Below are 125,890 nucleotides of genomic sequence, written 5' to 3'. Positions count from 1 at the left end.
TTTTTTTTTTTTTTTTTTTTTTTTTTTCTGTGGTTATTTTCATGTGGGACTTTTTCTAATTCCGATATTCTTTCTCCTCTCCCTCCCGCTGCAGGCACAGACACCCACTTAGTCATTCGTCCTCTCATGGAGAAGGTGGAGGTAAAGAATTATGATGCTGCTCTCCGAAAAATCACTTTTCCCCATGTAAGTATCATCCTCTAATGCCCACCACGCCCTCATCTCCCGGTCTGCCTGTCCCATAAGACAGCACAGCTCACTCTTCTTTGGCAGATCTGTTGGCCTTCTGTAGTTACCTTCTTCTTCTTTCTTCCTTCTCTTTCTAAGGCAAGCTTCTGGCAAAGATGTTTACAGGGGCCAAGAGATTTACAGCAGCATTCCTAGTTCAGTTTCTGGGGAAATCATTCCCTTTTCCTAGTAGGTGCGGTTTATGGGGATTTTGTTTGTTTTTAATTTTTTTAAATAAGTTTATTTTATTTATTTTTGGCTGCATTGGGTCTTCGTTGCTGCGCACGGGCTTTCTCTAGTTGTGGCGAGCAGGGGCTACTCTTTGTTGCGGTGCGCGGGCTTCTCATTGTGGTGGCTTCTCTTGTCGCAGAGCATGGGCTCCAGGTGCACGGGCTTCAGTAGTTGTGGCACGCGGGCTCAGTAGTTGTGGCTCATGGGCTCTAGAGCGCAGGCCCAGTAGTTGTGGCACATGGGCTTAGTTGCTCCGCAGCATGTGGGATCCTCCTGGACCAGGGCTCGAACCCGTGTCCCCTGCATTGGCAGGCGGATTCTCAACCACTGTACCACCAGGGAAGCCCAAGGCTGGACTTTTTATTATTCTGGGTGGGAGCAGGAGAATCCAGGCTTCCAGTGTTCCTTTCTAGGTAAATCGGTCATCTTTCCAGGCTAGAAACTCTTCTTCCCACTACGTACTTCTACATTCCATTCAACCAGTAAACCTTACTGAGTCTACCTCCTCGTTCTCTCTTGAATCTAGCCATTTCTCTTTGTCTACACTGCCATTAACCTAGTTTGGGTCAGTGACTTTTCTCCTCTGGATTTCTTTACAGTAGTTTGTTAACAATCTCCTTTTATTTAGATTTGTGTCATTCCGGCCTGTTCTCCATTGATCCGTTCAAAAAGCAACTTTGTTCATCCCTCCATGCTTAAATGCCTTTGTTGGTCGTTGTTGTCCTCAGCGTAAAGACCTAATTCCTTAGCATGGCTTATGAAACCTGTCTTGATCCGGAGAAGACAGCCTCTTCCCTCACCTCTGTTCTCACGCACTTACATTACCCCCACCCCCATCTCCACTCAGTCTGGCGGTTCTGAAAGACTCCTTTTTATTCCCTCTCATTCTCTCTTCCCTTTGAGCTATTTCCCGTGCCATCCCTCTGCTTGGAACGTCCTGCCCTACCTTCTTTGCCTGAGTACTCTTTACCAGTGAGCCTCATCTGGCCTCCTGTCTTTACTGTCATGAGGCCTTTCTACTTTTTTTCATTACATACTGTGCTTAGCCATGTTAAAATTCTTTGCACACTTAATGTAATTGCCTGTTTAATTTTATGTCAACCCTTTAAACTGTAAGCTTGAGAGCAGTAGCTAGGTTTTTATTTACCACTATGTTTTTAGATCCTAGGACAGTGCCTGGCGAATGGTAGTACTTAGGAAATATTTATCAAGTAAATGGATTTTAATGGTAAAAAATGTTCTGAGGTGTTGCTGCTGTATCCAGTACTGAGGCAATAGATGACTCCGGCTTGTTTATGTCTTTTTGATTCTTGGATACAGCGACGTCTCGTTTCCTGTGCAAAAAAGAAGCAGCTTCTCCTCTTCCAGTTTGCTCATCACTTGGAACTTTGGCGACTGGGATCCACAGTTGCAACAGGTAATATGGGAGAAAGTTTTTTTCCAATAAGAAAACTGGAGATAGAAGCCAGAAATGGCAGTTGAAATTCTGCTTGTGGAAAAATGGAAGTAGGTTTGTCTGTGTCCTTTTGAACTTATGGTTTCCCACCCACTAGATAGAGCAGAGGAGTTCCTCAGAGTGTTAAAATTGTTAGCAGGACACTGAATCATCAGTGAAAAGTTTTCGGTTCAGTATGGTGCACTGCAGGATATAGTGGTGCTGAGGGTAGTGGAATCAAAGTTCTCCCTGGCTAGACTGGGATCAAAACAGGCTGTTGAAAAATGACAAGTTTTAATGTGGGGTCGTGACGGGCCTGCATGAAAAAGAAGGTTGTGCAGATCTTACCAGGGTGACAGCCTCATGGCCTTAAGTATGACATACCTGTTTGGGTCCTGTTGTTTTACAGTAGGTTAGAGGCTTTTGCTTTAGGCTCCAAAATGAACAAATGAAGTTGAAGTCGAGGCCACACAAACTTCACTTCCATCCGCCTGCATGCCAGGCTGTGGGGAGCAGCTTCAGAGAAATAGGGGTGTGCCCTAGGCCGTATGCAGGGTACCCAAGTAGAAGCTAAGCAAGTGCTTGCTGCTTTCCTCTTCGTATACATACCCCCAGAAAACTGTAAGCTTACTACGTCAGACATTTTTTTGATTTCCCAGTGGTAGAGATTTCTTTCTACCCAGGAATGGCTTTTTAGTAGAAAAAATGTATGAATAACCTTTCTTTGGGAAGAAAAATGTCAGGGATATTTCTTGTTCCAGGAAAGAATGGGGATACCCTTCCACTCTCTAAAAATGCAGATCACTTACTTCACCTCAAGACAAAGGTAAAGAAATTTAACTGTGTGTTCAGACTCTGAAATCCAGAACATTTTTCTCATTCTGAATTTTGAGGGTTTCTTAGTTGACATCATAAACTGTTTCAAATCTAAAATTATTTGAATGAAGTACTATGTCAAAAGAGCTGGGTTTCCTATGCTTGTAAGTCAGGCATTCCGAATTTATTGGATGAATGAATACAAGAAATTCGTTTTTCTTCTTTTGGTATTATTATGAAAATAACATGCATAGTTTTTAAAAATTCAAATAATGCAAAAGAGGATGCAATGAAAAATGAACCTCTTTCTTACCCCCACCCCCCCAGAGGTGATCACTGCCAGTGGTTTCTTATATATTCTTCCAGAAAAAATTTTCACCCATGTGTGCATGTGTATACATCCTTTCTTTCTCCAATAATGGGACTATACTATACAAACAGCTTTGTCTTCCTTTTTAAAAATCTTTATTTTAATTGCACAAATAATTTGTGAATACAGTCTCACTATGAAGAATTCAAGCAATATTGATAATTTATACCCTTGCCCAGCTCTTTAATACTAGTCCCCTCTCCTGCAATAATTACTGTTAATTGATTAGCTGTATACCTTTCTAGATCTTTTTCTGTGTGTGAGAATATGTATGTGTGTATACATACATACTTACATACACTCAGATGTTTTTTGAGTTTTTTGAATTACATAAATGTTACACTAAACTTTTGTGGTGTTAGGCAAATTTTTTCACTTAATATTTCTTACAGGTCTTTAAAGCAGGTTGTCATTGACCAAAACAGAAAATCAGTCCCCAAGTCACTGAGCCTCCAAAGCTTCACTGCGTTAAATGTCTCCCTGCTCAGGTTTCTAAAGTTAGGGTTTATTATGAAGCTACCCATGAAATATGCGAAGGGCTGAGATACAGTATTCAGAGACCTCTGTTCTGGGTTTTGGAAATCAAAGCCACACCACTTAGATGTTCTACCTTTGAAATAATCATAGTGACACATAGCATACGAGTGTCAGGATTATGTGTCGGTATTTGTGGATACATTCAGAGTGGCAGTAGCTAGAGGATTCATGCTATAGTGAACCTTGTATGAAGTTTTACTTGACTATTTATCCTGCTTCCTAATGTTACCAGGGTCCTGAGAACATTATCTGCAGCTGTATCTCCCCATGTGGAAGTTGGATAGCCTATTCTACAGCTTCTCGGTTTTTTCTCTATCGTTTGAATTATGAACATGACAACATAAACCTCCAAAGGGTAAGTGATAACCCCAAGTCTGGTTGAATAAGAAGAAACCTTATAAGTGGGTGATTTTTGTGTGAAGTGGAAACGTCCTGGATATGAATCCTTGTTCCATAAAAAGCTATTTTGAGAAACCTGTTATAAAACAGTCTCTTATTGCCATTTAAAATTATGTTTTTGGAGGATAGGGAAATGCCAGAAAGTGGCAGTAAAGGTTGGGCTTTTGAGGAGATGACAAGGGGGCTGGATAGGTTACAGTAGGCATGTCTGTGTTCCAGGCCCTTGGTTGCTTGGCTTCTTTGGAGACAGGAAGCATTCATATGATTTAAGCCTAACTGTGATTATTTTTGATGGGCTCTGGGTCTAACTTCTCTCTGTCTCTCTGATTTTTTGTTACTGGTTCCCCCAAGGTTTCCAAAATGCCAGCGTTCCTTCGCTCTGCCCTTCAGATTTTGTTTTCTGAGGATTCAACGAAGCTCTTTGTGGCATCAAATCAAGGGTCTGTGCATGTCATTCGGCTGCTGGAGGGAAGCTTCAAGCACCTGCATACTTTTCAGCCTCAGTCAGGTGAAAAGTTGGTAATTGGCCATGGAAGAGAGTTATCAGTCTCGATGTTCCTTTTTTTTCCATTTAAACCTCAATTGTTGGGGGTGCACTAATGATCTTCTCTGCCCTGCAAAAATTACACATTCACTCACATGTTTGCGATTTAAAGTAGAAGGAGATACCTGGCAAGTGAAAATGCTCGATGAAATCTGAAGTCTTGCTCACACCTACTCTTTTCTCACTGGGTTTTTGATTCCTTATTTGGGGCCAGAGAAGTTTCATCACCCTTCTTGGAGTTTTGTTAGCAGAGCAAGAAGAAAGTTAAAATCATCTGTAATCCTGACACCCAGAAATAACTACCATTATTATTTTATATATTTACAGTAGGTGCTGGTTATGTAGGTATTTTATGGACATGTTAATCTTTTTGGTTGTTTGTTTTTATAATGATGAGCTTATACATACAGTTTCATTACCTGTCCTAATGCTTATGACCACTTTTCCATATGTTTTGAGAACATGAGTATGCATGAATGAGTGACTGTGTATAGATAACAACTGGTGAGTTAACTACTAAGGACTTAGTACCCGATACTTCCCACGGGCCTTTTTCCTTCTCCCTTTTTCTGGCTTGTAGTGACTTCACTGTTAGACTTCATCAGCCTGGAAAATCAACTTTTTAAAATCAACTTAAACTCTCACTGTTCATAAGCTGCCCCAGAAGCAAACAGGAAAAGAAACATACAAATTAGGAGTCACATGAAGTAAACTGAGAGTATTTATTGAGTACCTGTATATGGTTTTATTATAAAACTTAGATTCTTTACCTTGCATTTAGCACTCCTTTAAAATTGGCTCTGCATTATGTATATAACTTTATTTCTTCCTCCTATCTCATCTCACTTCCCCTTCTAGTCAGGCTGGTTTCTTTGTAGCCCTCAAACCTGTGTATTCCTGTCCTTGTCACTTAGGTCACACTGTTCTCCATCCTTTTCTACCCACCTCGCTCATCCTTTAGCATCTGGTTTATGTCTAGTTATAAAGCTTTTTCATTGTTTGGGGTTGTTACATGCAGCACTTACTTTGGCATATAGCATCACTGTCTGATTTTTATCCCACATGGGTCTTCATGATGCCAGATTGGTTTAAAATTCTTTAATGACAAAGATGGCTCATATGTGCCCATGCTCCCTTAGTGCTAAATATACAGCTAGTAAATAAAGGTATGCCTCGGGACTTCCCTGGTGGTGCAGTGGTTAAGAATCCGCCTGCCAATGCAGAGGACACAGGTTCGATCCCTGGTCCAGGAAGATCCCACGTGTCGCGGAGCAACTAAGCCAGTGTGCTACAACTACTGAGCTTGCACTCTAGAGCCTGCAAGCCATAACTACTGAAGCCCGCTCACCTAGAGCCCGTGCTCCGCAACAAGAGAAGCCACCGCAGTGAGAAGCCCACGTACCGCAAGGAAGAGTAGCCCCTGCTCGCCACAACTAGAGAAAGCCCGTGCACAGCAACGAAGACCCAACACAGACCAAAAAAAAAAAAGATAAGCCTCAAGCCTATTTGCTGTTTGTAACTTTGTTTAAAAAACACCTGATAGGAAAGGAGTTTGAAACAATTAAGGTATAGATTTTGGTGGTAGCTCTTACCCTGATTCTCTGTTCTCATGGTAGTTCTGAGCAAGTGCTGCTTTCTGGTTTATCTCTCTGGCTCCTCTTTCCATGAAGGATGGCTAATTTAAAATAGTAGACAGAGTAGCATCTAGAACTTATCTGCAAAACTATCTAGAAATTGTCCTATGAGTAATTTAAAACCAGGGCTCTTACTGGCTTTCGCCATCATTTTTAGGGCAGGGCTGGCTGACTGTGGACACTGAATTCAGAGCCTTAACTATGGTTTTGTCCTTACAGGGACAGTGGAGTCCATGTGTCTTTTGGCAGTCAGTCCAGATGGAAATTGGCTAGCTGCATCAGGTACCAGTGCTGGAGTCCATGTGTACAACGTGAAACAACTAAAGGTGCGCATGAGGTTTAGTAGCAGAAAACAGGAGGAAGTTAGCTCTGCAGTTATAAGACTTAAGGCTAAGGCACATTGATGTGACCCGGAAAATTGCTGGACTTCTTTTTAACCAAAAATTTTTCCTGTTTCACTTGTTTGGAACCCAAAAGCTATAATCTAACATTAAAATCAGTCAGTGGGAACAGTGAAACCACTCATGCACAGAAATTTGAAATTAAGGATTTATGAGTAATGAATTTACATCCAGATTATTTCTGTATTTTGAGGAGGAAAATTCTGATTTACCCAGATGAATAGACGCAGATAGTAACAATTTCCTTTAATAGTTTGCCTTGTAATCTCAAGGTATTTTTAAATTAAACAGAACTAGTAATAGCAGGAAAACATTTTTCACTAATTAGTGATGATATTGCCATTCACAGATTGAATCGCTAATGTTCCCTTACAAGTTGTCACCGTCAACTAAAAGTCAGATAAGAACTACAAAAAACTTACAATAAGCATTAAAAGTTTAGAGAACGATATCAAACTGCAGCATTTAATGGGTTTGCCTGTTACTGCATGACTTAATCTTTACTGCACTGTGGCAAAAGCATGTACTGCTCTTTGAGCCTTGCCTGGCATTTGAAGGTGTTCCTGTGTACTAGTGCACATGCCTTGTGACTGAACATAAATTTCCATGCCTAGGCATTTATTTCTTTTAAATCCAGTGTAGAGCTGTAGATTCCCTGTTCAATGACATGTTTATGAGCAATTCATACAAATGTAGAGACAGCAGGGAAAGCTTTTTTCTGAGGTTCTCTGTGAATGCTGTTAGTTTTGTTGACAGTTAAACTTGCATTTTTTAAAAAATGCAGTTAAAGTTTATTGTTTGGGGAAATGCCTGACATTTACGGAACTTCCATAGAATAGAACTTTTTGAATTCCAAAGAGCATTATTTTAAAACTACCGACCTAGACCATCCAGTCTTTCCTGAGGGAAGGAATCCTATTTTAGTTTTCTGTTTCTGTTATTTATTCCCAGCTTCACTGCACAGTGCCTGCTTACAATTTCCCTGTGACTGCTCTGGCCATCGCCCCCAATACCAACAACCTTGTCATTGCTCATTCTGACCAGCAGGTAAGAGATCCCAGTGCTTTCTAATCCCCTCCAAATGGATAGTAACTTGGAAGCTGAGATAACGACAATTTTGGAGGAGCTTTTCTTTGACAGTACTGGACAATATAAAGGTAGTTTTCTCTTATGTGCAGTAAAGCTTCCATGTATGGCCTGATCATAGGCCAGTAACATCCATTGGCTTGATGGGTCACAATGGAACGGTGAAACACTGAGATTCTAGAATAAAAAGGTATGAGAAGGAGGAAGAATTTTCAAGGGCTCGTTTTACTGATTGTTTTTAGGCTAGGATGAAATGGACTCAGGTGTTAGAGTGGATATGGGAGAACAATGAAATAATCAGAAAGGGAATGTAAACCAACTATCCCCTTTAAAATCGCATCAAAAAAATAAAGTACTTAGGAATATGACTCACCAAGGCTTATATGCTGAGAACTATAAGACATTAATAAAGGAAATTGCAGATGATTCAAAGAAATGGAAAGCTATCCCCTGCTCTTGGATTGGGAGAATTAATATTGTTAAAATGGCCATACTACCCAAAGCAATCTATAGATTTAATGCGATCCCTATCAAATTACCTGTGACATTTTTCACAGAACTAGAACGAATAATCCTAAAATTTATATGGAATCATAAAAGACCCAGAATTGGGGCTTCCCTGGTGGTGCAGTGGTTGAGAATCCGCCTGCCAGTGCAGGGGACATGGGTTTGATCCCTGGTCTGGGAAGATCCCACATGGCGCAGAGCAACTAAGCCCATGCACCATAACTACTGAGCCCGCGTGCCACAACTACTGAAGCCCACTCGTCTAGAGCCCATGCTCCACAATGAGAAGCCCCCGCAATGAGAAGCCCACGCACTGCAACAAAGAGTAGCCCCCACTTGCCACAACTAGAGAAAGCCCATGCGCAACAGCGAAGACCCAACACAGCCAACAATAAATAAATAAATTTATTTTTAAAAAATAAATAAAAATTAAAAAAAATAAAAGACCCAGAATTGCCAAAGCAAGCCTGAGGAAAAAGAACAAAGCAGGAGGCATAACCCTCCCAGACTTCAGACAATACTACAAAGCTACAGTAATCAAAACAGCATGGTATTGGCACAAAAACAGACATGTGGATCAATGGAACAGACTAGAGAGCCCAGAAATAAACCTATACACCTATGATTGGTTAATCTTCAACAAAGGAGGCAAGAATATACAATGGGCAAAATTAGTTCTTTGTCTGCCACTTTTCCATACCAAGTTGTAAGGAGAATATAATTGTAAGAAAATCTTTAAAATATCTGAGCTATAGAACATATTATGTATGAACTGGTCAATACTTATATATCCTCATCTGTAAAATGGGCTTGATAATACCTTCCTCACCGAGCTATTGGAAAGATTAAATATGATCCAAGAAGCACATTTAAATAGACCACTAGGCAGATGATGCTTGCTACTTTGATTAGCAGTTTTTACACTCACACATGCACACACATACACGTTATATCCAGAAAATGAAATCTCTCATTTAAGTTCTTCTGTCATTAAAACTAGCGGGAAATTTTTTGGTACCTGTTTAATTAACAGAGATTGAGTTAATAATACACAGTGCGGCTAGGGAAACAGCACTTCATATATTGCATAAATTAGTATACTGCTTTAGAGGACATTTTGAAGATATCTAAAAAAAACTTAAATCCACATAATCTTTGATTCAGAAGTTCCAATTCTAGAAGTTCTTCCCATAGGTATATGCTTTTAGTTGTGCAAAAAGACATTGATTCAGAGATAATCATTATAACTTTATGTGTAGTAGCCAAAGATTGCAAATACCTAAATGCTCATTAAGCAGACTAGGTAAATAAATCCTGGTACATCCAAGAAGTGAGTAGATTATTACATGTTCTTCAAAAGGGGCATGAGTGATGTGTGTATACATTGATATGGGTCAGTCTCCATGGTATAATGCTAATGAAAAATGCAACATACGGAATAGTGTGTACTGTATGCATAAAATATCTCTGAAAAGATACAAACAAGAAACAGGCTGCTTTTGTCTTGGGGAAAAGAGATATTACGATTGCAGGTGGTTTTCCACTATAAACCTTTCTGTGCTGTTTGAATTGTTTATTGTTGTGTAACTTACCTTAAAATTTTTTTATTTAAAAAAAAAGTAGTGAAAATGCATATTGCTGAATATGATACAGCCAAGGTTTGTATAGATATTTTCTGGTTCAGGCTGACCCTTCTTTGGTCTTTCTGGGTACCTGCCTGCACTTGCTCTGTGTCATATCCTTCCTCAGGTATTTGAGTACAGCATTCCAGACAAACAGTATACACAATGGAGCCGGACCATCCAGAAGCAGGGGTTTCATCATCTTTGGCTCCAAAGGGATACTCCCATCACACATATCAGTTTTCATCCCAAGAGACCAATGCACATCCTTCTCCATGATGCGTACATGTTCTGCATCATCGACAAGTCGTTGGTGAGTTCTTCACCACTACCACCTGTGCTGTCCCTGGTTCTATTAGGAATCTTTCCATTCTAAAAGCAAAAGAGGACAATAAATTAGAGGAAGGAGAATCAGAATAAAGGTTGCTAGTACATTCTTTGGAGGAGAGGAGCTTTTGTTTTGCAGATTTCCTCATTTTCCTACCCAGTCTCATGAGGCTCCCAGGGAAGGAGCAGCCCCTTGTGTATTGGTTTTTGCTGATTTGACTATTTCTCTGCTTTGTCTCTCAGCACATAAACTTAAATAGGAAAGAGATTAGGTCCGTATTCGGAAAGTGACCATAATCAGGGAATACCATTGGTTTGGCTAAATCACTTCCACCTTTGCACCCTGGGATGACTGACATGATTTCATTAAAGGAGATACAGGCTGGGGTTTTGACCACTTGTGCCCCTTGGCTGAATATACTGAAACACTATCTGCAGGCTTGAGGGGTTGGTCTTAGTGTTTTGAAAAATGACCAGTTAGGAAAATTCCATTCTTCATGGCTGTGATTTAGGTGGGATGTGAGCATTCTTTTCCGTTATAGAATCTAGCCTCTGCCAGCTGCAGTTTTGATTCACCCCAAATTTCGTGTTTTTTTCTGGACAGGCACTTCCTTTCCTAGGAGCAGTGTGAGCTATGGCCATGCCTATAATGCACTTTGGGCTTAGATTACAGCCAGTACAGTGTTTTGGTGTATCTGTGAAGGTGGGCGTAGGAGGAACACGGGGAAAGCAGCAGATGGCTCTAAAGGAGGTGTGCATGGTGATGTGTCACTGGAACTCATCTCGTGGGCCCTGTGTCCTCTGGGTGTGGGAAGCAGAGCTGGCTGACAAGTGCCTTCTGTGAGATGAGTGATAAAGGAAGGGCCCCTCCCATTCATTTGCCTCTTTATAACTCAGCCTAGATCAGCCCATATTTTTCCCCAGGCATTGGTGATAAGTCCATCACTTCCTCATGTGGGGCAGAGCTATTTCCCAAGGAAGTCAGAGATAAAATTAAAATATCACTTGCTTGGCTAGAGGCCATCTCTCGAGGTGTCAGTGACATCTGTGGGGGTGGTTTGTGTTGCAGTTTTGCCTGCGGAGAATTTCAGCCACTTGGCCGGTCTATGACCTGGTTGGGGGAGAGTCTAGAAAGCAGAGCCTTCATGGGCTGAGCTCCTACACATGCCAGTTTGTTTGTGTCTCACAAAGTGTTACTGACGAGACTGGCCAGAAGCCCCGGCTGGGCCCTTCAATCTTGCTGGCGTAGAGTACCAAGCTCTCTTTGCCACATACCCCCACAGTAGAGTACAGTAGAGCTGCAGGAGTGGCTCCAGCTTTCTTCCTGAAGTAAGAAGAGTCAGGGAGGTAGTAAGTGTATAACATGACAGAAGATTGTGTTCCCCCCAAAAATCACTATTGTTCTTTGGTCTGTAGAGACCCAATAAAAAAAATAATGATGTAAACAACACATTTTTGTCTTTTTAGCCTCTTCCAAATGACAAAACCTTACTCTACAATCCACTGCCTCCCACAAATGAATCAGATATCATCAGGAGGCGCACAGCTCATGCCTTTAAAATTTCTAAGAAATATAAGGTAATACATTTTGCGTTACGTTCTGGGTGGTTGGTTCCTTGTGATATTATCAAAATGTAATAAGTCCCACAATGGACAAGAGTGCCTTCATTTTACATGCAGAGAACCTGGTTTTGGGAAACCAGTGACCTTTCTGAGACTGTCTGTCCCTTAGGTTTGTAGTTCATTGTTCTCGCCTCAGTAGATTAGAGGCAGGCACATCATCCTTCACCAAAATGAAATGCATGGGTAGTGAGAAACGATGGTGCAGCTCAGTTGGGGTCTTTGTGTTAAAACTGGCTTTTAAATTTGACTTCCAGTGGAGAATGTTCCACAAGATACATTTCGAGCAAATGGAAGTCATTGAATTTATTAGATGTTCCTTTCTGGGCTCGGCTTTTCACTCTACTAGAACAGATATCCATTGAGCTTATGGTACTACAGCTGTTTGTGCCAACTCACAAGTTCCATATTCATGCTTCTCAGATCAGAGTTCCTTGGGCGCCCTGGAACGTTTTCTTGGGGGTCTGCAGAATTTTTTTAAGTGTGGGGGGGTGTTGTAAATTATTCAAGTATGATTAACTTCTTGATGTATTTGTAACTCGCCATTTGTCAAGAATTTAGGTTCCAGAGCCCTCTGTTAACATTGATTCCTAAGAAATTTGAGAATCGCAGATTTTCCATACAGAGAAACATGAAAAATCTTGCTGAAATCTTAAATGATGGAATTCAGTTATAAAAGCTCCCAACTTTTCCAGTCTTTTAAGTCCTATGGCAGGAAGGATTGTCAGAGATTTACACCCCTCCAGCTTGAACGAGGCTAACATTTTAGCCCTAGTTAGTCGATTCAGGACTAGCCCCAGAACCTAACTCCTGGTGGAATCATTACCATCTCTCTACAGCCTCTACTCTTCATGGATCTTTTGGATGAAAGAACACTAGTGGCAGTAGAACGGCCTCTGGATGACATCATCGCTCAGCTGCCACCACCCATCAAAAAGAAGAAATTTGGGACCTAAAACAGGGCACTGTCTGTGTCCTTTCTTGAACTGTCTAACCTGTTTTCACAAATCATGATAATAAAACAAAGTTATTCTTTAGGACTAGTCATTATGAATGTTATTTTCTAAAATGCTGGACAGGAATTTCCCTTCATTGACTGAAACCGAACAGAAACTCCAAGGTATTGTAGTTGAAATAGTGTTCCAATTAGCTACAAAGTCATCCAACTTGTTTAGGTCCTGTTTGTTCTTTAGACCACACTCTCAGGGGAAAAAAGCAATAGTTACCTCCTATCCCCTAACACATGCTTGAGGCTTCAGAGAGCTGATGACCTTCATTGTCTGCCAGCCTCCAGCCTGCAGCTAGTGCAAAGGAATGGGGACTTGCCTCAAGTTGCCTTTGAGGACAGGGAAACTATGCTTGCTTATTCAAGATAGCCTAACTACTGACAGCGATAATCAGCCTTATGTTTCAAGAAAGAATATTAACTGTAGTGCTCCATCTGAAAAGTAGATGCCCTTGGCCTTTGGTAGAGCTATTAATTTTATTTGAAAGGAAAAATCAGGTTTTGGGATATCAGCCCCACTAACCATCTTTTTATGTTCTATGCCAGTTCTAAAGGTTAAGGAAATATTGGGCATTTTCTCATGGAGTGGGAGTGGAGGTGGGGACCAGATAGCCTGCTATATGTTTCACCATTTCTGTTCTCTTCTGCTTGCTTTGACATTGTTATTCCTGTGGGTGTTATCAACTGACTAGTTTTAATGTGATCTTTTAAATTAGAAAGTGAAGAACTAAGTTAACCTGAACTAAGCAGATAGATTTCTTTCCCATCTCAGTGGATGTATTCTGTTGCATGCCTGTGGAAACCCAGTATGTGCAGTTTTTTGTTTGTTTCGAGTGTGAAGGGCTGTAGAATAGACAGAAATATGAGGGCTCTGATGACATCATGGGTAAATCGCTGATGAAAAGCATTTTTGCTGAGATGAACCCCACCCTCCAGTTTGGAAAGGGAAAAAAAATGTGGGAATTTAAAGTAAGTGTGTAGGAGGAGAATTAACAGAGGTGATAAGAGAGAGAAACAGAGCCCAATAATTTATAATATAAAGGACAGCCTATTTAAGGTTTGCTAAGAGAGACAGCAAGGTTTATAATGGTTGCCACTTCTCTACCCCACCTGTTTATGTTTTTTACAGTGATAAGAGTAATTTAAACAAAGTTTTTAGGTCATTTGTGTAAAATACCTTTCCTCTTGCTTGAATAAATTTTCTTAGTGAGACATATTCTCCCAGTCTGCATTAGACTGCACTATTACAAATAGTAATAGTCTATTACAAATAGTAATAGTCTATTACAAATAGACTAGACTGGAAGATCCTACCCTTTCTAAGAAATGTTTTAGGTCTTCTTTTGTGTGATTGAAACCAAAGTTCAAGTCACTGATCTACAGTGAATATGACCAGAGGGAGGCTAGGATGCTTTAAATATTAACTCACTTGCTTTTCCCTGACTGTAGAGCTATAAATTCAGAGACTCTTTATTAACTGGAATCTAGTTTAAGACTTGATTTACGTAACTTTAAACATATCCTGAAACCTTGTGGATTGTGTTGGGTGTAATTCTGACGGAGAGGGCTCACAGATCATCTGAGTGAAGAAGTAAAACTGTCTGAAAGTAGAAAGCATTCCTTTGCAACATTTCCAGCCAGTGATTTGGACTTCCATAAATGGTATGGGAAGTAAAAGCTTTGGGCCTTAAAATTCTTCCTAAGTAGAGAACTTTGAATACAAATGAAATAGAAACTGATTGGGGCAAGTTAGAGAAACTGCGGGAAGGGAAGGCAAAGTAGTATAAGTAAGAGGACAATTCGGTGCATGTGTTTTAGGGTGATTTTACTTTAGGGATTTGTGTAACCTAGGCGCGTTATGTTTCTTTTTCAGGCATTTTGCAGACTGCTGCTCATACTCGAGTTTTACAGAAAAATTTTGATCTGAGACCAACTTGAGAAAGGTCATTTTTGCTAACCTGACTCAAATGCTTTAAAAATTCACTTTTCTCATATAGTAGCTAGTAATTGGATCTTTGAATGGATAATGCAACCTTTACCAGGGAGATTACAGCAAATTAGACTGTGAGAAACTAAAATCTTGGAATATTGGAAGAAAGTTAGAGATCGTCTAGTTTGGAGGGTTTTAAAGCTTTTTTTTTTTTAAGCATTGATACTTTCTTCAAACGGAACTTTGTTCTGAACGGAAACATATGATGCAGATAAAAGAGGAGCTGTTCAGGTTGTTGGGGGTGGGAGTGGGGGAGGAAGGCACAAAGGTTTCTGAAAGAAAACTGTGTGGCCCTTGGCCTCATTTTTTTTTTTTACCCCCTGCCCCCACCCGGCCTCATTTTTATACTCATGGAAATGGAGACCAAGAGGAGAAGAAAGGGATATTTCCCATTGTCACACAATGGTTCATTAGAAAGCCCAGGTGGCATTCTTACAATTATTCCCCCACAGTCTCTTGGCTGTAGGGACCCAGTAAATATGATTAGCAGGCATGGTATGCAAAAGATTTTCCATTCCACAGGCTGCAGAGAAGATGTTTAAGTATTTCTTGCTCTGGATGAGCACCCGATTTAACTCTAAGGGTGAGTTCTGTGGGCAGTCTTATGTGTAAACCATATAGAGTGTTGTAATGAACAACCTAGTATGTTATCTGCTAGTGCTCACATGGGGGTATTTCTCTAAGGTTAATTCCTGGGAGTGGAATTGCTAACCCATACGGTGTTCATTTTCTTTCACTTTTAGTTGTCCTTTGGAGTTGGCTGTATGTCCATCAGCAGGGTTTGAAAGCACTCATTTCCTTATACTTTGCCATTGTAGTGATAGACTTTAGTTTTAGCCCATCTAATGGGTGAAAAATTATATTTTACTTTGCATTTCCCTGTTTACTAATGAGATTGCTCACTTTTTTATGTGTTTTGGCTATTTGGCTAATTGTGTAAATTACATATGCATGACCTCTTCTTTTTCTCCTAATGTGTTATCTTTTTCTTTCATATCTCAAGGCATTTTATGATGTAGATCAGTACTGTCCAATAAATTCTCTATGGTGGTGGAAATGTTCTGTATCTGTGCTGTACAATAGACACTTGTGGCTCTTGAGCACTTGAAATGTGGCTAGTGTGACAAAGGAACTGAATTTTAAATTTTATTTTTTTAAATTAATTTAGCTTTGGCTGTGTTGGGTCTTTGTTGCTGCACGTGGGCTTTCTCTAGTTGTGGCGAGTGGGGGCAGCTTTTTGTTGCGGTGCACGGGCTTCTCATTGCAGTGGCTTCTCTTGTTGTGGAGCACGGGCTCTAGGCGCACGGGCTGCAGTAGTTGTGGCTCGTGGGCTCTAGAGTGCAGGCTCAGTAGTTGTGGTGCACGGGTTTAGTTGCTTCGCGGCATGTGGGATCTTCCCGGACCAGGGCTCGAACCCATGTCCCCTACACTGGCAGGCAGATTCTTAACTACTTCGCCACTAGGGGAGCCCTAAATTTTATTTAATTTTAATCTGGGAATTCCCTGGTGGTCCAGTGGTTAGGACTCTGTGTTCAGACTGCCAAGGGCCCGGTTTCAATCCCTGGTTGGGGAACTGAAATCCCATAAGCTGTGTGGCACAGCCAAAAAAAAAAATGTTTTTTTAATTTTAATTTAAATAGTCATGTGTGGCTAGTGGATTTCTTAGTGGACAGCACAGATCTAGATTTTTTAAAAAATATTTATTTATTTATTTGATTGTGCCAGGTCTTATTTGCGGCTCCCTGGCTCCTTAGTTGCAGCTCACCAGCTCCTTAGTCGTGGCATGTGAACTCTTAGTTGTGGCATGCATGTGGGATCTAGTTCTGTGACCAGGGATCGAACTTGGGCCCCCTGCATTGGAAGCTTGTAATCTTATCCACTAAGCCACCGGGGAAGTACCCAAATCTAGATATTGAGGCTTAGCTTTGTGTCAGTCCTTTGTTTTTAGAACTTAATACTAACTTAACATACATTTATTGAGTGCCTGCTAAGATGATCTCAGCCCTCAAGAACTTCACAGCCTAGTCGGGGAGAGAAACAAGCTGATCAACATTAGAGATGAGCACAGAGAAGGGCACCTAACTGGTGGGTTGAAGGTAGGAGATAGTCCTTGAGAATTGGGTAGTAATTAGCAACGTGGAAAGGAGAAGAAAAGAGGCCTTCCTGCAGCATTTTCAGTGCAAAGGTCTGAAGCGAGAGCATAGCCTCTCCAAGGGTTCACCAGTAGTTCCATATGTCTGAAACATAGCACAGATCCAAAGTGGAGGAAAATGAGGCTGAAGGGCAGGCTGTAGTACTGGGTGCACCTGGGAGGGTGACTAAGAATCAAGGGAGGTTCCTAGGAAAAGTAAGTATAGAGTGGTTTCCACAGAGGAAAGCTAACTAGATTAGATAAATAGATTTAGATAAAGAGCCCTTAAGTCAATGTATAGTGAGAAATAAGGCCAGGTAGGAGTGGGCCTTGAAGACTGTGGTTAAAAATTATCACTCAGTAGAAGATATAGTTATGAACCACTCAGATTCAAAGGAATGGCCCAGTAAAAATGCCCATTTGTGTAAGTAAGGGACAGAAGAGACTGGAAGTTAGGGAGGCAAAAAACAGGCTGTTGTGTAGGTTCTTGACTTGGCGGTTTGTGTTAGTTTGCTAGGGCTGCCATAACAGTATCACAGACTGGGTAGCTTAAACAACAGAAGTTCATTTTCTCACAATTCTGGAGGCTAGAAGTCTGAGATCAAGGCATTAGCAGGGTCAGTTTCTTCTAAGGCCCCCTTCCTTGGCTTGTAGATGGCCCTTTTCTCCCTGAGTCTTCGACATGGTCTTCCCTATGTGTGTGTCTGTGTCCTAATCTCTGCGCCAACAGTTATATTGGATTAGGGCCCACCCTAATGACCTCATTTAAATTTAATTACCTCTTTAAAGACCCTATCTCAAAACACAGTCACATTCTGAGGTACTGTGGGTCTGGACTTCAACCTGTATATTTTGAGGGGACACAATTCAGCCCATAACAGAGTCTGTGGAAGGGCTTCAGGAGCTTTGTGAGCCCCCAAGTTTGAATGCTGAGTTTTACACAAATGTGAATTTGTCTGAAGTGGGTCCATAGCAGGCAGCTGATTCCCAAAGGGGTCCGTGATCCCTCCCCAGTTGGCTGTTTGCATTAACTTACTCAGGAGGAAGTTAAAGATGTGAGACGAAGGCCTGGAAATGCCACAGGCATCAATAAACACAATCTGGGTGTTCAATGGTATATGAAGACTGAGAGTTTACACTGACTAGAAGACTACAAGTGTTATTGTGAGGCACTGGAAATTCTGTTAGAACTGGTATGGGAGGAAAGTGGATTTTTATTTTTGGACCTTATTTGAATTTCATGGGAAATTACGTAATTTCCATGACTGTCAATAAAAAACACCAGTGATTTTCCATAACTAAGTGAATTCAATGAAACTAACCTTCTTCTTGTTATATCCTTGTTAATATTTTCCTAAAAAGAAAGTCACAGAGCAACAAAACTGTCACCAGCTGCTTCTCATTAGGAATGTGGTTAGCAGATGTGGGTTTTCATAGTTATAACGCATTCAGATAGTTAATCCATTTTTGTGGGTTTCAGATGGATAGTGATTTATCTTGGCAGGATGAATTTTAAAATGCGCTTGCATCAGCTAAAGGATATATGCACCTTTTCCCCTTTCACTTCATGTTAGTGCTGGAGAGAAAAATACGTTTTAGGATATTTCTCCTGGAAGGCAAAGTAGTACTGTCAAAAGGGACAATTGATCTCACTGTCCTCTAATGGGGGAAGAGAATGCATGGGTACTTTTTCAGAGTTGGATGTTGGATTGGTTATCTTACAAGTTTATTTCTCCCTTTGGCCTCTTCTTTAGTAGTAATTGAGCAGCTCTTTTGTTCCTCTGGCATCTGGCCACCTTTGTGGTATGACCTTCAGGCTTGCTAAGGGCTGCAATTTTGCCTGGGGCCCTCTTTCCTTATGAAATTACACAACACTCAAACCTTGGAAGCAGCCCCAGATCCACTAATTCTTTCCTTTGACGGACTTTTGGCAATATGTACTCCCTTTCAGCCAAAGTGTAGCTTTACACAAGATCTGTTTGTCACCGAAATTAATTTGGCCATTTGCCCTTTAAGCCTGCAGTCAAATAGTATTATGGCAGACTCCTTTATGATAAAGTATAGACTCTCAGCTGGAGAGTTTCAACCAAAGGTTTTACTGTTGCTGCTGCTAAAGGTCAACAGGTAATAATATAACAGCAGTGGTACTTTTTATGGAACTCTTACAGTGCATCAGGTACAGTGTTGCTAAGCACTTTGCAGACATCACCCCAGTCAACCCTTACAACCACACTTCGAGGTAGAAGGTGTCTGAAGTTTTCTGAAGAAGAGACTGAGGCCCATGACTTCAGGCCCTCGACCATTGTCATATAACTAGTAAGTGGCCAAACTACAATTTGAACCTTGTGCTTTTAATTACCATGCTATATTGTATGTCTACTATGAGTGAGAAGAAAAAAAAAGACCACTGGCTTTTGAGAGAGTATAGAATCAGAGCCTGAGTAATAGAATTGTAGGAAATCATGGAACTGAGAGAGCTAATCCAACCCCCTCATTTTGAAGTAGCAATGATGCCTGCCTTGTCCTGAGAAAACAACAGCTTGAGCAGAGGAGAATACCTACTGATAGGTGACAGGAATGGAAGGTGATTGGGAATTACCTCAGCCATTCCCTTTTTTAGAGGTAGATAAAGTAACACGCCTGTTCAAAGAATTATCTAAGCTTGTCTCGCCATCCCTAAGAAACCGTGGGAACAGATGTGTACCCTTTTTATTTCAGATTTCATTATCCACAGTAAGTAGATTTCCACTGACTACTTGAGATTTCCTAGATGGTAATTTTCACTCTGCAAGGAACCAGTAACCTTCAGAGGGATTATTTGAAATGACTACAGCGCAGGAGGCACTGAATTTCAATCAGTCACATGTTTAATGAGTTCCTTCTCTGCAAGACAGTATTTCTGGAAGAGTGGGGAACAAAAAGAAGTCAATGGGTGGTTCCTGCCCTCCTGTATTTTATAATCTACTTGGACGAACAAGCGAGGCGTAGAATAAAATTGTTCAAAGAAAAAAATCCCAGCAAATTGGGCAGCCAGGGACAACTGGGATGACATCTTGCTCGGTGGGAAAGTGTTTGAAAGGGGCAGGAAGTGTTTGGAAGGATGGACTCTGGCAGGTATGTGCAAGGCATCATTGGGAGACACTGACTGGATGAATCTGGCCAATCTGTAGTGATGAAAGAGAATGTGGAAAATTAGGTTCTGATGCAAGACCTTGTCAGAACAGCTCAATAGTTTGGAAAACTTTTATGGATATATTTGAAAATAATTTTTAAAGTAAATACCCCCAAGTAATCCCAATATCAATCTCTATTACCTTTCCTCTTCCCGGGATTAAATTACTACCTTATGTAAGTGTCCTCACTATTTATTTGGAAGATCGCTGACTTCCTTCAATTCTACTGACCAAAAGGTCTTGACACTTTTGGAAAGAATTTCCAGCACTTCCCTTTTGCTAATAAAGGTGTCCTCAAGTGCCCAACCTCTGGGCAATTACGTATGTAAAAGTTTCAAAATTGTGCTCATAGTCTAAGGAGTCAGCTGCCAGGTGCCCTCTAATAAGCAGAAATTTCACGTAACTCAGGCATCTGGGGGTTCGCGCCTCAGCTGGAGCAAAGCCAGAAATGTCTGTGACTGCAGGTGCACTTCAGCACATTGAGACCTGCCGGAACAGCGATCTGGCCTAACTGCAATTGATTTAGGAGAGGGCTGGAGGGTTGAGCTTCTGCTGACACTTGCAGCTTGGAAAATTCTGCTCCGCTAATTGCAAAGAGGATTCTGCTGTAATGATTTTTTTGGGTAAGATACCTTTCTCATTTTGAATTCTTTCTTCATTTGGGCTCTGGTGTTTTCCAGTCTCTATTTTTATTGTTTTAACTCCTGGTATAGGAGGCTCTTTGAAAGTTTCCGCCCACACATGCATGTGCATTCAGAGTGGTGCATGGACATGGCTTACAAGCTTCAACATGTACTTCATGAGCAAGCAGGTATATAGCCCCTTTTACAGGAACTGGTACTTGCTACCTCTGCTGGCACCCCCCCCCCCACAAACAAATGAAAATATGGGGATTTTGCTTTTCTTTCCAAAAAAAAAAAAAAAAAAAGGAAAGAGGGCTCATTGACTTCACATTTTTGAGATCTCTCTCAGCAGCGTGATTTCTGGACCCTCATCTTTGAGGTCTGGGGTATGTTTTTTTGTTTGTTTGTTTTTAAAAGCCCTGGACCAGGAGGATGGGAGACTTGAGTTGTCTCTGTTTCTCCACTGTGGGCTTCCAGCCAGAGTCTTTGGCTTTCTGGGCCTCAGTTTCCTCAGCTTTTCCAGCCCATGAAACTGGCAGAACCAGGTGGATTGTATCACCCATGTCTTTGTATAAAAGCTGCTGCAGGCCCTGCAGTGTGCAGTTTCTGGGGAGGCTCATATGCACTTGCTCCAACATAAGGCCAAGGCCTCCAGGGTGAGAAAGTCAGATCTACAAATTCAAGTCCAAACACTCCAATATTTGGTTATATGAGGCTTTTTACACTCATATTCTGCCATCTCCACTGACCCTGTACTGTGTTCACATTGGAATTCTGGCATCTTCCTAAGTAACTCATTTGACAAATATCTTTGAGGCCTACCTATTGTGGCTGCAGGGCTAAAGAAGATATGGTCTCCTCTGGCATTACTGGCAAGTAAACGGGATTACAAAGCAGAGTGACAAATGCTTGGATTCATGCCTCTGGACCTATTGCCTAGGTGGACTATTGAGCTTCCACTGTCACCTCTGTGAAGCTGTCCCCAGGCCCAACTAAATGTTTCTTCTACTCTGCTCTCAGGGTGTTTTCTACATGTCACTTAACCACATAATATCACATCAGGTTGGTTGGTTCTCCATTTTCCTCCCCCACTAGACCGCCAGCTCTGAGCTGTGGCACGTTTTATCCAGCTCCTCTCCAGGCCTCAAAGGGAGCACACTGCGGAGCATCCTGTAAATACGTAACCAACCAGTCAATGCAAGTGAACATGCAACTCGGTCTTGCAGGATTGCAAAGTGCCTCTCGAAGCTGATTTTGCTTTCCGTGCCCATGCAGCTCTGGTGAATTGCACGGTAGAGGTCAGGAGTTGGGGGTGGGGAGATCGGAGGCGTACGAGGAAGAAGGTGAGTCCAAGCCCCACTTCGCTAGAGCTGCCCACGTCCGGTAAACTGTAACCCACTGGACTGCGGTCAACTCCTTAACCTCCCGGAAGCGGCTCAGCCGGCCTCTCCCCGCCCCTCCGGAAGGTGGGCGTGGCCCCTAATGAATAATGAATCGCCGCGGTGGCGGCGGGCCCGCCCCCTCGGGCGGGAAGGGGGAAGCGCCGAGGCTGCCTGACTGGAATGAGGGTAGCTGCGGCGACTGCGGCGGCGGGAGCGGGGCCGGCCATGGCGGTGTGGACGCGGGCCACCAAAGCGGGGCTGGTGGAGCTGCTCCTGAGGGAGCGCTGGGTCCGAGTGGTGGCCGAGCTGAGCGGGGAGAGCCTGAGCCTGACGGGCGACGCCGCGGCGGCTGAGCCTGAACCCGCTCTCGGGCCCGCGGCGGCCGCCTTTTTTTTTCGGCCGCGAGAACCGGATGCCGATTCTCATCTCCAAGATCTTCCCGGGACTGGCGGCCGACCAGAGCCGGGCGCTGCGGCTGGGCGACGCCATTCTGTCGGTGAACGGCACCGACCTGCGCCAGGCCACCCACGACCAGGCCGTGCAGGCGCTGAAGCGCGCGGGCAAGGAGGTGCTGCTGGAGGGTGAGCGGGGCCGGCGGGCGGGCGGGCGGTGCTGGGCTGACCGGCGCTCACTTTGTTTCTGCCACCCTACCCGCTTTGCTGGGCCAGACCCTTCCCTCTCCCCCGCCCCCCGGGTCCTCACCTTCCTCTCTACTGGTAGCCCGGGTCTCCCCAAACCCCGTCTGCTGGAGCTTTGAGGATGGAAAAACTGATGCTCCCTACAGGAAAAGTTGGGCAGCCGCCGAAGTGTGGCTTGCAGTCCCCAAGGAAGACTCGGTTGAGATTTAGTAAGAAGCAGCCGTGCTGGAAGCCCCGCCTCTGCACGATAAGCTGACATTAAGAACTAGAGGGGGACGGAGCGAAGCTCTGGAGGTCTCCGTTTGCCTCCTGAGAAGTGCCGGGTTGGCGCTTTCTTCGCTCACCTCTGGCTCCCCAGGGCAGGCGGGTCTGTTAGAAAAAAAAAAAAAAATTCGTCCACACCGGCCAGTGGTATGCTTGGGCAAACCACCAAAACGCTGGTTAATTTATGGGAATTTAACCCATCATTGGCTCTCAACAATTACCAAAGGAGATCATAGCACGTCATTGAAGCCAGAAAGCTGAAACAGCAAGTTTGTGTGGTTAATGAGCCTTGTTTAACAGTGGACGCTCACGTGTTTGAACATTTACTGCCAACTAGAGTTTTGCCCCTTTTGCAGGAGACTGGTGCCAGCTTCCTACCATTCACAGGCCTCAAGGCTTTAAGCTTATTAGAAGCCTGAAATGTTAAACCTCAAGTTATGTTTAAATAGCTAGGATTATTCTTTAAGTATGCATGTGATCTGTTACTTGGGTCTTTTGTGATGAATTTATGGATTTACTAAATTTATGATTTACTAAATCTCAAAATTAAATCTCATCTACTTGAAGGACTCATACATGTTGGAGGTAATATTCAGAAATTTTTGAGCAATCGGCCTTCTTTCACTGATGATTTCAGTCATTCAAGAAGCATTTATTGCTGGCTATATAGAACAGAATATAAAAGATGATGTGTCTATTTGGTGTCTAGTTGGGGAAAGGATAGAAAAGTGCAAAACAACTTACAATTTATAGATTACGGAGTGCAAACTATATAAATGCCAAGGGAATGCAAAGTTAGGAAGTAGTTAGTGGAAATTGTATTGGTCAGCGAGGAATTTTTCAAGGAGTTGAATCTTGAGCCAGGTCTCTAAGGAAGTGATGGACATAGGCAGAGATGAGTCAGGAGTGTATTCCTAGCAGAGGAAGAAGAGAAGGGAAGGGGTGGGGAGTGGAGGTAGGAAGAGGCCAATCATCAAACTGAGAGGCCAGAAGTCCAGCTTGGCAAAGTGATTGTCACTTTTTTCTAAATCTGCTGGTAAATGTTTGGGAAAATGTTAGTTTGCAAGTAAATATTTTAATGTGCTCCAGTTGTGAAATTCCAGTGTCCCACCTTTATAATATCCTATTTATAAATCTCATTTATATCTCACTTAGGTGGGGCTAGACATTGCTCAGAAATTAGTGCTAATAAAAGGAGTAAAATTATAGATCATGGCTTGGGTGGTATGTGTGTAAAAAAATTGTTACCATAAATGTGTACTTTGAAATTGGGCTAGCTAAGAATTCGGTTGTAAATTCTTAGAGCCAGAATATTGAATGTAGTACTATTTATGTGATGCTCAGTGGTGGTGGGCAGACATTTCAACTCTTTACCCCATATTTTTAAAAAAAATCCAGTTTTTGTTTAGATATAATTTGAACCTGGTATTCATACCAATTAAGTGAAAATCATCTAGTAAATGCTTCCCAATATTCATTAGACTAAAATAGGCCACATGTGCTTTTAGAAGGAGGGTTTACAAATGGCAGCATAACATTTATTGAATGCCTATTTACCTAACACATAGGTTCTATTTTATTTTCCCATTTTGTAAAAGACAAGTAGTTTTTGTTCTTATGTGTGGGGGAAGTATGGAATTGAACTTTCAAGCCAAGGGATATAAAAATAAAATTGCTTAGAATATGTAAAATCACTGAAAACAGTGATTTAATTGAACCAAACATGTAAAATTGAGAGCTAGTGTCCCATCCAGGAAGCCCACTTTAAAAAAAAAAAAAAAAAAAATTATTTATTTATTTATTTTTGGCTGCATTGGGTCTTCATTGCTGCGTGTGGGCTTTCTCTTGTTGCAACAAGTGGGGGGCTACTCTTCATTGCTGTGCACGGGCTTCTCATTGCGGTGGCTTCTCTTGTTGGGGAGCACGGGATCTAGGCGCTCGGGCTTCAGTAGTTGTGGCTTGTGGGCTCTAAAGCGCAGGCTCAGTAGTTGTGGCACACGGGCTTAGTTGCACCGTGGCATGTGGGATCTTCCCGGACTGGGGCTCGAACATGTGTCCCCTGCATTGGCAGGCAGATTCTTAACTACTGCGCCACGTCTCAGGTAGGCTACTATTTTTTTTTTCTTTTTTTTTTTTGGCTGCGTTGGATCTTAGTTGCTGTGCACAGGCTTTCTCCAGTTGTGGCAAGCGGGGGCTACTCTTCACTGTGGAGCGCAAGCTCTAGGCGTGCGGACTTCAGTAGTTGTGGCTCCCAGGCTCTAGAGCGCAGCCTCAGTCGTTGTGGCTCACGGGCCCAGAACGCAAACTCAGTAGTTGTGGCGCATGGGCTTAGTTGCTCCGTGGCATGTGGGATCTTCCCCGATCAGGGCTTGAACCCGTGTCCCCTGCCTTGGCAGGCGGATTCTTAACCACTGCGCCACCAAGGAAGTCCAAAGCCTACTTTTAAAAGATGGATTTTTATGATTAGCCCTTAAAGTTTTGGAACTGTATGGTCCTTCCATTAGATGTCTCAAAACTTGAAAAACTACCTTAACATAGCACAGTGATGCTGTTTTGTGGTGTGGGCAGGGAATTTCAGGCATGCCCTTACCACCCCCAAGCAAAGGAAAACTAGTCTCTGGTTGCCTGTGGTTAGGGAACTGAGTGAGCTAAGGGTTTTTTTTTTTATCTCATGGATTTGTAGGGATTATTCATTCATACATGAAACATTTATTCAGCTCTGCCACGTGCCAGAGGCGCTTGAAGATAGTATCTGATTCCTGCCCTCAAGAAGTTTGGAGTTGAGATAAGAGAGAGTTAAGAAATAGTACAGCAAAGGATTAAAAGCATGTGAGAATAGAACTCTGGAGAGGGCGCAGCCCAAAGGAAGGAGAGATCTATGGAAGACTGTCGTGGGCATCAGAGGTTGAGGATGCCCAGGAAAAGGCTGATGGAAAAGTTGAAGTTTGAATTGAGCCTTCCCCTAAGGAGAAAGCTGCCACCAGTAAAGACACAAGTGAGAGACAGGAAGAAGTCATTTTGCCCAGTGAGGGCAGAGGACGAATGAGGACTTTATGGTCAGCTAGACCTGGGTATGTTTCTGGCTAGTGGTTTGTAACCCCTAGGCAAGTTACTCACCCTTGCTCCACCTTAGTTTCCTCATCTGTAAAACCAGCATAGTAATAATACCTCCTTACAGGGTTGTTATTCATTTGACAGTTTATGTGCTGGGAGCCTTTTTGGGGACTGGGAATACAGCAGTAAACAACAGTAATGAAAACAAAGTCTGAATGAGGAAGGTAGGACTAGGTCATGAAGGTATGCTGTGAGTTACCAGGCACTCTCAGAATAGCCAGGATAACAAGTTGTTAAAATCCAAGGCTCCATTTTACTTGAAAAGACATACATGGTAAGAATAAGTTGTTTTAGGTGAACACTTCAAGAATGAGTTTGCACTTGCATGCAAACACCTTTTTCTAATCTTGTTTTCCTGTCATCTCTTGTATACGTCAACTTCTTTATCCTTAAGTTTTGCATTTAGTTTTTCATCCCTCTGATTTTTCCTATTCCTTCACACTTGCTGTTCAGAACCTTAAAACTTGCTAATAACCGTGTGCTAGTAGTTTTGACTAATGTCTCTTAGCACTGATATTAAGATATGCTGAAATTCACAGATTCTCAGCGTGAAGGGGTGACTACTCTTCTATTATAGTGTATGTTGAATTTACTGTATCTTGTGTGCTGGAAATGGGGTCTATCCAGAAAGCTTCTAGAATTTATATTTGAATTAGACTACACATCAAAAAGTGTTCCAGAAGAGGTTAGGAAAGAGCATCGTGTCCAGCTTAAGTTGTTGTTGTTTTAATTTATTTATTTGGCGGTGCCAGTTCTTAAGTTGCTGCGTGTGACATCTTCACTGTGGCATTCAGGATCTTTTTTTTTTTTTTTTGCAGTACGCGGGCCTCTCACTGTTGTGGCCTCTCCCGTTGCGGAGCACAGGCTCCGGACGCGCAGGCTCAGCGGCCATGGCTCACGGGCTAGCCGCTCCGCAGCATGTGGGATCTTCCCGGACCAGGGCACGAACCCGTGTCCCCTGCATCGTCAGGCGGACTCTCAACCACTGCGCCACCAGGGAAGCCCCAGGATCTTTTTAGTTGCAGCATGCAGGCTCTTTTTTTTTCTAATGTGTATACATATTTTATTGGATCTCATTTTCTTTTTTTTTAATGTCATTATTGGAGTATAATTGCTTTACAATGTTTTGTTAGTTCCTCCTGTATAACAAAGTGAATCAGCTATATGTAACCATGTATCCCCATATCCCCTCCCTCTTGCATCTACCTCCCACCCTCCCTATCCTGCCTCTCTAGGTGGTCACAAAGTACCGAGGTGATCTCCCTCTGCTGTGCAGCTGCTTCCCACTAGCTATCTATTTTACATTTGGTAGTGTATATATGTCAATGCTACTCTCTCACTTCGTCCCAGCTCCCCCCTGCCCACCCCGATCTGTGTCCTCATTCATCCTTTCATGTGTTTGTTGGCAATCTGTATATCTTCTTTGGAGAAATGTCTGTTTAGGTCTTCCATCCACTTTTGGATTGGGTTGTTTGTTTCTTTGATATTGAGCTGCATGAGCTGCTTGTATATTTTGGAGATTAATCCTTTCTTAATTGCTTCGTTTGCAAATATTTTCTCCCATTCTGAGAGTTGTCTTTTCGTCTTGTTTATAGTTTCCTTTGCTGTGCAAAAGCTTTTAAGTTTCATTAGGTCCCATTTGTTTATTTTTGTTTTTATTTCCATTACTCTAGGAGGTGGGTCAAAAAGGATCTTGCTGTGATTTATGTTATAGAATGTTCTGCCTATGTTTTCCTCTAAGATATTTATAGTGTCTGGGCATGCGGGCTCTCAGTGTGGCATGTGGGATCTAGTTCCCTGACCAGGGATCGAACCCAGGCCCCCTGTGTTAGGAGTGGGGAGTCTTAACTACTGGACCACCAGGGAAGTCCCCAGCTTAAGGTTTGATATTTGAGAAAAGATCAATAAATTTTTGAAGCAATTCTCATTGGAATATTGTTGGAAAATCATCTTTTATTGTGTAAATATGATTCTAAAAGTATTGTTATCAAATCTATTGAAAAGAAAATGGTTAGGTGTATAGAGGAAGTTGTCTGACATGAAATTTAATTTCAGAGTTGAAAGTAATTTTTATATCTAGAATAGATTGAGATTTTGAGTGTCTTATATAATATGACTTGCTCTTTGTGTATGTTAGGGGACATGTAACGAATACTGCTGACATTATTAGGCTGCTCATTTGAAGAAGCTAGTTTGGGTTCCTACACTGCCACTTTCTTCACCGTATGTTGGAAAAGTTGAGAGTCTCCTAGAGAAAACATTTTACATTTTCTTTGAGACTTTGCCGTGTATATTCATCAGTCTATCTCTTAAATAACCACTAAATTGTTAGGACATTTTGTGTTTCTGTTTTTTCTTTTTAACTAGCCTCTTTGTATTTCACTTGAATGATTAGACATATTTATATGAGAAACCATGTCTTTGTAACCAGATTATTTCTTATAGAGTCCCCCTCTTGCTAAAATATGCCCTCTAAATTATTAGAAAAATATGAGAAATTTATTGGTTCTAATACAGAGTGGTTACGAAAATTCTAAGAGCATTTTTAGAAACCATAACCAGGCTTTAATTTAGATCTCAATTGATAACTCAGTAACTTCAACTGATGTATTCCCTGCTATGTAGTCCTTACGGGATAAAGATTACTTTACTTTGTGATCAAATGTTTATCTTTGTACCTAAGGGATGAGGTGCGGCCTGTGGCTATGGAACAGTGTTCTGCTGTGCTGAGCAGACTGAGTCATGCAAGGATCCAGTCACTGTCCTTGGCTAGGCTAGCATACTCTCCTACCCAGCTGAACAACAGATGATGCTCATTAATGTTCAGTGAGTTACCGAAGGTCTCAGAATTTCTATTGATTTTTAGGGGGAAAATGTTGTTTCCTTTGGGCAAGAGGAAAAATCTTACCTGGAATTAAAAAAATTGTGAAGTCTCATCTTCCAGATGAGGAATTAATGACCAAAGAGGTTAGGTGGCATGTTTAAGGTCACCTAAGTAATCAGTGGTGGAACTCAGACTGAAACCCATTTCACTGCTGTCTCCCTTGTACCGTGATATCTACAACCAGTCATTCAGAACTTCTAGCATCTCCTATGCATCATCATGTTGCAGTGTGTTGTGAGAGATCAGTGTGCAAAAGAAGTTGAAGGTGGTCCCTGGCATCAAAGAACTTAGACTGAAATTGGGGAGGGAAAACCACCACATAGAGAGTAATTGCTGAAATGTGTAGTACTCACTCTTCAAGAGTTCTCTGAAGAGGTGATCAGTTGGGGGATGGAAGAGTCAAGTGTGACTTCATTGGGGAAGGGATAATTTTGTCTGAGGCTTAAAGGACAAGTTGCTTCTCTGTAGATGGAAAGTAGTCCAAGTTGAGGAGGTAAATTGAGCAAAAGCCAGAATGAGCATGACCTACGATAGGAAGTAAGGAGAACAGGAATGGACTTGGGGGAAGAAAATTAAGCTGGGTAGATAAATTGGAGCCAGATTATGCAAGGCCTTGAAAGCAGGCCAGAGGAATTTGGACCTTTTTCATTCTATCAGTCAACCTTAAGTACCTACTGCAAATGAGGTGTTGTGGTAGATGCTGGGAATTCAAAATTGGGAGTAATGCCTGCCCTTTAGGCTAGTAGGGAAACAGTTATAGCAGGCTGTGATAGTGCTTTAAAAGAGATGAGAAGATGATGCCCCAGAAGCAGAGGTAGCAGTGCAAAGGAGACAGCATGTCAGAGGTAAGAAAGTGATGAGTAGCTGGTGTGTTGAGAGAGGTAAAGTGTGGGAAGATGCAGGAAGTGTGTAGCTGGAGAGCAGGCTGGAAAGGTGGGCAGAGGCCAGATCATCAAGGGCCTTGTGTGCAGTGCCAAGCAGTGGTCACTAGTGGGGTTTATATTTTCAACCTAAAAAAGGAAGAACTTGAGTTTTATTAATATTATATAAATAACCCTGGTTCTCTTCCTCAGTCTTATAAGACAGTGCCATTACACACTCGATACACAAGGTGATGTCTTGAGGGAAGAGTGAAAGAGCTTCACAAAGCACAGGAATTGAATGTGGTGACCTTATTAATTTGTCTGCTATTATCATATTGCAACTTATTGCAGTTTACTTGAGCCTGGTTGAGTGGATTTATAATATATTATCTGCTTTTAACTAAATTAATCTTCACAAAATGAGATTAAAGATTTGCACAGAGAAACCATTGATTGAAGATAATTCTAACACTATAAATAATAAAAATGTAGGGTTTACATTTCTCCTAGTAGGAGCTCTTTGTCACATTTCAAGGTAAGCCTGTCAAGAAGTCAGCCTAAAAAATGAAATTGTCAAGAAGACTATTTGAAATATGGATTAATACATTACCATGAATAATGAACTATATGAGACTGTATTGTACTTTGAATCATACAGTAGCTAAGATAGTATGACTTCATCAGGGATATATTTAGTGTATGTATTTCATCTTTATTGACCGGGACACGAACCCGTGTCCCCTGCATCGGCAGGTGGACTCTCAACTACTGTGCCACCAGGGAAGCCCCCATTCTTGATGTTTACATTTTGTATATATTCTATAATATGTATGCATTAATGAATATTCGTGGGATGGGCGTGTAGACTCACATGTTTACTGATGAGTGTGTACTACCAAAAGTTTTAGGGACTTCCCTGGTGGTGCAGTGGTTAAGAATCTGCCTGCCAATGCAGGGGACATGGACTCAATCCCTGGTCTGGGAAGATCCCACATGCTGTGGAGCAACTAAGCCCGTGCGCCACAACTACTGAAGCCCACACACCTAGAGCCTGTGCTCCACAACAAGAGAAGCCACTGCAATGAGAAGCCCGCGCACCTCAACAAAGAGTAGCCCCCGCTCACCGCAACTAGAGAAAGCCTGCACGCACAACAAAGACCCAACATAGCCAAAAATAGATTAATTAGTTTTAAAAAATACACTTAAAAAAAGTTTTAGGCCTGGCAAGCCACCCAGGTTTTAAAATGCTTTAAATGAGCAGTGCTTTAAACAAAGAAGCAATCTCTTAGGAAGAGTGGCAGATGGGGAGTGTAGGAGCTCAAGACATGAGGTAAGGGAAAGCAGTTAGGAGGCTGTTGTGACACCATTAGGATAGTGAGACTGGATAGGACAGTATGAAGCTGAAAGATATTAAGGAGATAGAAACAACAGGTCTAAATGATCAGTTTGGGGACTTAAGGGGAGAGGAAAAGAGAGGGAGGATAACTCCTAGATGTTTGGCTTGGGAAAGTGGATATCTATGAAACCAAAACAAATGGGGGAGGAACTAGTTTTTTGGGTGAAGAGAAGAAGTTTGGTTTGGACATGTTGAATTTGAGTCACCTGTGTGACAGCCTGGTGCAAAAGGCTGGTACAGGTCTGTAGTCAAGAGAAATGTCAGAAATGAGTTGAAGATTTATGAGATGTTAGGGTAGAAGTGGTTATTAATGCCATAAGTGTCAATGTAATCATTAACAGAGTGCAAATTAAAAAGAAAAGTAGGGGGCTTCCCTGGTGGCGCAGTGGTTGAGAGTCCGGCTGCCGATGCGGGGGACGTGGGTTAGTGCCCCGGTCCGGGAGGATCCGCGGAGCGGCTGGGCCCGTGGGCCATGGCTGCTGGGCCTGCGCGTCCGGAGCCTGTGCTCCGCAGCGGGAGAGGCCGCGACAGTGAGAGGCCCGCGTACAGCAAAAAAGAAAAAAAAAAAAAAAAAAAAAAAAGAGAAGTAGGAACAGCATGGAACCCTGCAGAACCCCTACATTTAAAATGATAGTGGAGGAAGAGAAATCTGGAAAGAAATGGTCCAGGGAGTGGAAGTCAGGGAGGCAAGAGTTTCACAAAGAAGGGGGTGATCAACATCTTCAGATGCTGGAGAAGTCAAGAAGGAAAAAGAAGTCCGTTGGGTTTGGTGATTAGAGAACAAGATTTTTAGAGTTCTGTTAAGAGCAGTTTCATTAGAGTGACAAGAGCAGAGAGCAGTGAGTAGACCTTACTTTTTTAAAGTTTCTCAGAAAAACAAAAGAAGAAGCAAAGGTGGTAACTAGAGTTGAATAAAGTATCCAAGAAGGATTTTACTTTCGTAGTTGTTTGTTTTTTATTTTGTTTTGTTTTAAGGGAAAGAATTCGGACATATTTATACAGCAAGGAGAAAAGGCTGGCCGAGAAAGGGAGAGATTGGAGAGATAGAAGGGATGGGGAACTGATGCAGTCCATTCTTGAGCCAGGAAGTGACATGATGGGAACAGAATTTTGGGTTGGCAGCAGTGGATGCGCTTGATGTAATGCAAAGAGGAAAGAGCAAATGTAGGAAAAACTACAGCTGTTGTAGTGAAAAGCAATCCAAAGCAGAGGTGATAACCATTGAAGGGGGTGATGGTGGTGGCCCTGAGAATAGAGAGGAAGATTCAATTCAAGAAACAGTTTAAAGCAGGTGATTCCTTGCCAGGGGACAGCAGATCCACTGGGGACCATTTCCTACCCAGACAGCCTCCTTCTGACTGCCTGGGGCACCCAAAGATTGCATACTTGTAGAGAATCTCTGGCCTCTGTTACTAGCATGGGCATTTGATGCCTCAGAGATGTTGGAGTGAAAAATTGAGAGCCACTGTTTCAAAGGAAGAAATGACAGAATGTGGGGGCAGGTTGGATATAGTGAATTAGCCCTGAGATTTCTCTCCAGGGACAGCAGAAGCACTTAGCTTTGTTATAAAGCACTTAGGCAGTGTCAGCTGGCTATGGGGATTGAGAAGAAAAATTTTAGTTTATAAACACTACATAGTCACACAGCATGAGAGCATATCCTTCCTTTAAAGGGTTTTTTCCCTAGGTTAGTGAAAGGAGTTGTTGGCTTCTTCTACAGAAATGATGGTATATTCAGGTGAGTTTTAATATTTTGTGTCTGGAGAAATATAGTTGATTTAGTTACTGCCATTCTAAGGAATATACACTTGAGTCCTTCATAAAATTTGTGCTTGATTTCAGTGTAAAAACAAAACTTGTGAAATAATTTTGTATGTAAACAAAGCGCTAGTGATTATGGTATCTGTAGATTGACCTTTTAGGAAGAGTAAAGAGTTATAAAACTCAAATTTGTTTTGGTTTCTATGATCCGGCTCCCAAGACATTGCTAGAATATTTTGACATATAACTAATTAAGAATATGTGAAGTGCAGCCTTTTTTTTTTTTTCCCCCCCAGCTGCACCCGGCTTGTGGGATCTTAGTTCCCCAGACTAGGGATTGAACCCGGCCTGTGAGTGACAGTGCAGAGTCCTAACCACTGGTCTGCCAGGGAATTCCCAAAGTGCAGCTTTTAAAAAAAATTACTTTGGCTTTTCTGCAGCATTCGTTCTTTCTACCACCTTTTACCCTCTTGTTTTTAATTTTGCAAGTTTTTAAAATAAATTTATTTATTTTATTTTTGGCTGCGTTGTGTCTCCGTTGCTGCGCGTGGGCTTTTCTCTGGTTGCGGTGAGCGGGGGCTACTCTTCCTTGCAGTGCGAGGGCTTCTCATTGCAGTGGCTTCTCTTGCTGTGGAGCACAGGCTCTAGGTGCGCGGGCGTCAGCAGTTGTGGCACATGGGCTCAGTAGTTGTGGCTCGCAGGCTCTAGAGTGCAGGCTTAGTAGTTGTGGCACACTGGCTTAGTTGCTCCGCAGTATGTAGGATCTTCCTGGGCCAGGGATTGAACCCGTGTCCCCTGCATTGGCAGGCGAATTCTTAACCACTGTGCCAGCAGGGAAGCCCCTGCAAGTTTTTTAGAATGCTTTATGAAAGGAAACTTGATGGGATAGAGAGATGAGAAAGTAAAATCCTTATCTTTCAGTTTAATTAATCTGTCATGTATATAAAATACTACACCTCACATTTGGAAAATGGGAAGCTTTGATTTTTCATTTAAAGAGACTCAGACAAATTAAAGATTTATTTATTTATTTATAGTAAAATCAGTTGATAACTAATAAATTTTTTTTAAAAGAAATGCATGTGCCTTATTCAAGGCTCTGTTGGTTTCAAAGCACAGAAACCGATTCAAGCTAGTTCAAATAAAAGGATGGAGGTATTGCAAAGATACCGACAGGTCTCAGGACTCCAGAAAAAGCTGAGCAGACGGGCCTCAGAAATGTCACGAACCCAGGCTGTGCTGAGACTCTGCTTTCCACTCTTGCTCACATCTCCTCATCTTAGAGTTTCTCTGTTTCTCTCTGAGAATGTTCTTTTGCAGTAGCTTTGCTCTAGTCCTTTTATGGTTTCATTTTTTATATTTAAGTCTTTAATCTACGTGGAGTTTATTTTAACATAGGTATGCAAGAGATTTAACTTTATATACTTTCCCAAATAGCTGATTATCTCAGCATTTGTCAAATAATCCTCTTGGATGCACTGTCAGATAGATTGGTGGGGCTGCCTGGAGTGCCATGTGGGGAAAGATTCCAAAGTGATATCTGGGTTCAGCAGGAAAGGCTATGCTTAATTAGTGATGTCTGCAATGAGTGTGCCGGGGTGAGGTACAATATGCTACGTATCTGCCACCATAGGAATGACCTGTCCTTTCCTCTCTGATTTTAATTGCACCATTTTGTACATATTTAATTTTTTATATTCTGCAGTCTGATTCTAGATTTTCTGTTTGAGTGTTTCGTAACCACACTGTATGTTGTAACAACATTTAATAATTGATAATTCAAGTGGACTACACCAGTCCAGAAGAATTTGAAAAATAACAATAAACAATTGCAGGCTGGTATAGTTACTTATTTGTCCAGATAAATTTTGGAATGATTTTATCATTCTTTAAAAAACTCCTTTGGGATTTTGATTTAAATTGTATTAAATCCATAAATTAATTTTGAAGAGAACTGAGGTCCTTGTAATATCTGTTTCCCAATCATTTTGCCAGAAATATTGGACCTCTGTCATACACGTTCAAGCATGTGGCAAGAGGTATGGGACGTTCCGATTGGCCAGGCCTAAGTCACGTATTCACCTTGGAGCCAGGGAATAGGGCAACTCCCCCGGCTCCACGTGGACTGAAAGTGGTGGTTTCTCAAAAGATAATCAAGGTGATGTTACCAAAAGAAGGTGGAATGGATGGTAGGCAGGCATAAACAACAGACATCCACTACAATGTTCCAAAAACATCAGAAGATGGTATTAGAGATTAAATAAGAAACTACCATATTAGTTGAGAGATTTAGAAACTTTACAGACAGCTGTAAAAGGAAAGCAAGAAGAATACATTTGCTTGGGTATAGGTGAGCTAGGTGGAGCTTTTCAAAGACTCTTTAAACTCTGAAGTGAATAATAAGTTATTCTCAGCATTTCTTTTAGTGGTATTTTGAACATCACTATTGTATACATTTCAGGCAACTTCTCAAGGTTGCATTATGATTATCATTTTATAACTAGACAAAAAAACTATATAGAGCTTATGACAGGCCCTGAAGTTAGAGATAGATTGGGATGGAGAAAAATCTTCGTCTATCAAAATAGACATACACAGTTTTCTTAGTAAGAATTATTTTGGTTGCAGAAACCCAAACCAAACTGAGCAGAATTGGAAAGTATTGCCTCATATAACTCCTAAGACCTGGGGGTGGATCTAGGTTTAGGTCCAGAGGGATCCAAAGGCTCAAATTATCTTGGCTGCAACATCTGCTGTGGAGAATCTAATTCTGTGTAGTCAGCTAAGATGGCCGGCAGTTCTAGGAATATATTGCCCTAACTTAATAACCCCTGTTAAAAAAGGAAAGTTTTTTTTCCTAGCACCTTCAGTCTCTGGGAAGGACTCTGATTAACTCTGCTTTGTCTACCCTTTGGACGTATCACTATTTCCAAGATGATGGAGACTATGGTCTAGGCCTGCATCATGTACCCATCCTTAGTGCATTGAGATTGGCAGTATCACCAAACTATGAAATGTGGAATGGAGTGGTTGCTAAGCAAACTTATGTCCACTCTTAATAATGCAGACATTGAAGCCATAGTGCTTGAAATATTTTTGTAGCTAAACTGTAAAGTTTTAAAAGTTAAAAACAATAGAAATAAATGATATTACTGAGAGCTTTACTCTGCTAAGCTCTTCACATGCATTGTCGCAATTTTAACAGCCCTTTGAGACAGGTATCATTATGCCCATCTTAAATATGAAGAAATTGGGGTCTGTAGAGATTAAATAATTTGCCCAAGGTCACAGCACTTGGGTGGCAGAGGCACAGTAGTTACTCAGATTTATCAGACTCCACAGCTCCTGTTATTTACCATTATAATAGATTGCTTCTCCAATGGATCAGTTTAGGTTAAGAAGCTAGCAAGTCTAAAGACCACTATGACTGGCTTAATGTGCAAGAAATTGTGCTCTGGATTTTGTGTTGTTGCATCTGTCTGAAGGTTATTGTTATTGTCTCCCAGTCTTTGTCTCTGATTTTCCATGCTAGGCACAAATAGATAGCTGTATGTGATTATTCAACTCATTGAATACCCATATTCTGCTAGGCACTCTGGGAGAAATGGAAAGAAAACACGAGCCCAACAACCATACTTTTAAGAAGCACCCCAAATGGCTTTATGAATGCTAATAAGCTGCACATAAATTAATCCAAATTGTTTCATACATGTCATACAAGTGAAAGACAAATGCTGAGAGAACTTGCGGTGCAGGAGTGACGAATGTTAGGAATGTGTTTCAGGTGAGAGAAGGGCAGGCCACGGAATGGGCGTGGGAGGTCTGGAGAATGGAGGTATATTATGTGAGGGGAATGGCATATCCAGAGGACGTAGATGGGAACAAGCAGCTGATCAAACTCTAGCAAACACATTGAATGAAATAGCTGATTTTCAAGACTTTGAAACACTGACTTTTTAATAATTTTAATGTATTAGTAAAAATGATAAAACCAACTTCTTAGATATTCTTATAACATTTTTATTCGTTATCTGCTCACTGCTTTGTAATGCAAAAATCAATTTTTCTTTTGTAATTATTCTAGCTAAACTAAGGATGAATATTCTGTATTAGTTTCTTCAAAGATTATTGATTACGTTCTAGAATAAAACTGCTTTATTTTGATTTATTTACTTATTTTTGGCCACACCATGCGGCTTGTGGGATCTTAGTTCCCCAAACAGGGATTGAGCGCAGGCCCCAGTGGGCAGTGAAAGCACAGTCTTAATCCTAACCACTGGACTGCCGAGGAATTCCATAACTGCATTTATTTTTACAGTGAACATAAAGTAAAAGTAATTGAAAAAATTAAGCTGACTCTGGGCAATATAAATTCTGCAGAAAAACAACAAAAAAAAGACTAAAGTGAATTTCTAAAAGTTACTGCTCACCACAGAGGTGTTTTATTTTTTTTGTGGTATGCGGGCCTCTCACTGTTGTGGCCTCTCCCGTTGCAGAGCACAGGCTCTGGACGCGCAGGCTCAGCGGCCATGGCTCACCATGGCATGTGGGATCTTTCTGGACCAGGGCACGAACCCGTGTCCCCTGCATCGGCAGGCGGACTCTCAACCACTGCGCCACCAGGGAAGCCCACCACAGAGGTTTTGATATTGATCTGCTTTGTCCATTTACAGTGCAGTAGAGCTAATTTTTATAGTCATTAATTTCATCTTAGGATACAGAATAATGGCAGTTCTCACAAGATGAGTATAAAGCATTTATACTGGATAATAAAGAAGTGAAATAGTTTTAAATGCTACCAAGCTGGATTGTAGCAGCCAGGTCTGGCAGGTATTCTCAGACAGCCGTATTTGTATGTATATTTTCACATATATATTTTGACAAGAAACATGTTTTCCTTGCATGTTTTTCTTCTGCTCTCTCTAAGGATTGTGGTTGGAGAAAGATCTAATTTGCTCTTATGCTACCACCTACCAGTTTCCAACCACTATTTTCATTTTATTTCTCGTATTCCTTCCTACTTCCTCTATGCTTGGGACTCAGAAGAAGTCTTTGGGATCTTTAAGTGTCTCCACCCCTTGGGATGTAGTCACAGAAACTGAGTCTTGTGCCAAAAATGCTCTGGTCCCAAACTGAAGCATGAGAGGACAAAATACTTTGGAAAGAAAAAAAAAGCAAAGTATTTCTGATGGCCATTAGAAAAATGGAAAAAATACTGTTAGCATTAAATAATGTTAGCACTATAAGCCTTACATTTCTTATCTATTAAAAATAAGATACGTTTTAGTTCTCATATTTTATAGTTCTAAATATGAGATAGAGAATGAAGAGTTATAGTTACTATAAACTGACTATATAAAAAAATACATGGGTTGTCAGAGAATTAGAATGTAATCAGATTAATTTTAATACTAAAGATATTCAAAATATAGCAAATCTCTCTTTGATCATTCAGATGGAACCTCAGCATTTGTAATACTTTATTCTGAGCTTTATTTATTTATTTATTGGCCACATCGTGCAGCAGGCAGGCTTTTTTAGTTCCCCAACCAAGGATTGAACCCATGCCCTCTGCAGTGGATGTGTGGATCCCTAACCACTGGATCGCCAGGGAATTCCCTGAACTTTATTGTTGTGAGAGAGATACACAGAAGTGCCAGATAAAAGATTTTATGTTGTAAATTTGCAGATAAATCAGCTTTTGCTCTTTTACCTTTCATTATAACTAGTAACTAATCTCCTTTAGACTAACTCAGGCAGCATTTACAAAGCTATCGTTTTCTCCAAGCAGAAGAGAATCACTTAAGGAAGAAGGAATATTGAGCGATCTAGATTGCAATTAATTTTGCCACTGATTACTGTGTAAGTTGAGGTTTGTTCATTGTCCTTTAGTTAACAAGGGCAAGACTTTTTTTTTCCCTTATCAATAATTATTATTTTTTTAACATCTTTATTGGAGTATAATTGCTTTACAATGGTGTGTGCTTTATAACAAAGTGAATCAGTTATACATCTACATATGTCCCCATATCTCTTCCCTCTTGCATCTCCTTCCCTCCCACCCTCCTTATCCCACCCGTCTAGGTGGTCACCAAGCGCCGAGCTGATCTCCCTGTGCTATGTGGCTGCTTCCCACTAGCTATCTATTTTACGTTTGGTAGTGTATATATGTCCATACCACTGTCTCACTTTGTCCCAGCTTACCCCTCCCCCTCCCCGTATCCTCAAGTCCATTCTCTAGTAGGTCTGCATCTTTATTCCCTTCTTGCCCCTAGGCTCTTCTGACCAATATTTTTTCTTTTTTTAGATTCCATATATACGTGTTAGCATACGGTATTTGTTTTTCTCTTTCTGACTTACTTCACTCTGTATGACAGTCTCTAGGTCCATCTGTCCTATTACAAATAACTCAGTTTCATTCCTTTTTATGGCTGAGTAATGTTCCATTGTATATATGTGCCACATCTTCTTTATCCATTCATCCGATGATGGGCACTTAGGTTGCTTCCATGTCCTGGCTATTGTAAATAGAGCTGCAGTGAACATTTTGGTACATGACTTTTTTTGAATTATGGTTTTCTCAGGGTGTATGCCCAGTAGATTGCTGGGTCATATGGTAGTTCTATTTTTAGTTTTTTAAGGAACCTCCATACTGTTCTCCATAGTGGCTGTATCAATTTACATTCCCACCAACAGTGCAAGAGGGTTCCCTTTTCTCCACACCCTCTACAGCATTTATTGTTTGTAGATTTTTTGATGATGGCCATTCTGACCGGTGTGAGATGATACCTCCTTGTAGTTTTGATTTGCATTTCTCTAATGATTAGTGATGTTGAGCATCCTTTCATGTGTTCGTTGGCAATCTGTATATCTTCTTTGGAGAAATGCCTGTTTAGGTCTTCTGCCCATTTTTGGATTGGGTTGTTTGTTTTTTTGATATTGAGCTGCATGAGGGGCAAGACTCTCTTAATGAATATTGCAAAGAAAAGCCAAAGCCTGGGACTTTGATGCCAAATAAAGCCTTCCTCTCTGCCCTTTTTAGTGTGCCCTTTTAGAGAAAGGGGAAAATTGTTTACACGTGTATTACATTTATTTGTGTTGGCTATTGTTGTCAAGCAAATTTATTCACAATCATTTGGGAATTTAGATGTTGGGAATATTTTGACAAGGTTGGGAATTTTTCTTATCCAAAAATTTTAATATATTCTCTATTAGCATCTTCACATTGGCATGCAGTTATCTTTATGTCAGCCGTTCTGCTCTTCTAGGCTGTGTTCTTGGTACCTAACAAAGTGCCAGTCACATCACTGGTATTATGTATATCTGTTAAATGAAAGAAGAGCATCAAACCTCAAATATAAAAAGGTCGTTTAAAATATAGGTGACCAAAAATAATAAATAAATAAAATATAGGTGACCTAAAAATGCAAGAAAAATAACAAAATTTTTGTACAGCAGATTCAGGATGTGATAAATGCTAGGGCACAAAGAAGATGAATGGAGTTGGGGAGAGAGGTTCATGGGGGCTTTTTGTTAGGAAATAAAACTGAACAAATAGGACAGAATTTTGAGATTAATAAAGTTGAGTTACATGAATGTTCATTGTATTGTACTCTATATTTTTAATGTATTTTAAATTTCTCAATTTTAAAAATTCAGATAAAATTTAAAAGTCCAATTTTTCTTTATGCTGGATCGCTTAACTATCACTTTGATTAATTCTGACTCTTTAACATTTAAAAACTTGAAGTATAATTAACATGCAATAATGTGTTCTTAGGTGTTCATTTCAATGAATTTTGACAGTTGTATACACCTGTGTAACCACTATATAAGCTATAGAACATTTCCATCACCTCAAGAATGTTCCCTCATGGCCATTTCCAGTCAATTCCTCTCCCCACCTCTACCCTAGGTAACCATTTTAAAATTTCTTTCACCATAAATTAGTTCTGTCTATTCTTGAAATTTATTGGAATGGAATCAAAAGTGTCTGTTCAAGTCTTTTTACCTACATTTTTACTGGGTTGTTTATCTCTTTGTTGTTGGTTTGTAGAACTCTATATATTCTGGACACAGGTCTGTTGTTAGATATGTGTGTTGTGACTATTTTTTTCATCCTGTAGTTTGTCTACTCAATTTCTTAACGGTGGATTTAGATGAGCTGAAATTTTTTCTTTCATGGTAGTATTGTGTTTCCTGTCCAGGAAATCTTTGCCTACTTCAAGGGCACAAAGCTCCATGTTTTCTTCCAGAGGCTTTATGGTTGTGTTTCAGGTTTAGACCTACAATCAATTCATCTTGAAATAATTTTTTGTATATTGACTACTTTTCCTTGCTCTATGTAGCCCTCACCTGACTGGTAAGTTTCTTCCACCTTAAAGATTCTCATTATTTCTCTTTGAGGGGTAATAGCAGGAGACTGTAACTTTTACCAAACCCTTTACTAAACACTACTGCTGCCTATTTATTTACGTATGTTCCCTCTTCAGTGGTGTGTCATTGGAATCTGAGACAAACTGAGTCATCTCTCTCTGGTTTTTTGTAATTGCCCCCCATTACACCTTCAGGGCCTCCAAGGGCCTGATTTTAAAGCAGAATATTCAGGAAAGCCATATTTTCCATTCAGGAAAACAGCATCCTGGCCTAAAAGTTGCCATTGACATAATGAAGTATTACATGTGAATGTATGATTAGTTAAAGGATTTTGATGCCTTACCATTTTTTTTTTGATGCCTTACCTTTTATTTAAGCTTCTTGTACAGTATTAGCATTGTAATGTTATTAATGTCACAGAACTGGAAGGACCACTCATTAACACTAATAAATGGGAGAAAATGCACTGGACCAAAAGTAGCAGTCTTTATAACTTGTAAGACTTTCTTAAATGCAGATCTGTACTTAAAGCAGCAGGCTAACTTATTTTTGTGATGTTGATGTACTGAATGTGGGCGGTGGAGGGGGGGGAGGCAGTGGCAAAATAGAAAGGATTAAGGAGGCAAGGACGTAAAATCCTTTAATACTGCTTAGTAAGGTATTCATTTTATCCATTTGAAGAAATCTGAAATTCTTTATGAAAGGAATGTATTTTTAATTTGGGGGTGGGGAACAGTTGCTGAATCATTGGGTATTAACCAGGTTAGGGTACAGATTACAGCTGGAAGGAATGTTAATCCTGTTAGATTGTGTTTATTGTCCACAAGAACACTACCAAAAAAGAAAAAATACCAACCTGAAATTATTCTCAGACTTTCAGGAAAAAGTTTGAACAGTTATTTTAGGTTTCTTACTTGGAGGGTAATAATCTTGAGTTTGTCTTAAAACATTTTCTTTGAGCAATCAACTCTTAATTATGCATGTGCGATTGATCAATTTTGCTATTTATTTTCCTAAAATATTTCATCTCAAGTCAGGTTTCTCTTGCCCTCTCTGGTTCTGGGTGGAGAGTGAATTGCGATAATCTGCAGCATTTACTGTGAGAAGGAAGATGAATTTTAACATTTGTTTGAGCACAATGTAATTGGAGATAAAGCTGCTGCTACAAAATAACAAAAACAATCCCATAGATTTAAATTATTTTTGAAATATCCACTATTGTGAACTCTTTCCTTATCCCTAACACGAGTGAGAATAATAGAATTAGAAGTTTTGACCCCCATAGAATTCTGCTTTTACATGTCTTTAACTTGCTGGCTGTTCATGCATGTCTTTTCATGATCCTGTCCCAGCAGTGTCTCCTCAGAAGTAGGAGTAAGCTGTACAGCTGTCATGAGCCAGTATAGGCACAGCCTGGGGGCTATCATCAAGGCAAGAGCTAGGGATCAGTGGCTTATTATGGTCCAGTAGAAAGTAAAAGGTCCAGAAATCTGTGGGTCAACAAAGTAACGTGATCAGAAAGCCAGCATTGCCTCTCTTCCAGGGCAAGAAAAAGTACTGTTGAGCAGAATACACCCGACTGAATCTATGTGGATAATTGCGTTGTATTGTAGAAATAGCATTGGCTTTGGAACCAAGCAGACCTAGCGTTCTGCATGATGTAGGGAAAATAATTTATACTCTTTAAGCCTCAGTTTCTTTTTCAGTCAAATGATTGTGAAGGTTACATAAAATATATAAAGGTAACCAGCACATAATAGGTGTTCAAACAATGTTAATCTTCCTTCCCTTCTATGCTTCATACCTGGGTCGTTTTAGGATCTCATTCTGCTTGTCTGGAGAAACTGGTGCTAGCTAGTTTAGGAGCAGATCAACAAAGCAATAGGAGCTGATAAGGCCCTGATTCATCTCCCTCGTACACACCCAGTGTTTAGGTCATCTGCTCCTATAATTTTGGCTATTACCTGAATATTTAATAATGTTTAGCTACATCTTTTTGTTCCCAGCCTTTCTGTGATCCCTTACCAGCATATCAAATTCAACCATGACCTAGGCAAATTTCTTTGCAGTTACTTATTTGTTTAAGTGTGTGTAGCCGCTGGCCCTGTCTCCTTCCTCTCTTCTCTCTGGCTTAGAGGCTTTCTTGTTCTTATCCTTCCCAGTTTTCACCTAAGGCTTATGAAGATGGCAGGAGTAAGTCCTCACGTCTCCCTGGTTAGTTGGAATTATTTTGAACAAACAAAAATTCCTACATTTAAAGAGCTTATAGTAGAAGATAGTGTGATGGTTACTATTCATATTAAATGTAGGTTGTGAATTTGATGCACTATTGGAATTTCTAAAAATGTTAACCTTTGGATTTTTGCATTTTGCATTTAAAAGAGTTTTCACCTAAGGCTTATGAAGATGGCAGGAGTAAGTCCTCACGTCTCCCTGGTTAGTTGGAATTATTTTGAACAAACAAAAATTCCTACATTTAAAGAGCTTATAGTAGAAGATAGTGTGATGGTTACTATTCATATTAAATGTAGGTTGTGAATTTGATGCACTATTGGAATTTCTAAAAATGTTAACCTTTGGATTTTTGCATTTTGCTTTTAACAGAGTTCCTCAAACCCTTCCCTCCTCCTCCCCCTCCTCCCGCCTCCTCCTCCTTCTTCTCCTTCTCCTTCTTCCTCTCCTTCCCCTCCCCCCTCCTCCTTCTCCTCCTCCTCCTCCTTCTCCTTCTTCTTTTGCAATAGGAATCTGTTATTTATTGAGAACCGTCTCTTAATGTTGTCTTACAAGCTAGAGAATGGTGAGGACTGTCCTCCTTTGCTCGGAGTATGAGGAAGCAGAAGTAGATAGCATTGCTGCTTGGTCCTTATGCTTCCATAAGGTCACTAGGAGCACCAGAAATCTCCCACCTGGCACCAGATTCATTGGGTTGTATTCATGCCATCAGGTCTTATTCCATATATGGAATTTTATTGCTCCTCAAAAGAAAAACATGTTGAGACAGTAGTTTCTGAGAAGTCAGACTTTGCCACAATGCCTTTTAGACGTAGCACCTCAGGCCTTTCCTAGCTTAGATTTAAAATTCTTTCAGAAACACAAATTCTTCACAGGGATAGATGATTTATTAATTTTGCTCTATGGAAAGGAAGGATCTCAAGTTAAATACATTGCCCACAACCTAAATGAACTGACTACAGATTTAAGCTTTGGGAAACCTAAAACATATTTAAGAACATCCGGTCTTAAACTGAAGCAAGATATTTTCAGTGCTCTACCAACATATGGAAATTTGCAACATTGGCCCCTTCAATAATCCATCTCAGTTAAATAGTCTGTGGCTTAAACAAGTATTTTTCTACTCTTCAGTTTACCACATCTTTCTTGGCATCAAATTAGCTTTCTACTTAGTTCAAATTGTTAGTTTGACTGTTGGGCTGAATTCACTTATGGAAGTGGAAATGGAAATTATTTGTGATGTTACTGCTGCGTTATTCACGTATGGTCATGGTATTTATGCAGTTTGTTTCCCTGCAGCTATATTTTTAATTGGCTGTTTACAGAGTCAGACCTTTTAGCAAAAGGAGAATCCTCACATGCATGACCTTATTTACTTTCTTAGAGTTCAAGGGAAGTAATATGAAATACTTCCTCTTCATTTGCCCTCAGTCCCATCCCAGGGAAGAGGCTGTTACCGGAATTCATATTTCACAGACCCCTAGTAAGGCAGGGAGAAAGACCTCCAGTTTTCTCTTTCCTCTTTCCTTCCTTCTCTTGCCCACTGATCCTTCTGAGTCGGGGGTGCTTCTGGCATCTTGTCTGTGAGATGCAACATCATGGCTTTTTCTTTTAATTGGATAATATTTTCCTTCCCATTTCCTCTTCTCAGTATTTAGCATTTCCAGCCTACTTCTTTCAGATTTTACATACATGGCTCCCTAGTGATCCACCCAAAAGAATTTTAAGGTTCTAGTAACTTTAGGTGAATTTAAGAGAGGAAAAGGTGGGATAATGACTTTTCCTCAAATAAAATTGAAGTTTTTAATAATGATTCTTAAAAATACTTAAATGCAACCATTTAAACTATGCTCATTAGGGAGTGTTGGGAGTGTGGGAAGCCACTCTTGGCTCCTACCTTTTAACTTTTTGCTTAGCAATCATTATTACTCATGTCTCCAGTAAGTAATACTATTTGGGCAAAATGTAGGTAATTAATCTCCAATTTCTCTACAGAAAAATGTCTTCTGTAAGCATTTGTTAATTAGAAAGGGGCTGCACTTTTATTATTTTATTTTATTTTATTTTTTTTTCAGTACGCGGGCCTGTCACTGTTGTGGCCTCTCCCGTTGTGGAGCACAGGCTGCGGACTCGCAGGCTCAGGGGCCATGACTCACGGGCCCAGCCGCTCTGCGGCATGTGGGATCTTCCTGGACTGGGGCACGAACCCATGTCCCCTGCATCGGTAGGTGGACCCTCAACCACTGCGCCACCAGGGAAGCCCTATTTAATTATTTTCAATAGATTTTTATCACAAAATAATCAAATACTTTAAAAACCTAATCAATAGGAAAATATATAAAATTAAAGATTCCACCTTTCCCTAGACATGATTCTGTTTAGGGAGGTTTCACAGAGCCCTCTCATCTACTATGTTATGTGCTTCTATAATAGTAAAATATTTACAGAGTACTTTTGTAATAAAAAAATAAAGGTTGGACTTACCTGGCAGTCCAGTGGTTAAGACTCACTCCGTATTTCCACTGCAGGGGACGTGGGTTCCATCCCTGGTCAGGGAACTAAGATCCCTCATGCTGTGTGGTGCAGCCAAAACAAATAAATAAATAATAAACTAAAATAAAGGTTAAGTTGTTTTAAAGCAATGAAAAGACGAAGAAGAAAAAAAAAGAAATCTTACATTCATTGGACCAGTGCTTAGGAGAATATTCTGGGATACTTTGGAGAGAAACAACTTCTGTTTTCTTAAGTATAAATGTCAACAATAGTTGTGTGTGTGTATGTGTATTTTTTTAAGGTTGTTTAATTAACCATTTCAAATGTAAAGATCCTAATGCTGTTAAATCATTCTTTAGCTACTCTTCAGTATAAACTTGAAATAAAGAAAGAAACAAGTTGCACTGAAAAAGGTTTCCTATGTGGCTTTTGTTATTTTTTTACATAGGTTCGTAGATTAGGCTAGGGCCAAATTTGAGATATCCTGTGCAGGTATCTTTGGAGTGCAAACAGACAACCCTTTGACCTGATTACATTTTACTACTTGACGGCAGGAGCTCTGTAGCACACAGCTTATACTAATGTCCTATTCACAACGCAAGTGATGTGTATAGTGCATGAGCGAGATCTATGTTGTATCCTTTCTTTAACTCAATTTTTAAAAAATATACGTTTATCCATTATCTTATGAAGTTTGTGATCTGTGTTTCAGTAGTGATCTCAAGCCCTGCTTTGAGGGGAAAAGTCTTACAGTTTTTAGAGTACTTCTTTTCTTTTGTATAATTACCTTGGTAGCTCTTTAAGGAGGAATAATCCATAACAGCCAGGGCTACCTTTCATGGTATCTGATAACCCTTAACTAAATACCAACAACCTTTCGAGAACAGATCACAGCTTTTCACATTGAACTCTGCACTCTGACCTTTCCTAACTACTTACTTTTCTCTGAATGTTTCGTGTCCTCGACTTTATGCTATAACCCCAGCCAGGCATGCTCACTTCCACCTTGTCTGCCTGGGGCACTTCTGCTATCTTTCAGTGATCAAGTCTCCTATTACTTTGTATAATACATTCTACATATAGTTCTGTAATAGTGCTTAACATACTGAGTTGTAATTATTTATTCATTGGTAAAATAATAGTAGTATTTACATGGTTGGTCTTTCTTTTTGCTATTTAATGGCAGAGTAGCACATGGCAAGAGTTTTCTCTTAGACCTCAGTTTCCCCATTTGTAAAATGGGAGTAATAATGTACCTATCTCATAGGGTTATTATGAGGTTAAATGAAATTATACACATAAAACAAAACACTTAACTCTGTTTTTGAACATTAAATGAGTAGTGAGGAAGGTGATTGAATATTTGTGTCCTCTAGAGCTTCTTGAAGACATGGGATGTACATTATTCATCATTCAGGGATGGTGGTGCTGAGAGGAGCCTGTTTCCTAAGACCCCTGGTCTGCTCTGTGAGCTTTATCTCATTAACCCTCATAGTAGTTCTCCACCATGTTTAGGTCAGACTCAGAAAGGCACAGTGGTCATTTTTCTGAATTCCCACCGCATGTAATCCATTACGTTATATGGTAATGCTCCTTGGGAGGAAGTCTTAACCACTTTGTACACTAATTCATTTAACAAACGCTTATTGAGCCCGTGCTTTTTGCCACGTGCTGTGTTAATTTCTGAAACTGGTGAAAATGATTGTTAGGTTCTGTATTAGGTCATAATAGTAATGTTTCAAATTTGTATGGCTTTTGTAATTTCTAAAATCCTTTTCCATACTTTATTTAATCTTCACAATAACCCCCTAAGGATAGGTTTTATGATTTTATATATAAAGAAACAAATGCAAAGAAATGGAATTAAGCCACGAGTATGGATGTAAGTTCTGAATGGATGGACACAGAAGCACAGTCTCTTCCAAAAAGTAATAACTTTCTTTAGAAAAATAGTATTCTTATCTTAGCTTTTTATTTAGTTTTAACTTGGCTGGGGCTACCGTGCCACTTTTCCAACCACCCTGTCCCCATGCCATTGCTGCCATGCCCACGGCAGGGAAGGAAACAATGGTTCTGACTGTTCAGTCTCCTCTGTGCTGCTGAGGGCTCAGAGAACACCATTTGCTTTCAGTGTGGGCAGGCTAGGGAGTTACATATTGATCCCTGATTATTAATTTTAAAGTCTTGTGTCTGATATAGAAAAAGTGAATTACCACAGGGTGAAAGGACTCTGACCTGCATTTTTAAAATATGCTAATGGCAAAGTAATAGTAATAAAATGTACCCTTCTGTGAGATTGTTAGCCAGCATCGTATTTTGCCCTTTTTCTTTTTTCCCATTCTTGAAATGTGAATTGAAGTGCTCACTTGCTCTCACACACATGAGATTATCATGTTAATCTTAGATAAGACCTGATTACTCCATTTTTTAACTATACAGACCCAGTGAGCAAGTTTGAGTGTTGACTCATTTGTACTGGTGGCTGAGTAATCTATACAAATAGTGTTTTATGATTTTCCACTATCTCAAAAACCTAACTGAAAGTTAAGGATGTATTCAGGAAAAGATGACATGGGTTTTTAGCCATGGCTTTGCCACAGACTATGATTTGCAAGAAGTTTTCTGATTTCTTTGAGCCTCATTTTTCATAATGTTTCAGTTTAGCATCTTTAAAAATGAACAGTTTGTACAAAATTATCACTAAGGTCTCCTCTATCTCTGAAATTTTGTAAGTTAGCTATTTTTAGGTTAGTATTTGTTCACAGGACACTCTGGATGGCTGTGTGTGTGTATAGGGGGCCAAATATAATACACTTGAAATTGATAGCTATTTCATTAATCTTCTCAAATATGATAATTTTTAAGGCTATATTGACTCTAGCTCTATGATTCAAATGTACTTACTACACTGGTGAACCTTTCTCCTTTCCTAGAATAGTCTCCAGGAGAGAGGTGGATTTAACATGCATGAAGATAAATATAATCTCACGATAAGCACTCTTACTGATTATAGGAAGCTAATATTGACACAAATTGGCTGTCAATTGCAAGGGCAAATTTTCACGTATCCAAAGCTGCTCTATAATATTACTTAATATTATTTGACAAGAATATTTGTCTTGGAATTTTGGGATTAAATGTAGATACCTCTAGAATGACACTGTTCTTTGGTTTTGTCATTATTCTGACCTCTCAAATTTACTCTGACGCGTTAAGAATGAAGTAAAAGTAAAAGTGAGCAGGGAAGATGGAAAGGTGTTTGTCAAAGAGTACAAACTTCTGGTTATAAGATGAATAAGTTCTGGGGATCTAATATTCAACCTGGTAACTATAGTTAACGATACTGTATTATATACTTGAAAGTTGCAAAGAGAATAGATCTTAACTGTTCTCACCACACACAAAATATTGCAATTATATGAAGTGATGGATGTGTTAACTAACCTTGTTGTGGTAATCGATTTTGAAACATTTGAATCATTTTGCAAAATATCTATCAATTTGGATTTATCTCTTGGTTTATCATGAATACACAGAGCTTATGTATTTTTTTGAGCAAGAATACTACAGAAGTGATATATCCTTCTCAGTATATATGGGAGGGTAGGGTGCATGACATCAATATGTCTTAATACTAGTGATGTAAACCTGATTACTGTTGAATTTCTCCACATAAAGTTACTATTTTCCCTTTTGTAATTAATAAATATCTTGCGGGAGATTTGTTGAGACTGCAGGTATCCTATAACTATTTAAACTTTCACCCTTTATTCTTTAAACTTTTCACTAATTTTAGCATTTGTCAGTGGGTCTGGCCTGCAACAGTTATTATTGTAGTGTTCTAATGATGATTTTCTCTTTTTCTCATTCCTTTGATACTTTTTTAAAATTACGTACAGTCAAACATATTATTATTTTTAAGTTTTTAATTTATTTTTGGCTGCGTTGGGTCTTCGTTGCTGCACACGGGCTTTCTCTAGTTGGGGCGAGCGGGGGCTACTCTTCATTGCAGTGCACGGGCTTCTCTTGTTGTGGAGCATGGGCTCTAGGCACACGGGCTTCAGTAATTGCAGCACGTGGGCTTAGTAGTTGTGGCACAAGGGCCCTAGAGTGTGCGGGCTTCAGTAGTTATGGCATGCGGGCTCAGTAGTTGTGGCTCGCAGGCTTAGTTGCTCTGCAGCATGTGGGATCTTCCCGGACCAGGGATCGAACCCATGTTCCCTGCATTGGCAGGTGGATTCTTAACCACTGTGCCACCAGGAAAGTCCCATGACACTTACTAATTGGAATGCTTCTTTTTGGTTTTTTGGCTGCACCGCATGGCTTGTGGGATTTTAGTTCTCAGACCAGGGATTGAACCTCGGTCCTCCGCGGTGAGAACGCAGAGTCCTAACCACTGGACCGCCAGGGAATCCCCTAATTGGAATTCTTCTATAAGAGCTGTTCCATCTCTCCCATTTATTTATTTATTCAATTATTTATATCAGTGTGGACTCGTGGATATTTATAATGCCATACCACTATTATTTTTTTGTTGTTCAAATTGTTCCAGCTTTTTAAAAATTACCTCTTAATTTTAAAAAGTAATAAAACAAATTATAAGTGAAAACAGTAATTTGTTTGTGGGTTGACCAGTGCATTTCATTACACTGTTGCTTAACATTCAGTACAGTAGCTGGTTTCTGTGCACTCTGACAATTCTCAGTCCACTACAGCTGAACTCCTTAGTCATGTGTTATATAAGAATGAGGAGGGAAAGAACATGAACACATCTTTGTCTTTTCTCCTCTTCCTGAACTCAGTTAATTCTGCCAATCTGGTCAGAAAATCCCTAGTAACAACAAAAGCTTGGCAGTTACTAATAGCAGTTCTTTTGTACAGTAAGAAAAATTACAAAGTGTTTAAAGAGAGGGAAACTTGGATGGTATTCTTGTTCCCCAGTGGTAACTGACTGGATGTTCAGGATGGAGTGCTTGTTGACCCCTTGAACACAGCTATTGTGCTGGGTTAATATTCTGTTTCCGTCTATAGTTTATCACTTGGAGTGCTGATCTAAAACAAACCATCCGGTGTATCCAGCTAGTCCGGGACATCCACTTTGCAACAGATAAGGAGTTCCTTGTGCTTAAACTGCTAGAATTTTTTTTTTTTTTTTTGGTCTAGTGGAAAAACATTATTAGTGTTTTTATTAAGTATTTTTCATTTATTTCATTTTGTCTGCTGTTGTTACATCCAATTACGTGTAACATTTTATTTATACTTTTATAGCATTTATCACATATTACCTTTTGTCGTTTCTCCTTTATTAATTGGTCTTTTTTGGGGGGGAGTGTACATATCTTCCTTTTCCATCTCAACTGAACAACTTGAGGACACAGTCTGTATATTAAACTTTTTAAATATCCTACTTGCTTTGCATATAGGAGAGAGTTCTTTGTTATTGAAGAGGGAGAAACATTACAGTTTTCTTTAAGAGTAAAAAATTGTTTCCTATCATTTATGTCAGGAATAGATAAAAGTATATACATTGGATTTGTGAGACAAGGATTTTCTTTACCTATAGAAGAACTGTTTTAATCCATTATTGACTCCTTATAATAAGATTAAATTTTTATGTCACTGTAAGAGCAAACTGCTCATCCATAAACCAAGTATTTAAGTAGATAATAGTTTATTAAATAGAATTTTGTTCTAATGACAGATATGTTCTAATAACAAATTTAGCTGAAGAGAACCTCAACAAAGATCATTCATATACGATTTATGTGATAACCTTCAGTCTATGGTGAGAGTGACCAGGTCCCACATATTATTCAAAAAGCAGATGATGGTGTTGAACACAGGCCCTTTATTCAAATATCTGCAAAAATCCTTAATCTAGACCTATTAGCAGCAGTTTTTAACTAGATTTTTTTACCCATGCCATAAATATTTCTCATGATCTCCCCAGGACAGGGAAATTAGGATTACAAAATATGTCTATATTTGTGACAGAATTTTTCATAATTCATCCAACCAATATTTACAGTTCATCTTCTATATGTTAGTGATTTCCGCTATAAACACTTTATACAGCCAAATTTTGGCCAGTGTGTAACATTCATATGTGCTAAAACTAAGTATACATATTGTTATAGTGATGTCACGTGGAGTGGGATAAAACTTGCTCTGAAAGGTTGGAAGCAAGTGTAATGTCAAGCCAGAGTCATAGAAAGATTGTGTGTGTGCTAGAAAAATATAAGAATTTTGCCTCATGAATGTGCAGGAGAATGTATTCAGGACCTTAAATAGCCCTGCACAGACTGCAACACAGTTCTGAGGAGTGACTAGAAAAAGTGAAGAACCATGGATAGATAAGCAGTATAGAAGTGATGTGTTGTAATTATCGTTGACTTTTGTGGTCTTGACTTTTAATCCCTTCAAAGACCCTTGGTCAAATGGAAAAGATGGGCAAAACAGAAACTGTGACATATGAGAAGTGCCTTAATAGTGATATGTGGAATGTTACAGAAATATAAATGAGGAAGGCTATGTGCTGTCAAAAATTGGTCTTTTTGTGAAAGGGGAGACAAAGAGCAATTGACTTGCTGTCTTTCTGGAGATAACCCTTTGCAGATATTCTTTGATGTTGCATAATGATCCCATTCTGTAGATTATGTATGTTTAATGCCTGCTATCTTCCAGGCTCTCTTAACCAGTTTACTTTTATTTTATCAGTTAATCTTATTTAATCCTCTCAGTTATTCAGGACAGTTGGTATTAGGGTTAGTATTAGAGTTTTGTGGATTAGAAATTGAGATTGAAAAGTTAAATTATTTGTCCAAATCATTAAGTTTATAATTAACAGAACTGAAATTCAAATTTGGTCTATTTAATTTCATATCTTAGCCTCTGTCTACTCTACTCTACTTTGTCCAGAGTATATTGTATTAATTGTACACTCAAATACGCACTGATATTCAGTACTTCCAACACTCAAACACAGGCCTAGGCACTTTTCATACATTATCTCATTTAATTCCCACAACAGCCATCTGAAGGTGGTATTCAATGTTTAACAAATATGGAAACTGAGGCTCAGACAAGTAAATTATGTGTTTCAAACCTCTCAAAAGTTAAATGGTAATATCAAGACCTGAACTGAGATTCATTTGACTTTAAAATTTGTTGCTCTGTATTAACACTTCAGTGATTTTACGAAAATTATCCAAAGGGCATCAACTGTAGGTTAGCAAATGCATTGTAGGGTGTGAGATACAGATATAAGACAGTTGCACACTGATACCCCACTGTTCTTTCAGCATTTATTGAATAGTGACTTTTCCCCCATTGTCGTTGTTTCTGCTATTGAATCTTTTTCTGAAATTATGTTCTAATCTATGTTTTTCTTTGTTATTTGATGGCATATATTTAAAATTAATATTATTATTTAATAGAACATATGCTTATTATTTAAAAGTTCAAACATTGTAGAAATAGTTAACTTCAAAAATAGAAGTCACTGTAATTGCAATGTAGATATAACCATTATTAGCGAATTGGCATTTTTTGTTTGTTTACTTTTGTATGACAGACTCTAGGTCCATCCACCTCACTACAAATAACTCAATTTTGTTTCTTTTTATGGTTGAGTAATATTCCGTTGTATATATGTGCCCCAGCTTCTTTATCAATTCATCTGTCGATGGACACTTAGGTTGCTTCCATGCCCTGGTGCGAATTGGCATATTTTTCTTAAGTACTTTATGAACATACAAATGTATATATAATTTTTTAAAACATAAAACTGAGAGCTTACTTTTTTCACTTAGCAACTCTGGTACCCTTAGTTTTACCTTTGGTTTTATAGAGTTTGAGTCATTTTACGATGTTTTTAAGAATCTGATAGGGTTTATTAAAAAAACAACCAAGCAAAACTAGCCTCTGCTTTCATATTTCAGCAGGAGACTAAGAAGCAATATAAATTATTCCTAACCAGCCTTATGCAAATTGCCTTTCTCATTGCCTCTACTCTAGTGAAAATGAAATTAAAGTCTTTATCTTTCTATTTTTTTTAATCCTATAGATGGTCAAGACTTTTCTATTGTTGTCAGCAGTTCTCTGCTTTGTATGTTTTGAAGTAAGCAAGAAGGGTATGAAACAGATTGGACCATTGTTTCACATAAAGCAGTACTTCCTTTCAGGGGAGGGAGAAGTACTAAAAGTAGAATTGACTTATAAAAACAGAGATCTGTCATAGGAAATAAATACAAATCTCAACACCAAAAGGAAAAGAAAAATATGTAATTTGAAGTAATTTTTCAAATGCAGTGTCTCCTGTTTATGGGTTAGTTATATAAAGGATTCTAAACACACATACTTAACTATTTAGCAGTTTCCACGGGGAAATCTGCCGGTAGCTGTCTTCCTTACAAAAACATTTAAAAATGCAAACCTAAGGTGTTTAAACTATTTTTTAATAAAAAATTGAAAAGCTTGCATATTCTTTTGCAGTTTGAAGAAACATTCCAAAGAAAATCACTTTAAATTCATTTTTTAAATATTTACTTTATAAATGACCCACAACTGGTTTTACCATATAAGATTAGTAGTTGAAGAAGACTACCAAGGAGAAATTACACAGTAAAGAGTCCAAAGACCCAAATTATTTCAATCTAGTTTGTTCTATGTTTGAATACATAAAAGCGTGAAAGCTAATACTTTTGAATAAAAGTAATAGATATCCATGTTGGAATTTGATTGAGGCCAAAAAAATATCTTTTTTTGCCAGTTTGCATAAATTTATTATAAAGGGCCATAATTTTAAAATCCTGAAATTTTAATTGCTGGGGACAAATTTCAGAGATACCTTATTTCTGGTTTGTTTGGATTTATTCCACTGTAGCTAAGAGGTTTAAAGGGAAACTTGAATTCTCCATGTCATCTTGGTAGTAATTTGAGATCCTCGGAAAGAATATATCTCCTACTTTTATTGACTTGGACAGGCCTTGGAGTGACGTGGAGAAGGAAAGATGGGTAATGAAGTGATCTGAAAATCTCAGGACAAGCACAAACTATAGTTATTTTTTTAAAGCAGAACATTGGGGCTTCCCTGGTGGCGCAGTGGTTGAGAGTCCGCCTGCCGATGCAGGGGACACGGGTTCGTGCCCAGGTCCGGGAAGATCCCACATGCTGTGGAGTGGCTAGGCCCGTGAGCCATGGCCGCTGAGCCTGCGCGTCCAGAGCCTGTGCTCCGCAATGGGAGAGGCCACAACAGTGAGAGGCCCACGTACCAAAAAAAAAAAAAAAAAAAAAAAAAGAACATTGAAATCACATAAGCACATGTACAGCTTCTGAGGACATGCTTGGTTTCTTTGCTGGGGATTTTTTCCTCCTGATGACCAGCAAGAAAAAAGGAGCTAACTTCACAGAGTTAAATGATAAGGCAATAATGGGAAATTAAGTATGACTTTGGAAATGCTAGTACAGCAAATCCAAAGAAGTATTGCTCAAATCTGTGTTAGATTTAAGGTTCTGGTGATCGTTCTGTAACTCCTCACTGTCATAACTCACAAATCACTCCTCCCGTGTCTTCAGACAAAAAAGTGTAGAGACATGAATTTCCTGCTTTTAAAGAGAAGAAAATAATAACATCCTGTATTTGTTGAAGCAGATCAAGATTGGGTTGCCATATATACATACCATTTTTCACCCATTAAAATAGCGAAGATTGTTTTAAATAAGGTAACTTCCTGTTGACAAGTCTACTGACGTGGACATGCTCATATACTGCTGGTGGGAGTATAAAATGGTATAATCCTTTTAGGGAGAAATTTGCAATATTTATCATGAGTCTTAAATATTCCTTTGACACAGTAATTTCTCTCCTGAAAAATATATTTATTATAGCATTATTTAAAGTAAGTGCCCAATAAATTAGGGAACGCCTAAATAAATTATGGTAAACACGATGGAATGCTCTATAGCTATTTTTAAATGATGCTTATGAAGAGTTTGTTTAACATGGGAAGATGTATGTTACCATGTTAAGTAAAGGACTAAAACATGTGGAAGGAGATGGGGTAGAGTCAGGAATTTTTTATATTTGTTTTCATTTTCTTTTCAGTATTTGCCAGTGTAATTATCTGAGGGGAAAGGATAAGGCCAGCAGAAGGTAAAATGGTGGTTGCCAGGGGCTGGGGGAAAGGGAATGGGGAGTTATTGTTTAAAGGGTACCGAGTTTCAGTATGGGAAGATGAAGAAGTTCTGGAGATGGATGGAGGTGATGGTTGCGCAACAGTGTGAAAGTACTTGATGCCACTGAACTGTACACGTAAAAAAGTTAAAATGGTAAATTTTATGTTATATGTATTTTACCACAATTACCAAAAAAAGTGGGGCCATTACAATGGTTTGGGTGATCCAGAGCATGTCGGTAATGGGAATTGAGGGAAGTAGGTAGATTAGAGAAAAATTGCAGAGGTGGGATGAGATCGTTTGGCACTTGATTGGATGTGGGGGCTAGGGAGAGGGAGGAGTCTACAAAGGTTTAGAGAAGTGGTTCCCAAAGCATCATGGGCATGAGAATCAACCACCTGGGGGAGCTTTAATAAAATTCAGATTATTGGGCTTTATACCAGACTTGCTACACTACTGTTTTAGCCACTGTGTGGCTAGGAAAATGGTGCTGCTAATGCTAATAACTAAAGCAATGCACACAGGAGGAGATTAAAGATAATGAACATCGGTTCACATGGGCATATGTTAAGTTTGAAGGGTTAGGGCAGCACTCTGGTGAAAGAAATCAGGGCCAACAAGTGAAATTGGTTCTCGAGATGTATGTTAAATCTAAAGATCCAGCACTGAAAGTTGCTAGAGAGGGACTTCCCTGGTGGCACAATGGATAGGACTCCACACTCCCAATGCAGGGGGCCCGGGTTCGATCCCAGGTCAAGGAGCTAGATCCCACATGCATGCCGCAACCGGGAGTTTACATGCCACAACTAAGGAGCCCACATGCCGCACCTAAAGAGACCTGGAGCCGCAATTGAAGAGCCTGCCTGCCACAAATAAGACCCAGTGCAGCCAAATAAATAAATTTTTTTTTTTTAAAGTTGCTAGAGAGTAGAGGATAAAGTGAGCAGAAAGTGCTAAAATCAGAGCCTTGGGGAACAGATACACTGTATGGCTAGGAGGAGGAAGCAGGCATTAGAAAATAAATGGCCAGAAAGGAGGAGTAAAAACAGTTGATAGAGTGTATTGTCATATGTTGGAATGGGCAAGAATAGGGATTGAGAAAAAGGGCCTTTAGATTGGGTGAGTAAGAAAACATGAGCTAGTCTTTAGAATGCAGTTTTATTCAGAAGAGATTAAGGAGCAAAAGGAGAAAATAGAAACAGCAGGCATAAAGTTTTTATTTTCAAGGAGCGGTAAAGAGAGGAAGGAACCAAGTCAGGGAGAGTAAGATCAAGACAAGGCATTTTCCAGTTTGGGTAAACTTGGTACTAATTTAGGCTGGTATTTCTATGGAAGACTTGTCTCTCGTGGGTCTCCTGTCCCTTTTGCTCTTCCCTCTCTTCTCCCCAGCCCCCTTATCCACCCTAAGGATAAGTCAACCCCCCTTCTCCAGTCTATCAGGGCATCTGAGTAGATCTACCTTCAGTAGAGAATCTGACCCTTCTTACCTCCACTCCTATCACCCTGGTCTAACTACCATAATCTCTCACCTCTAATAACCTCCCAATTGGTCTTCCTGCTTCTGCCCTTACCCTCTTTCACTCTATTTTCAACAAAGTAGTTAGAATGATTAAAATACAAGTTAGATCATATCACTGCTCAGCTTAAAACCTCCCAATGGCTTCCCAATTCAGAATAAAAGCCACAGTCCTTACAGTGACCTATATGAGCTGCCTCCCATTCCCTCTACCCTTATGTCCCTCTTTTCTCGCTTTCCCCCTCTATTACCCTGTGCTAGTCACACTGGCCTTACTTAATTTAACACTTTTCTCTCATCTGGAATGCTTCTCCCAAATATTCCCTTGACTGACTCCCCACCTTCTTTAAGTCATTTCTCAAATGTCTTCATAAGGCGGCTCACCTAACCACCCTGTTTACAGTCGCAAATTGACCCCCTTGCAGCACTCTGATCTGCCTTCCCTTACTGTTTACCCTTTTCCATAACACTTCCTGCATCGGCAGGCAGGCTCTCAACCACTGCGCCACCAGGGAAGCCCCAATAATTTACTTATTTTAATTTTAATTTTTAAATTATGCAGTAAAATTGGCTCCCCTCCCATATGGTATACACTTCTGTGAATTTTAACCCATGTGTAAATTCTTGTGACCATCACCACAATAAGGATATAGGCTAGTTCTACACTCAAAAAAAACTCATCACACCTTCCCCATGCCTGTCTTCATACAGTTTTGTCTTTTCAGTAATAGAATCATGCAGTATGTAACCTTTTGACACTGGCTTCTTTTACTCAGCATAATACCTTTGAGATTCATCCAAGTTGCTCAGTTGATTTTCCTTTTTTTAAAAAAAAATTTTATTTATTTTTTAATTTATTTTTGGCTGCGTTGGGTCTTTGTTGCTGTGCATGGGCTTTCTCTAGTTGCGGCAAGCGGAGTCTACTCTTTGTTGCGGTTCGTGAGCTTCACATTACAGTGGCTTCTCTTGTTGAGGAGCATGGGCTCTAGGCACGTGGGCTAAGTAGCTGTGGCTCTCGGGTTTATCTGCTCCACGGCATGTGGGATCTTCCCGGACCAAGGCTCGAACCTGTGTCCCCTGCATTGGCAGGCGGATTCTTAACCACTGTGCCACCAGGGAAGCCTCTCATTTTCCTTTTCATTGCCAAGTAATATTCTGTTCCTGGCTGTACTGCAATTTATCCATTCACCCATTAAAGGAAATTTGGGTTGTTTCCAGTTTGGGCACTAGGAATAGAGCTGATAAAAAAAGTCATATGTGAACATATATAAACATAAGTTTATGTGAATGTAAGTTTTTGTTTTTTTAGAATATAATTTACTTATTCATTACATTTATCCTTTTTTATTTTTGCATGTTTTGTTCATGGATATGTTATTCTTGGTTCCCAAAACAGTTCCTGGCATATAGCAGGAGCTCAATAAATTAGAGAATGTGCAATGTTATTGATACTTTACAATGGAAAGGTATAATGAAACCAGAGTCACTCTGAACACGTATAGGGTTTACATCACCAAAACCTAGACTGTGCAGCCTACTCAGACCCTAAATGGCAAGAGACTTGAGCTGAAAGACACCTGCAAGTTGAGAATGTAAAAGGCTTTTTACGAAAAATAAAGTAATTCCTCCCTAATGCTTTTGGTGGCCATCTATCAGATTCTTGATTTGGAGGAGGAGCTTGGGATGAGGTCAAGGAGAAACTTCTTGGGAGAATACTTGAACAGTGATGTCATCGTTAACTCACTTGTGAGACAAATGAAAAGCCAGCTCTTCCACCCTAAGGATAGATAGATCAGAAACAAACTTGTTTGCAAAAGCAGGGGAAATATTGGCACGATTCTCCTTACATTGTCTGATCCATTTAGTTTCACTTAAACTCATAGTAAAGGTCACTTGAAGAGATAAGAAAATGATAAGCATTAGAAATTAGAGAGGAAAATAATGATTATATGAGAGATTGATGTTTATAAGGGAAGGTGATCGATTTACCAGAATACTTGTGTTTATAGCCGTAGGCTACTTTTGCACTGTAAAGTATCTTTTGGATAAGCTTTTAAAAGCCACATAAATGGCATCAGTTTAAAATCAGATGCTGCCTAATGCCCCAAACCAGGATAGCAGTGTACCTTGTTAATATACATGGACCCCTGTAACCTTATTCATTAGAGCATGGAATTCAGTAAGAATCAGTTGGATCTTGGATCCTATCCCGTGCATTATAGTTTTAGAAGGTTCAGCAAGGTTTTAGTTTAAGGTGGTTCCATGTTTAAAGTTTGAGCAAGTTTTCGGAATAAATTTTCTTCCTTTCTTAAATAAGTTTTTTGTTTTTTGTATAAATGATATGGGCTCATCAAAGGCAGTCCTATGCATATTTCTAGGCACTATTGATGTTTTGCTGAAAACCTTCGTAGATGTCTTTCCAGATGTGTGTACAGTACATGTATATGTTTGTTGTCACTAAAGAGAAGGGATTATAGTGATGATTTTAGGGTGGGGGAGAACCCCCTTCATTTTCAATAAGAGCGAGCAGTGCGTAGAAGAAAGATTAACTTCAGCAACTAAACACCTAAAATACTATAAACATCAGAGTTTAAGCATTTTGAGGACGATCTTTAACTATCAGGAAAAGTGAAATAACTCTGAAATATATCACAGTTTCTTTTATTTAAATTTATGTAAAGATTTTATTTATTTATTTATTTATTTTGGCTGCACTGGGTCTTAGTTGCAGCACATGGGATCTAGTTCCCCGATCAGGGATCGAACTCGGGCCCCTTGAATTGGGAGCACGGAGTCTTACCCACTGGACTACCAGGGAAGTCCCATATCACGTTTTTTCCTTCATTATTATTATTATTTTATTAATTTATATTTCTTTTTGACTGCTTTGGGTCTTCGTTGCTGTGTGCAGGGTTTCTCTAGTTGTGGCGAGTGGGGGCTGCTTTTCACTGTGGTGCACAGGCTTCTCATTGCGGTGGCTTCTCTTGTTGCGGAGCACGGACTCTAGGTGCGCAGGCTCAATAGTTGTGGCTTGCGGGCTCTAGAGTGCAGGCTCAGTAGTTGTGGCACACGGGCTTAGTAGCTCCGCGACATGCGGGATCTTCCCGGACCAGGGCTCGAACCCGTGTCCCCTGCATTGGCAGGCGGATTCTTAACCACTGCGCCACCAGGGAAGTCCCCATATCACGGTTTCTGAGTTGACCTGAATGCCATGTAGTGGTGTAGAGGCTTTGCTTATCCTGTCGGGTATCCAGGTTAATGCACTGTGGCAACAGGGGAGGTCTAAGAACAGGACTCAGAGCACACTTAACTTTTCACCTTTCCTGAATCTCAGGTAAATTAGAAACAGATGTCTATTTATGGTTCTCCAGCCATTATGGATAACCAGTTAGATGGGGGTATGGGTGTCATTGTCATCAACTCAAGTGAAACTCATTGCTCTTTTAATAAGGCCATGCAATAGGCTATGTGTGTATGTCTATTTTATTTAAATATGTGTAGTAATCAACTCACTGATGCTACTCTGTGATCAAACGAGCTTCTGAGTATATCATAAAGCAGGCTTTTCTAACCACTGTAGTATTCAGGAGTAGTCATTTAGAATGTCTTTAGTTTCCCCCAATTGGTAGCCCAAAAGTTAGTATACTGCCATAAATGTTTAAAAAGTAACTCTCTGCCATTGGCAGTGACTAGAAACTGTAAGAATTTCTGCCAAAGTTATTGTGATCTAATTCTCTCTTGAAAGCACAAAGCTAAACTAAAGCATGTATTGAAATGCTTGAGTCAGCTGCTCAAAGGATACACTGGTTGCACCCCTGCTCGTTTTTTCTAGGATGAAAAAAATCTCCTTGGTGATCTGAAGCAGTTAGCTTTTACTCTCTCCACCTAGAAATACACATATTATAACTATACATAGAAAGCACACACACATACAAACACACACAAACTTTTTCTAAATGTTGGCATTAGCATTATTATATTTTCTAGAATTATGCTTAACTTCAGCAGATCTTCTTGAATAACTTATAGGAAAATAATGTTGCCTCTTCTGATTGCTGTTTAAAATTTTTAACTTTTCTAGCTTTTTAAATTAGGGAAGGAGAAGAAAGACGCCTACTATTTATTGAATGTTTAGCATGTGCCTAGAATTTTTACTTGCTTAGTGTTACTGCCATTTTGTAGATGAGGACTTCAGGACTGTCAAGTGAGGTCACATAGCTCTGAAGTAGCAAGCACAGTTAGTAGTTAGTATTTGAACAAGGTCTGATTCCAAAGGCCTCTCTGTCACCACATCATGTAGAGTGAGTGGTAGGATGCTATGCTTATAAAAGATTATCATCAATATTACTAAGTTAAAAAAGCAAGATGTGGAAACAGTAAGCATAATATACTACCATTGTGTGTATTTATGTATATACACACGTATGTGTGTCTATTTTCATACATGCTTAGCCTGTTGCTGGAAGACCATACAGTAATTGCCTCCAGGGATGGGAATTGGGCTGCTAGAAATACATACTGTTTATCATAAAACCTTTTATACTTGTTGAATTTTGTTTTTTTCTCTCTTTTTAAAAAAATTTATTTATTTTTGGCTGCATTGGGCCTTTGTTGCTGCGTGCGGGCTTTTTCTAGTTGCAGTGAGCGGGGGCTACTCTTCATTGCGGTGCGCATGCTTCTCATTGCAGTGGCTTCTCTTGTTGCAGAACACAGGCTCTAGGCACATAGGCTTCAGTAGTTGTGGCACGCAGGCTCAGTAGTTGTGGCTCGCGGGCTCTAGAGCGCAGGCTCAGTAGTTGTGGTGCACAGGCTTAGTTGCTCCTCGGCATGTGAGATCTTCCTGGACCAGGGCTCGAACCCTTGTCCCCTGCATTGGCAGGTGGATTCTTAACCACTGCGCCACCAGGGAAACCCTGAATTTTGTTTTATATGCATGTATTACCTATTCGAAAAAGAAACAATATTCTAAAGACTTGTTAGCTGTGTTTTTAGAAACATAGCTGATTATTTTTTAGATTTAGTAATCTATTTCTTAGTAAAGTTTCATAGGCTTGTAAAGCTTCTAATGCTATAAAATATTAATACTAGCTATTATGACATTGATAAGCATTGATAATGATCATATCTTTCTAGTTTTTCAGTTCCCATGATACTACTCTAATGACCTACCACAGTGGAATTTTAGAGGAGGTAGATTACTGATGTAACAACATATATTGATGTTAGAAGAGGAAATGGTGACCGATTTATCTACATTCAACGATTTATTGACATTTTAATGCTTTTTAAGATTTTACTAAAAAAGGATTTAATAATCTTCAGTTTATCTAGTTTTTGAAATAAGAGCACAGTGCCTCAAATGATAGTAGTTGCCAGTCATGAATGAGGTAAAAGAAGTATTTTATGTGTCTTAAAATTGAACTTAAAAGAAAAACATTTCGCATATATTAAACGCTATATCTTAATTTGGGGCTACCGTTAATAGAAATACCTTGTTTTTGACTATGTTTTTGTGCTTGTTTTTCAAAGCTATAATGGTTTGTTTCCAAAGCCGTCTCCCTTACTAGACTGGGCATTCTTTGAAGGCAGGGTCCATACCTAAGTTGCTCTTGTATTCTCAGTGACTAGCCTAATGCCTGATACTTGGAAGGTAGCTGAAAATGTTGACTGAGTTGAATCGAATTGAAGTAGAGATACATAGCTTAGTCTGGAAAAGAGAGAGATCATCTCAGTCTTCAGATATCTGAAGGGTTCTCATGTGGAAGAGATTAAGTTTGTTCTATATGGCTTCTGTAGTCAGCAAACCAATGGGTGGAAGTTTCAAGTTTCTAAATGTTGAGTTGTCTAAAGCTAGATGGGGCTGTCTCAGGAGGTACTGAATCTATCCAGATTCATTCATGATGGCCAACTACTGAGATAATTCAGCTATTTAATTGTTCATTTTTTCCTTCACTCATTTATTCAAACATTTACTGAGTAGGCACTGGTCTGGATTTTAGACACCAAGATTGAATAAATTGTAAACCCTGCCTTTGGGGAACTCACAGCCAGCAGGGAACTGAAGTATTAACAGAGGATTACAACCCAGGGTGCTTAGAAGTTGCTACAGAAGAGTAATGGTAATACCCTGGAGAGAGTGAACAGGAAAGGCTGCTGAGGAGGTGACTCTTGAGTAGAGTTGGCCAGGCCAGCAAAGGGAGAAAGGAGTCCTAAGCAGAAGCAACAATATGCAAAGACTCAGAAGTTAAAGTTTTTAGGATAGAGTAGTGTTATATCATTTGGATTACATGCTCTTAAAGCACCCTCCGATCCTAAGATTCTGTGTGCTGGCTCTTTAACTTCGTGTATTTTTTCACTTCATGCCAGATAGTTTGTGTATGTATATATTTCCGTTGTTATTTTTCATAGGAAGCAAAAATACTAACCTTCTTCTTTGATTTTTGTTCATAGTTAAATTCATCCGAGAAGTAACGCCATATATCAAGAAGCCATCGTTAGTATCAGATCTGCCATGGGAAGGTGCAGCTCCCCAGTCACCAAGCTTTAGTGGCAGTGAGGACTCCGGTTCTCCAAAACACCAGAACAGCACCAAGGACAGGAAGGTCATCCCTCTCAAAATGTGCTTTGCTGCTAGAAACCTAAGCATGCCGGACCTGGAAAACAGGTGAGCTGTACCTAAGGAGAACATTGTACTCACAGCTTTGCAAACTTAGAGATATGTTGCAATATTACTTTCTCCCTTTGCGTATTTTTATGCAATAATATGACTGTTGACTAAATTATATAGAGGAAAACATCAGTCTGAGATGAGAGAATCATTTTTGTACTTCCATATTTAAATTACTTCACACATATATGTACATATATAGATCAATTTTGGATGAACACACAAGAAGCTTAATGATGGTTATGCCTGGGGAATGAAATGGGATTAGAAGGTAGAAGGAAAGAAGAGGCTTCTACTTTTCATTTTAAACCTTTCTGGTGTGTTACTATTAGTTTATTCATTATGAATATTACTTAATAATAGAAAAAGTCTTGTCCAAGAAATTAAAAAAAATATCTCCTAGGAGGAAATTCCTTATACTATGGTTAGTGTAAAGAATCAGAGATCTTAAAAAAAAAGAAAAAAGAATCAGAGATCTTCATTATAGGTCAGGCTGCATCAACTAATAACGTGACTGTGGCAAGTTAGCTTCTTTTGACCTCAGTTTCCTCATTTGTGAAATGAGAGCATTGGATTGGATAATTTCTAATGTCCCTCCTAGTTCTATCACCATTTGGGTTCTATGACTTTGTCTTCATTAATGCCATGACGTGGTACTGGTAAAGCTAGTGTCTGGTTAGAGATCAGGGGAAAAAAAGAGATAAAGAAAGTAGTCCAAAGACATAGTTAAGGACAAACTTTTTATAATATACTTTCGCTTTTATGGTCTCCTCTGATCTGAATGCACAGCCAGGTGCCTAATCAGGATGGGATGGTTCACAGAAGACAGCAAGAAGCTGAATGACCTTCTTGGGCATTTTAGGCCATAGGGACATGGAATGGAAGCTCCTGCTCTATAATATATTATGTGTATGCTGGAAAGAGTTGAGCTCTGCAATCACACAGACCTTGGTTTGAATCCAAACTAGGTCACCTGCTCCAAAGAAGGCTCTGAGCAAGTTCCTTCACCTCTATAAACCTCCATATTCTCAGTGATTAAAAAAAAAGAATAACTCAGTGTGCAGATTAAATGGCATAACACACATGAAGCCCTTTGTATAGAGCCAAACATATAGTAGGTTCTCAAGAAATAGTAGCTTAAAAAGTCTTAATTGGGCTTCCCTGGTGGTGCAGTGGTTGAGAATCCGCCTGCTGATGCAGGGGACACGGGTTCGTGCCCTGGTCCAGGAGGATCCCACATGCCGCAGAGCGGCTGGGCCCGTGAGCCATGGCCGCTGAGCCTGCACGTCCAGAGCCTGTGCTCCACAATGGGAGAGGCCACAACAGTGAGAGGCCTGCGTACCGCCAAAAAAAAAAAAAAAAAAGTCTTAACTGCTAACTTTGTATACATACATACTTACATACATATATATATATTTTGGCCATGCCATGCAGCTTGTGGGATCTTAGTTTCCTGACTAGGGATTGAACTCGAGCCCTCAGAGGTGAAAGTGCAGAGTCCTAACCACTGGACAGCCAGGTAATTCCCATGTATACATATTTTGAAAATTACATTCTGATACATTTGTATTGTTTTTATTTGCTTTCTTTTAAAAGTTCAAGACATAGAAATTACTTCTTGTTATATAAAGGTTTATTTGTGAAAGATTGTGTGTATATTGAAGCATATATAAATACAGAACAGCTTGATCTTTAAAGGAATGCTTTTTTTTTTCATACAGTAAGAATCTAATTTGTACTTATACATACCAGGGTCGGGGGGGGATAGATTGGGAGATTGGGATTGACACATATAAACACTACTATGTATAAAATAGATAACTAATGAGAGTAGACTGTAAAGCACAGGGAACTCTACTCAGTGCTCTGTGGTGACCTAAGTGGGAAGGAAATCCAAGGAAGAGGGGATATATGTATATGTGTGGCTGATTCACTTTGTTGTACAGCAGAAACTAACACAACATTGTAAAGCAACTATGCTCCAATAAAAATAAAGAAAAAAATCTAATTTTTAAAGTAAATAATCAACTCTGCCTCTTAAATTCAAGTTAAAATTTTTTTCTCAAATGAGATATATTTATGTAGAGACTTTGATCTGTTAATCATGGACTTAAAAAAAATTATGTAGTTAGGACTATAGAGAAGGAATTAGAATAGAGTTACAATGTGATAAAGAGAACAAATAGACATTAAATTTGTCAACTGATTGTCAGGCTGAGGAAAGTATTCAGGCTAAGTCCCTTCGTAATAAATCATTTCTTTTTTAAAAAATAAATTTATTTATTTATTTTTGGCTGCCTTAGGTCTTGCTGCACGCGGGCTTTCTCTAGTTGCGGCGAGCGGGGCCTACTCTTCATTGCAATGTGTGGGCTTCTCATTGCAGTGGCTTCTCTTGTTGCAGAGCACAGGCTCTAGGCGTGTGGGCTTCAGTAGTTGTTGCTCGCAGGCTCTAGAGCTCAGGCTCAGTAGTTGTGGCACATGGGCTTAGTAGCTCCGCGGCATGTGGGATCTTCCCGGACCAAGGCTCAAACCCACGTCCCCTGCATTGGCAGGTGGATCCTTAACCACTGTGCCACCAGGAAAGTCCCTATAAGTCATTTCTGAGAATGAGAATAGATTGTTGTCTTAGTCTGTTCAGGCTGCTGTAACAAAATACCATAAACTGGGTGGCTTATAAACAACAGAAATTTACTTTTCACAGTTAGGGAAAAGCCTTGGAAGTCTAAGATCAAGGCACTGGCATATTTAGTGTCTGGCGAAGGCCCACTTCCTGATTCATAGATGGTCATTTTCTTGCTATATTCTCACATGGCAGAGAAATCTAGACAGCTCCTTGGGGTCTCTCTCATGAGAGCACTAATCCCATCTGTGAGGGCTCTGCCCTTACGATCTAATCGCCTCCCAGAGGCCCCATCTTCTAATTTTGTCACATTTGGAGTTAGGATTTTTTTTTTTTTTTTTATGGTACACGGGCCTCTCACTGTTGTGGCCTCTCCCATTGCGGAGCACAGGCTCTGGACGCGCAGGCTCAGTGGCCATGGCTCACAGGCCTAGCCACTCTGCGGCACGTGGGATCTTCCTGGACCGGGGCACGAACCCGTGTCCCCTGCATCAGCAGACGGACTCTCAACCACTGCGCCACCAGGGAAGCCCCCATATAGTTTTATTTCTGTTTCATTTTTAAAATGTTTCATTCAAGTAAAATTAAAATTCTTTTTTTAAAAATAATTTTATTTATTTATTTATTTATTTTTGGCTGTGTTGGGTCTTTGTTTCTGTGCGAGGGCTTTCTCTAGTTGCGGCGAGCAGGGGCCACTCTTCATCGTGGTGTGCGGGCCTCTCACTATCGCGGCCTCTCTTGTTGCAGAGCACAGGCTCCAGACGCGCAGGCTCAGTAGTTGTGGCTCACGGGCCTAGTTGCTCCGCGGCATGTGGGATCTTCCCAGACCAGGGCTCGAACCCGTGTCCCCTGCATTGGGAGGCGGACTCTCAACCACTGCGCCACCAGGGAAGCCCCGGGGTTAGGATTTTAACATGAATTTGAGGCAGGGACACAAACATTCAGTCTACAGCACCTGTAGTGCTGCTGATATATTTCTATAGCACGCTGGGGTTGTGGGAGGGAGAGAAGGAAGAAGGTGATATGACTTGGCTGTATTGCTGAAAGTGGTGCTAGTTTATCATCCACTAAGACATCTTTTAGAGCTCAATAACCTTGACCTTTATTAAAACTTGGGGCTGCATTCTCTTTAGCGTATATGCTAAAGACATTTGGTGGATGGTCAAGTTTGAAGTAGATTTTCAGAAACAACAAAAGAGGGCAGTTTGGGCTATAAGAGTTGTATCACACCGTGCTCTTCAGTAAGATGATCAGTCTACTTATTACTCTACAAGGATAGGTCTTAGAAGAGTTAGGCTTTTGCAGATTATCAGGCTTAATGCTGCAAAGTAATTCGTTTCCAAAGTTACTTAAAATAGCAAATTTGGGAACTTCCATGGTGGTCGCATGGTTAAGACTCCGTGTGCAGTGCTCTCAGTGCAGGGGGCACGGGTTCGATCCCTGGTTGGGGAACTAAGATCCAGCATGCTGCATGGCGTGGCCAAAAAAAGAAAAAAAAATACCAGATTTGCAAATGATCTGCTTTTTGTAAAATATAAGTTGGAAGAGATTCAAGGTTATTCTTATGTCACTCTTACTTGCATTCCAGTGTGCTTTCTAGAGAAAAAGAAAAGCAGTAGAATTGCAGGTACCTGGCAAAATTATGCTTAACTTTGGTTATACCCACAGGAATGTGAACATCTATCCTAAGTGTCTTGGTAGAAAAAAATGTTCAGAGCCATTGAGTAATTAGACTGAAGTTAGGGTGATACACTTTGTAACTTTAGGCAAACTATTTGTTTTCATAAGCCTTGGTTTCCTCCTGTATAAAATGAAAGGTTATATGAGGATTAAATAAGAGAACAATTATAAAATTGGCATAGTATGCTCTCAATATATTATTATTATAGGTGCTGTTGGTGTCCTTCTGACCTTAAATAAGTCCCTTAATTCCTCTGTCCTCCTGTTTTTTTCTTTCTGTAAAATGGACATAATAATGCTTGCTCAACTCTGTTCTTTTACTTCAAGGATAAATAAGATAGTATCTGTAAAGTCACTTGGAGCTCTTTGATCCTTAAATTTATCTCAGCTCTGTCAAAGGAAATGTCATGACAGGTAACACAGCTGCAACATTTAAAGCCATGGAGAAAACCACTTCATTTAGGAACAGCAAAAATAAGTTTCATCAGGACATCTGTCACCAAGATATTTATCACATTGCAGCCTTATATAACTGACCATATTTCTATTTGAAAATCTTAATCTTCCACATAGTCTTTGGTAAAACTCTGACAAGGAATAGGCTTAGATGTGCCCTAATCTGGAAAATAATTATGAATCTGGTATTTAAGCCCTACATAGGCAAGTGGATTCCCATCATCATTTTTTCCCTAACAATTTATTAAGAAAATCTTCAAACATACAGCAAAGTCGAAAGAATTTTATAGTCAACACTCATTTTTCCATGACCTAGATTCTACCATTAACATTTTACTATATATACTTTATCATGGATTGGCCCACCTATCCATCCGTCAATCCATCTTAATTTTCTTTGATGCATTTCAAAGTGAATTGCACACATTAGAATATTTCTCTCTACTCAAGCGTGCATATAGAGTTCAGTGTTTTTGTTGTAGCTTTTTTCTTTTGAGACAATATTTGCATACAATAAAATACACAAATCCTAAATTTTGACAGATGCCTAAAATTACGTAACCCAAGCCTATCAAGATACAGGACATTACTGTTACCTTGGAAAGTTTTCTTTTTCCCCTTCCCAGTCAATTCCCTCTCCCACCTTCCAAGGCTATCTCTGTTCTGACTTGCTGTCATAGATCTGTTTCAGCTATTCTAAAACTTCATGTAAATGTAGTCATATCATATGTACCTTTTTGTGATAGAATTATTTAGCTCAGCATAAGAATTTTGAGATTCATTCTTCTTGTTGCATGTAACAATAACTCTTTCTCTTTTATTGCTGAGTAGTGTTATGTTTTATGAATATAGCATAGTTTCTTTATCCATTTTCCTATTCACGGATACCTGAGCTATTTCCAGTTTGGAGCTAATATTAATAAAGTTACTATGAATATTTTTGTACAACTCTTGTGGGCATACATTTTTATTTCTCTTGGATAAATTCTTAGGAGTGAAACTGCTGGCTGAAAGGGTAGGTGTATGTTTAGGTTTTTTTTTTTTTGGTTGTTGTTTTTTTTAATGTTTTTTAAAAAACTGCCAGGCTTTTTTCCAGAGTGGTTGTGCCATTTTACATGCCCACCAGCAGTGTGTGAGAGTTTCCATTGCTTCACATCCTTGGCCAGCATTGGCAGTGTCAGTCTTCTTAATATTAACTATTCTGATGGGTGTGTAGTGGAATCTCTTTGTGGTTCATCCTTCATTTTAATGTAAAGACTTCACTTTCTAGATAAAAAACTTATTTGACATGAGAGGAAAGCATCCTTTTTTTCTGTTTTACTACATTGATTTAGTTTCTCTAAAGCTGAGAAAAAGTGCTGACCATCAGAATAAATAAGTAAAGAGGCAGGGGAAGTTTATTTGCTTCTTCCACCTCTAGTCCTCAAGACCTCACTAGATGCTTTTGATAGTTATAAGCGGTTCATTGTGGAAAGTGAAAGCTAAATAAATAATGACAAAGTCCAGGGAGAGAACATGAGCCTGTTCCTTAGCAAACAGCATTGTGGGCAGTGCGGAGTTTAGCGAGGACAAGGTGTTCTTAAACGCTGCTTTTCGGAAATGTAAATCTGTTATCATTGAGCTGGTTCACAATGTCTGGGTCATCTTCACTTCGGCTGTTTTCCATGTAAAAGGTAAATTTTGGCTTTATGATGTATAGAACAACATGATTATTACTAAATTGAACACATAAGTTATGTCAAAGACTTTACTAAGCAGAAGAAATAAGCAGGCTAGACTTAAGAATCCTATGCTTCTGTGGACCTAAACATGATCTGATTCATCTGATCAGAATGTAATTGCATTTCTCAGGAAATCCTCAGTGGTTTGACCAGAGGCCAGAACTCTTCACACTGTAGCTGTCTCTTCCTCTCTCCTGTGGGCCCAAACAATGACTGGCAGACTGCCTCCAAACTTTTATTCGTAGAATTTTCATTTGAATTTGTCTTTTAAAACAGCAGTAGACATTAGGAAACACTTTGTCCCCTTTATCAGCTCTAGGGGCTGCTTCTTTAAAGGCAAACAGACTTCTGGATCCTAGAATCATTAGTCCTGTTTTGGAGTTTATTTTCTGTTTCTTCTAATTTAATTTTCTATTTTACAATCACTTTTTAAGAAACACTGCAAAATTTCTCTTCATGAAAAATTGGTGATTCTGTCCTGGGAACTGTTTTATTTCCTGTTTTCATCTTTTTCCAGCCTAGTGGTCCCATGATCTTTTCCTGCTTAATCAGGTTAAGTTTATTTTATATCAGACTTATTTTCCTTTCTTTCAGTTATTAATAAGTAGGATCTTTAACATCAGGATTTTCAGAGTTTAAACTGTGGCAAAGGAGCTGTGTCTGAGAGACTCTCCCAGGAACTGTATGAGGTATAAAGGCTTTTTCAGAAGGTGAATGTTTTGTGTCCAGAGAAGGATGAACTGATTCCTGCCTTTAGCTCTAAGTAGGTCAGTAGGAGGAGTGAAAGAAATTTTTTGTCATAGTTTTGCAACAACTTTTAGCATGCGATTAAGGATGTTAAGCTGGTTACAGTGCCAAAACAACCAGCTGGAAGTAAATAGCCTCTGTCGAAAACAACTAGCCTGGTATAGGGTCTAAATTAAGGACATCACTGGCTCTTGCACTCAGTTTGGTGGAATGAGGGTGGATATGAATCTTCTTCTGGGTTGAGGGCGGGGCAGTCACTGGCCGCTGGGGATGGGGAATGCTGAAACAATCAGCTGGCCTCTTTATTTTAGCTGAGTGCTTTACTCCCACTTCCAGAGGTAACTGGTGCCTCCAGTTCCCCAGCCTCTTCAGGATTCTGCAACATGGATCGGCTTGGATTTGACCCTCCCCACTTTTCTTAGGTCTGTTCTGTCTGTTTGCCAGCTTCCAAAATTTTATTGTAGTCGCTCTTCTCCTCTTCTCCCCTTCTCCCTGAGCTTGTAGGATTATGCTTTTTAAACATTCTCTTTAAAGTTTGGTGGTGACTTCTTACATACAGCACCAAAAGCACAGTACATAAAAGAAAAAATTGATAAGTTGAACTTCATTAAAATTAAAAACTTCTACTCTGTAACAGATACTGTGTACTGGAGTTCTCCAGAGAAAGAAGCAACGGGATGGATAGATAGTTAGATAGATTTATTTATTTATTATAGGAATTAGCTCATGCAGTTGTGGAGACCAAGAAGTCCCATGATCTGTTGTCTGCAGGTTGGAGAAACAGGAAAACCAGTCTTATAATTCACCCCGAGTTCAAAGGCCCAAGAACCAGGAACGCCAATGTGTGAGGGCAGGAGAAGAAGATGGTTGTCCCAACTCAAGAAGAGAGCAAACTTGCCCGCCCCCCCACCGCTTTTTTATTCTATTCATGCCCTTGGTGAATTGGATGATGCCCACCTGCATTGTCGAGGGCCATCTTCTTTACTCAGTCTACTGATGATGCTAATCTATTCCAGAAACACCCTCACAGACACACACAGAAATAATGTTTTACCAGCTACCTGGACATCCCTTAGCCCAGTCAAGTTGACACATAAAATTAACCGTCACACACTGTTAAGAGAACGAAAAGATAAGCTACAGACTGGGAGAAAATCTTTGTGAAATACATATCAGGTAAAGGACTGATATCCAAAATTTACAAAGAATTCCTAGGACTTCCCTGGTGGTGCAGTGGTTGAGAGTCTGCCTGCCGATGCAGGGGACACGGGTTCGTGCCCCGGTCCGGGAGGATCCCACATGCAGCGGAGCGGCTGGGCCCGTGAGCCATGGCCGCTGAGCCTGCGCATCCGGAGCCTGTGCTCTGCAACGGGAGAGGCCACAACAGTGAGAGGCCCGCGTACCGCTTTTATTCTATTCATGCCCTTGGTGAATTGGATGATGCCCACCTGCATTGTCGAGGGCCATCTTCTTTACTCAGTCTACTGATGATGCTAATCTATTCCAGAAACACCCTCACAGACACACACAGAAATAATGTTTTACCAGCTACCTGGACATCCCTTAGCCCAGTCAAGTTGACACATAAAATTAACCGTCACACACTGTTAAGAGAACGAAAAGATAAGCTACAGACTGGGAGAAAATCTTTGTGAAATACATATCAGGTAAAGGACTGATATCCAAAATTTACAAAGAATTCCTAGGACTTCCCTGGTGGTGCAGTGGTTGAGAGTCTGCCTGCCGATGCAGGGGACACGGGTTCGTGCCCCGGTCCGGGAGGATCCCACATGCAGCGGAGCGGCTGGGCCCGTGAGCCATGGCCGCTGAGCCTGCGCATCCGGAGCCTGTGCTCTGCAACGGGAGAGGCCACAACAGTGAGAGGCCCGCGTACCGCAAAAAAAAAAAAAAGAATTTCTAAAACTCAACAATAAGAAAACAACCCAATTTTAAAATGGACAATAGATCTGATCTGAACAGACACTTCACCAGAGAAGAACTACAGATGGCAAATAATCATATGAAAGGTGCTCAGATCATATGCCATTAGGGAATTGCAAATTAAAACAATGGGTTACCACTATACACATATTAGAATGGCCAAAATCCACCTGACAGTACCACATGCTGGCAAAGATGTATAGTAACAGGAAGGCTTATTCATTGATGGTAGGAACGCAAAATGCTACAGCTACTTTGGAAGACAATTTGGCAGTTTCTTACAAAGCTAAACGTAGTCTTACCCTGTGACCCAGCAGTTGTGCTCCTTGGTATTTACACAAAGGAGTCAAAAACTTTCTCCACACAAAAACCTACACACAAATGCTTTAATCGTAATTGCTAAAACTTGAAAACAACCAAGAAGTCCTTCAATAAATAGGTGAATGGATAGACAAACAGTGGTTCATCCAGACAGTAGAATATTATTCAATGATAAAAAGAGGTGAGCTGTCAATCCACAGAAGACATGGAGGAACCTTAAATGCATATTGCTAAGTGAAAGAATCCAGTCTGAAAAGCTTACGTACTGTATGATTCCTTGGAAACAGTAAAAGGATCAGCAGTTGCCAGTTCAGAGCCAGGGAGTGAGTGTAATATACTATTTTAAACCGTCCCATAATAAATGTATAACTATTTTTCTTTTAGAAAATATAATCTTTTTTTTTTTTTTTTTTGCGGTACGTGGGCCTCTCACTATTGTGGCCTCTCCCGTTGCGGAGCACAGGCTCCGGACGCGCAGGCTCAGCGGCCATGTCTCACAGGCCCAGCCGCTCTGCAGCATGTGGGATCCTCCCGGACCGGGGCAGGAACCCGCGTCCCGTGCATCGGCAGGCGGACCCTCAACCACTGCGCCACCAGGGAAGCCCCTAGAAAATATAATCATTTTCTTAGCCAACAAATATTTATGTTAAGGACCATGACGGCAACAATTGATATAGTGGAAAATAACATTAAAAAGAAAAAACATTATAAAGTAATATAGAGGACTAAACAAAGGTCAACGTGAATGTTAAGCTATTTGTCAGTAATCTCTTTTCTTCTTCTACTTTTGCTGAGCTTTTAGGATGGAGGTGTTCCTCCTGACTAGGAATGTGTCCTGCTGGTGAGCTCTGTGTAGTCTCATCCTTCTTGGGTCCAATTAAACCTCCCCAGGCCATTTCTCTTTTGTAATCCATCTTACATCCCACCATAAAATTATTATTATTATTATTTTGGCCATGCCAAGTAGCTTGTGGGATATATATATATCTCTCACATTTTGTTTATCCATTCCATCAATGGACATTTGGGTTGTTGACACCTTTTGGTTATTGTGAATGATGCTGCTGTGAACCTAGGTGTACAGATACCTCATAAAATTATTTTTAATTTGTTTTGATCATATCGTTCCCTTGTTGAGAATCCTCAGTGATTCCATGTTGCTTACCAATTAATATTCAGACTTAACCTGCTATTCAAAACCCTCTAAATTTTAATCCCAAGCTACTTCTCACTGTATTTAGCTATAGGATAGGAAATCAAATAAATTCATCAGAACTGTAACTAAAACAGAAAGCAGGATAGCTTATGACTTGCTGTTTAAAGATATTTCAAGTGTGGGCTTTGTGAAGTGTTTTGGCTGGTCACAGATCTTATTTTATGTTTTGACTATTTTCTAGAACTTTCTGGCCTACTTGGCTATTGCCCTAGAACTGTGAAGGCATATAAAACATGGATAGACTGGTGGCTAGACCTTCAGGTAGCTAGAAGGGTAAGTCTAGTGGGAGGGCACGTGAGTGGGTAAGTAGGTGGGTACCAGGTAGATGTGTTTATAAATTGACTCACAGCATGACACCAGCTTGGTAAGTGTGCCCCAGAGGTGTAGAGGCCTCCATTGCAGTCCTGCTTTGCTACTCCCATCTTGGGAGTGCCTTTTTTAGCCAGGAACTTTGTGGTAGTCATCACAGTTCTTTATAGAAGTAGTTTTTGTAACCTGTAATTGTGTATTAGTTAATTATAAATTTTCTGCTTTCTGCATTAGATGATAGTCCCAGTGAGAGTAGAGATTAGTTTTTTTTGCCTATCTTTTTCACTGCTGCATCTCTAACACAGTGTCAAGCATAGTATCTGGCATACAGTAGGTTCTCAATAAATGTTTATTTAAGAAAGGGTGGGGCTTCCCTGGTGGCGCAGTGGTTGAGAGTCCGCCTGCCAATGCAGGAGACACGGGTTCGTGAGCCGGTCCGGGAAGATCCCACATGCCGCAGAGCGGCTGGGCCAGTGAGCCATGGCCGCTGAGCCTGCGCATCTGGAGCACAGCTCCGCAATGGGAGAGGCCGCAACAGTGAGAGGCCCGTGTAAAAAAAAAAGAAAGAGTGGACTGACCAGAGTTCAAATGAGAACGAATATTTCCCATATTAAGTATGGCAAATTAAAATATTTGGAATTGTAAAGAAATTTCTAAACAGGACAAAAGAGAGGGATGCAAGCTTCAAGGCAGAAATGCCTAGTGTACATGTAAACTGGTCATCTTTGACAGGTGATGTGGGATCTGGTGACAGTGCTGCAAGGAAGCAAAAACTATCTTCAGAAAGATGAAAGAATAAAAAGATCTCTCCTTGGTCAGTGGCAGTTTGTCAATTTCCAGCCTACCACATTATTTTTCCATTTTAAAAGATATGTATGTTCACTGTTAGAACATAGCAGTGTATATATGTTAGTCATTTATTGAATGATTTTTAAAATTCATCTTGGCAAAAACTTTGATCAAAACACAAAATAGTACCCAACAAATTGCTTTATAAGGAATTTGTTGAGTGTACTTTTTAAAAAATTTATGTAATTCCTAAAGGTTACTTTTGAAGTATAGATTGTTCACAGTTGAGTATTAACAAATAATAGTCATAGAGTTGAAGATCTCTTAACTATTCTTCTACCATGACTCAGCGGATGATTTAATCATATAATGTTACCCAGACACTCAAAAACAATTTCAAATTTTCGTAAAGAGTCATTCTTCAGCTATTTTCTTTATTTCACACAGTGGAAATTTCAATTCACTGTTTGGCAGTAGGTTCTATATACCTTGCAATACTGTATACCAGAGTTTTCTAAGTATTTAAAAAAATATTAGTTCTTTCTTTACAACGTGCCTATGAGATTCAACAAGCACGCTTTCCATTTCTTTGACATGGAAATTAAGGCAAAGTGCAGTGTTCTACTACAGACTCTACAGTAGGTCCCCTTATCTTAGATCATTACATTAATACTGAAACAACAGACCCAGCAGTTAGTCTTTCCAATGATGATCTTTCCACATGTGGATCTCTCTGGAATTGGACCCTAAGGAATTAAGAGAAAGTATTTATATTCTGGAATGTAAAAGTAGATTTCCAGTTAAGTATGTTAAACCATGGCAGGTTTGATGGCTTCTGATCTAGCTCACTTTTTTTTTTCTTTTTCCACACAGATTGATAGAGCTACATTCTCCTGATAGCAGGAACACGTTGATCCTACGTTGCAAGGATACAGCCACAGCACACTCCTGGTTCGTAGCTATCCACACCAACATAATGGCTCTCCTCCCACAGGTGTTGGCTGAACTCAATGCCATGCTTGGTGCAACCAGTACAGCAGGAGGCAGCAAGGAGGTTAAGCACATTGCCTGGCTGGCAGAACAGGTAGGCTGGGAGGCAGGGCAGGGTCTCACCGGGTCACTACTCGGAGCCAGGATGCTTCCCCCATTTCGTATGTCTGTAATGTTTATCATGCAGTCAGGCCCTGGATGTCTAGCTTGCAGATCTTTTGTTAGTCTTTTGTTTCTCCTCCCCTAGTGTTTAGTTGTTTGTTGCTAATTATCACCTCTACCAGAAGAATTGACTGTCATGATCATCATCATCATAACATAACTAAAAAGGGGTTCTTAGTAACATCTGTATCCTTAATGACTAAAGATAATTTTCATGGTTTTAGAATAGGATCAGCAAACTTCTTCTGCAAAGGGCTATTAGTGCTACAACTACTTGACTCTGCCATTATAGCAAGGAAACAGTCATAGACAATATGAACATGAATAGATGTGACTGTGTTTCAATAAAACTTTATTTACGAAAAGAGATAGTGGGCTGTATGTGGCCCACAAGTCATAGTTTCCCAATTCCTGTTCTAGTCTATTGACAGAGTTTCAGGGACAACAGGCTTACTCCCCTGGTCTGGGAAAATTATAAAATATACAAAATACTTTACAAGCCATTAAACACATGTATAGTTGTCTTCTACAACTGAAAAATGAAAAGAAGAGAAACAAGAAAACCTAAGTAGATGTTGGGTGAAGGGGAAGGAAGGATATAATCCAAGTTAGTTTAGATCCAAATTTGGCAAAAGGAAGACTAAAAGTTATACATGATGTTACAATACATCCTTTTTCTTTCTGGTCCTTCACTGTCAGCTGGGCCAGAGGGAGTTGAAAACAGAAGACAGAATAGGGATTCAGAGATGAGTGTTCAAGTGCTAGCTCTGTTTTTCACTGGTTTTAGATCTTTTTAAAAGTGCCTTCATATCTTTGCATCCTAGTTTCTTCGTGTGTGCAAGGGGGCAGGGATTATTGCATCAGTATCAGCCCAGACAGGTTTTGTTCTTTTGCATTGTTGTTTTGTTTTAAATACAGTTTCCCAGGTCTGGCTCCCCATGTTCCCCATCAAGAGTTCACATTTGGTAGACCGATGGTGGGGCCTGGAAATCTCATTTGGCTCCCTAGGTGATTGTGTAGTGGATTTTGGACTCCACTGATTTAGTTTTTTTTCAGCCGTGAAATTTTACGAACATTCCAAATAATGATTCTAATAAATTATAACACAGAAATCGTACTGTGATGATTTCTAGGAGTCATAATTAGAATAACTAAGCAGAAGAAACTAATGAAAAATCATGGTATAAGTATTTACAACTTTGAAAGTTTTAGTCTTTTAGTTGTGTTTATCATTGTTTCTATATTTTTATATGCTGGTTGAAAACCTCGATTGAGTAGTAATTGTTCTGTGCTTTCAGCAATGTTAGAAATCTTCATGATTTTAAAAAGGTAATACATTCACATAGTTCCAAGGTCAGAATAAAAATTAATAGGTGATGTCTTACTCTCCTTCTGCTCCCTCATCCGCCTAATTCCTACCCCTTTGCGCCCAGGGAGGTAATCACTTTCATTCCTTTCTACTGAGTCTTTTGAGAGTTTCTTTATGCAAATAAAAGCAATTATGAATATATATTCTTCTTTTTCTCTTTTATAAAAGAAGATGGCATATTATGCACACTACTTTATACCTTGCTTGTTTCTTTCATTAGACAATATATCCTGGAGATCTTTCCATATCAAAGCATAGAGAGCATTCTTTTTTACAACTATATAGTTTTCCATTGTGTAGCTGTAGTTAAATAAGCACTCCCCCCAGTTTTGTTGTCATAATCTTTTGCCATTACAAAGAATGCTATAATGAATAACCTTGTAGTTTGTCCTTTCACACATGTGCTTTCCAAACTCTTTGGTTCCTGAGTTCAGATAGATCAGATAACAAGGGAACACACATTATCTGAATGTATTTGGTTCTTAAGTTTCTAGTAGTGAGCAGTAAAACTTTGGTTAGAAAGGGATTTATCCAAAGTTTTACATCATTTCCTGAGCTTTGATCGTTAGAGTTCATAGAACAGGAGACATTTCTATACCTGTAGGATAAATCCCAGAAGCACAGGTTCAAAGGGTATATTAGTAATCTATCTCTATAAAACAAATTACCCCCAAGAGTTAGTGACTTTGAAATAACATTTACCTCCCACAGTTTCTAAGGATCAGGAATCTGGTAGCAGCTTAGCTTCCTGGTTCTGGCCTGGGGCGCTTCATGAAGTTGCAGTCAAGCTGTCAGCAAGGGTGGCAGTCATCTGAGGGCTTGACTGGGTTGGCAGGTCCACTTCCAACATGATTCATTTATATAGCTGTTGGCAGGAGGTCTCAGTTTCTTACTGCTTGTTGGCAGAAGTCCTCAGTTCCTTGCTATGCAGGTCTTTCCACAAGATTGGCTGAGCGTCCTCGAGACATGGCTGTGGGTTTTTGTCAGAGCAAGTGATCTGACAGAGAGAACAAGATGGAAGCCACAATACCTTTTATGACCTAGTCTCTTCTCTATTCTTTTCATTAGAAGTGAGTTACTAAGTCCAGTCTATACCCCAGGGCTCCAGCTCTTAAAGGGAAGAATGGTAAAGAATTTGTGGACATCTTTTTAAACTACCACAAAAGGTATATGCATTTGTAATTTTGATAAATATTGCCAAATTTGCCTTCCATCAAGATTGAACTAATTTAAATTCCCACCAGCAACATATGAGAGTTGCCAGACCTTTAAAGTGAACTTAATTTGGTTTATGCTACATACAGACAAGTAGAAAGGAGAAAAATAAAGCCACAAATTCATCACAGTCTGCCCTTTATGGACTGTATTTATGTGTGTTTCCTCCACTCAGTTGTGAGCTCTTGGAAGATAGGAGCACATTTTCCCCAAATCTTTAGTCCGCAGAGAACTTAGCCTAATGCTTTGTAAATAGTAGATGTTCACTAATTTTTTTCCTTTGTCTACATATATACATGCAAAAAGCAAGCAAACAAGTCATTAATTATAAAATACTGTCCAAGAACACAAGCTCAGGGTTGGAAAATAATACCAAGTCGAAAAGTTTCAAATTCTTTAAAAATAGTATCACAGAACTAATCCAAAGTGCTGTTTCTAAACTATTCATGATTTTTACTTTTTCCAAGTAGTTGTTTGGGTTACCCAAATCAAATACACTTAGAATAAGTTGTTCAAGCAAGACTGGATACCATTTCTCAGAGGTATTATAATGAACTTATGTATCTGATAAGAGTTGCCTTTTTTAACGGTAAGATTGTTTAATTCTATGAGTATGAAAATGGTCAGGATAATTTTAGATCATGTAATCTTTTTAAAATAGGTAAACATTTATTTTAGCAATAGATGTGTTTCCTGAAAAGCTTGCATATGAATGAAACTGTTTCAGTTGTAAAGAAAAGATAGTTATCATTTATTTAACTTTAAATGATCTCTCCTTAACTTATCTGTTTGTTATTTCACATTGTCATAAATTGAATTTGCTTAAAATAGGGAAAACCTATGCTACAGATGTTTGGTAACCAATAGATAATCTGTTCTGTGCAAGGCACTTCTATCTTTATTGATACTGATTTTTATGTGACTGATAGTTTACCTTTTAGTTGGTTATATTCTTAAGATGGAATCTTCTTTAAGTCCACCAAATGAGGGGACATACGTTACCTATGAAATAAGTATTTTTAAGCATTTGAGTGTTGGTAGAAAAGCCAAGACAGCCAAAGAAAGCTTTGTTGTCACAGTTCCTGCCTTGTCCCTGGTTATCCTCAAACTGTGTAAAGACTCAAATTTGGAACATATACACTAAATCAGGATCAGTGGAACAATTTATTTTTTGCTCTGTGTTTTCTATTGTAATAATAAAATACATAAGTAGCAGAAGTACATCACCTCTTAAAAAGATTTGTGAGATGAAGAGATTTAGGGAATGAATAATAACTATTATTAATTTTTCATCTTTAGTGCTATTCAACTCTAGTTATTAGAAAATAAAATTTGGAGAAGGCTATTGTTTGGCCAGGTGTATGCATGTGTGGGTATTGAAACACAAGCAAAGTAGAACCCTAACTTTAGTATCCCTTTTTTCTCTGGCCAAAAACTCCATAGTGGGGAAAAAAAACACCTCAGTAGTGGAGTCCCAAGGCTGCTTGTACTGATACCACAACCAAAAACACATACTACATATAGCAGGCAGCATTTTGGTTCCAGTGAAAGCAAACAGTATCCTTATAAGTTAAGGCAAATAGGCAAACAGAATGACTTAAACTGAGGTTTCATTTTTCTCCAATGGTAAGTAGAAGAGGGAAAATATATTCTCCAAAAACTAAGGACTCAAAAGAGCTAAAGAATTAACACCTTTTTTTTTTTTTAATAATTTATTTGGTTGTGCCCTGTCAGTTGCGGCAGACGAGCTCCTTAGTTGTGGCATGCATGTGGGATCTAGCTCCCTGACCAGAGATTGAACCCAGGCCCCCTGCATTGGGGGCATGGAGTCTTAACCACTGCACCACCAGGGAAGTCCCAAGAATAAACACTTTTTAAAAACTGTTAATTGAAAGAAAAGTTCTCTGTCTTGAAATTGCATATTGCTTGTATTGGCATTAGCAGTTTTCCTTTCTCTTCTTTGGGAAGAAATACATTTAATTTAGGTTTTCTAAATGCATATACTCTGATCTAGTGTTCAAAATCTCTCTTATAACTTAGCAAAAAAATTAATTAAAAAAATCAGATAGTCATTTTATCCCTTCGGGAAGATACATTTTTACATTATTTTCCCTATGAAATATTATCCATAACAATCTCGGAGGCAAAGACTTAGTAGTGCACATAAACTAGAAATCCCTTCGGGGTATCTATGACCCCAAAATTTAAGAATCCAAGAGAACCTCTTTACAGCTGATACTCTCCCTCCAGACATTACTTTAGACTAATATAGAGTCTTAGAAAACTTGGGTTCACTGGTAAGGAAAGTATTAATTATTTCTACCATACTTGGCTTGAATACTCAGGGTTGGGTCATGTATTTTGTGCTTTCAGCACAGGGTCGAACATGGGTAACTTCACTGGTGGGAATTCATTTCCCCTTCCTGGAATCAGCTCATGGCTCTAGCTAGGAGAAAAGCATCCTAGTGGTAGATGTTATAGCACAGAACCGAACCACTCAGGTCACTTTTCAGATTATAGATGGTATTCTTAAGGGGCTCTGACATGTTCATATTACCTTCAGAAGTCATTAAGGAGGAGAAAATAAAAAGCAGATCTGAAGACAAGTAAGAGACAAGTAATTCATCAATTTAAATTCACCTTGAAGCCATCAGTGATAGTGAGCAGAAAAGATGAGGGTTAAAATACTCTGTTGTTAAGCATTCCCTGCTCAAAGGTCTCATCTTATGAAGGCAAACATTTTGATGATACCAGGGCTTTTCTTGAACATAGTCTTTTGTTTTTTAGTCTTGGATCCTTGACAATATGTATAAGTCGTGGTTGTTTTCCTACATTTTTAAATCATCATAGAGATAACTGAGTTTTATGCAATTAAATGCAATGGTACACTTGAAACTGAAACATAAACTTCCTGAACTATAATGGGGAACTCTTTGAAAATAGTTCATATCAACGTTTTCCAAAATACAGCATAATTGGTCATATCGGCGTTTAAAAAAGATAAAATAGAAATTAGCAGAGTACGTTGCACGAAGTATAGGAATTGTGTTGTTTTGGGAATTTTTAAATTCAGTATTTATATGTATGTGTTGAGTTGCAATGTAAAATGTATTTCTTATTGTAGGTCTTGATCAAAAATATTTGAAAAACAATGATGTTTATATTATACAGACTCATTTGGTAATAGTTTCTATCCTGTACTTAGAAGATGTTACTCCCACATCAGACATATTAAAACTATTATCATTTTGAGCAGAGTACTATGTATTTAATTAGAATTGGTGATAATTAGTTATTGTGGAATAGGGATAAAACTGTGTCATATCATTAGAAAATGTCTGTAACTCAGGGAGAGCTTTCTCAAACTACACAATCCACCTCACACCTCCCAGTGGAGAATCCCTGCCAGTGGGAAGGAACCTGATGGGATGTTTCCTTTTCCTCACATCTGTTAGGAAGGGGAAACAGAATAGAGACCCACTATCTTAGGCCGTCACTGAAGGAACTTTTACAGTTACAGATCATTATAGTTAGCTCTACTTTCTGGATTTCACCAATGTAACAGGCAAAACTAGATGGTGGAAGACAACAGTGGAGACCTGTCCTCATGGCTGTGACTGAGAAGGATTTGCTGCTTTATGACTGTATGCCGTGGACAAGGGATGCCTGGGCATCACCGTGTCATAGCTACCCTCTTGTTGCCACAAGGTAAGACTAAAGACAAAAAAATAAAATGTCTATCCTCCTCTAAATCTACTAAAGAATTTAAAAATGAATTCTATTATCTTTTAGGTGGCTAAAATAACATTTAAGTAGCTGATGTAGTTGATTTAGACAAAAACTTTTCTTTCACAACCTTATTGATTATTTTGCAGCTCCTAGCTCAAAATAAATGGTTTCTGTCACTAGTATTTGTGTATATTTTTTAAGATGTTGAAGCAGCTTCCTAACTGCTCTTTTCAAGACTTGCTTAGTCATGAAGATAAGTAAATAGTGGGGTTTTTTTCCTTTACATTATTGACTGTGACTAGAAAACCACTGAAATAGTGGCAGCATTTTGACTGAGTGATGAAATCGTTTAAACAAGACTGTGGTACCGTGGATAAACCACACAACTCAGCCAAAATGTTCTTCAACTTCTCTTTCTAGTATAAGAGTACATAATTTTGATTCCATCAAATAAACATTTATTTGACCTGAAGCAACAGGATGTTTCTAGCATGTCCAGTGTGGGGAGCTGGAAGGGAAAAGAATAGAGAAATGTAGATTTGGGGACCAAGATGTCTTAAGAAATTACTAGAAAGTAGTTATCTAGTGTGAAACTAGAAAACATGTTCACGTTCGGTGTTATTTGGGCTTAAAAAAGAATCAGGTTTTGGGCTTCCCTGGTGGCGCAGTGGTTTAGAGTCCGCCTGCTGATGCAGGGGACATGGGTTTGTGCCCCGGTGTCAGGGAAGGTCCCACGTGCCGCGGAGCGGCTGGGCCCGTGAGCCATGGCCGCTGAGCCTGCACGTCCGGAGCCTGTGCTCTGCAACGGGAGAGGCCACAACAGTGAGAGGCCCGCGTACCGCAAAAAAAAAAAAAAAAAGGGAGCCCCAGAGAAAATACTTGGTAGTCAGAAAGACTAAATGGTGGAACCATCTGGTATGTCCCACGGGCAACAGTATGGGGGCTCCTGCTTTCAGCAGACAGAGAGTCACGTGAGGCAGAGTATTCTTCTATTCCAGGAAGGCTTCTATGTTATGTAGGATTTCCTTCAATTTGCCAAGTTCCCTTACATATATCACTCTTTTTATAAAAATATAATTTCCACATAGCTTTTCAGGAGTTTCTGTGTAATTTAGAGCTGGAGCCCTTAGATCACAGAATAGAGATAAAGGATTTATTGAGCCTCAGAGTTAGGGAAGTGTGCCCTCATTAATTCCTTCCGGACATAATGGTCCTTCAGAAAGACTGAATTTAACCATCAGTTTCTCTGGCTTTATTTATTTTTAAAATTCTCACTAAATTATAACCTCCTTGAGGTCAAGAACTATGACTTAGCTCAGCATTTCCCATAATGCTTCGTGTATAGTAGGCCTTCAATAAATCTTAATTGAAATAAATTCTGTTACTTAAATTACAGTTTCTGTCTTAGTTATATTGGGAGCATGACAGGAATTGTAACAAAACATGTAGACATGTCTCAGTAGATATAATTAGAGCAATTAAATTTATATTTTCTAAAGAGTTAGAGCTTATGAATATGACTGTCCAGATCTCTTAAGCTTAAATTTTATGGAAGAGGCTTATGCTCTAGTTATGATCATAGAATGCAAGGAGGGTAGCTATATCCTTAGACATTTCCTTTACTGGGTGTTACTGGAGGGATGGAGCAGAAACCTATGACATCCCCTAGATGAGCCTTTGTTCAATATAGAAATTTCAATCTCATAAACAAATAATTTCTGGACATTGACTAGACTGGACCTAGACCACCAAGGTACTTTGGGACTAAACAAGGAAATGGGGTGGTTGTGTGGGTACTCTCAGTGTGGTATTAATTTGCAACTAAGGAAAAGATATAAATAAGATTTAAAACTCTTAGAAAAAAAATACAGGAGTAGATCTTAATGGTCTTGGCTTAGGCAGAGCCTTCTTAGATACAACACCAAAGCACAAGCAACAAGAGAATAAATAAATAAATTGGACTTAATCAAAGTTAAAAACTTTTTTGCTTCATATGTCACCATTAAGAAAGTGAAAAAACCCACAGAATGGGAGAAAATATTTGCAAATCATATATCTAATCTTGGACTTGTATCTAGAAAATATAAAGAACTCTTACAACTCAATAATAAAAAGATAAATTGCCCAATTAAAAAATGGGAAAAGGATCTGAGTAGACGTTTGTTCAAAGAAGATATGCAAATGGCCGATAAGCACATGAAAAGGTGCTCGGCATAATTAGCCATCAGGGACTTGGAAATTGAAACCACAATGAACTATCACTTCCCACCCACTAGGATGGCTATAATTAAAAAGATAGTATGCAAGAGTAGACTAGGATGTAGGAGAAAATAGAACCTCATACACTACTGGTGGGAGTATAAAATGGTGCAGTTGATGTGGAAAAATCTGAAAGTTCCCAAAAAGGATAAACATGGTCACTGTATGACCCAGCAATTCCACTCCTAGGTTGTATATCCAAGAGAAATGAAAAATGTCCACACAAAAATTTATTCATGAAAGTTCATAACAGCATCATTCATGACACCTAAACAGTGGAAACAATCCAAGTGTCCATCAGCTGATGAACAGATAAACAAAATGTGGCATATCCATACAATGGAATTTTTTTTTTTTTTTTTTTGCGGTACACGGGCCTCTCACTGTTGTGGCCTCTCCCGTTGCGGAGCACAGGCTCCGGACGCGCAGGCTCAGCGACCATGGCTCACAGGCCCAGCCGCTCCGCGGCATGTGGGATCTTCCCGGACCGGGGCACGAACCCGTGTCCCCTGCATCGGCAGGCAGACTCTCAACCACTGCACCACCAGGGAAGCCCATACAATGGAATATTATTCAGCAAAAAAATAAAAAATGTTCTGATACACACTGCAGCATGGATGAACCTTGAAAACATTATATTAAGTGAAAGGAGCCAGATGCAAAAGACCACATATTGTATGATTCCATTTATATGAAATGTCCAGAATAGGCAAATTTATACAGACAGAAAGTAGATTAGTTGTTGCCAGGGTTTTTTTGGCGGGGGGGCGGGGAGGGAGTTGGGAGAAATAGGGAGTGACTGCTAGTGGGTATAGGGATTCTTTTTAGGGTAATGAAAATGTGCTAAGATTGTGCTGATGGTTGCAAAACTCTCATTATACTAAAGTCCATTGAACTATGTACACGTTTAAGTGGTAAAGTATATGGTATGTGAATTATATCTCAGTAAAGCTGTTATAAATAAAACAAACCCCAAAAGCCAACAAGATTTAATAGAAGGGAATAAGACCAATCCTTAAACTGAGTTTGAGTTCCTAATAGCTACTTATATTAGGTAATTGGGAGCATTGTGACTTAATCTTTCTGTGCCACAGACTTTTCATTTGTTAAGTGGACCATAATGAGATAGAGGGGGTGTGAGTATTAAAATGAGTCAATACTTTTAAAATGCCTACAGTGGTACCTGACACATTGTAGGCACTTAAGTAAGTGTTAGCTTCTTTAATTATAATAATTATTTATTATTAAGTGAAAATATGTCAAGGAAGAATTTGTGTAAAAAGTATAATTGGTTTTTTGACATTGTTAAAAGAAGAGCTTAGATCTAAACCAACAGTTTTTACGAGTAGTGAAAGTTTCATATTAAATGTGAGGAATTCAGATATATATTTGTTTTTGTTTTTGTTTTTTATTATTTATTGGCTGCATTGGGTCTTTGTTGCTGCGCGTGGGCTTTCTCTAGCTGCGGCGAGTGGAGGCTACTCTTCGTTTCGGTGCACGGGCTTCTCATTGTGGTGGCTTCTCTTGTTGCGGGGCACGGGCTCTAGGCACGCGGGCTTTAGTAGTTGTGGCACACGGTCTCAGTAGTTGTGGCTCAAGGGCTCTAGAGCGCAGGCTCAGTAGTTGTAGCGCACTGGGCTTAGTTGCTCTGCGACATGTGGGATCTTCCCAGACCAGGGCTCGAACCCTTGTCCCCTGCATTGGCAGGCAAATTCTTAACCATTGCACCACCAGGGAAGTCCCTCTTAATACGTTTAATTAATTAACGAAACAGCAAGGATTCTTCACTCCTTGCTCAGGAAGTACTGGTGGATTAGGAGCAAAGGTGACAGGCAGATGAGAGGTTTAGTTTTTCCATGTGGCTGTGTTGGCCAAATGGAATTGGTTGAAGTCACTTCTTGATAGAATTAAGGGGGCTTAATCATCCTCTGCCTCCTAGAGAGGTTAGAGTATCACCACTGAAAGAGACCAGAGGAGGAACCCAGACCAGAAGGTATCCAGTAAACAGAGGCAAAGCCAGAAAGTGGTGTGCTTATGTACTCTTTAGTGTGGAGGAAAGAGGCAGTTTGAGATACATATGAGTAATGAGAAAGGGCTGAATGTTCACTTTCACTAATTCTAATACTTTGGAACATGTTCGGATGAGATACACACACACACAAGGGTAACATAAACATACAAAGAAGGAAAAGATTAAGGACTTTGATGATCCAATAGCAAAGGTAGATAGTCCCTGATAAATTAAGAATTAATTGCAGTTCAAAAATCAAAGAAGGGAACTTCCCTGGTGGTGCAGTGGTTAAGAATCCGCCTGCCAGTGCAGGCGACATGGGTTCGAGCCCTGGTCCACGAAGATCCCACATGCTGCAGAGCAACTAAACCTGTGTGCCACAACTACTGAGCCTGCGCTCTAGAGCCCGTGCTTCACAACAAGAGAAGCCACCGCTCGCTGCAACTAGAGTAAGCCCGCGCGCAGCAACAAAGACCCAGTGCAGCCAAAAGTAAATAAATAAAATAAGTAAATTTAAAAAAAAAATGAAAGAAGGGCTTTCCTGGTGATGCAGTGGTTAAGAATCCACCTGCCAATGCAGGGGACGCGGGTTCGAGCCCTTGTCCAGGCAGATCCCACATGCTGCAGCCAACTAAGCCCGTGCGCCACAACTACTGAGCCTGCGCTCTAGAGCCCGTGCTTCACAACAAGAGAAGCCACCGCTCGCTGCAGCTAGAGTAAGCCCGCGCGCAGCAACAAAGACCCAGTGCAGCCAAAAGTAAATAAATAAAATAAGTAAATTTAAAAAAAAAATCAAAGAAGGGCTTTCCTGGTGATGCAGTGGTTAAGAATCCACCTGCCAATGCAGGGGACACGGGTTCGAGCCCTTGTCCAGGAAGATCCCACATGCTGCAGCCAACTAAGCCCGTGCGCCACAACTACTGAGCCTGCTCTCTAGAGCCCATGGGCCACAACTACTGAACCCGCGTGCCACAGCTATTGAAGCCCGCGCACATAGAACCCGTACTCCGCAACAAGAGAAGTCACTGCAATGAGAAGCCTGCGCACCTCAGCAGAGAGTAGCCCCTGCTTGCCACAATTAGAGAAAGCCTGCGCCCAGCAATGTAGACCCAGCACAGCCAAAAATAAATAAAATAAATTTTAAAAATCAAAGAACACTGTTAGGGTAATATAAATTAACATGAGTTAACCATTTATATTGGCTTGCACATTTATAGATTCTTGGAAACCAAAAGTGTGTGTGTGTGTTTACTTAATAGCTGATATTTCGGGATGGTTGAGGAATTAAGTAAAAACATGAAAGTGATAAATGAAGAGGATTTTTATTTTATTTTTATTTTACACATTTCTTGAGGTTAAAGCCAGGTACAGGATACAGGTAGAAAACTAGATATAGGTGCCGTGGATTTTGCAGGATGTGAATTTTGCAGTCTTTTCCTATAATCTTTCTTTTACTGGAAAAGAAAACGATCCAGAGAAAGTGTGGCTACTTTATGATGTGGAAAATTGAGTGGTGTTGTGCTTATGGGACTTAACAGGGCAAAAGCTGCTGAAACGCCTTTGCATGAGCTCATCTGGCCTCCCCACTAAGGGGGCCTTTTGGCAGTGTGTTCTAACCAACTGCTGTGCAGCAAGAGTCCAGCAGCTGGTTTGAATTAGATTCCCTCTGCCAAATATTTCATAATCAAATCTGTAGGAAAAATTCTCCTGGACTTTCTATTTTTTAATGTCTGATTTGGGATTAGCAATCAAACTGAATATGGTAGAATACACCCTGTCACTTTCCTCATACTTTGTCTTACTTGGATCATATGTGGAGTAGTTTTGAAACTTATTTAACTCTTCCAGAGATAGCTAATGTGTAATTGGCATGTTGGTTCTACAGGGATCAGCCCAGGGAGGTGGTTCTCAAATTATACTTTCATGGACCTCTGGGGATTCCTTCTTCAGGGGGTCTGTAAGTTCAAAACTATTTTCACAGTAATACTAAGATGTTGTTTGCTTTTTTCATTGTTGACATTTGCACCGAGGGTTGGTAAAATTGCTGGTACCTTAGCATGAATCAAGGCAGTTGGCACCAAACTGTATGGACTTGCAGGGAGAAAACATACCAGTTTAACCTCAAAATGTCTTTGTTGAAGCAGTAAAAATTACTAGTTTATTTAATCTCAACCCTTGAGTATTCATCTTGTTAATAATCTGTGAGATGAAGTGGGAAGTGCTCAGAGTCCACTTCTGCTGCATACTGAGGTATGAGAGTTGCTGCAGAGGAAAGCATGTGTGGTTGAGCTGCAAGCTGAACCAGCGGTTTTTTTCATGCAACACCATTTTTTCACTTGAAAAAACAACTGACTGACACACTGTGGCTGGTCAGACTTGGGTATTTGTCAGACTTTTTTCCTAAAATAACCAAAATGAATTTGTCATTTAAGGAAAACACTGATGGTATTTGTTAACAGTTATAAATTTCTAGCTTTCAAACAAAAATTAGAATTCTGGAAAACTAGTATCTGTCTCTGTGAGTTTGATAGCTTCCCAATACTTAAAGACTTGTCTGATGAGATCATTGGTGATACTAGCAAATGTGACTTTTTGATATAATAAAATGCTTTTAACATTTGGAAAATGTGCATAACTCAATGAAAAAATATATTCCAAATGACCAATACATGATGCTACAAAATCATGCAAGGGTAAGAAAGATCTATGCAAGCTGCAAGAGAGACCAAAGGATTTTTAATGTAACAGGATATGAAAACTTTATTGATAAGTTTTCGGATACTATATTGCAACTAACCTTTAAGAATCCGCTGTTGAGTTTTGGTTTGGTAGACAGAAAGATGACCACAAGTATCTGAAAAGGCTATAAATACTCCTTCCTTGTCCAACTGCCTAGCTGTGTGAGGCTTGGCATACTTAAACTGCATACTGCAGCAGAATGCAGAAGCACATATAAGAATTCAGCTCTCTTTTATTAAGCTGGATATTAAAGAGATTTGCAGAAAATTTAAAACAATGCTACTCTTCACATTAATGTTTTGTTGTTGTTTGGGAAAATATTATTTTAATAAAAATAAGTTATTTATATTAACATCTAACCGGTTTCTTATTTTTTATTTTTAAATGAATTAATATTTTAAAAATTTCTCAGGGCTTCCCTGGTGACGCAATGGTTGAGAGTCCGCCTGCCGATGCAGGGGACACGGGTTCGTGCCCCGGTCCGGGGAGATCCCACATGCCGCGGAGTGTCTGGGCCCGTGAGCCATGGCCGCTGAGCCTGCGCGTCCGGAGCCTGTGCTCCGCAGCGGGAGAGGCCATAAGAGTGAGAGGCCCGCGTACCGCAAAAAAAAAAAAATTTCTCAATTTTAATTTCTCATTATAGTAAATATCAATAAATATAATCCATATGAAGAAAGGTGTTTTGGAGTATTCAGTAGTTTTTAAAGACTTTTTTAAAAAAATAAATTTACTTTATTTTTGGCTGCGTTAGGTCTTTGTTGCTAAGTGTTGGCTCTCTCCAGTTGTGGCGAGCAGGGGTTACTCTTCATTGGGGAGCGAGGGCTTCTCATTGCGGTGGCTTCTCTTGTTGGGAGCATGGGCTCTAGGTGCGCGGGCTTCAGTAGTTGTGGCACATGGGCTCCGCAGTTGTGACTCGCGGGCTCTAGAGCACAGGCTCAGTAGTTGTGGTGCACGGGCTTAGTTGCTCCGTGGCATGTGGGATCTTCCCAGACCAGGGCTTGAACCCATGTCCCCTGCACTGGCAGGAGGATTCTTAACCACTGCACCACCAGGGAAGTCCCTCTTTTCACTTTCTTGATAGTGTCATCTGAAGCACAGAAGTTTTAAATTTTGATGAAGTCCAATTTATCAGCCTTATATCGCTTGCATTTTTTGTGTTATATCTAAGAAGGCTTTCCCTAATCCAATGTCACAAAGACTTAATCCTATGATCTCTTCTAAAAGTTTTATAGTTTTAGCTCTACATTTCATTCTTTTATCCAAATGAAGTCAGTTTTTGTATATGGTGTGAAGTAGTGGTCAAACTTTATTCTTTTGCATATGAAAATCCAATTATCACAGTACCATTTATTGAAAAGACTTCTTTCTCCATTGAAGTCCCTTGACATCCTTGTCAAAAATCAGTTGATCATAAATGTGAGGGTTTATTTCTGGACTCTCAATTTTATAGTTTAGTGGTAAGTTTTGAAATCAGAAGTGTGAGTCCTCTAACTTTGTTCTTTTTCAAGATTATTTTGGCAATTCAGAATCCCTGGCATTTACCTATGGATTTTAGGGTCAGTTTGTCAATTTCTGCAAACAAACAAACAAAAAAAGACGAAATTCTGATAGGCATTTCATTGACTCTGTAGATCAATCTAGGGAGTACTGCCATCTTAAAAATATTGTCTTCTGATCCATGATACACGATATCTTTTTATTTATTTAGGCTTTCTTTTATTTCTTTCAGCAATGTTTTTAAGTTCAGAATACAAGTTTTATACTTCTTTCATTAAATTTATTCTTAAATAGTATTAAATTTTAATGCTATTGTAAATGAATTGTTTTCTTAATTTTCTTTTTGGATTGTTCATTGCTAGTGTATTCCATCAATACACTGATTTTTATATCTTGATCTTATATCCTACAATCTTGCTCAACTTGTTTATTATTCTAATAGGTTTTTAGTAGATTCCTTAGGACTTTCTATGTACAAGATCATGTCATCTGCAAACAAGAGATAGTTTTTACCACTTCCTTTCCGTTCTAGGTGCCTTTTATTTCATTTTCTTGCCTAATTGCTCTGGCCAGACTCGCCAGTACAATATTTATTTATGTAGCTTTTTTTTTTTGCAGTACGCGGGCCTCTCACTGTTGTGGCCTCTCCCATTGCGGAGCACAGGCTCCGGACGCACAGGCTCAGCAGCCACGGCCCACAGGCCCAGCTGCTCCGCGGCATGTGGGATCTTCCCAGACTGGGGCACAAACCCGTGTCCCCTGCATTGGCAGGTGGACTCTCAACCACTGCATCACCAGGGAAGCCCTGTATGTATTGTTTTGACCGTGCTGTGCAGCTTGCAGGATCTTAGTTCCCCGACCAGGGATTGAACCCAGGCCACAGCAGTGAAAGTGCTGAGTCCTAACCAGTGGACCGCCACAGAATTCCCTCCAGTACAATTTTTTTTTTCAATTTATTTTTGGCTGTATTGGGTCTTAGTTGCTGCTCACGGGCTTTCTCTAGTTGCAGCGAGTGGGAGCTACTCTCTGTTGCGATGCGTGTGCTTCTCATTGCAGTGGCTTCTCTTACTGCCGAGCACAGACTCGAGGCGCACAGGCCTCAGTAGTTGTGGCTCGTGGGCTCTAGAGCGCAAGCTCAGTAGTTGTGGCACACAGGCTTAGTTGCTCCGCGGCATGTGGGATCTTCCTGGACCAGGGCTCGAACATGTTTCCCTGCATAGGCAGGCAAATTCTTATCCACTGCACCACCAGGGACGTCCGCAGTACAATTTTTAATAGAAGTAGCGTAAGCAGGCATCCTTGTCTTTTTCCTGTTCTTAGGGGGAAAACATTCAATCTTTTACCATTAAGTATGATGTTAGCTGTGGGTTTTTTTTAATAGATAAACTGATGTCCAGGTGAGGAAGTTCCCTTCTATTTTCATCCTGGAAAGGTTTTGGATTTGTTAAAATGTTTTTTCCATGTCTATTACAGTGATCATGTGGGTTCTGTCCTTTAGTCTATTTATATGGTTTTACTTATCAATTTATCAATCAGTCAATTTAAAAATAATTTTTTAAATCAAACTTATTTGTAAATCAATTACAGTATTGATTTTTGGACATTAAACCAACCTTGCACTTCTGAGATAAATCTTATTTGGTCATGCTGGATTCAATTTGCTAATAATTTGATGAGGATTTTTGTGTCTTATATTTATACATGATATTGGTCTGTAGTTTTCTTTTCTTGAAATGTCTTTGGATTGGGTGTTAGGATGTTACTGGCCTCATAGAAAGAGTTGGGAGGTATTCCCACCTCTTCTATTTTTTTGGAAGACTTTATAAAGAATTGGCATTGATTCTTCTTTAAATATTTGGTAGAATTCATTAGCAAAGCCATCTGGGATTAAGATTTTCTTTGTTGCAAGTTTTTCACTGTTAGTTGAAGGGATTTTTAAAATATGTTTTAAACCAGTGGTCCCCAACCTTTTTGGCACCCGGGACTGGTTTTGTGGAAGACATTTTTCCATGGACTGGGTGGGGGTGGGCGGGGTGGGGATGGTTAAGTTGGTAATGCAAGCAATGAGGAGTGGCACATGAAGCTCTGTTCTTTTCCTTTTATCTGAAAATAGTTTTTAGTTCATGAATGTCACATTTCTTAGCTTTGATCTTGAAACCCTGTTCTCATGAACATCTCATGGGGAAGAATATGTATGACATATGATAGAAACTCTAAGGGTCTTTCTTGCTTATGTTTCCCAATGTTTTTTCTCTTCTCTACTTTTTTTCATTGCTGTCCCATACTTGATTTGAATCTTCTCCCTAAAATGCTTAGCTCAATCTCTCATTTTCTTACATTGTGCAGTCTGTGGGATCTTAGTTCCCCAACCAGGGATTGAACCCACGCCACAGCAGTGATAGTGCTGAGTCCTAACCACTGGATCGCCAGGGGGTTCCTAGACGTCACTTTAAAAAAAAAATTTTTTTATTTATTTATTTGGTTGCACCAGGTCTTAGTTGTGGCAGGCAGCCTCCTTAGTTGCAGCAGGCGGGCTCCTTAGTTGCAGCAGGCAGGCTCCTTAGTTACAGCTCACCAGCTCCTTAGTTGCGGCACAAGGGCTCCTTAGTTGTGGCATGCGAACTCTTAGTTGTGGCATGCATGTGGGGTTTAGTTCCCTGATCAAGGATTGAACCCAGGCCCCCTGCATTGGGAGTGTGGAGTCTTATCCACTGTGCAACCAGGGAAGTCCCTAGAACTCACTTTTTAAAGTAAAAAGATGGCGCATCTTTTTTTTTTTTTAATGTAGTAGAGTAGTATCATATTTTAAGTGAATGGGAGTCAAGAGTTGTAACCAAGTAGTTCCAAAGTTTTCTTTTTATGGCTGAATAATATTCCATTGTATGGATGTACCACATTTTGTTTATCCACTTATCAGTTGATGGACATTTGGACTATTTCTACTTTTTGGCTATTATGAATAATACTGCTATGAACACTAGTGAACAAATTTTTATGCTAATATATGTTTTTATTTCTCCTGGGTATATACCTAGGAGTGGGATTGTTGGATCATATGGTAACATTTTTAACTTTTGGAGGAACCAGTCAATTTAAAAAAATCATTGTGAAATTATAAATTTAATATCCATTGTAGTTTGTCCTTGTTGATGCTCAAAAATGGTCCTATCTTTAGCCAGTGGTAGCTCTTCAGGTGGACTTCTCAGCCTTTTTGACAGGACTTTTATATAAAAGTGTTTGAGAATTGCCATATTATCCATTATGATAGAATACTCTGGACTTGTGTATTTTCTGCTCTAGATCTGACATTTTCCAAGAAGCCTCACTTTCTTTTTTTTTTTTTTTTTTTTTTTTTTGAGGGGATGGAGGTTCAATGTGGGCACTAATTACATTTGTTGCTATTGGATTAGTTATTGTTTATAGACCTTTGTTGATGGACAGAGGTAGGAAGTATGTGTAAGTGTATATATATACATATATATTTTTTTAAACATAAAATACATAGTTGAGTTCACACTGATACTCCATTTCAAGTTTGAGACTACAGTGTAATCACTTAACATCTTCTATCTTACATCTGGTTTTCCTTTTTCCCATATCCAGAATTGCAGATCTTAAGGACACCAGAGATGATCACATTAGAACATCCTATAATTGCTCATTTGCTTTATCCCACGTTACATATCAGAATAGTGCTACTATTATTACTACTACAACATTATCACCAACAGTATAATTACTGAAAGTAGTTGAAAAAAATTTTTTGCAGCTCCTTTTTTTGTACTTTTTTAGTGGTTTCTCCTGCTTGTCAGTTCTCCACTAAACTCCCTGTCCACACTTTCTTATTCCCCTTTGTTGATCTCTACTTATCTTCCAGATTTCTTTTTTTCTTTTCTTTTTTTTTTTTTGGCCCGCACCATGCCAAAAGAAAAAAAGGGATCTTAGTTCCCTGACCAGAGATTGAACCTCGGGCCCCCTGCATTGGAAATGCAGAGTCTTAACCACTGGACCGCCAGGGAAGTCCCCTGGATTTCTAAACATTGGCTTATTTCAGGGCTCAGATCTCTTCTCTATCAACCACCCTGTCCCTCTGGTGATTGTATCTGATATCATAGCTTGAAATATCTCATACACTGACAACTCCCAAATTTATATCTCCAGACAGAATCACAGACTTATATTCTGACTGCCTATTTAACACATCATTTGCATATTTATGATCACTAGGAAGCAAACTCTGTAGCAAAAGTAACATAAAATAATAAAATAGGGGGCTTCCCTGGTGGCGCAGTGGTTGAGAATCTGCCTGCCAATGCAGGGGACATGGGTTCGAGCCCTGGTCTGGGAAGATCCCACATGCCGCGGAGCAGCTGGCCCCATGAGCCACAATTACTGAGCCTGCGTGTCTGGAGCCTGTGCTCCGCAACAAGAGAGGCCGCGATAGTGAGAGGCCCACGCACCGCGATGAGGAGTGGCCCCCACTTGCCGCAACTAGAGAAAGCCCTCACACAGAAACGAAGACCCAACACAGTCAAAAATAAATAAAATAAAAAATAAAATAAAATAAAATAAAATAGGTGTTTTTTTCTTTCTTATGTAAAAGAAAACAGCCGCCCTTAGCAAGAGGCTTCTACCCTTCAAGGTGGCCTCATGGCTCAAGATGGTTACTGGAAGCTTTAGCCATAATATCCAAATTGTAGGCAGGAGGAAGAAGAGGAAAAGGACAGAAGGGGCACATACCTGCTGCCTTGTTCTCCAGTTGTGGGGCTCTTCTGGTAATCCTACGCATTAACAGCTTGCAATTCATTGGACGTCTCTTTCTTCAAAGAAGTTTGGGAAATACTCTTTTATCTGTGCATGTTGTCATTCGGAATAAAGGCAGCTTTCTATTTCTAAGGAAGAATGAGAAAACGAATATTGAATAGGCAAGTAGAGTTTTAAGAGTTCTTTGTCGGGACTTCCATGGTGGTGCAGTGGTGAAGAATCTGCCTGCCAATGCAGGGGACACAGGTTCGATCCCTGGTCTGGGAAGATCCCACATGCTGCGGAGCAACTAAGCGTGTACGCCACAGCTACTAAGCCTGCACTCTAGAGCCCACAAGCAACGACTACCGAGCCCTTGTGCCACAACTACTGAAGCCCGTATGCCTAGAGCTTGTGCTGCGCAACAAGAGAAGCCTTCACAATGAGAAGCCCACGCACTGCAACGAAGAGTGGCCCCCACTCACCACAACTAGAGAAAGCCCACGTGCACAGCAATGAAGATCCAATGCAGCCAGAAATATAATTAATTAATTAATTTTTAAAAAGTGATCTCCTAAAAAAAAGTTCTTTGTGTATTTTGGATACAGTCCTTTACCAGGTATATGTTTTCATAAATTTTCTTCTACTTTGTGACTTGTCTTTTCATTCTCTTAACAGTGTTTTTCAAAGAGCAAATGTTTTTAATTAATGAAGTCCAACTTAATCATTTTTTTCCTTTATGGATCATGCTTTTGGTGTTGTATCTTTTTAGATTACTTAGATTTTCTGTTAAAATGTCTTCTTGAAGCTTTACACTATTACATTTTACGTTTAGCTCTAAGATCTATTTTGAGTTAATTTTGGGGAAGAGTGTAAGGTCTTCCAAAACAGAAAGCACCAGACCCAGATGAGTTCACTGGTGAATTCTACCAAACATTTAAGGAAGAAATTCCCTACAGTCTCTTTCAAAGGATTGAAGCAGAGGGAATACTTCCTGACTCATTCTATGAGACTAGCATTATGCTAATACCAAAACCAGAAAAAGACATTATAAGAAAATTACAGACCAATGTCTCTCATGAACATAGATGTAAAAATCCTCAAAACGATACTATCAAATCTAATCCAAAAAAGTATGAAAAGAATTATACATCAAAACCAAGTGGGATTTATTTTCGATATGCAAGGCTGGTTCAACATTTGAAAATCAATTTGTGTAGGGACTTCCCTGGTGGTCCAGTGGTTAAGACTTCACACTTCCACTGCAGGGGGCACGGGTTCGATCCCTGGTCAGGGAAATAAGATCCCACATGCTGCATGGTGTGACCACCCTGCCACAAAAAAAAAGAGAAAAAAAAATGAATTTGTGTAACCCATCACGTCAACAAGCTGAAGAAGAAAAATCTCATCATATCAGGAGATACAGGAAAAGCATTTGACAAAATGCAACACCCATTCATGATTAAAACTTTCAGTAAACTAAGAATAAATGGGAACATTCTCAACTTGATAATGACTACCTACAAAAAATCTACAGCTAACATCATACTTAATGATGAGAAACACAAAGCTTTTCCACTAAGATCAGGCCCAAGGCAAGGATGTTCCCCTCTTGCCACTCCTTTCAACATCATACTGGAAGTCCTTGCTAATGCAGTAAGGCAAGAAAAGGAAGTTAAAGGTATACAGATTGAAAAGGAAGACATAAAACTATCTTTGTTCTCAGAAGACATGATCAGCTATGTAGAAAATTGAAAGGAATTGGCAAAAAACTCCTGGAACTAATAAGCTCTTATAGCATGGTTGCAGGATACAAGATCAGTGGACAAAAGTCAATTGCTTTCCTATATACTAACAATGAACAAGTGGAATTTGAAATTAAAAACACAATGCCATTTACATTAGCATCCCCCCAAAATGAAATACTTAAATATAAATCAACAAAATGTGTTCAAGATCTATATGAGGAAAACTCCAAAACTCTGATGAACAAAATCAAAGAAGAACTAAATAAATAGATATTCCATGTTCATGGATAGGAAGACAGTATTTTCAAGACGTCAGTTTTTCCCAAATTGATCTATAGATTCAATGCAATCCCAGTCAGAATTTTAGCAAGTTATTTTATGGATATTGACAAACTGATTCTAAAGTTTATATGGAGAGGCAAAAGACCCAGACACACAAAATTGAAGAACAACACAAAATTGAACAAACACAAAATTGAAGAACAAAGTTGGAGGACTGATGTTACCCAACTTCAAGACTTACTATAAAGCTGCAGTAATCAAGACAGTGTAGTGTTGATGAAAGAACAGACAAATATATAGATCAGTGAAACAGAATAGAGAGCTCAGAAATAGACCTCTGTAAATACCATCGACTGATCTTTGACAAAGGAGCAAAGGCGCTACAATGGAACAAATACAGTCTTTTTCAACGAATCGTGCTGGAACAACTAGATATCCACATGTAAAAAAATTTTGCCCTTCACCAGAATTAACTCAAAATGGATCATAGACCTAAGTGTAAATTGCAAAACTATAAAACTCCTAGATGGTAACAGGAGAAAACCTAGATGACCTTGGGTATTATAATGGCTTTTTTTAGATACAACACTGAAGACATGATTTATGAAAAATCATTAATAAGCTGGACTTCATTAAAACTAAAAATTTCTGTTCTGTGAAAGACAGTGTCAAAGAATTAGAAGAGAAGGCACAGACTAGGAAAAAATATTCACAAAAGACACATCAGATAAATGACTGTTATCCAAAATAATACAAAGAGCTATTGAAGCTCAACAGTAAGAAAACAAACAACTTGGGAATTCCCTGGCCGTCCAGTGGTTAGGACTCCATGTTTCCACTGCAGGGTGCATGGGTTCGATCCCTGGTTGGGGAACTAAGATCCTGCAAGCCACGCGGCACAGGCCAAAGAAAAAAAAAAAGAATGAAAGCAAACAACTTCATTAAAAAATGGGCCAATGACAACATGAATAGACGCCCCACCAAAGAAAATATACAGATCGCAAATAAGAATATGAAAATATGTTTCACATCACATATCATCAGGGAAATGCAAATTAAAACAACGAGATACCACTACACACTTAGAATAGCCAGTATCCGGTACACTGACAACACCAAACACTGGCGAGGATTTGGAGCAACAGGAACTCTCATACAATGCTGGTGGGAATGCAAAATGGTACAGCCAGTTTGACAGAGTTTGGTGGTCTCTTACCAACATTTTCTTACCATACAGCCCAGATATTCCACTCCTTGGTTTACCCAAAGGAGTTGGAAATTTATATTTTAAAAAAACCTATACAAAGATGTTTATAGCCACTTTATTCTTTTTTTTTTTAATTGATGTATAGTTGATTTGCAATGTGTTAGTTTCTGGTATACTCAGCTTTCTTCTTTTTTTTTTTTTTTTGCGGTATGTGGGCCTCTCACTGTTGTGGCGTCTCTCGTTGCGGAGCACAGGCTCCGGACGCACAGGCTCAGCGGCCATGGCTCACGGGCCCAGCTGCTCCGCGGCATGTGGGATCTTCCCGGACCGGGACACGAACCCGTGTCCCCTGCATCGGCAGGCGGACGCTCAACCACTGCGCCACCAGGGAAGCCCTTAATCAAAATTGAATCTTTTTTTGATACGCATGGCCTCTTGGGAGCATAAAAAAAGCTAATGGGAAACTGGGGCCTTGGGCCATCCAGCCTAGTGTTCTGCCTGTGACACCAGGGGGTCATTTTATGGGAAAACAGAATGATATCTACTTCAAAGACTATAATCTTGTTTTGAAATATACTTATCTAAAAACTGCTGATGGGGCTTCCCTGGTGGAGCAGTGGTTGAGAGTCTGCCTGCCGATGCAGGGGACACGGGTTCGTGCCCCAGTCCGGGAAGATCCCACATGCTGCGGAGCGGCTAGGCCCGTGAGCCATGGCTGCTGAGCCTGCGCGTCCGGAGCCTGTGCTCCGCAACGGGAGAGGCCACAAGAGTGAGAGGCCCGCGTACCACAAAAAACAAAAAAAACCAAAATGCTGATGGCTTTTATAATTTCTGCTTATTAATCAGCATAAATTGCTGACATTTTCCTCTGACAGTGCATTAATTACCTTTGATCTTTGTTTGTGGTTCTAGGTTGGTTCATTCTGGCTCCGGATGTCGATCACCCTCACTTGGATCTGACCTTACGTTTGCTACCAGGACAGGCTCTCGGCAGGGCATTGAGATGCATCTCTTCCGGGTGGAGACGCATCGGGATCTATCGACCTGGACCCGGATACTTGTTCAGGGTTGCCATGCTGCTGCTGAGCTGATCAAGGAAGTCTCTCTAGGTACAGATCCTAGCATTTCATTTCTAATAGTAATTAAATGGAACTGTTATACTTTGTTTTAAAGTAAGAACCATTATCCTGTATGCCAGACTTAAAAATATTCTGAAATAAGGGACCTTAAAGTGATCATGATGGAAAGAAACTGGGTTTCTGTTTCGGTAGCAAAGTTTTCATAAGCTTTTTACATGGCTCTGAACACATTTACAACACTCTGTACAACATGGTAGTTTTACTGTTCATTATTTAAATCTTTATAGTGTAAGGACTCATTTACTAAATACTAGGTGCATTGACCCTCTAGTTAAGAAGATTTGGAACATGGATAGACACCCTTAAAAATATGAGCATCTGGCAAAGCTTATAGCTGTAGAAAAGTAAAGAGAATTTGGAATAGGAGTCTCTCTTCCAAAGTTTGAAAATGTGTTGCCCAGTAGGTACTGAAATAAGCATCTAAAGGAAATAAGCCTCATGGTCTCTTTCCATTGTTGAAGTGCCCTCTTGTGGCTTGTCTGTATGAATTTGGAAGTATGGTTTCATACATGTATATTTGTGTATATGGTTATGTATAGATATTTCCAGATTGCTTTTCATTTTAACAAGAACAGAGTAGTCAAAATGAAGACACAGTTACAGTTTCTAATATGGTTTTAGTTACTTTGAATATCTTGATTGCAAGTTGGTTTACTTAGTTTTGCTCCTGTTTTCTATGTATTTTATTTTATAAACCTAGTTTTACAGAATTTATACAAAAAGAGAAAATGATTTGAGAGCAGAATGTCTTTTGATTTATATTCCTTTCATTGCTTTTGGAAAGTTAGGGATCTCCATGGCTTTAGAACTGCCTGGGCAGCATTTCCATGGGTCATCTTCTAACACTGGCACAAGGACAGCTTTTTCAATGTTGTCAAAGTAGCACAATTCTTCAACTATTTAGGACCTACTCTATATTTTCCTCGCAACCACAATGATGATTCAAGCAATGACACCAATGCCTAGATCCCACCTTGGATTTTGACCAAAGCCACCACATCAGCAGTGTGGTTTCTCACTTTCTCACTTGTCAGTCTCCTACCCATTTTCCCTATGGAGTGGTTGGTCACCACATTAAGGACTGTGGGGCTCTGGTTTTTGTCTTGGCCGCAGAATGTGCTTTCTGGGATGGGGAAGTCCTCAGTTGGAAAGTCTGGATGCTCTGTGTTCCTGTGTGGAGTCCCAGGGGTCAGGCCAGCACACTCATCGCTGGCATATGGGGTCACCATAATCTTCTTCAAGGATCCTGAGAGATATGTTTCCCAAAACAAAGAGTGCAACGTGGCTTTTTAACACTTTTTAGTTTCGTGTTGTTTCTTTGGTGTCTGGCAGCTAAACTTCATACTACAGGAAACCAAAATCTATTCAGTCCTTGGCTCACAGTTGTTTAAATACAGATGACTTGATGAGAGGGAGAATAAGGACCACCTGGTTCCTTATATTTTTAGATGGACAAAAGAACATATTTTTTGGTAACTTTGAACTTTTTTGTTCTCATTCACAGCTCTATCTTAATATTACCTTGGTAATACTTTCATTTCCACAATTCAGATCAATTGATGTACTTACGAATCACTTACTGTGTATTTAGAGCTGTGCCAGAAATATTAAACTGGCTGAAAGTAAACTGCTTTGATGAGAACCAGAATTTCTTTAAAATTTGTTTGTGTGTGTGCGTGCAGGCGTGCATGCATGTACTCATGCGTGTAGGCATGTAGTCTGTTACATCTTAATGTGATGTATATGCTTAGTGTACACATACCTGTATGCATACATGCATACATAAGCCAGCATGTCCTTCAGATGCATGTTATCACCCTCTGTTAAACTATTGGGAGATTCGAAAGGTTTATTTAAAACTATATTTGAGGCACATCATACTACATATTCAGGTGTTTATGGTCTAAAGAAAGGAAGTTGACAAAAAGAAATCAGTTGAGCTTTTTTTTTGTCTCTTATGTGTTTGGTTATAGTTTACGCATTTAGAAGAATTTCAGTGACTACTTGTAAGATTTGACTAGTGAATGCCATACATTATCTTTATAATGTGTGTTTAGTTTTAAGCCTTTATTAGATTATACTTAGAGTAGAATTGATCAGTAATCCTTCTGGTACACAAGGACTTTTTCCTTCTAGCAAATATAACTTTAAGATGACCAGGCAGAGAATGCAGTTAACACCCTCAGTTACATAAAACCATTTTCCATTTGTCACAGGAATTGAAAATAGGAAAATACATACACTTTAGTGTGTGTAGTTGTTTGAACTTTAATAAGTATGCTTTTAAAAGCTTAATTTCATCATAACAATTATCCAAGCTCTTAAAGTTTTTAAATCTTACGTGAACTTCATGAAGATGCTTTATATTTCTGTAGCTTGGTGATATGAAGACTAAGAAGTAGAAGATATAGGTAGGGGGCTTCCCTGGTGGCGCAGTGGTTGAGAGTCCGCCTGCCGATGCGGGGGACACTGGTTCGTGCCCCGGTCCGGGAAGATTCCACATACCGCAGAGTGGCTGGGTCCGTGAGCCATGGCTGCTGGGCCTGCGCATCCGGAGCCTGTGCCCCGCAACGGGAGAGGCCACAACAGTGAGAGGCCCGCGTACAGCAAAAAAAAAAAAAAGATATAGGTAGGAGTTGCATTAAAAATATGCAGAGAATGTGCAAGAGAAGAAAAATGGGCATTTTAAAGTATTTAGAGTGTTAGCATATATGAAAAAAGTTTGCTTTAACCATGTTGTTCTCAATTTCATAGAAATTCTCTTGAACCCCTTTTTGTTCCTTTACTCAACAAATATTGATTGAGTATATACTCTGCTTTTACTGATGATACTAAAATAAATAAGGTAGGTGTAGCCCCTTCCTTTGAAGTAGGAAAGACAGAAACAAAAAGAATAATAAGTACATGTTGGGGTTGTTATAAGTCATAAATGAGATACATGTGTCATCTAACCCTAAGACACAACTCTGTAAGGCAAGTTTTATTACCTCCATTTTCAAGATAAAGGAATTTGGGTTAGTGTGGCTGGAACGTGAACTGGAATCCTTTCAAAATGCAGTGTCTTAAGCCCCTGCATTTCCTCCTCTTAAATGACTTATTCTTATGGGCAAATTAAACTCCTGGAGGACATATACATTATCAGTTTCTCTTAACTCATTAAATCAACAAATGCTTAGTGTTTAATTGTCTACAAAGTGCTATGCTTTGTGATGAGAGAAATAGAAACAAATAAGACCTGCTTCATGCCTTTGACCAAATAGCTATAAGAAAGGAACAAAGCGTCATGTTCTTCTTTTATAACCCTTGAGTGTGATTAGCCCACTAATTATACTTGATGGGCTGGCTTTTCCATGCAGTAACAGAGAATGCTACCTCAGCCTTTCTTTGAGAGCATCCTGGGCAGCCCACTCAAAGCCCACCCTGCAAAACCCACTCTCTTCTGGGTTGTTCTGGAAGGCCCAGAGGAGCCCAGGGTGACACAGCTCTGCAGCCGCTAAAGGGTCTTACTGGAAACATTGGAGCCCCCAGAGCCCTCCTACCAAGTAACTGGCCCCAGAGCAGCAGAAACAGGACTTGTAGCATAGACTTACTTTGACATTAGAGTCCTTTTTTAAAAATTAATTAATTAATTAATTTTTAGCTGCATCGGGTCTTAGTTGCAGCATGCAGGATCTTTCATTGCAGCATGCAGGCTTCTCTCTAGTTGTGGCACACAGGCTCCAGAGTGTGTGGGCTTAGTAGTTGTGGCGCCGGGGCTTAGTTGCCCCACGGCATGTGGGATCTTAGTTCCCCCACCAGGGATCGAACCTGTGTCCCCTGCATTGGAAGGCGGATTCTTAACCACTGGACCACAAGGAAAGTCCTAACATTAGCATCTTTGTTCTTCATGATACACTGGTAATCACTAGCAGTCTCTCATTTTAAAAGACACAAAGTAGAAAACATAGATTGTATTTACCAGTATTCATCTTGGTGTAACAATGAGATTTATTATTATTTATTATTAGTTAATGAGCCTTTTCTTCCTCTTAGCTTTATTAAATTTTTTACCATTAGGGAACTACTTAAAGAAAGTTATCTTTAATATACGTAATTACACTCAACAATATCCCCATGGTCTGAAAAAGCCAATGTCCCTGCCACTTAGCAGATTGTGAAGTAGTAGCCAGAGCAGTAGAAGGAAAACCAGGGCAGGTGAGGACAGTAAGTGTCATGGAAGCCTAAGGAAGAGGATTTCAAGGAGAGGAATAGCCAGTAGGGTTAAATGTATCAGTTGGATGGTTTAGGCTGGAATTAAGAGAAAATGCCCTCTAAAATTAGTTTAAACATTTAAGAAATGTATTTTAGATAGAAGAGAGAGAGCAAGCGTAAAGGGGGGGGTGTGGGTCTTCTCTTCCCAGTCATAGGTTCATATGCACACCCTGGACCAATGGCAGTCACCAGGAGAAAGCTATGCTCTGACTGGCCCAGAGGCTATCTTCCCTTGAAGTTGAGGTTGTCCTTCCCTGAAACACATTAGGAGAGACTAGAAACCTGAATAAAATTGGAGTTTGGCTGTAAAGGAATAATGGAGAAATAAAATATGGGTAGACAGCCAACAATGAGTCCTACAAGTATCAAGACAAGAGCTAAAGACGTGGGTCAGATTTAGGTGCATGGAAATAATTGGTGCCCTTGGAGAGAGACGCTTAGGGGTGTGATGGCACTGGCAGCTTGCAGAGGGCTGAGGGTTGAATGGAAGGTGAACCATGGGTAAACTGAGTGTAGACAGCTCTTTTAAGACGTTTTGCTGTGAAGAGGAGGGGAGGGGAGTGGTAGAAAGAAGAAGGTAAAGAGTTGAGTAGTGGCATTTCTTATAATAATGAGAGAGACCTGAACATCTAAAAAAGTTAATGGAAGGGACCTGACTTAGAGGGAGGTGTTGAAAATGCAAAAGGAAGAAGGAATAATCAACCTTGGACAGTTTCTGGGATCCCAGTGGATGGGATCCAAAACACAGGTGGAGGGATTGGTCTTAGCCAGGAAGAGGGACAGAGGGAGGAGAGGAGGAATTGGGTGGAGATGTACACCCATATCTTAGCTGTTGAAGTGGGCATTGCCTTTTATTCCTGAGTAATTTGTGCCAAAGACACCCCCGGCTTTTACTCGATCCCTAACACCAAGTGCAATTGCAGGCTACTTTTATGTTGTTTGAATTATTAAAGTTGTATCATACTTCTATAACCTGAAAAGCAATTTTTTATTTTTTTGCCTAATGAACCATTGATTAGTCCCCTACACCAAAACCGTCATTATAAAGAATTTTATAATATAATATTACTGAGAAGCTGGAAAAAATATTAGAATTTTAGTTTGAGGATTTCCTGGGAAGTCTAGGGCTGAAAATAATGGATTGTGCTGGGGCCCAAAGATTGGCCCTCTTTTCCCAATCCCAGTGTCTTATATTTACCCAATTAAATAAGGTCAGCCTAATCATCTAGAATTGTACCCCCCAAACAGGCGTTAATGCTCTCGATTGGTAGTTCTCAACCTCAACTGCACTGTGAAATAGCCTGGAGAGTTTTTTAATAATATCAATACCTAAGGTCTACCTCCATAGATTTTATTTTATCTTATTTTTTTTAACATCTTTATTGGAGTATAATTGCTTTACAATGGTGTGTTAGTTTCTGCTTCCTCCATAGACTTTAATTCAGTAGGCTAGGGCATTAAAACGTCCAAAGGTTTTTTGGAACATAATGGGTTGAGAACCACTACTCTAGATTTTCAAATGAAAAACAGAATAGTTTATATTATTATTATTTGGGGGGGTACCAAATTACTTTATTTGAAGGAATGGTACTAAGGAAAGAACTTGTAGATGTTTTGGTACAACTTACAGAAAAGGTAAAGGTAACCCAAACATGCATGCACTGCCTTGATGCAGGGAAGTCATCCCCGTGGCTACAGGAAGCCAGCCTAAGGCTTAGCTCTCATTATCACTGTTTCCCAGGGTGTGCTTGTCAGAGAGATACTCTGCCATGCCAGATTCGGGGGCCCCCATCTTGCGCAAGTTGGTTACGTGGTCACCCAATTCTTTAATGGATTTCACCTCCTCATTCAGGTAATGAGTCTCAATGAAGTCACACAAATGGGGGTCATTTTTGTCAGTGGCCAGTTTGTGCAGTTCCGGTAGTGACGGATTCACACTTTTTTCCAAGTGTAGCGCACGTTCCATTGCATTCAGCCCATTCTCCCAGTCATCACGGTCTGGTTTCTTGATATCCTGAAGGAAGATTCCACCACCCCGTTGGTTCTGCAGCTTCATCAGTTTCTCAGCATGTTCCCTCTCCTCACGAGACTGGTGAAGAAAGTATTTGGCAAAGTTCTTCAAAGCCACATCATCGCGGTCAAAATAGTATGACACGGACAGGTAGACATAGGAGGCGTAGAGCTCCAGGTCCATCTGGCGGCTGATGGCAGCCTTCGAGCCCTGGTGGTAGTTCTGGCGCACCTACGAGGGGGACGAGGTCGTTATGGCGGGCGGCGGAGGAGAGGCGGCGGCGGGGACCTTGGGGCGGCCGGAGGGCGCAGTGAGTTGGTGGCGAGGGCTGGCGCTGAGCGGCCGGCCGGAGCGGGGGTCGAGCGCTGGGTTCCGTTCAAGCACTGTTGAAGCAGGAAACCGCGGCGACTCTCTGCGAAGACTGAGTCCAGAATCGTTTATACGATTAAGCAGTCAAAACTATGTATTAAAAATAAATGAGTGTGTACGACTCTGAATACACTAAAAACCATTGAGTTTTATACTTGAAATGGGTAAATTGTAGGGTATGTGAATTATGTGTCAATAAAGCTTTTTTTAAAAATACCATGTGACATTCTACATTTTGAGGGAGAAAAGGGAAAAAATTCAGTGAATTCAGTTTAATGAACATTTTAAATAGAATAGCTACTCACTACCCTCAAGTTGTCACAGGCTTGTCAGGAAGCACACAGAAATAACTGTCAGGCGTGACAGTGACCGTTGTCATCTGTCCTGGGTTTCGGTGAGGTCCGTGGGGTCACTATGCAGCAGCCCCTTCATTTCTGACAGTCCTTGGGTACGCTGTGAGCTCACCCGTGGTCCTCCTGGGTCTTCTTCCAAGCGAAGTGGAACATAGCCCTCCTTGGGGCTTAACTCCTGCAGTCTCCCTCTGTCTCCTCCTCTTCTTCTGAACCTCCATCCTCTGCCTCCATCTGTTTCTAGGGTTCCCCTCAATGCCTCACTCAGTCTTCCTCCCCCATGCTCTCCCAAGAGTCTGTTTATTTTAACTTCAAAAAAATTTATACAATTTTAAAAGTTACTTTCCATTTACAATTATTACAAAATATTGGCTATATTCCCCATGTTGGACAGTATATCCTTGGGCCCATCTTACACCCAGTAGTTTGTGCCTGCCACCCCCCGACCCCTATGTGGCCCCCCTGCACCTCGGTAACCACTAGTTTGTTCTCTGTATCTGTGAGTCTGCTTCTTTTTTTGTTATATTCACTAGTTTGTTGTATGTTTTAGATTCCACATATAAGTGATACCATACAGTTCAATAAAGCTATTATTTAAAAAATTAATGGGTACAATAATTGAAACCTTAAAGGTGAAGTCAGAGAATTTTCAAGTGCAGCTTATTCATCATATAAGGTCTCATCAGTGAACTTTGTTTAGAATGCCTGAGCTTGGATGAGTACATGGGGGAAACTCGAGATTCCTGGCTTTATGTGGTTTTATAGGCCTTGCTCCTCTGCTGTCTCCCACCCCACCCCTGATCATCACTTTGTTCCTGACCCCTACCCCAGATTGTGGGTGGGTATTGAAGGTCTTGGGGTGAGAGGAATTAGAGAAGACATGAGGTTGGCTGTTTTGCATATTACTTGGTAATAAATTTTTCTGAAAAACCCTGAAAGTTTATTATTTTCATTTTTAGATGAGTTAAAATTCATGATAACTAATTATTGTGTACAGTACATACCCAACAAAGTACTTTTTATTAAACCTAACTGAAATAGTACCTCTATTAAGCCTTTTCCAATTCCCCAGAGTTTATCTACTTCCCCCTCCTCTATCCTCCCACAGTATTTTGTCCATTTCTCTATTATAGCACTTACTTCATTCTGCTGTATCCATATTTCCTTTTCTTTCTCACTTGTCTAAACAGGAACCATCTTTTGTTCAGCTCTGTATCTCCCTGCACCTAACACAGTGTCTGACACATAATAAGTCCTCAAAACCATTTTTTTTCCAGTATAGATTGGTTGTGATTACCTGTCTGTCTTCTCTGCTGCCTTATGAGAGCAGAGAATTTTTTTTAATATGAATAATGAATTAATGAACAAACAAACCAAAAAAACTAAAACATAATTCACAATTCCACTGGACAGTTAGTCTTCATGTATGTTTTCAGATTATTCTGAGTCCAGGCTCATGAGGTTGCTTCCCTTATCTTCAGCTCTGCCCACCACCAATCCACGATGTACCCGACACAAAGAGCACAAAGCACCCACTTCTGAGTGCTGACTATTTATCTCCCTCCCTTGATTACCTCAAAAACTGTAGTTTCTTCCTCTCTTTTAAACTTCAATATTTGATGTCCTTGAATGCTGCTGTTGTGTGTCTTTTAATATTTCTAATAACTACCCTGTCAATAAAATTAGTATATTAAATTTCTTACTGAAAGCCTACGCACAGCAACAAAGACCCAACACAGCCAAAAATAATAAATAAATAAATAAATTTATTTTTTTTAAAAAGACATCAGGATGGTTATAATAAGCAGCCTGGACGAGCTCAGAGCTTTGTTAATGAGGCCCAGTCAGAGGCTTATTTCTCTTTGGTTCATTACTCCTGAGACCCTCTGAGGGTGAGGCAATCACATTGCCTCAACTGTTTTATTACTATTCAGGGAGAAGCCATTTAACTAAGACTATTAGGCACAACATTTTTATGGCCAGTTCATATTCTCATTCAATATTATCTGGTATTATAAGTTTTCAACAAACTGAGTTCTAAACCTAAACATACTCAGTATGACCTTTACTTCTCCTTTTCAAGGTTGAGGTAATCTTAAACAGTATTCTGTTTTTTTAAAGTAACACACACAGACACTGACATTTGCTGTCCTTTCCTTTCCTTTCCTTCCCTCCTGAGGGGAAACAATCCTAAGCAGAACATTTAAGAAATCTCTTATACAAAAAGCTTGTTGAGGATTAATGGCTTGCCTTTGCTGGCTGCCTTTGATTGGCCAGATCTCACTCCACTAGGGACACACCTGCAGGCAGAAATCCTCCCCTGCCTGCATTGAACCTTCTCCAGCCAGTGCTGTAAGGACTTGGGTGGACCTCATTCTTTGAGCATTTCTTTTCTAGACTAGAACTGACCCGTCTCTTGTCATCAGACCTCAATACCCTACTAAGTTATAGCTTCAGGGATATTAATAGAATAAAATTCTCTTGAAAACTGTACCCTGGTTGCCTTGATTGGGATCTTTTTGTTCTCCTTCCAAACCCCTCAGCCAGTCATTTAGAGATTATTGCATTAGATTACTTCCACAGGTAGTTAATTTTATCCATGTCCCCCCCGACCAGGTTCCTTTTCTGAAGGTAATTAATATTCAAAGTTCACTGTTCAAAACTCTCCTATTCGAGTAGTGCTGGAAAGGGACACTGCCAATATTTATTATTCCTTTTCCTTATTTCTTGAACATGCCAGCTGCCTTGACTAATTGAGTGTTTTTCACATGTCCAGCACAAGGATACATTGGTCTGAGTATGAGGACTTGCTTGTTTGGGAGCCATTCTTCCTGTTCACAGTGACTAAGCCTCACTCAACTCTGGTCCTTTAGGTGATTGTAAACTCAGCTCTCAGAGGACTATGTTAATTCCCTTGTCGCAGAGGGCCTTTCACTTGTAGCCTCTGTACTGACAACAAAACCGCTCAAGTGTTAGTGAAACAGGGACTTCACCAGTCTTGACAGAAGACATTTGCCAGTCTTGATGATCGGTTTTTTTGGTCCCATCAATTCAGATATATCTTCTGAATTTTATCTTTGATAGGACTGACAGTGTGACTTCTCAAATACCAGCCAATCCATGTTACTGCCCTGAAAGGTGCTGTTTCTCCTTTGGTTGTTCCTCCTTCTTGCCCACTTGAAACCTTATTCTTACTTCTCACTACCTATCAAGTGTGACCATTTTTTAGGGCCTTTCTCAAGTCCATCTCCAGGAAACCTTTCCTTGACTTTGGCCTTATTCAGTTTGGTGTTCAGTCATGTTCTATACCATCTACCTTAAGCAGTTAGGGATTTCATGTCTATGCCTGTCGTTTGTGAGGTGTTGAGAGCAGGGACCATACCTCTTACTTTTCCGGTACCATATACAGCCTACTGTCAGCACAAGTATTCACTTGGTACTCACTGAATTGAACTGAATCAGATCAGATGTCAAGGAAAGTTATGGAAATTCTTCCTCATCTCAAACAAGATGTTGACTTGAGTGACCAAAACAAGACTCACTTCAGGATGTTCCAAATAGGTTAAGTATCACACATTCTCAAGAAGATTCTTTTCCCTTTTTAGAAGTCAGGAGAAGCCTTTATCACTTTCTAACTGAAGTAGTAACTTTATTAATGATGTTTTTTCTTGTCTTCAATAGGCTGCACATTAAATGGCCAAGAGGTAAGACTCACTGTCCACTATGAAAATGGGTTCACTATCTCCAGGGAAAATGGAGGTTCCAGCAGCATATTGTACCGCTACCCCTTCGAAAGGCTGAAAATGTCTGCTGATGATGGCATCAGAAATTTGTATCTGGATTTTGGTGGTCCTGAGGGAGAACTGGTAAGTGTGTTTCTGAAAAACATGTTTATTCTAATAGGTATTCTCTTTCTTCCTATTGCTTCTTACCTCTTCTATAGAAAATTATGGGCTTACAGACTGATATTCCATTTGGAGCCAGGAAATTCTTCTTCAGTTTTCAAAGATGCATGGGTTTGGTTTTGGGGTTTCACTGTTTTTTTTCCCACATTAGGAACTCATTCCCTTTTTTAAAAGTTTTGTTTGAATTTTAGAAAGAAAAAATAAATAGCCATTTTAAGAAACAGGCTTTTAACAAATATAAGATACAAAATACTAAACCTGGCAAACTTTAATAAATGAATTCTATCCATTGATATTATCAGCAATTTGTTAGGATAAGAGTTAAAAGTAATAAAGTGACAGTTGCTACAGAAATTCTGCTGATCGGAAAAAAAAGATATGGAGATATGTACATACAGCCATCATCTTTTTTTTTTTTTTTTGCAGTATGCGGGCCTCTCACTGTTGTGGCCTCTCTCGTTGCGGAGCACAGGCTCCGGACGCGCAGGCTCAGTGGCCATGGCTCACGGGCCCAGCCGCTCTGCGGCATGTGGGATCTTCCCGGACCGGGGCACGAACCCATGTCCCCTGCATCGGCAGGCGGACTCTCAACCACTGCACCACCAGGGAAGCCCGCCATCATCTTTTTTGACTTCCTTGTCCTTTAAAGGAAATATCAAAAGGAATTCATGAGTCCCCTTGGAGAACTAGAGAAGTGTGTCAGGTGTACTTTAGAAATCAGAAATCATGATAAAGAAGTCAAAGTCATGCCTTTTCTCTCTTATCAGTATTGAGCCAGTAGTTCAAGTCTTGTCTTATACATGAAATCTTATGTCCATTGACACAGTCACGATAGGTGTAAATTTGAAAAACAGAATCTTGAAATTTTAGAACTGAAACAGATCTTAGGGATAATGAAGTTCAAACTCCAAATGAGAAAACTGTGGCTAGAAATCTTATTTTATTTTATTTTATTTTTATTATTATTATTTTTTTGTGGTACGCGGGCCTCTCACTGTTGCGGCCTCTTCCGTTGCGGAGCACAGGCTCTGGACGCGCGGGCTCAGCGGCCATGGCTCACGGTCCTAGGCGCTCCGCGGCATGTGGGATCTTCCCGGACCGGGGCACGAACCCGTGTCCCCTGCATTGGCAGGCGGACTCTCAACCACTGCGCCACCAGGGAAGCCCTAGAAATCTTATTTTAAATGATGAACCTTTAGGAAACTATGGATAGCCATGGACTTCAAAAGCCTGTTCATCTGATGTCAGCTGTCCAAATTAGAGACCTGTGCTTAGAAAGGTATAACTAGCCCTCCCAACTAGCTTCAAGGGTTGTCATTCCCACCACAAACCAATAAGGGGTATCAAAAATCATACACATAGATGGTCACACTTCAGCTGAATTTACTGTGATTCCCCCTGGGAAATATACTTACAGTCAGTGGTTTCCATATAGGATATTCCTCTTTCCTTTACATCTTCCTATGTGGCATGGTGAAATCTAGTATACCACCAATAGTGTCCTAATTGTGGATGTGAAATTTCACACTGGTGTTTAATTTTGACATAGAATAACCTTACTTCAGAGTACACTTCCATTTGCGCCTTTAAGTTCCGAAGAGTTGCCATAAATCTGGCACATCCATTATCCAAGTTCTTTTTAAAAAGTAGAACATCATGTCCAAATTTGTTTATTTTATTTTGCATGTTTGTTTATTAAAGCATCTGTATATAGCAGTGATAATTAATGTCCTTTCTCCACAGACCATGGACCTGCACTCCTGTCCGAAGCCGATAGTATTTGTGTTGCACACATTCTTGTCGGCCAAAGTCACTCGCATGGGACTGCTTGTATGAGCAGCAAAAAAATCAGTAAAGAGCCTTGAATGTCACAAGAAGTATTTCCACCTCAAAAAAAAAAAAAAAAGCACAAAAAGAAAGCTCTTTGCTCTCTCCTCCAGCACAGTGCCTTGACAAGGACCTACATACAAATCACTGCTGAACTGTAATCATGTTTAAAGAAGAGCTTGCCTTTTTCAAGCTACCTTGCCAGAAATTCTAGGACTCTAGTAAGCTCCAAAATAAGGCTGTTGATTTATTGTCTAGTTTCATAATGTGGTTTCTAAGTAATTAGGTTTATTTCCCTTGATAAGAAGGGTGGCTCATTCTTTTTCTTTTTGGACATAATCAAACATCTAATAGTTTCTTTTTTTTTCTTTTCTTCTTCTTCCAATAGAATTTGTTTCAGGCTTAGCCTTGATCTTTTGCTTAGGACAACTATCTCTAACCAGGTGCTAGTTTGCAGCAGCCCGTGCTTCTTGGTCACTCCGTATAGTTTATACATTTTGTTGGATTTTACTGTCTTCACTTACTCCTTCTACCCTAGGAAGTCCTTGAATTGCGTCACCAAAGGGTTCTTCATCTGTCATGGCTCTCCCTGCATCCCACCCTGGCCATCACCTCCCACTGCATCACAAGCTTTGCCACTCATAAGTGCTAACTTTAAGACTTAGAACTTGCAAGATTTGATTTACCTTGCCTTCCACTCCCTTTCTAGTAGTGACCAACTTGAAAAACAAGTTGGAAACCACTGCTTTGAAAGAAAAGTTTTGCTTCTTTTAGGATTTTCTGATTTTATCTTTGGTAGGAGCCAGGGGATAAGATTTATTTTAAAAGAAAATCCTCATTTTAGCCTAAGCCATTTTTTATTGCTTACCAAATGTGCCTTTGGTTAGGGTTAGTGGAGCTTTATTAGTTTGAATGACTGGATATCACTGCCATTCCAGGGAGACCATCTATCTAATATTGAAGAATAATTTTTGAGGTGGGTTTCCTTAGGGCGTTATCTTTTTTAGTTGGCAGATCTCTTTAAGGAAGACAAATCCTGGAGAGCCAGCTTGTTAAAAGAGTACACTTTGTCAGTGAAGCCAGCTCGCTCTTTAGCACAAACATCATGGCACATTGCTTTGAGCTGTGTGAGCCCATGCAGGATCCTGGCCCTGGCCCTCTCCCTCTGTGGCAGCAGAGTGGCATCCGTCAGCAACTGTAATTCAGTGCTGGCTCAGTGATGCATCCTGCAATGGGCAGGGTGATGAGACCATGGAACAGCTACCTGGGCTTTGCTAAGCGTTGTCAGATATCATCATTAGGACAGAGCAGCAGTAAGATTGCTGATTTTGTGGTACTGGAGAACTCAGCTTCTTTTTCCTAACTATGAAGGAGTATATATCTGAAAACATTTAAAATAGTATAATAGCTATGTAAAATGTCAAGGTTAGCACAGTCCCCAGATCTTAAAGAAAAGGTAACACTGACTTTGATGTTCTCTCTGCTCTCTGAAGAAAGTTCTAGGAATAGTTCTCATTTACTAGAGTTATCAGGAATGCCATAAGAGGACTTGAGCACTATGGAGGGTGGAGAAGCGTAGCAGTCCAAAGATGAAAAAGAAAAAAACACCAAAAACCCACAAATGCACTATTTGCAAAGCAAGAGCTATTTGGTTTGAGTGCAGACTGACCTATAGGTGGGACATATAAAAGAGCAGACTCATGAGCAGAGAGAGTTCTAGTTGGACATTGTAACCTCATTGTCTTCCCTCTGCCCCATAAATGAGTTCTTCCCCCAGCTCCAGTCCCCAAAGTCTGATCTACTTAAAACTGGAAATTGAAATCTAGACTAGAATATATCTTTTAAGAGCTCTTTTATGTTTTGAAAATTCATAAATCTAAGTTTGGTTCCATCTGGGATACGTTTGCAAATCAGAGAAGAAAGAATCTTGAAGATCCAGCTATGGTTTCTGGAAGCAGAATTTCAACACACAATACCCTCAGATAAGGGAGCTTAGACACTTTTGGCAGTGAGAGTATTATTAATCTGAGAAGTCGAACAATGCAGTTACAGACTTTTGCAGCAAAGCCATTTGGTGAGGTTTTCTGTGTTAGTATGAAAGGCTAAGCCACTGAGAATATTTTCTGGGAGAACTTCTGAGCCACGCTGCTCATTCCTTCTATGAAAAAGATCTGTTAAAAGGTATGATTAAAACGTGGGCAGGAGAGGTAAGCATTGTGTGCATTTCGGCTCATTTTGCTCAAGCTTTAGCTGTCATAGCACCAAGATCCATAGGTTTCTAGTATTTTTTGAGTCTTGATGTGAAATGAAAGTGTATGGAGGGTTTCCTTTGACCACTAGCGCCCCAAGAGCAAGAGCCCTTCAGCTGCTTGTTTAACATACTTCAGCAGCTTTCCAATCATGGGTGACCAGGTTGTTCTTTAATTGTGTTTGTGGGATTTTCAAACCACAAATGAAGTGCTTTTTATGAATGGGACAGCCTTGATAAATAGGTATTTTGTATTAAGACGCCAGAATGTGGCAAATTATTTTCAAGTGATAACTGAAGAGGGGCATTTTTGATATTTCACATCTTTTATAGAACAGCTGACTTTTCACTTCTTTTTCATTTTGAAATAGGAAAATTGTTGAGAATGTGGTAGGCTTCCATGTGTAGAATGGAAAGGAGATGCATAGTAGTGCCCCCTCATTCCGATGGACACTCCTCGTGCCCTCGGGAACTGGGGCTTAGACGTCTTCTCCACATTCCACACAGAGGCCTACGAGCAGCCAATTGGTGTGTGAAAATTCTTCCTCCTCATTCTCTAAAACGTCTCTGCTCCCTCTCCCCCCGGGGGAAAAAAAAAAAAAAAAAGGAAAGGAAGAAAAGGCTCAATTATACTTTTTCTGGAAAAGGTGAGTCCTTTCCTGAAGTCTTCAAACAAATCTTACCTGGAAATTAGTATCTAATATTTTATATGAAGAAATACTTTAATGTATGTTTATACAGTATTTATTAGGTAGTTGTAACTATAAACTCAGCTACCTAGTAGAGTTTCAGATTAAATATTGGGACATGTACAGGAATCAAAAATACTACTCTAAATGTCATTCACCTATTTTAAAGCCATGTTTTAGCACTTTTTAGGCTAGCTAAAGTCTGATAGTGCTTGTTTTTATCATCTGTACTCTCACAAAGTTTGTTATTGAAAATTATTGCATGCAGGAGGGATCAAATTATTTATTATATTTTTATAAGTGGAAAAATCACTCTAACCAACAAATGATTAAAGTTGTTACTGATTATTTTCTTAATTTATCCTCCTAACAGAATGGTAACAAAGCTTTTTTCAGCCGATTAAATGCACTTAGCTAATAAACCAAAATTTACTCTTTAAAAAAAATTTAAACTGTGTGGAATCTGGACAAGACTATGTTTCTCCTAGAAAAAACACATTTCATTGTAAATGGTTTTGATGGACAAAAGTGTGTCCACTTTTGAGAAAAGGTTATAATGGATTTTTTTAATTTTGAGAGAACCTCCAGGTCTCCTTGTTTAATTTATATCCATATTTTTAATTCAAATTATCTTGTAAGCTGCTATGCAAAATCTATTAAAAGCCCTACTTACTCAAAGAGTTAAACATATTTGAAGCTTTCAGGGAAGACCTGTAGACTTAAGCACTTTCTCTGCTTATTTTGTATCTTAGACATTTATGCTGAATTATGTTCTTATTATTTTCACTGGTTATAAGCTATTGATTGTACATAATATTTAAACCATCCAAATATCCAGCATACATTTCCATGTTGCTGCCATCCACTGTTGACGCCATGAATGAAATGGCTGGTTAGAAAGCCAAAGGTCGTTTTCTTTCAATATCCAATGAAGTAAAATGCTGGATCTCTTTGGTCTCAAAGCATATTGAGATCTGCGTATCTGTGTAAGGAAAAGAGACTTCTTTGGGATTCTGCTTAAACTTTAAGTTGAATTTGATTATAGTCATATTCATTTGTTTTATATATCTCTATCAGGTATATTACGTGCCAGGTGGTATTATATCCTACCTTGAGATTGGAAATCTCTTTCATTTAAATTTGAATTCTTATTGTGGCTTTTTTTTTTTCTCCATTAGATCAAAGTAGAGGAATCTGATATCTGCTACCATTCTCTCTGTGTCCCTATTTTAATTTTTTGATAATCTACAATTATTTTGTTATATATACTGTCTTTAAAAACTGACAGCAGCAGTCCCCCAACCCCTGCCCCCCTTTTTAAGCTATATATTTCACTGTGCTGGGCATAGAGACACTCAATAAATGTATGATGACAGACAATTCTAAAATAATTATGCTGTATATCAGGATTACGTGTTTTTGAGCAATATAGCTATTCCTATGGTATAAGGATATTCAGTGAAATTTATTTTACACTAGTAATAGACTACTTAAGTGGTTGATTTGAAACCCTTTCTCTAAAGCACACACATACACACATCTAGCAGATCAGTGATAATTTCAAGTTAAAGTAAGGTACAATTAATAGACAATAGAACACGTCTCTTTTTGACACTAGTTAAACTGCCAACTGGAAGAATGGTTGTTGTGTATTAACTTGAAAAATATTTTAACAAGATTTCTTCTTTTATAAACTTGATAAACGTGAGCTTTATTTCTTGTCACCTCTATTCTTCCTTTCCATTTTAGGTGACTGAACCAAAGCATATTCTGGTTTTAAAAGTGAATCTACATTTGATATAATGCATAAATATGCCGTTTGTAAATGATTGCTTGCTCTCCAATGAACATTTGATTGTAGTCAACAAATATCTACCAAATGAACTGTAATCTTTGAATTGCCACAAAATAGATTGGTTGAAACTAAAAGGATAAAACAGAGAAATGATACTTCATTTTATTGTAAGATTAGGTATTGTGGTAGATTTCTAACTTCTGAGTCCTGTAAGTACTTTACTCAGTTTTGTAATAATCTTACCTCCCTGCCATTGACACAAATGCAAAAGTTTTTGAGTCCCTCTTTATCCTAGTCACATGTACACCTTTGGAACCTGATTATCACCTCTTCCAAAGTGATAGAAGTCTCTTATGAATAGACAAAAGGTTCTTTGGGACCCTAGAGAAATTTTTGAAACTGCAAACCTAATTTATGATATATTAATTCATGGATTCTTCATCTAATAAGCATTTATTAATGTACAGTTCTTCACAGGCACTCTGAAAGGTCCAAAAGAAAGTTCCTGCCCTCAAGTAGCACATAATCCATTACTTCTCAATCACACCATGCCATCTATTTATCAGTCAGAGGTTAAGTAATTAACCACCTCATATTTTTACCAAAGCATATCTGCAGTTCTGCTTATCTGGCAAATTGGAAAATATTTAAAAGGATGCTCAGTCTTTGATCCATGCTAGCATGAAAGAACTCCAAGCACATTTTAGTAGGTTGGTCTTTTCATCATGCATCATTTTTTAATTCAAAATCAGGCTTTAGTTTGTGAAGGAGACTAGTGTAGAATATCCTTAGTAAGATAAATTACAACAACGACAAAAAGTTAGCTCTATTGCCCAAAGTGGATCAATGAGAAAGTCTTTTTAAAGAAAAGTTTCTTTTAACTGTAAACAGAAAAGATAAATGTATATTTCATCTACCCACTTTATAGATTGTGCTGACCCAGTCATTTTCACATTTGCAGCCTTTAAACATCTCATTTGCTGAAAGTCCTTACATGTGGTAGATGGACTGTTGCTCCATTTGAGAGATCAAAATAATGAAGATATTTAAAACTTAGCAAAATTCCACTTATTCTAGAACACTCAGACATTCAAACTCAGTAGAAAGGGCACCTAAAAAAAAATAAGAGCAGTTGTGTGAATTTTTCCATGTTTTCCTTCAGTAACAGTCCCTTTCCATCTAGCTTGCCTTCCATCTATCACTAGAGGCAGCCTTTCAGGCAACATCCTTTGTCATGCCCAGAAAGGCCCTGAGAGGTCAGTGATTGGAATGGCTTAGGGAACACAGTCTCATGGGCTCCGTCCCCTTGGTTTTCAGCGTCCTGGAGTTGTGCACACAAATTAGGTCATGCCTTCAATGTCTTGGTCTTTACTTTAAACCTACCCTTTGACAATCAGGTGCTAATGATTGTATACTATTGGAACCAGCACATAAGTATTGTCATGTTAAGTGTCTGTTCCTCCTAGGTTGGAAGAAGTGCTTTCCTTCTATCTCAGTCCTGTTCAGGTGGGTGTCAGTTACATTTTTTCACCTCTGTTTTGTGAATTAACAGAATTTGGAGGAGGAGAAGTGATCTAAACCAAGTTTTGGGTTTGGCATGATCATCAGTCTTGATGATACTCTTCACACCTTAAAGCAAACCTGCCCTATCATAAGAACCAATTTCTGATTGTTTTTCTCTAGTTAAGACTCCAGTGTTATGTTTACAGTCTGTTGGATGGATTCAGCGTGATAAGACCTGGGTGCCCAAAGAATCTATTTCCCTTGTGGTACCAGACCCAAGGTCCTTTAGAAAATAATGTGGCAAACCACTACCTATAAAGGCCTGTTTTGGCTAATCTGTGCAAACTTTTATTATACCCTCTTGTATGTATTCTGTCCTACGCAACTCTCATTTTTTTAAGTATTAAGACTTAGAAAGCTAGGATGACACTTCTACAAAGAATTAGAAGTATGTGATATTTTGGTGTTTTCCTTCCTTTTGGAACCCTGTATTTAAACAAGACTTCTTTTTAAGTGTTGTTTAAAATTTAGGTCTCAAGTCTTCTGGCATCACCAGACTACCAAATCAAAACCCATGGCATAAAACAGGGCAGTATTTGTGTTCGTAATAATAAAAAAGCTTTATGTGTACTGTGTAAGTATAATGCATAGACAACACTTTCCCTTGAGTTGCACATCAACATAGAGCATTGTACATTACAATGAAATTTGCAACTTAAGGGTATTATATATATAAATACATATATACCTTTGTAACCTTTATACTGTAAATAAAAGAACTGCTTTTAGACTTGTATTTTTTTTTCATTTTTTAATGTTAAAATAGTTTCAAACTTAAACAGGAAAGGTTTAAGGACAGTACAAAGAACTCCTACATCCGTGTCACCCAAATTTCCCAGTTGTTAACATTTTACCACATTTGTTCCATTACTCTCTCTTGTCTTTTTCTGCCATGATGCTCATCACCCTTAAATTCTCTAGTGTGTACTTTACAAACACAAGGACATTCTCCTGTATTGCCACCCTACAGCCCTCCCAATCAGGAAGTCAACTTTGATATAACACTGCCACCCATCCACAGACCCCATTTAAGTGTTCCAATCGTCCCAACAATGTCTCCTTTTCCCTTATGGCACAGGATCCTATCCAGTATCACATGTGTTTGGTTGTCACATCTTAGCCTCTTCTGGTGCCATTTTTAAACAGATTTAGGACAACTCCAAACTCTTAAGAACTTAGTTTCGGTTCTAGTTCTACCACTGACCATCTGTGTGATGGGAGCTTAATCACTGGATCAATCTGAGCTTTATCAAACTTTGAGTCACACAGAGGAGGGGCAAGTGAGAGATGGTTTCTCAAGAATCATGTTTGGAGATCACTGCTCCATTTATTTCAGTATCAGTCACTTTGTGTGATAGCAGAATTTTGCCCTGGCCCTACCTCTCTAAAATGTTACTCATCTGAACCTTGTTTTTTATAAATTTATTTATTTTTGGCTGTGTTGGGTCTTCGTTGCTGCACGCGGGCTTTCTCTAGTTGCAGCGAGCAGGGGCTACTCTTCGTTGCGGTGCATGGGCTTCTCATTGCGGTGGCTTCTCTTGTTGCATTCTCTTGTCCATTCTCTTGTTGGAGCATGGACTCTAGGCACGTGGGCTTCCGTAGTCGTGGCTCGCGGGCTCTAGAGCGCAGGCTCAGTAGTTGTGGTGCACGGGCTTAGTTACTCCGCGGCATGTGGGATCTTCCTGGACCAAGGCTCAAACCCGTGTCTCCTGCATTGGCAGGCGGATTCTTAACCACTGCGCCACCAGGGAAGCCCTGAACCTTGTTTTTATTCCTCCTCCTCCACACTGTTCATGCCCCCAACCAAGAAGCTCCTTAACAAATTGCTCAGAACCTACTGCTTGGCATGAGCCCTAGAATGCTGGAGTTTGTATAGTCTGATTTTATGAGGTTGTATTGGCTAAGGAGAGTTGATTCACTGGTCCAAGCTTGGGTTTACAACAAGTGCCACATCCTCAGCATCAACAGAACCCAATATAGAAAAGTGCTGTGCAAGAAAGAACAAATGGGCAGCCACTGTGGAGAACACTGTGGAGGTTCCTTAAAAAACTTATAGATAAATTTACCATGAGATCCAGCAATTCCACTCCTGGGCACATATGCGGAAAAGATGAAAACTCTAATTCAAAAAGATGCATGAACCCCAGTGTTCATAGCAGCACTATTTACAATAGCCAAGACATGGAAGCAACCTAAATGTCCATCGACAGAGGAATGGATAAAGATGTGGTACATATATACAACAGAATATTACTCAGCCATAAGAAAGAATGACATAATGCCATTTGCAGTAAAATGGATGGACCTAGAGATTATCATACTAAGCGAAGTACGTCAGAAAGAGAGACAGATATATGATACCACTTATATGTGGAATCTAAAAAAATGATACTAATGAACGTATTTACAAAAGAGAAATAGAGTTAGACATAGAAAACAAACTTATGGTTACCAAAGGGGAAGGGGGGGCAATAAATTAGGAGTTTTGGATTAATAGATACACACTACTATATATAAAATAGATAAACAACAAAGACCTACTGCATAGCACAGGGAACTATATTCAATATCTTGTAATAACCTATAATGGAAAAGAATCTGAAAAATATATATATATATATCTGAATCACTTTGCTGTACACCTGAAACTATCACAGCATTGTAAATCAACTACTTAAAAATAAAAATAAAAAGAGCAAATGGATTGGGCATTTGCAAGTCAATGACTTTCTACCTAAAATGTGGGAGCTGAGAATCTGATTTCTGCTCTAGTGAAAAAGAACATGAAGTTACTCATCTGATTCAGAATCAAGCCTAAACGTGCTCCATGTGCCAGCCCACAAATAACTTAGATTTAGTGCCTTTATTCCCCCTTTCCTTCCTCCATTCACACCTCCACCCCAGCAATGGCAACACCACTGCAGAATTGAGGTGTCCTCAGAGCCTGTTTTCAAGCTAGCATCCTAGAAGAAAGTCAACGACCAGTGATCCAGTGGGACGGGGAGGAGTTCTGGTTTCCCATCGGAAGGACAGAAGTTCCTCTAGGAGGCGCGGCTTCCTTCCGGAAGCTCTGCCTTGTAAAGCAGTGTCTGGACAGCAGGCTCACGCAAGACAAGCTAAGCAAGAGGTCAGAGCAGAGTAGGCAGAACAAAGGGAAGATGAACACTGCCAGTGGAACTCAACCCCACCAGCCCTTGCTATGGGCTGAACTGTATCCCACCAAAATTCATACATTGAGCCCTACCCTCAGTGCCTCAGAATGTATTTGGAAATAGAGCCTTTAAAGAGGTGATCCAGTTAAAATGATCCCATTAAGATGGACCCTAATCCAATCTGACTGGTATCCTTATAAGAAGAGGAAATGTGAAAAAGAGATACCATGGCTCATGTGAACAAAGACTCTTGAGGACACAGCAAAAGCGTGGCCATGTGCAAGCCTAGAAAAGAGGCCTCAGAAGAAACCAACCAACCCTGCTAGCACCTTGATCTTGAACTTCTAGCCTACAGAACTGTGAGAAAATATATTTCTATTGTTTAAGCCACCCTGTGGTATCTTGTTATGGCAGCCTTAGCAGGCTAATACAAACTTCTCTAATTGTAGGGACTTTTCATTTTAATTCTGTCTTCCATCTGGAACAGCTTATCAAATAAGTGGAGTTAATATGTTCTCAGTTTCTGTTTCACGCTTATCCACCCGTTAGGTCCCTCTCTTTTGTTTGCTTATTAATTCTTTAGTTAATTATTAGTTCTTCCAGCAGATATTGAGTATCTGTCTTGTGCCAGGCCCCTGGAAAAGCCCCAGCCCTGTGCTCTCAATGATGCAAAAGCATAGTGACTGTAACATAACATCATTGGTGCCAGACATCAAATGAAAGCCTCTCCACTCAGCCATCAGTGTCTAAAAGAGCAGTGTTTCAGGGTAGAAGCTGAGAAGCCATGATTTGGAGGGTGTCTGCCTTCTCATCTCACCCAGACTCCTCAAAGGCCTTGTCCTGCCACTCCTGCCATTATCCTGACTCCAGTGTCCACAGGGATGCTCAGCACTGGGCCTTTTGGTTCCTTGAACTCCCCGTGTGTGATGATGGCCCCTTTCACTCCATGTCACCCATCCTCCAGCTCCCATGGTAGCCCCTCAACTGTGTTATACCTGAAACAGAGCCATTTCCAAAATTAAAAACTGAAGCATCCCTCTCCAGTGTGTTCCCACTGTGACTATCCTTCAATCTTTGGAGTCCTCAATTAGTCCACTGACACTTTTACTTTCTCCCTATTCACTTCCCACCTTACCTGGCTCTGATTCCATTGTAGTACCACACTCACCAAACCTGTGAATTCCCTTGATGCTCTATCTTCAAGGCAGCCTCATGGATGAACCCGCACTCGAGCGGCCGAGTACCGGGGAGAAAAATCCAAAGCAAATTGTCATCTCTATACATTTATGGAAGTTGCCACCCTTTACCAGGTTTGCCCTTAACACAGTTCATTTGAAATGATTTCAAACCATCCTTACTCTCCTCACACCCCAGGCCTTCTACCTTCTCTCCCTCTCTCTCAGCAGATTCTCTTTCCTTCTAATTCCCCAAGAAAACAGAGTCCATCCAAAGGTACTCTCCTAACTTCTTGTTACCTTCTGGCCAGCCTAGGTAGGCAGCTATCTTCTCTGCTTCCACTGTAATGTCTGCAGCCAATCCACCCACCTAGGCTTTGGTCCTATTTCAGTTGGCTAGCTTTCTTTACTAGATCCTTCCTATTGGTTTTTTAAACATGCTGAACTCAATGAATGTGAACAACCAATCTGTTCTGCCTAAGTTCACCTGGGTAGAGCCCCCAGCTTTGGAGGCCTAAGAAAATCACTTTCCTAAGGAGAAAACTAGTATAAAGCAAAACAGAATTGGCTTCAGACAGCGCCACCGGCCTCATAATAACCCGTTACCAGGGACTGAGCCCCAGTGTGGGGTACACTGTTTACATTAGCTAGCTCATTCATTTTCTCCGAAAGGCAGACAAGGTAGATACTAATTATTATTATACCCTATTAAACATCAGGAACCCAAAGCTCTGGGAAGTCAGGCTTATTGTGCGAGTAAAAACTGCCCTATAGGTGCTGTTTTATTCAAAGTGGGATCCAGGACTTGAGGATTCCATTCCGCTCTGCTTCTGGCCCCGCCCCCTCGGGCCCCCAGTCCCGCCCCACCCCCGACACGCCCCTTACCCCGTCCGGGCCCTAGTCCCACAGCCACGGCGGGGAGCGGCGCCTGCAGTGCCGGTCGTGACCGCCGGGGGGCAGCCGCGCGGCTCGGGCCCGACCGCTCTGGGCCGCGCTACTCGCTCGCCCTCGGACTCAGCTCCCCTGCGAGCTGCCACCCTGCCCGCGCCCAGCGCCGACCCGCCGCGGTCCCCGCGCCGAACCAGCTCCTCGGCTCTCGGGGCCGGACCGAGGCTGCAAGCAGCGCCGCGGGGTGTGGGGCGGACCCAGGAGATGAAATGACAACGTCAACCCTCCAGGTACCTCGGCGCGGCGCGGCCCGGCGCGGCTTGAGGAGGCCGAAG

General features: G+C 39.9%; 3 protein-coding genes and 1 pseudogene across 7 annotated transcripts in view; 3 read left to right on the top strand and 1 right to left on the bottom strand.

Annotated features, from left to right (window-relative positions):
* UTP4 (UTP4 small subunit processome component) overlaps positions 1–12,797 on the top strand; it is a 28,075-nt gene extending 15,278 nt beyond the window's left edge. Inside the window, exons 7-16 of the mRNA XM_024763105.1 lie at positions 95–186; positions 1,780–1,876; positions 2,656–2,720; positions 3,850–3,972; positions 4,368–4,524; positions 6,414–6,520; positions 7,547–7,642; positions 9,938–10,123; positions 11,605–11,715; positions 12,597–12,797. Of these exons, the coding sequence (XP_024618873.1) occupies positions 95–186; positions 1,780–1,876; positions 2,656–2,720; positions 3,850–3,972; positions 4,368–4,524; positions 6,414–6,520; positions 7,547–7,642; positions 9,938–10,123; positions 11,605–11,715; positions 12,597–12,713 (1,151 nt within the window). The 3' untranslated portion in view covers positions 12,714–12,797. The remainder of the gene's footprint in view (positions 1–94; positions 187–1,779; positions 1,877–2,655; positions 2,721–3,849; positions 3,973–4,367; positions 4,525–6,413; positions 6,521–7,546; positions 7,643–9,937; positions 10,124–11,604; positions 11,716–12,596) is intronic.
* A 9,431-nt stretch (positions 12,798–22,228) lies between these two features.
* On the top strand, positions 22,229–121,076 carry SNTB2 (syntrophin beta 2). Its single transcript, XM_024763092.1, is given in 8 exon segments — positions 22,229–22,451; positions 22,453–22,643; positions 64,226–64,439; positions 77,116–77,326; positions 83,544–83,686; positions 101,106–101,302; positions 111,995–112,179; positions 113,962–121,076. Coding segments are annotated over 8 exon segments (1,443 nt in total). The 5' UTR covers positions 22,229–22,242; the 3' UTR covers positions 114,055–121,076.
* On the bottom strand, positions 107,298–108,469 carry LOC112411801 (ferritin heavy chain pseudogene; annotated as a pseudogene).
* Positions 121,077–125,668: 4,592 nt separating the features above from the next.
* Positions 125,669–125,890, top strand: part of VPS4A (vacuolar protein sorting 4 homolog A) — a 13,575-nt gene continuing 13,353 nt past the window's right edge. For all 5 annotated transcript variants that reach the window (XM_024763086.1, XM_024763085.1, XM_024763084.1 and 2 more), the window contains exon 1: positions 125,669–125,845. In XM_024763086.1, the coding sequence (XP_024618854.1) occupies positions 125,825–125,845 (21 nt within the window). In that variant the 5' untranslated portion in view covers positions 125,669–125,824. The remainder of the gene's footprint in view (positions 125,846–125,890) is intronic.

This window comes from Neophocaena asiaeorientalis, unplaced genomic scaffold, assembly GCF_003031525.2.
Source record: "Neophocaena asiaeorientalis asiaeorientalis breed wild unplaced genomic scaffold, Neophocaena_asiaeorientalis_V1.1 scaffold678, whole genome shotgun sequence".
NCBI lineage: Eukaryota > Metazoa > Chordata > Mammalia > Artiodactyla > Phocoenidae > Neophocaena > Neophocaena asiaeorientalis.
The sequence above is the reverse complement of the archived record's forward strand: the minus strand, read 5'-3'. Positions and strand labels throughout refer to the sequence as shown.